This window comes from Oreochromis aureus, linkage group 11, assembly GCF_013358895.1.
Source record: "Oreochromis aureus strain Israel breed Guangdong linkage group 11, ZZ_aureus, whole genome shotgun sequence".
Classification (NCBI taxonomy): domain Eukaryota; kingdom Metazoa; phylum Chordata; class Actinopteri; order Cichliformes; family Cichlidae; genus Oreochromis; species Oreochromis aureus.
In genome coordinates, this window is record NC_052952.1 from 35,660,346 (window position 1) to 35,774,563 (window position 114,218).

At 40.6% G+C, this 114,218-nt stretch overlaps 7 protein-coding genes and 1 long non-coding RNA gene across 13 annotated transcripts; 4 read left to right on the forward strand and 4 right to left on the reverse strand.

The window, feature by feature from the left end:
- Positions 1 to 242: 242 nt before the first annotated feature.
- rnf183 (ring finger protein 183) lies at positions 243 to 3,469 on the reverse strand. Of its 2 annotated transcripts, none has more exons than XM_031754301.2 (2): positions 2,419 to 3,469; positions 243 to 1,860 (listed from the first exon to the last, which is right to left on the reverse strand). In XM_031754301.2, exon 2 carries the CDS (start codon positions 1,796 to 1,798, stop codon positions 836 to 838), a length of 963 nt encoding a protein of 320 aa, XP_031610161.1. In that variant the 5' UTR covers positions 1,799 to 1,860; positions 2,419 to 3,469; the 3' UTR covers positions 243 to 835. The 2 variants fall into 2 exon arrangements, with proteins under 2 accessions (XP_031610161.1, XP_031610160.1); XM_031754300.2 differs by having other exon boundaries at positions 243 to 1,863.
- Positions 3,470 to 3,569: 100 nt separating this feature from the next.
- dhx16 (DEAH (Asp-Glu-Ala-His) box polypeptide 16) lies at positions 3,570 to 32,570 on the reverse strand. Its single transcript, XM_031754275.2, has 21 exons — positions 32,310 to 32,570; positions 27,886 to 28,091; positions 27,544 to 27,785; positions 27,080 to 27,260; positions 26,935 to 26,991; positions 26,576 to 26,830; positions 26,263 to 26,496; positions 24,139 to 24,330; positions 23,411 to 23,521; positions 23,206 to 23,321; positions 21,977 to 22,187; positions 21,783 to 21,881; positions 20,626 to 20,778; positions 19,286 to 19,426; positions 17,708 to 17,870; positions 17,504 to 17,622; positions 16,727 to 16,794; positions 13,913 to 14,075; positions 13,505 to 13,666; positions 4,753 to 4,926; positions 3,570 to 4,231 (listed from the first exon to the last, which is right to left on the reverse strand). Exons 2-21 carry the CDS (start codon positions 28,081 to 28,083, stop codon positions 4,103 to 4,105), a joined length of 3,168 nt encoding a protein of 1,055 aa, XP_031610135.1. The 5' UTR covers positions 28,084 to 28,091; positions 32,310 to 32,570; the 3' UTR covers positions 3,570 to 4,102.
- Positions 32,571 to 34,551: 1,981 nt separating this feature from the next.
- On the forward strand, positions 34,552 to 41,199 carry LOC116331568 (lysosomal thioesterase PPT2-like). Its single transcript, XM_031754302.2, has 8 exons — positions 34,552 to 34,857; positions 37,062 to 37,215; positions 37,572 to 37,667; positions 37,795 to 37,902; positions 37,988 to 38,071; positions 38,152 to 38,236; positions 39,031 to 39,085; positions 40,262 to 41,199. Exons 1-8 carry the CDS (start codon positions 34,567 to 34,569, stop codon positions 40,403 to 40,405), a joined length of 1,017 nt encoding a protein of 338 aa, XP_031610162.1. The 5' UTR covers positions 34,552 to 34,566; the 3' UTR covers positions 40,406 to 41,199.
- A 10,438-nt stretch (positions 41,200 to 51,637) lies between these two features.
- On the forward strand, positions 51,638 to 64,880 carry si:ch73-95l15.5 (golgin subfamily A member 3). 2 transcript variants are annotated; one of them, XM_031754276.2, is made up of 11 exons: positions 51,638 to 51,812; positions 55,646 to 55,856; positions 55,933 to 56,939; positions 57,154 to 57,300; positions 59,306 to 59,386; positions 60,400 to 60,516; positions 60,778 to 60,927; positions 61,229 to 61,387; positions 62,214 to 62,366; positions 62,908 to 63,099; positions 63,921 to 64,880. In XM_031754276.2, the coding sequence occupies exons 2-11, from the start codon at positions 55,685 to 55,687 to the stop codon at positions 64,023 to 64,025; spliced, it is 2,283 nt and encodes a 760-aa protein (XP_031610136.2). In that variant the 5' UTR covers positions 51,638 to 51,812; positions 55,646 to 55,684; the 3' UTR covers positions 64,026 to 64,880. The 2 variants fall into 2 exon arrangements, with proteins under 2 accessions (XP_031610136.2, XP_039475387.1); XM_039619453.1 differs by having other exon boundaries at positions 57,157 to 57,300.
- A 383-nt stretch (positions 64,881 to 65,263) lies between these two features.
- On the forward strand, positions 65,264 to 72,343 carry ccdc105 (coiled-coil domain containing 105). The gene is made up of 8 exons (XM_031754303.2): positions 65,264 to 66,192; positions 68,128 to 68,412; positions 68,699 to 68,803; positions 70,047 to 70,197; positions 70,702 to 70,868; positions 70,947 to 71,042; positions 71,115 to 71,228; positions 72,055 to 72,343. The coding sequence occupies exons 1-8, from the start codon at positions 65,863 to 65,865 to the stop codon at positions 72,250 to 72,252; spliced, it is 1,446 nt and encodes a 481-aa protein (XP_031610163.2). The 5' UTR covers positions 65,264 to 65,862; the 3' UTR covers positions 72,253 to 72,343.
- A 3-nt stretch (positions 72,344 to 72,346) lies between these two features.
- LOC120442849 lies at positions 72,347 to 75,725 on the reverse strand. The gene is made up of 2 exons (XR_005614983.1): positions 75,382 to 75,725; positions 72,347 to 74,464 (listed from the first exon to the last, which is right to left on the reverse strand). It is a non-coding gene; the product is annotated as an uncharacterized LOC120442849 (long non-coding RNA).
- A 2,577-nt stretch (positions 75,726 to 78,302) lies between these two features.
- Positions 78,303 to 83,348, forward strand: zp3d.2 (zona pellucida glycoprotein 3d tandem duplicate 2). 2 transcript variants are annotated; one of them, XM_031754291.2, is made up of 8 exons: positions 78,303 to 78,920; positions 80,425 to 80,540; positions 80,652 to 80,755; positions 81,813 to 81,987; positions 82,067 to 82,172; positions 82,647 to 82,735; positions 82,824 to 82,897; positions 82,994 to 83,348. In XM_031754291.2, the coding sequence occupies exons 1-8, from the start codon at positions 78,420 to 78,422 to the stop codon at positions 83,329 to 83,331; spliced, it is 1,503 nt and encodes a 500-aa protein (XP_031610151.2). In that variant the 5' UTR covers positions 78,303 to 78,419; the 3' UTR covers positions 83,332 to 83,348. The 2 variants fall into 2 exon arrangements, with proteins under 2 accessions (XP_031610151.2, XP_039475406.1); XM_039619472.1 differs by having other exon boundaries at positions 82,650 to 82,735.
- A 1,170-nt stretch (positions 83,349 to 84,518) lies between these two features.
- Positions 84,519 to 107,520, reverse strand: fli1rs (Fli-1 proto-oncogene, ETS transcription factor-related sequence). Of its 3 annotated transcripts, none has more exons than XM_031754281.2 (10): positions 107,364 to 107,520; positions 99,317 to 99,522; positions 97,094 to 97,263; positions 93,049 to 93,252; positions 91,594 to 91,674; positions 87,414 to 87,482; positions 87,199 to 87,261; positions 86,452 to 86,499; positions 86,125 to 86,211; positions 84,519 to 85,588 (listed from the first exon to the last, which is right to left on the reverse strand). In XM_031754281.2, exons 1-10 carry the CDS (start codon positions 107,379 to 107,381, stop codon positions 85,065 to 85,067), a joined length of 1,470 nt encoding a protein of 489 aa, XP_031610141.1. In that variant the 5' UTR covers positions 107,382 to 107,520; the 3' UTR covers positions 84,519 to 85,064. The 3 variants fall into 3 exon arrangements, with proteins under 3 accessions (XP_031610141.1, XP_039475407.1, XP_031610143.1); XM_039619473.1 differs by lacking the exon at positions 107,364 to 107,520 and adding an exon at positions 106,852 to 107,223; XM_031754283.2 differs by lacking the exon at positions 86,125 to 86,211.
- Between the last annotated feature and the right edge of the window lie 6,698 nt (positions 107,521 to 114,218).

Consider the following 114,218-nt stretch of genomic DNA (forward strand, 5'->3'; position numbering starts at 1 on the left):
ACCCTACATCAAAGAGATGGATGACACGCTGCAACTGATCCTCCGCAATCAGCCAGAAAAATGCCACAAAGGGCGTGACGCCCGTGTTTGTCAAACAGGCTTGTCATCCTAAAACTCCCGATATTCACAGCTGGGAGGAAGTTGCACAATCCACCCTGTTAGCAGGTGTGTTTACACCATTAAAGGGGATCAGGTGTCTAAAGGAAGCATGAGGGCTTCTGAAAAGAAATAAGCAGCAGGTGTGTATCAGTAGAGGACAATCTCAAATATGCCTTTATTTGATGGATATGTTGAGAAATACTTGCAGATATATAAATCATCTGTGGCATCCGTATGTACATTGGGTTTAGACTATAAACAAAATTAGTTAAGAACTATAAACTCTGGTTTGCGAGATCAGCGTTCAATCCAGAGATCCTCCCAACCTTTCATCACAGAGTGTAGTGCATTTCAACATTTACAGCTTATTTCATCTGTGCACATGGTTCCTTTTTTGTGTTCAGCCGCTCTCACGGTGAACACAAACACGTTCAGAAGAGAATAAAAACAGGAAACACGTCAGTCCCTTTTCTTCATGTGCACCTGCCAGTTCTTTTGTTTAAAAAAAAAAATGTTGCTCTCCTGGTTTTCCTTCATTTCTCCACGTCACTCCACGTGACCCAAGCTTGAATGTGCTCAGTTTGTACTTCACTATTATAAACACAAGGTGTGCAAAGTGGAACAAGGGTCACTGGAAGTTTCATGTGATTCTCTCTCCTTGTCCACTTCATCTCCCCAACTATCACCCCACCCACACCCTTCACAGTCCTGTCCTTGAAGTGGACGTATCTCTAGTTCATGGATTGTGTTCTGAAGTGTTGTTTGATTGAGGTGGAAGTGGGGGGCGAACGTTGTTGCTCAAGGACACAGTGGGTACGATCACAAAAGCCAGAATCCCCACCAGCATGAGCGCCACAGTGATGGTGATGATGGTCGCCACCACTGCGTAGTAGCATTGATCTGAACGGAACATCCTGCGCAGGCGACCTCTCACCCTGTTCGGAGGTCTGCCTACATCCACCACAGTGGTCGGGGTGATCCCCTGCTCCATTGCACTCAGCTGGAGGTTCCCGCTTGGTGCTGCCTGAGTGTCTTGACTCTTGGTAGGCAGACTGACGACATTAGGCCTGGTCGGGCTGTTGGGAGGAGGGTTCTTCAGCATCAGCTTACCCTGGCTGCGCTTAAAGCGGATGGACAGCGCCCGCTGCATATCTGGAGGGAGTTTGCTGATGATGTCCCGATTATTTCCCAGACGGGGCAGGTCCCGGCCATGAGGGAGCTCAGTCACCTCTCTGCACACGGGGCAGGACAGGGTCTTGAGCTCAGGTGAGGTGACGTTGATGCGAGCCAGGCACTCCAGACAGAAGGTGTGCCCGCATGCCAGCAGCTTTGGGGTCTTGAAAACATTATCGTAAGTGCAGAAACACACAGCGCACTCTGTGTCCTCCACGTCATTTTCAGGGGGTTTCGTCCTTCTCCGATCGCTCTCTCTGCGGCGGCGCCCGCGGCCCTCCTCGCTCCTTCCACGATGCCTCCTTTCTCCATGGTTCCTGTCTGACTCTCTCCTCCTCCCTCTTTCCGTCCTCTCAGAGTCAGAACTCCTCGATCTCCTCACTCTTGATGGTTTCTCTTTTTTCCGGTGCTCCTCCTTGCTGTTCCTGTCATTCTGCCCGAGTTTGGGTTTGACGTTAGGGGCCTGGGGCTGCCTGACTCCATGGCTCTCTTCGGCCCTGCTGTTTCCCTCCCCACCATCACTCATGCTGGAGTGATGTCAGAGGTAAAGTGCCGTCTGGAATTCGACTCCTACCAGTTTCCCAACAGCTGCTGTGGAAAATTAAACCTCAGATGAGTTTATTGGCTCCCAAAAACAAGCAGAGCAGGAAGTAAGCCACAGGAATTTACCTGCTCAGTCACCACTGCTGTTTCACAGTGATGAAGCAAGAACGCCTAATCGCCGGCTGACATCTCGATTGTATTGAAATGCTGTTTGTTATTCAACATGTTTGTGCTGCTTTAGTCTTGACAATTGATAAGTTGCTATATTTGTTTAGTAGGTTTTCCTGCACAGAAATTGTGAGGAAACATGAGCCGGGAGTGCTTCAAGTAGAGGCTGGAATTCTGAGAAGTAAAACTGGGATTTCTTTGTAACGCTGTAGCAAAGTTTCCATCGTACTGAGTGAATTTACATCGTTTTTCATTAAGTTTTAACACCAACAAGAGGTTCAGAATTCACATTTTTTACATTTCATAAAAAAAAAAAAAAGGCAGCACAAACATGTTGGCGAAGTTGCAAGAATTCCCGAGTTTTTATAATTTCATGACTTTTAAATGGACGCTGAGAAAGTAAAAAAGAAACAAAAAGAATTTGTGCACACTGACCTGTGAGGTAGATGACTGCCGGATCAGTTCGTCAGAGTTGATCTGACATGTAATGCAATTGTGTGTCAGTGCAGTAAACACTGCTCATGACTGAACTTCATAACTAAAAACAAACAGTGACTGTTTTGATCTTCCTGCTTCCCTCTTCTGTTCTTATCTTTGCTCTTATATCTACTTTTCTAATTGAGGGCTCGGCATTGCCTCCTCCTCCTCTGAACCCTCCCCCTTTGCCACGCTGCCTCCCGCCCCCCTTTTTCTCGTCAGACCAGTTCAACCAGCTGCAGAGACCCAGTGCTGCTGCTATTGTTTTCATTAGTTTCTCTCTCTGTGGACTTTATAGATACTCTAGTTATTTACTTAAATAACCCCCATGTGGCCACTCACACTAAAAGATGATGCATGAAACTGACATTGCACCCCAGAGAATCAAACTAATGTCTCCCTCGTGTGCAGACTAACCCAGTGTCACATATCAGATCAGGTACCTGTAGCATCACATGATAGAAGCACATGTCTTGTCTTGCTGTTTGTGATTCTTAGTGTGATACAAGTCATGAAAAACAACAGTCACTGTCAGGAAAATTCCACTCTCGCTCCATAAAGAGGATGACAATGCATCTTTGCGAACATACAGCATATCAGCATGTCATATTTGTCATTCCTCTGCCACCGTCTTGTCACTTCATGGCTTTACAACTCAAACAAGAGAAGCTACATAGCTTTTCCTCAAACCACAGGCCTGCAGGTACTCACTCTGCACCTGAGAGCCACACAGCCTGAGACAGTAACTCCAGATTTAAGTCTTTGACTTTAAAGATTAACAGTGTAGCACAACTGCACATCGTAGAGTTGTGTTTGTCAAACAGCTCAACAATCTTCTGAAAATACGTCACGCTTTATATCATAAAAACATGCTGCGGTATGAGGGTCCCTGAACGCACATAAAAGTCAGCATTCCTTTGCCAGGTAGCGTAACGTGCCTTGTTTTGGCTTACACAATCAAATAAAATACGCCCTTTACAAACCAGAGGCATGGACGTGACGGGAAGCCTTTCTGACATTAAAACTTCTTTCCAATTGTGAATTTCCTGCCAATAAAACCAGAAGAGCAAATACTACTGCGATGAGTAATTATTAAGCTGAAAACCAACTGGACTGTAAAACTTTATTGCCATAGAAAAATAGAACAAAAAGAAGACAAGATAAGGAGCCTCACACGTGAGCATGCTTTAATCGGTGCCAGCTGTGACACTTTGACACAGAGCGAATAAGCGAGCGGTCAGGTGGGCGCTGAAAGCCCAACAGTCACGTGCCGATTCACAAATCCAGCTGGTGAGTCCGCACTGCTGCCATCAGAGCGGGAAACACAGATCCAAGTGTGTTTGTTTTTCCTTTTTGGAGACCCAGCTCTGTCGGCTGGTTGATGATTAAACCAGAGTCGGTGCGTGGTCCACTTCTCACTCGACCTCTCTCTCTCTTTCCGTTTTGAAAATAGAAACTTGTCTGAAAATACTGGTGTGATTTGCATAATGTGATTCAAATTTGCAACTGACAGTCGATTGCTGTCAAAAACCAAGTTACAGCTCAGAAATGTTTTTACTCAGACTCGTGCGCCTCGTCCTATCCTGAGTGAGAAGCACTTTTTTTTTCTTGGTATCTGCCGTGGACGGCCTTGACCTTCACTTCAGCCCAGCTCCTCTTTTGTTTTGCCCTGCTTACGGGGCATCTTCTTGCTGCTGCTGTCCTCCAGCTCTTTGCTCTTGTAGTAGTGAGGGGCCACTTCAAGCAGCCAGCCGCTCTCGATCTCGATCACCTGAGTGCAACGGAGGACAGAAGGCGAGGGGAGGTTAATCAGTGGACCGACACGCAGCCATGCCTGTAGTTAAATATTGTTCTGAAACACTGACACATCGTCATTAACCACTCGTACTAAACTCAAAGAAGGGTGTGACTGGCTTCTTTAGATCTGAAACAAGAGCTAAAGGCTCAGTCTGTGAAAAACACAACAGAAAATGCTGCAAACATTTGAGTTAGACGCCTGTTGGGAATAAAGAAGGCTACACGCTCGTTCTGATTTTTTGTGTATAGTCACCTGACTCTTAGCAAGTTCTCAAATTATTTAAACACAACCTTAATCGGACAACAGCATGGCACTGTGTTTCTATACATGTATATCTCTATACAAATGCATTAGCAGTGTGAAAAAGTACAACCCTACTGCAGCCAGGTGCTGCTAATCAAATACACTTAATTAACTGAGCATTATTTACCTCATGGGGGACCAGCTGAGAGTTTTATTATGCTGAAAAAGCAAAAGTGTATCACATGGCCAACCTGTCTCATGAACTCCTTGGTGGTGAAGACCAGCTCGTGGTAGATGAGCCAGCGGGGCTGCTCCTCAAACAGAGAGCTGTTGGGGTGCACGTAAACAGTCTGCTGGTGCTTCACAGTCTTGTAGCCTCCTTTGCTCAGTCTGGCCGTGTGATAGAAATATCCTGCAGTCACCGCCTGCAGGAAGGGGAAGATAAGAGACAGAGGAGGGCAGATGGGTTAATAAAGAGGGATTCCTGGCTCTGCAGGGAAGAACAACAAGAAAAATACAGAAGCGCTGGGCACAAAAAGAACAACGTTAGAATATAACGGAACAAACGAAGTGTGACTAGAATAAAACATCTACTCTTTATTAGAAAATTAATTGCTAATTAGAAGAACTCATGTCTGAAAGGAGCCACTGGGGAGCTGCAGCTCAAAACTTCCCATAACTGCACTCAAAGCTTTGTGACACAAACAGCAAATAACTTCTGTGGAGGGAAGAGAAGAGTCTTCACAAATCTCCATTTTGCTACCTCCACATTAAGAAGTTACTAATCGCACACACATCAACATCAATAAAGACAAGAACATCTTACTTTGCTAGTTAGATTAACAATAACGAGCACAGTCTGAGGCTCTTGGTTAACACCGTTATCAGACTCCTTAATCCTGCTATGTCTGCTTTTCCTGCCGTATCTTCCAATGACTGTGAAAAGTTTCTAAATTTCTATATTTCCAATTCAAGTCTGGATCCTTTCAACCTGCCCAAGTGTCTCATCCAGTTATGTTATTTTAGTTTAATCCGCGTTCCCCAACAGATCTACTCGATATGGTTTGTCATAAGTGCATATCTTTCTGCAAACTCGATATTATGCTACAGAGATTGTACCTGTGATCTTCCAATGACTTCTCCCTGTTATAAATCAATCACAGCCAGCATCTTCCCTCTGCTTAAAAAAACCCTCCCTAGTTGCCAGGGTTTCAGATAACCACAGGTCCATTCATTTCCAAAATTCTCCAGGAAGCTGCTTCTCATCAGCTCGTTCGGCTGGTTGAGGAAAACAAATAATAAATTCCAATCCGATTACCAAAGAAACACAGCACTGAAACAGCATTACTCAAAATTACCAGTGATATTCTGATGCGCTTAGATAACAGTGAATTTCCTACTAGATGCTAACCCTGCCTTTGAGACCACTGATGATGCAGATTACAGACCAGAGCCGGTGTCACTGGCACGGCTCTCTTAATGGTTTTCATACTTATTTGAATTCACATGAACGTTCTCATTTACACGCCTCATATCTGGAGCCTCCCATGGCTCAACCCTTGGACCAGTTCTGTTTTTTTTAATACATGTCACCTACTTGTGAGCTTCAAAAGTATTTCTTAGCTTTGCTGTGCTGATGACACTCAGCTGTATTTTCTGTATTTAACCGCCTCTCTTACCTCTGAGGAAAACCTGAGGTTCTAATGTTCTTTACTGAGTCAGTACATCAGCACGCTCACCGCCAATATCAAATCTTCTGCTAAGAGCTTGGTATTACTTTCGACCAGCATTCGAAATGTTGACTTCTCAGAGCTACTGAGTCCTGTTCCACACAGTTGGTTCGGCCCATCCGCCCGGCTGAATCTGTGGTTGGTTTTAAACGGTTACCTTTTCCTGAACCTTTCTCTCACTGTTTTTAGCCACAGTTCACGTGTAACGCTTGTATGGAAGTGTGGAACTATGAAGTACTGTGTAACTGTGTTAATAAGAGTATTAATGACAACAATAATGATAATGCAGAAGAGAAGCTGCTCAGCACTGTGGCTGACTCAGCACATTGATGACTGGTTCATCCAGTCTGTTGATCAGTACAGTACGAATAATGCACTCTATTTACCTTTGGGCAGAAGGCTGAAGAAGGTTAAACTAGGTTATTTTATGAGATACTCTTAAAAAGTCTTACAACCTTAAACATATAAACTTAAAAGACCTTTTAAAAAAAATAAAGCAGTGTTTTATGATCTGAATACTTCAGGGGTTAGCTGACCCGTTGAACTTTATTTAACTTTTCTTTTATGTCATTTTTTGATGACATGATGTAAAATGTGTTTGACATCCTTGATTTAGAGGTTCTAGCACCTAAACTGCCTCATACCACTGAGGTCGGCTGAATCTGTGGTTTGTTTCTGCTGAGAAGAAGTCAGGGCAGATACTTATTTAAGACCATGGTCTTATCATTGCTTGTATGGAAATATTTTTGTACATCTGAATGAGTGTGCGTGTACATGTGAATGGAAAGTTGGTATATGTACTCTTATGTGGATTTTTTTCTGTGGTAAAAATTTTTTATGCAAGTTTATTGTTGTTATTATATTGTTATTGTAAAATTACAACTTTGTAGACAGGTAGAGAAATCAGTTCTCGTTTAGCTGAGATGAAATCCTCTGATGTTACTGGATCGTGTGGAAAAACTCAACTGTTCTGCTTGAAACTAAATCAAGACCTTGGAAAACAGGAAAAGAAGACAATCAGCACTGAGACTGAAACATCAGGGTCTGAGCTAGGATCCATGTGGGATTCACAAACAGAAACCACGCAGATCCTCTCCACAGTGAAACCTCCTTCCACTGTTCACACTTTCTGTAAAGTAGGCCGGGTGGTGTCGGGCGCCTTCATGGGCGTGTTGATAGTTGCTGACACAGCAGACAGACAGCGGCTGTCATGTACAAGTCTTGTAGCATGTAACCTAACTGTCTCTCACTTTAAAACTGAATGATCGTCATCAGATGACTAACTCGGCTTTTTATGTTTTGTGTACAGGAGCTGAGATGTTGATGCTTCCTGGCTTTAAATGTTGTCTCCTTAAGCCAATTATTATTTAATATTATTAAATAAGTTGTGCGTTGTCTTTTTTTTTCTATAAGCTGTAGGATGTTTGACTTGAGTGAAGACAGCGTGCAAAGGGAAGAGGTGTGACTCAGCTAAGAAAATAAACGCCCTCTGCTTATCGTGAATACTTCAGGTGTGCGTTCACTACACACACACACACACACACACAGGTACAGGTATGAGAAGGAAACTCACACAGCATCTGCCGGCTGATGATTTACAGGTTTCCTCTGACAGATCCTTTTATTCTTTTAGTTACAGAACCAGAATCCATTTTTTAAGCTTGTTATGTTGGTAATGTCTTGTCCTTGAGCAATATAAAAGATGCTCTTGATCGTGAACTTTTACCTCCCACAAGCAAGTAAAATTAATGTTCACAGAAGAGGAAGACATTACAAGAAATCATCAATCTGGTGTGTCAAAGAAAAATGAAGCAATTTTTTGCCCTCAGGCCTTCAGATTATTTTAAATTTCCACCCTCCTGTGCATCACATTTACTGCACTGCATCACTGATGTTTACCTGTGAACATTCAAAGCAGAAGCAAATATGAAATGGTGTTGATTGCTCCACAAACAGGTCACTACCTACACTACGTTTTCAACATTTATTCAGTTTTATTCATCCTTCCAGTGGTTTTTATTCCCCTGTTCTCTCCTCACTCTCTCATTATGTCGTGAAAGTCGTCTTTACCTTGCATCGACTCCACTGGATTGTTTGAGTGATTCATTTGTTTAATTTCACCTTATTCAGTTTAATATTGCTAGAACTGATGTACCAATAAAAAAAAAGTAGAGCATAGTTTCTAGAAAAGTTTTTAACAGAAAGAAATGCAGCAGAACCAGGCTCGGAGAGAGTCGGCCATGTGCCGTGAGGGGACGTGAGGGGAGGGAGACGGGACCAAAGAACAAAAGACGTTCTAGGTGAGAAGAACAATTTTAAATTTGATCCTGGATGTAACCAGGAGCCAGTGAAGAGAAGCAATATGGGATAAATATACCCTCTCGGTCTCGTTCCTGTTAGTAATCTCGCTTTTAGAACAACCTGACAATAATGAATTATAATAGTACAGCGCAGAATAAATGCATGAACTAGTTTTTCACTCTGAAACAGGAAGTTTCTATTTTTAGATATTGCGCAAATGCAACAAAGCAGTCTGACATATTTGTTTAATATGTTCGTTAAAGGACATGTCCTGGTCAAAAATGACTCCAAGGTTTCTCACAGTGTTACTGGAGGCCGAGGTAATGCCATCCAGAGTAAGAATCTGCTTAGATACCATATTTCTAAGATTTTCAGGGCCGAGTACAATAACCTCAGTTTGATCTGAATTAAGAAGCAGAAAGTTAGCGGCCATCCAGGTCTTTATGTCTTTAAGACATTCCTGCAGTTTAACTAATTGGTGTGTGTTACCTGGCTTCATGGATAGATAGAGCTGCGTGTCATCTGCATAGCAGTGAAAATGTATCCTATGTCTTCTAATGATGCTGCCTAAGGGAAGCATGTATAATGTAAATAGAATTGGTCCTAGCACTGAACCCTGTGGAACTCCGTAGTTAACCTCAGTGTATGAAGAGGACTCTCCATTTACATGTACAAATTGGAGTCTATTAGATAGATATGATACAAACCACTGCAGTGCAGTACCTGTAATACCTACAGCATGTTCTAAGATAAGATAAGATAAGATAACCTTTATTAGTCCCACACGTGGGAAATTTGTTTTGTCACAGCAGGAAGTGGAGAGTGCAAAAGTTATATAGCAAAATTAGAATACAATAAGAATAGAATACTGTACACAACTGTAAAGAATAGAATAAAATAAAATACTATATACAGTAGAATAAATAGAATAAAATATACAATAGGATAAAAATAGAATGCAAATGCTTTATACAACTGAGTAAAAATACAACTTTTCCAGAAGAAGAGTATTGCACTTTTTTTTTTTTTTTAAAGATGAGATTCTAATCGCTCTAATAGGATATTATGGTCGACAGTATCGAACGCTGCACTGAGGTCTAGCAGGACAAGCACAGAGATGAGTCCACTGTCAGAGGCCATAAGAAGATCATTTGTAACCTTCACTAAAGCTGTTTCTGTGCTGTGATGAGCTCTGAAACCTGACTGAAACTCTTCAAATAAGCCATTCCTCTGCAGATGATCTGTTAGCTGTTTGACAACTTTCAAGAACTTTTTTTTAAATAAAAGGAATTTTGGAGATTGGTCTACAATTAGCTGAATAGTTTAACTACTGCCAACTTAAAATTAACAGCCCATTAACAGAGACACATTGATCATATTTAATTAAAGCATTAATTAATGGTAGGACATTTTCTACAGTCTTGTCAGAGTCTAGACGTGCTGATGGTCCAGAGGAAGAAATTATTTAAGTTGACTCAGAAACATCAATTGAAGAAATCTGAATAATTGAACACATTTTTGAATAATTAAAAAAAAAATTAAATTAAAAAATAGAATTAAATAATTAAAAATTATAAGACAAAGGAAGTTTTCAGGGATCTGGTAAAATATTTCTATGCCATATGTCAGAACAAGTTCCAGAGGGTGGTGAAAGTGGTGGGTGGGCTGATTTATATGCTTCTGCATGGATGTTAAAAAACACAGAGCTCCGATATTCCTTGATGAGGACAAAAACCCCTAAAAACAGCAACGTCTGGTCACCATGTGATTTAGCTGAAATTGAAAATCAAGTCCATTTCATGATTTAATACTCATAATATAATTTAAAGCACTTATTTTACATTTTTTGTACCCATGGCACACCAAAAAGCAAGCAAATATTTCAAGGCCTATCTCCAATCATACGTGCACTAAGCAGCCTCTAAGTCATGTGGCATGTCATTAGTTATTTTGATTTTACTGACAAATTAGGAGATCAAAAGATTGCAGATGTCACGCTAGTTCCCAGTTTACAAGATTGTTGCCACTCCACTAGCAAATACTTCCACTGCGTCATCAAACACTCACTGGCACAAGTTTCTTTTAGTCAGTTTTGAGAGTAAATGAGTACATACAAAAGTATCAATACACAAAAATGACAGGTCAATTATAACTTGTTGTGCAGCTGTATAGTATATTAATAATGCACAACTGTCACAACCATTTGGGAACCACTGATTTATGGACAAAACTTTTTAGTGAATGTGCTTCCTGATGGCAAGAAACATGCAGCTGTGAAACGTGGTCGGTTCCAAGTCTCATTTAGAAAATGTTATCATTCTTATATACTGGTTTAAATATCTGACTGTTCAAAGGCCACGATGTTAAAAACAGTTACACCTGGCAGTGCCATTTCAGACTGTAAACAACATTAATAATCTTATCAGCACAGCAACTCAATGAGTCACAATATGCTAGCGCACAGGTGTCAAACTCCAGGCCTCGAGGGCCGGTGTCCTGCAGGTTTTAGATCTCACCCTGGGTCAACACACCTGAATCACATCATTAGTTCATTACCAGACCTCTGGAGAACTTCAAGACATGCTGAGGAGGTCATTTAGCCATTTGTATCAGCTGTGTTGGATCAAGGACACATCTAAAACCTGCAGGACAGCGGCCCTCGAGGCCTGGAGTTCGACACCTGTGTGCTAGAGGAACCATCCCATCTCTTGAATAACCAGTTTCACCTCTTACTTTCAGGATGTTTCTGGAAGTGTGTGAAGAAAACACATCCACAAATAAGGACCAATTCTCTGTTGAATGGTTGAGTCAGAGCATAGCACCAGCACTTGTACTTTTTACTTTAGCATTTTCTATATGGACAACTCTCATTAATAGGGCTGGGCCATATCATACCATTCACGGTAATACCGGTATAATGTTAGGCAATGATAAGAAAATGAAATATCGCGATAGAATATGGGTAAAACGCGCATGTGCAGTGTCTTTGTTTTCATACGCACATGGCGGACAAAAGGATGGCGGCGACGGAGAATGAGAAGGGCGAAAGCAGATTGTTGAATGAAACAGATGAACCAGAACTGGTTTGTAAAAATGATGCAACTTCAGTGGTGTGGAACTGGTTTGGCTTTCCTCTGTCAGATACACAACAAAGCACTATTTTTGGTAGAGCATGAAAGCAGGCTGTCGTTATTACCGTGTTTTTCGGAAAATAAGTCGCTCTTAAAAGGCTTTCATTTTCTGAAAAATCAATAGTGTGCCTCATGTATGATTTCTGGTTGTGTTTACTGACCTTGAACCGATTTTATGTGCTACACGGCGCGCAGAAATCTGTCAAGAAATGTTTGAGTACAACGTTGGTAAGCTACCAAGCCGCACCGCTTGATGGATTGTCAGAGCATTACGGCTACCGTAGTCAGGAGCCTCGAGGAGTGATACGTACTGTGCTTCAACATAATATTACTGTATTGTGTGTGTATAACCTCTTTTTAAGTTTTGTGGATTTTATACATGGTTATGCTGAGGATATGTCGGCCAGTTTCCACTGGAAATGCCTTTTGGTTAAACTGTCAGCAAGGAATTTGCACTGTTAAATTTTTTATATAGCTTTATATAGATACCAGCTAATTAGTCCTGACACTAATAAAATAGAGCACTACATACTAAACAAATATGTAAGACTACTTTCTTCCATTTGTGCAACATCTCTAAAATTAGAAATATCCTGTCTCAGAGTGACGCTGAAAAACTAGTTCATGCATTTATTACTTCCAGGCTGGACTACTGTAATTCATTATTATCAGGAAGTCCTAAAAACTCACTGAAAAGCCTTCAGTTAATCCAAAATGCTGCAGCAAGAGTACTGACAGGGACTAGAAAGAGAGAGCAGATTTCTCCTGTTTTGGCTTCCCTTCATTGGCTTCCTGTTAAATCCAGAATTGAATTCAAAATCCTGCTCCTCACATACAAGGTCTTAAATAATCAGGCCCCATCTTATCTTAATGACCTTGTAGTACCATATCACCCTATTAGAGCACTTCGCTCTCACACTGCAGGCCTACTTGTTGTTCCTAGAGTATTTAAAAGTAGAATGGGAGGCAGAGCCTTCAGTTTTCAGGCCCCTCTTCTGTGGAACCAGCTTCCAGTTTGGATTCAGGAGACAGACACTATCTCTACTTTCAAGATTAGGCTTCAAACTTTCCTTTTTGCTAAAGCATATAGTTAGTCCTCCTATATTTACACTTCAATAGGTGTAGTCGGTCGCAGCCCCTCCCTGAGCCTGGTTCTGCCGGAGGTTTCTTCCTGTTAAAAGGGAGTTTTTCCTTCCCACTGTCGCCAAAGTGCTTGCTCATAGGGGGTCATATGATTGTTGGGTTTTTCTTTGTATTGTAGGGTCTAACTTACAATGTGAAGTGCCTTGAGGCGACTGTTGTTGTGATTTGGTGCTGTAAAAATAAAGTTGAATTACTCTGCACAACAATCCGTGTGACCTGTAGGATTCTGCTTCGAAAATGTTGGAAAAAACTAGATCCATCATAAGGTCAAGTTCACTGATCTGACTTAGTGGAGATAAAGCCTAGCAGACAGTACTAATGCTCAACTTTAAGATCTAATATCTTATATCATCCACAGTTTTGTTTTTTATCTGTGAGTAATTCTTTAAATATCTTTATGTTTTGCTGTAATGTTTATGTTCTGTACAAGCTAAATATAAATATCACTGATATTATTTTTGTGTGTGTGGCAGATAAGACACAAGTCTTTGTTTGCAAAGTCATGCTCAATCTCAATCTGTGTTTTCATCTCAAAAAGGCCTCACTCAGCAGCACTGCAGCTGTCAGATGAAGCTAAAGCCAAAACCCAGAGTGGGACTAGATGTAGTTTCTTATTAATATGAAGGAACCGATAATAAGACTCTGTATTTTTGCCAGGGAACAGCTAACACTGTGCTGTAGTTCATCACGTCACTAACCTTGCGAACGGGCACGCTGTCTCCCTGACAGCTGACCACCTCGACTTCAATGCGATCCATCAGACCCTCCAGCTGGTCCCTGACATCCCGAGCTCTTCGCATGGAGCGGAACTGGATGAAGTTCTCGTAGCACCACTGTGTGGAATAACCACTCTCCACCCACTGTGGGAGGAAGATAGCTGCAGTTAGCACACAATAATCAAACTGTGCTCTGAGCCAGTGCTGAGTGTGTTTCTAAATGCACCCAAACCCCACATCACCTGTAGGTAAAGCCCATACCTCTAAAATGATCCACTGATACTTGTGTCTTTATCAGTGATTTTACCTGAATTTAGATTGCCAACTTCAACACAGCATCAAATGTGTTTATAAACGTCAAACATGCATGTTACCCAGCTGCGTTTATACCTGGTTGTAGACATTCAGCAGCACCAGGTGGTCTCCTCCGGGCACCACAAAGTTCATTCTGGCGTTGTCGGCGTGCACCACCTTGTCTTTGGGACGGTAGAAGATAGAGTTGTTTACAGACAGCATGGCTGCGATCGTCAACACTTCCTCCGAACATTTGTACCTGGAGAAAAGCATCAAAGAACAAATGTTACAGAAATGAAAATCTGTATGAATCTTGAATTCACTCAACTTGCTTGCATCCTTTATACCCACATATTAGACAGGTTGCATTTCTTCCTCCACAACAGACCCACTTTCACAGGCCGCACATTAGCTTAAATAACAGAATGTTTTTGTTTGATATAAACACAAAAGTCCATCAGTTTAGTTTAATCCAATTTTAATCTCTACAGTCACATTTTAACCTTGTGAATCACCCTTTTGTTTTGTCATCAGTCTTATTCCGTGGTGGAAAAGTGTTGTAAACCCATATTTACTTTCAAACCACTGAATGTTACAAGAAGGTCATGTAGAATCACTCATTCATCTCATTATATCCATCCTTTAGTTACTGCCACTGATCTCCAACTGGGATTTATCACATTTTTTCCCCTCAACATCAAATGCTGTTACCTCTGAGACCACCCGAGTGTTTGGCCTTGTTGAGATGAGATGTTGTCCGCCCTCTGAGACCACCATCAGTCCTACACAGCCTTCATTTGTACTTCTGCTAATTAAAATCCTATGTATTCTTTATTTAATGCTCTCTCTTCGTCTTTGATGAAACTGCTTTCCATTCTCTTAGTGAACAAAAGTTGAACTAGCTGATCGAGTTTCCAACACTCTAATGACTGTAACTGATTAATTCAGCAACGTTCTGCTGTTAAAGTGAGGAACAATCATGTTTCTAACTGGTAAACACGGCTGATTCGCTGAACAATGACCTGTTGAGTTGATTGAATCCAGTCTTTCAGTCTGTTTCTCTGTCATGTGGAGGTTCAGCCACATGCTGTTCCAAACCAACTGCCCATAAGTGTATGAGGGTTAGAAATCCTTCAGAGTCCACAGTCAGGCAGACTTACTGACCACACTGTGTTAAAGTGCAACAGCTTTATTGTTTATGGAAAGGGGGAAAGTCCGCACACCTACAGATACGACTTCCATGTGATTTCTTTTTTGCAGGAGCAATAAACAAACTAAAAAAGGCTTTCATTTATGTGTGACAGATTTAAGAGTTTCATAAAAGTGCCTCAAAATTAATACTTATATTGTTAATATAAATGCTAATAATAATGGGAAACTATAACAACAAGTCAGACAAGAAATAGAGATAAAATGCATAAAAATGCTTAAAATAGAAAGTGAACACACAGCAGTGTAAATCCCTGTAGCTGCTGAATGGAAGTTCTATTTCTGTTAGATAAAGATGATGGCATCCTATGGCAGCTTAGCTACAGGCAGGGTATTTTTTCCACTCGCTCATCAGTGGAAAAACTAGCAACGAAAGCACACTAGCTGTTTTCTTTGTTTGAATTTCTCAGTAGGTGGACACTAGCAGCCTCTAGTCCAGTGGTGGGAAACTACAGGCCTCTGGAGAACTTCAAGACATGCTGAGGAGGTAATTCAACCATTTAAATCAGCTGTGTTGGATCAAGGACACATGTAAAACCTGCAGGACACCGGCCCTCGAGGCCTGGAGTTCCCCCACCCCTGCTCTAGTCTATCTTCATCTTCCACTGCACATGTTCATAAAACGAGATAGCCGAGATACAGAGACAGTGAGGGCGTTAAAGACACAAGCTACACACACAGAGATGTGTCGTGATGCTCTCTCTTTCCTTACGGTTCAGTTTTGATGTAATGACCGAGCATCACTGACGTGTTCTGGTCGGTAAAAACTGCAGCGACTTGTGTTAAACCATATTTGCATCTTTCCTGACTAGCTGCACTTCACTGACAGAGGCACCGCCCCTGTGTGTGTCCACTCATGTTAAATTGTGTTGAATCACCATTTATAGTATTCTTGTATACTTTCATGTGAACACTGCACTGAATGAGCAGCCTCAAAATAAGCGTCTTATCTAATAATGCAATTCTACTTGTCCTCTGAAGAGACCCTTATTTCACATGTGAGCTGGAGTGTGAGGCACTGATTAAAGCAGGATTTGTAAGAATTATTTAGAGACATGAACACACATGTGGTTCACTGTTCTTCAGCCTGTAGATACAAAAACCCAAAACAAACAGCTGCCACAACCATTTTTAAAGATTTCTTTAAAGTAGAATTGTTTTTTAATTCTTAAAGAACTTAAAATAGTTTTACGTTTTTGCTCATCTTCATGTACAAAATCCAAAGAAGCGATGCCATCATCAGGGACTCAAATAACTCCAGCCAGCACTCTTGCCTTCCTTTCCTTTTTCTAAACACCCATCCTAATGTGCGAGGCTAGAGCCAGCCTTTATTTCTACCCTTCTCCTTGTCAAAGTGACCCTTCAGCTCACCTAACTGAGACTCCACGTGCAGCTAAAATCAGCACAGATGTGAGGATGGAGGGACAGACTGGAATTATGCTAATATGTGCACACAAGCTTACCTATTCTACAACTTTGCAATACAAATCTTTCAACAAACCATGCAAGCTTCCTGTATGCTCATGAGCATAGAGGAAGAGTGGGAATCAGATTTCCTGATAATTAATAGTTTAAACGCTTTCATGGTTAATTTCATGAAACCACATCACAGTGCAATGTGAATGAATAAATAAACATCTAATTTGGCAGGTAGTACAGACTCAAGCAGGTGACTATGATGCAATCAAACTGGAGACTCACTGCTCTGAGGCCAGGATCATCTTACTCAGCATGGGATCCACAGGTAACTCCGCCATTCTGCGACCCAGCTGAGCCCCCCCACAAAGAGAAAGAAAGAGTTAAATACCAATAAAACATTTCATTCATTGAATAAAAAACAAAACAAAACCCAATGACCTACAAAACTGGCTAATGACACCTTTACACACGCTCTTAAAAACATCTTCCTGTCCCTGATAATTACTTATTAACACGATCAGATTGGTAATAAAAACTCCAAGTTAAAATGCATCAGCACTTTTGATCAAGGAAGCGAGTGACTTTTCAGTGCTGGAAGCCATTTTACAGCCTTACGAGCATCAGGTGTGCAAAGTACGTGATGCAAATATGCAGCCGAACGTGGCAGAGATGGTCACAGATTATTCCTGTGAAAACAAAAGGCGGCGTATCTCTCCCCTGCAGCTTAAGTTACAGTAAGAATGTAAAATATGTCCAACTCCGCTGCGCCTGTTGGAGATTCAAATGTAGGATGAGGAAGAGGAAGGTGGAATAGTTCACCAGCTCTTTGTGGTACATACTAAAGGATTCTAAATTACCATCATTCTATCTGAGGACAGTAAGTGTGCAAACACCACTGATGTTTGATTTTGGTTTTTTGGCATCTATTAACTCTGTCGGACGGTGCATATTCACATCATGATTCTGTGAAGGTTAATGTCTACAAGCAACCTGTGATTGTAGAAATACTATAAATATATATGACTATACTAAAAATATAGACCGTCTCCAAGTTTGCACCTTTGTGAGCTCTCCCAGGTGGTTGAGGGCTCCCAGGGCGTAGAGCTGCTCCAGAGCCAAGACTAGAGTCTCATGAGGAGGTGGGTCCATGAAGTCGAAGTGAATGAGGTCATTAATACCTGCAAGGAAAAAAAAACTTAGCTCACTGCACAACAGCAGCCAACTGGTGCTTTAAAATCACAGGATCCCTATTTCTTCCCCCACCTAGACTCTTTAGCAGCAGGACTACATTTCCCAAGTTGGTCCTCTGAATCTCAGGCACAGTTGTTTCCTCCATCTCATGTTTATAGGCCCAGGCTGTGTAAAGCCTGAAACATTTCCCAGCAGCCACTCTGCCTGCTCGGCCTGCCCTCTGATTGGCTGAAGCCTGAAGAGTTAAACACACAGAAAAAAGCAGACAGATAAATCACCTGCACTAATACACCACCACACCTGAGCTACAATACATGTCTGTGAAGCCAGTGGAGGATATCTCTGAGGTCTCTTTTTAGTATTTTTATGTTTGACCCGGATCAAAGAGGTTCAAAGTCCCACAAGTCCATGAGCTTATCAGGAGATTTACTTATTTGTTTTTTTCTTTGGAAAGCTGGAGAGGTTTGTTCTTCTGAGGATCTCTGGCTGGCTCGAGTGTGCCAGTCAGGCCCTCCTCCACCTTTCAAACACAATTTCACCACAGGCTGCTTTTAGCAGCCAAAACAGTATGAGTCAGATCAAATCAAATACATTCAGTAAGATGTTTTCACAAAACAGGTTTGCACCAGCTGCCTTGTTAGTAGACAAAACTACAAAATCAATCCACCTTAAAACAACAAAAAAGTCAAAAGCAATCACAGTCCTAGACGAGAAATCCAACGAACTGAATCCGACACGTCTGACCTTTCGATGTCTCAGGTGCAGCTACAATAAAGTTCAGAAAATGTTTGACCTTCCAGGTGATTTCACACCTGTAGTTCAGTTAATTTGGTTCGCCTCAAACAGCAGCATGACTAAAGGATGGTTCAAGGTCACCTGATCCACCCCCAACTATAAGCTTTTTTTTTTTTTTTTTTTAAAAAAGGACATCTTGAAGCCTGATCTTAAAAGCAGAGGGTTTCTGTCTCCTGAACCTGAACTGGGAGCCGGCTGCACAGGAGAGGGACCTGGAAGCTGAAGGCTCTGCCTCCCATTCTAATTTGGGGAACTCTAAGAACACAAGTAGGCCTGCAGTCTGAGAGCAAAGTGCACTATTAGGATAAAATGGTACTATGAAATTATTTCAATTTAACAGTGAGCCAATAGAAGAGAAGCTAATACACGAGACATAATTTCGCTTTCAATTCAGCTTCCAGGACTTGATCTTTAAACAATATAATATGTATAAACAATGTATTTATATTCCAAATATTTGTTTTTTATGTAACAGTTTATCTCACATTAGAGTGATATGTAAGTAAAACAAGTCCTCAGTGAAGCTCCACCCAGGCAGCTCACACCGGGTAGTATTTACTTTTGTATTTTGTATAGATGCATTCAACTGTTCTTTGTTCTATTAATAAATACTTAAAGAACTTTATCAAAATTCATTCAAACCTTTTTGAGCTCTCATATTTAAAGACACAAAGACACCATTCAGTTCCTCCATGGTGAAGTGATACAAGACTGGTCTAACCCTACAGACCAGCCTGTACCAATCCCAAGGATGCACCCGTCATTGTTTAGAACAGAAATAAAAGGAAATAGCTTAAATTTATCGTCACTTCACTTTGATTTCCTGCTAGTTAAACATTAAGGAAAAGCAGTTACCCGTGAGCAAGGTGTAACAATGAGTGACTCCATGCCTGTGCGGGCGTTGTAGCTCTTCTGTTTGCAGAAGCCAGGGTCAATGACGTAGATGATGCCATCTATGGTCAATGAAGTCTCTGCTATATTGGTGGCCACCACCACCTCGGATCGATAAGAAAAGAATCACGGAGAGATAAAGTTAGAAAACATTGCACCAACAAACAGACCGAAGATTAAATCCAGATGATAAATGAGAAGGAAAAAAAAAGACGTCAAAAACATCATTTACAACTGCAGGAAGCACATATTTACCAGGATTCCTAACAGAGAAGCTGTTAAATCAAAGGCTACGATGGGTTGACTCAGTAGAATTTAAAGTTGCTAATGATCAAAGTACCAATATACCACTTAACCTTGTTTACACGCAGCACTAAATGCTTTAGCTCACCTTGATTACCAGACTCAAATCACCTGAACAGGTGAAATTGTTTTAGGTCATAATAGCTGCCATTTTTTAACCTAAGATCATTTGTGGTTGAAACGTTTGTCTTAGGATTGGGCAGTTAAACAAATTTAAATGTGAATTAGGATTCATGTTTCTAGTGATTATAAAAGCACACAATTGGAGTCAAGACTGAAAGAACGACCTGGGTCAGGGAGAGCCAAACTAAAAGTCTGAAGGTTTCGTAGGTGAACCTGTGGAAAGATTACAAGTTAACTGAAGCTCTCTTTGTCCCAACATCGTTCAGAGCCTCACATCCAGTTCACGTTCAACAGTGCATGACAGCTGGCGTTTGGTTTCACCCTGTGATTACAGTGCAGATCCGTTCACCTCCATCTGCACCATCAGACATCCTGCAGTGGAGGAAGACCGGCAGGGACCACAGCTGTGGTTGTGAGATGGACTCTACAGTGAAAAGCAACTGTTTCTCCCAGCACATCCAACTCCCAACCAAGGCACGCTAGCCAATAAATTATGTCAAATATTCAACACCATATTGGCATAATGTTAATGACTTTTGCAATGCTCCAGAAGCTCTACTCAAAACAAAGCAAAAAACAAAAAACAGGCCTGTTAACCTGTTGTGATTGTTATTAACTGGTGCAAACTGTGAATATTCTAATCTAGGAAAATGATCCAAGGCTGATCCAGCTGACAGAGTAAACAGACAAGGAAACTTGTGCAAACAGATTTTAAATCAAGACTCTGGTATCCTGGTTAAATAAGGGTTTAACAAAAACCCTGCTGGTCTACTTTGTGTCAGCCAAAATGAAATATTAGTCCTTCACTGACCTGTTAGTTGTAGGCCAACTGTATTAGGAAACAATAAGAGCTTCTCAGAAATAAGACACTGTCTCACCTTACGCGCTCCAGGCGGAGTAGGATTAAAGATCTTTGCCTGCATGTCAGACGGCAGGTTGGCGTAGATGGGGAGGACGAGCAGCTCTGCTATCTTAGAACCAAGCCGCCTGCATCTCTCCTGCAGCAGCTCGCAACACGCTTCAATCTCCTCCTGCAAGACAGCGAGGCTCAACAATCAGCCGACACACACAAGGACACAAGCTGGAAACGTGCCCTTGTTTCTAGCATATCTAACGTAACTGTTCTGATCCCTCTCCTACCCTTTGCATCCATATATGTCAGGACAATTTTCTAAAATTGTAGAATATACAAGATCAACTTTCTCAGAATGAACGTGGGATTTTACCTGTTTTCTAGAAAAAACAGAGTCAAATCTTAAGAATATAGAAATATATGAATGAATCCATACATGGATGATCAAGCTCACTCTGATCCTTCTTTAGTTTTAGATCAGGTCTGTTTCAGGTTCACTGTGGCCTTTTTCTGACGTTCATTGTGTTTTTTCAGTGCTGCAGGAGCCACATGGCGAAATCAAATTTCCACAGGAAGTGACGTGTTCACTGTGACAAAGAGTTTATGGAGAAAGAATCGTCCTGAGCAACAGCGACTCTGTCATTTCACCTTTTTCCTCATTCCACGAAAAAAGTTATGAAAAAGGATTCAGGTAAATGAAGGCAATTTCATCAGTTTTATTAAAGACAGCTGATTTTCTTGTCCACATTTACTTAAGCCTTATTTAATAAAGACTTTACTTTCATATTATGAACCTGTGATCCTCGGTGGCACTTCCAGGATTTTGATAAAGTGGTATATCCAAACTATTCTACAGAACACGTGAAGATCAATGTTGTTTCACAGCCATCAGTTAGAATGTGATTATATTATAAAGATATTTGAACACAAAGGCAAACATGGCTAGAACATGACGTTAAACTAGGTGTAACTCTTTGAGAGAGTGATTTCTTTCCTAACATGTCATTTCCACAAATCAACAGAGTCTGACGTTTGCTGTCATTCATGTACTTTTACTTTTTATTTCTATTATTTATTGTTGGGCCTGTACCATCTTCCTCCCTGATTTAATTTTAATTCAAGCAGAGCTTCACAGTCGTGTCTGAAGCTATGGATCTCTTGGGAACATGATATGAAGAGCACCTGTCCAGTGAGGAAGACCAGAATGTCTCCGGGAGGCTGGGTGACGTGGATCTGCAACACCGACACCACACACGCTTCCAGGTAGTCTGCCTCTGGAGCCTTGATAAGACAGACACACACAACAACACCACAGTTTGGTTTATAGGCTCTAAAATGCAATATTTACTGTGATAACGATTCAAATATAATCTTACTTTAGTGTAGAAAATATCGACGGGGAACCTCCTGCCAGGGATCCTGAAAACAGGCGCATCATCGAAGAAGCAGGAGAAGCGCTCGGTGTCCAGAGTGGCGCTCGCCACCAGCACCTTCAGGTCCGATCTGAATCTGGCGATGTCTTTAATCAGACCGAACAGGATGTCAGTGTGGAGCGTTCGCTCGTGGGCTTCGTCTATGATGATCACACTGTGGGGGGAGACAGACAGAGATCGTGGGGTGAGAAAAAACAATCAACACGAACAGGTTCAGTAATAAATGTCAAACTACAGAGAAGCCAACAGATGATTTATAAAATAAAGTATCTGCTTAAACTAGATTAGACCACCTGCATTTTGCTGTGTGTGCAGAGAGAAAATATCACCTTCTTTTTCAAACTGCCCAGACGTTCATGTGACAATAGCTTTGGCTAAGGTTGAGCAATTTTCTAATAAGCCCAAGGGTGACAGATCCAGTGAGCAGCACAAACATGCTTTTCAAATGTTTCTGATGAGGATTTCTACTGAGACATCTGAAGGAATATGGAAGTGCTCACTCCAGTTTCCTCTGTTCACAAGATTCACCACTCTGCAGCTTCATTCACATTATGAAAATGTCAGTGTTGATTTGAATGGTCACTATTTTGAGACCTTACAGCCTCCTTGGTGAATTCTATAGCTAGCAGCCCACAGGTGCATGACAAAATGATCTTGATGGAGAGGTAGGCCAAATTTAAATCAGATGAGGTTCCCAAACCCCCCACAGAAGAAAAAGGTAGTGGTAGAAACAGAGAAGGTCAGTATTGATAAAGTTACCAATCCCCAAAGCAAATGTTACCTACTTTTAAGACTGTGTACCTGATTGCCTAAACCAAGATAATCTTTAACAAGCGTGCACACCTGGTTGTGTCTGCAGGCTGAAAGTCAACTGCCCTGTCTTCCTAGTAAAGCATACATAACTCCACAAATCCCCTGCAGCATTACGTTGCTCCCAGAATGTAGCTTTAATAAAGAAAATGGTCTAGGAGAATCATTTACCCTGCTTCCATAAACTATTTAAACATGTAAAGAGCAGCCAGTACAGAAGTCCACTCTCCCATGTCAGCACTGTTACTTTTAGGTGTTTTTTGGTCTTCATGAAAAGGAACATAAAAACCCAGCAGAGGGCACAGACACATTAATGGCACAATAACTTTTTTTTTTTCAATTCTGACAGGTCCGTGGGTCACCTGTAGCTGGCCAGGTCCGGTTCGGTGAGGAACTCTCGAAGCAGCATGCCGTCGGTCATGTATTTGAGCACGGTTCTCTCTGATGTGCAGTCCTCAAAACGAATGCTGTAACCCACCTGGATGAAAGTAAAACACTCAATTTCAGTCTGCTTGAAGGTACAGTAACACTTAAAGTGTTGGTGTAGCAGTCATGTACTAAGCTCACCTCATTACCAAGCTTGACACTCATTTCCTCTGCTACTCTGGCTGCCACAGACATGGCTGCCACTCTGCGAGGCTGCGTACACCCGATCTTCATGCCTCCTTTGGTGTAGCCCTGATGGAAAGTGTTTAAGGATTACCTTGACATATAACCAAATGCTTTAACTTAGACATTCTTTAAATTTTGAGGACAGCCTTTTCAGGATGCTCAGGAATCTCCTTACTCGGGAAAATAAATAAATCACACTGTAAAAGCAAATGGTAAATGGCCTGTATTTGTATAGCACTTTACTAGTCCCTAAGGACCCCAAAGCGCTTTACACAACCAGTCATCCACCCATTCACACACTGGTGATGGCAAGCTACATAGTAGCCACAGCCACCCTGGGGCGCACTGACAGAGGCGAGGCTGCCGGACACTGGCGCCACCGGGCCCTCTGACCACCACCAGTAGGCAACGGGTGAAGTGTCTTGCCCAAGGACACAACGACCGAGACTGTCCAAGCCGGGGCTCGAACCGGCAACCTTTCGATTACAAGACGAACTGCCAACTCTTAAGCCACCATCACCCCACACAGCAGTCTATAGTTCAACATCCTAGAATACATGGACAGTGTGGTGGACTATTTTATTGACTCCAAGAGGTAGAGGGCAATATTTAGGTTAGGTACCCCAGTCACTAACATGTTTAATATGTGAGTATATGAAACTACATTTAAATTTTTCACTCACGTCTTCCAGGAGGTACTGAGGGATCTGGGTGGTTTTCCCCGAGCCCGTCTCTCCTTCGATGACGAGGATCTGGTGCTTGTTGATGGCGGCCAGCAGGTCCTCTCTGTAGGGAAAGATGGGAAGGCTGCGTCGGACTTCCTGCATGGACTGTTTTTTCATCTCAGCCTGCGACAGAGCTGGAGCATCCTGATCCTGAACGTGACATGGTCAGAAGAAAAGGCCGTTTGAGTTTTTACAGTGAATCAGAAGAATCAGAATCTCTTCATTGTCACTGTAACAAGTGCAGGGAAAATAAGTGCAGTCCCTGCGGTGTCACCAAAGAAAAGTTTAAATATAATTACAAAAGAATAATTTAAAAACAGTCAATAAATGAAACGTTGTTGCACAGATAACACTAATGCACAGGATCCATTGCAGTGTACTCGTCAGGTTTAATCGGAGGCGATTTTGTGTCAGTGATGTTTACAGAAGGTTTGGACAGGACACAGTTGACTGGTTCTTTTATTTTCACTCATTTAAAAAGGCACGCAGGTGTACGATTTTTTATTTTTTCCACCAACTCAAACATGTTTCCATGTAACACGGCCTTTCATCACTCCAAAGATCACACTACAGCACATGCTGCACGGCACCCTGGGAACACACATGTGACCGAAACCCTCCAGAAAACGTGAACAAATACATTAAATTGTTACTACATGCAAAACATTTGTAGGAACTTGCTTCTGTGTTTGATCACTTTATGTATTAGTTTTGCACCCTCTGCCCATTCTCCTCGCATTTCCCTAAATTTCTTTACTTCTCTTTCTGTTTACACGACTCTCTAAGGATTTCTGTGTGATCATGCAAATGACACCCAAAATAATCCCGGTTTTTCAGCTCCTTCCTGAACGCAAGCTTTCGTTTCGCTTCTGAGACCTGCATTAATTAACTGACAGGTGAAAGGCTGACCCCACTGCACTCTCCAAAGTCAACCTGATCATTTGTGTGCTGAAGCAGAAAGGCATAAAGAAACATGGAAATGAAAACAGAAATGAATAAGTTCTGATCCATTTAAGGTGCATAGTTATGTTTTGACCTTGCAGATTTGATTCTCTGTAGTTATATCCACGGATTCACTGACAAGTTTGAAAAATTACATAAAAGTTGATCAGATCTTCCCAACATCCGCTGATGTCAGAGGTCATGTAACAAAACAGTCCAAAATGCTTCACCATGCTCATCAGTCAAAGGATCAAATACTGAGCTCATTTTGAACAACGCCCCGGGAGGCTGAAGGACCGAGGCTGCTTTTTTAGATCAGCAGTTCTGGTCCTGCCATCTAGTGGTGAATTAAAAGCCCTGCAGGCTTGTGTCATTTATGGGATATAATAGATGAAAAACTGGAGCTTTGCCAGTGGACTCTCCCCTCCGCTGTTATTACTGTACACTGGAAATCACCTGCTTCTCTGCATTTAGGAATTTCCTTAATTTGGAAAATTTTAAAAATCACTCTCAGGTAAAAATGAACATTTTTGTTAGACAGAGGAAACGCTGGAAAATGTTTATTTGGTTCAACACTTCTATATTTACATCCAGAGTTTTTTTTTTTTTTTATAGAAAATGCACATACTTTTAAAGAAATTTAATTATGTGGTAATTTTCTATATTTTTCCAATCTGAACACTGGGAATAAGGCAGCGGCGAAGAATGAACATTCATGTTAAAAAGTATAGATCAGGACAAATATAAAAATATGTCCATCTGTCTAAGACGTGAAGAGGAAATGCAACAAGTAATCTTAACAAATAGGTGGTAAACATATTTTCTGCTGATACTTTTTTCATTTATGTCTTTTTCTTTGTTTTTAAATGCAGCTGAGAAAGAGTTGGAATTTAGGATATGATATGTAAACAGGTAATTTGTGTTCTTTGCATTTTCAATCATGCACAGCACTCGGTGAAATTACACACACTATTTCTGCTGTGCAGGAGGCTCTGTAACGCCTGTGCGCCGGCTATGATGGCAAAAATAAGCAGATATTTCCTTTTAATCAACACTGCACACCGAGCTGCAGGCACTAGTCATCAAATTTAAATGAGACCCACAACGATAAAAAAGAATAAGGAACCTGATGAGCGTCACCTTTTCGGACCGAGTTCCCTTCATGGTAATGGCGGTGGTGACAAAGTCGATCATCTCCTCCTCCTCCAGGATCAGCTGGTACTTCTCCTGCTCCTGCTTCATTCCTTGCTCTCGCTCCTTCTTGGCCCCAAAGCTGAGGGAGGCCGTCTTCAGCCTCTCCTCCTCCCAGCGACCCTGCTCTCCTCCCAGCTCCATGGGGGTTTCCTCCAGCTCCAGGTCCCTCTGTGGCACCTCCTGTAAGTATGGAGAGACAGTAAATATATGGACTACTGCAGCCAGCTGATTTTCTACGTGTGACATTCGTCGTTCCCACCTTTCTTCTATTCTCTTCCGGCATGTAGTATCTGTTCTTTCTCTCCTCCTGCTCCTTGGCACCGGCCTTTTTGTAATCTTTAGCTAGGTCCCGAATGGTGCGTTTGTATTCCAGCTCCTTCTTCTCCCTCTCTGTCAGCTCCTCAGTGGAGAAGAGGTACTCGTCGTCCATGATCTCTGCCTCCAGGTCCTCCAGCTTCTCCGACTCTCTCTTCTTCAGATAGTCCCTTCGAGATTGCTTCCTCAACTCTGGCAACTTTACAGAGGAAGAGGAAACCTTATCACACAGCTGAGCAACTGAGGTCTACTTTGTTTATTTCAGGCACTAAATGAGCGCACATATTCTCCTGTACCACCCACCATATTCTTCTGATCATCTTCAGCCATCTTCAGCCTCTTCTGAGCTTCCTCATAAGCCTGTGGAGAACAAAACAACAGGATAAATATTTACCTGCGTGAGACACGAGGTCATCTGTGAAAGACCGTAAAAGAGCTGCGTGCCCACCTTCTTGTCCGTCCTCTCGGCTATGTTGCGCGTCTTCTCTTTGTCTTTCTCCCTCACTCGCAGGGCAAACGCATCCCTCTCCTCGATGTCTTGCAGTCGCTCTCTCTCTTCCTTCTCCCACTCTTCCTCTTCCTCCTCTTCTCTCTTTACTGACTTGTGGTCCTCTTGAATTGACTTACCCCTGATGTTAGAGAACAGGATGCAGCTTTTGTACAAAATATCAGATTGCTCACAAACATCAATGAGAACAGAGCCCACGGTGCTCTTTAAACATCTCTACAAAATTATTATGTTGTTTCTTCCTCCAGCTGTTACGTATAACTGTTTGACTACATAGTTTTACACTGGCGTCTATCTCTTTTCCACAACTAAGAATAAATATGAATGCAAATTATAGTAATAAAAAAAAACCGAAACAGAAAAAAGCACCAACATCTTAAAAAAGCAGGAAATAAGCAGATTACCTTTCAGGTGCTTCCTCCTCGCTGGACGACTCACTGCCTTTCTTCTGTCTGATGTGCTTCCTCTTGTTCCCGCGTTCCTTGTCTTTGCTTTTCTTTTTTCCTTTCTGTTTCTCCCTCGCAGCATCTTCATCGGCATCGTCGCTGTCCTCCAGTAACGTGTACGTCCGGTTCTTTCTCTCCATTTCGATTGCTTGCCGTTCCACCGCTCGGGACGGTCTCTCAACAACCTGTTTATGAGGAACCTGCAACAGGCAACAGTAAAACAGCGTTAGAGGTTTTTTAACCACCAGAGCTAAAAGAAGATGAGTTTTGGTGAACTCGGGTAGAATTTCATGAACGAACCTTTTCAAAGAGCTCCTTTGCGAAGGCGGCCACACTCTGGTCGATGTCAATCGTGCCCGTCTGCTCGAGACGAGCCACAAAGTCTTCGGGACTCGATGCTTTCTGAGCAGTGCCGATCATGAACTGAGACACGTATCTGTCACTCAGCCCGAGGATGTCGTGGAGACGGTCACTCACCCACCGCTCCAGATTGGCCATGGTGTCTTCTGAAAGGGCAAAGTCAAAAAACAAAAACAGGGTTATCCAAAATCCCGGTGCGACAGACACATGCACAGGTACCTGGTTACCATTATCTCGATATAATGCCTGAAAAATAAAGGTTTACAAGGCTGTAAAGTTTGCTAAGAATGAACTGATTCCCAAAGAAAATAATCCCACAGCAGCTGCAAGTAACAGCAAGACGAGCTTAAAATAATTAACAAATAAATGATATTACATATTTTTCCTTACTTTCTCTCTTAAATAATTACTGTTCCAATGGGTGATCATCTTAACCCTCATAATGTCCTCCCGATTTCCATACACCTGTTGTCCTCAGGGGTCAAAAATAACCCCACTTCATTTGACTGTTTTTTAAAGTACAAATTGTCTAAATTGTCAATCAATTCAGTTTTACGCCTTAGTTTTACTTATGACCAACACATTACCACAAAATTTACCTTTCATTTTAAGATTTAGGGCCACCAGACCTTGTTTACATAAAGTATACTCTTTTTTGAGCAAAAATAAAATGAGACAATAAAATATTTAAATGTTTAGATTATTTTGACTAACCACAGAGTGCTGTATGTTGAACTTTAGTGAGAATGTTTTTTTGAATCATTTAAAATTTTTAAATGGCAGCACATAATCACACCTGTTGTCCTCAGGGTTCAAAAATGTCCCCATCAGGTTTGATTGATACTTAATGAATATGAAGTGGATTTTCCCCCACTTTTAATTAAAACTTAATTTAAACCTTTTGACACTATTTCTTTATTCCATTTCAAATTTAAGTCTGATAAAAACCTCATTTAAATGAACTTTTTCTTTGTTTTGGGGTAAAAAATAAATTAAATCATCAGTTACTGTGATGATCATTTCACAACCAGAGTCGGTTGCTTTGACCGATTATCACCGGAGGGTATATGTCAAAGTTAATTTAGGAAGCTGTTTTTAAACTACTTCAAGTTTTTTACTGGCAGCAAATAATCACATCTGTCGTCCTCTGGGCTCAAAAATGACCCCATCTGGTTTGACTGTTTATAAAGCAATAGGTATAAAATATCATCCATCTCTGTGTTTCAAGGTTTTATTCATCTTTATTCCAACTCACTACCTGACATTTTTCTGTGTTTTGACATGGTAGGACACCAGGGCATGGGTCTGAGTGAAGGCAAACTTTCATGTCCATATTTGACACAAGTGCAGGAGGGAGCTCATGTTTATTCCTCTGCACTGGTCCCATCATGGACAGCTTTCTTCTCTGCAGTTGCAGGCCAAGGGTCATATACAGTAAACAAGTTGTTACAGGTGATCATTTTCTTTTGGAAACCTTCTGTAATGTTAGGGACAACTCGCGTGTCCTGACTGCAGGCCAGACGGTTTGCCATGATACACTAGCATGTTCCATGTACAGCTGGACCTGGCATCACATACTGCCCATGGTTTTATCTCATACTTCCCGGGTTTACTTGGGATGTTCTGTTGGAATGGACAGAGTCCTCTGAAGGGGACTAGGCGCTCATACAGTCACATCAGTACCTGGATCGTACATCAACAGCAGGAGAAACACCCACTTGTTCCATACACCTCAAATGGGAGCACGTTTCTGTCATGAACAACGATCTTCTATTGTGTCTTTATCATGAAATGATATCACTTTTGAGATTCTATGATTATTCTTGTTTCAGTCACTGTAGCATGAAAACTGCCCTAAAAGACTCAGGATGTCATAAACTGGCCGTAGTGACTTTACTGGATGCACGGCAGGAAGAATCAACATACCCACATATGCCTACAGCTGCATTCAATCCATTTTTCTTCATCTCTTGTTGCCCCTCCTTGTTTGTCATTGATGCATCCATTGACATGTCAAAGTTAAAAAGCATAATACATGGTGTATAATGCTTTCAGTACTTGAGTAGAAAAGCAATCTAAGGATTTTATGTCATCAGTATGGGACCTGGCATATGTGCTTGTAGGGCTGCTCAATTAATCGAATTTTAATCTAGATTACGATCTGGGCTTTCAACGATCATTAAAAATGACTGAGCCGATTATTAGCACCTCCCTCGTGCTTTACTCTCGCGCTGCTCCGTGTGGCAAATCGAGCGCACCTCTCTGCGTTTCGAACACCGTCACAACAATTAAGAGGACCCGAGGGAAGCTCGGAAAGCTAAGCAGAAGTTATTTGTAGAGGAGAGGATAACGGCTGCTGAAGAAAGAATGCCGTTGGTTGAAAAGAGGTAAAACGACTTCAGTGGTGAGAAAACATTATGGGTTCGCGAAGTCAGACCTGGATCAAATATTGTGCAGTATTTTGAAGTTCACTAAACATAGATGTTTACATTTTGCATTTATTTTTTATATTGCAAACATTTGCACTGTAATCAGTATTTGCACACTATTTTATATTATTTTTTGACAATCTTTAAAGCCATTATTCAATACATTGTTATTGTTAAATAAATATCGCCAAATAATCAAGATTATCATTTTTGCCATAATCGAGCAGCCCTATGTGCTTGGACTATGGTAGATTGTCTTTCTCTGTGATGCATGAGAGAGTCATGCATCGTCTGTCACTGGGAAGGACAGAAGACCAGATCAACATTACTGCAAATATTGATATGTCTCAGCTGACTCCTCTTTCTTGCTTGATTCTTTGTCTTCATCATAATTGAAATAGAAGATGTGTAGTCCTCTGACACATCTTCTAGTTTCACATTCTGAAAATTCAAGAAACTTCAAGAAGCCCAGTCACTTTCTTTCCAAGCTCCTCACACTACCATGTCCTGGATGCCTGAGAACCTACTTGAACATAGTTCAGATTCTTCATCACTTTTCTTTCACTTCATACACTTCACTTCTGCAGGTAGGTGATGTGGGGTTTCTTCAGAGAAAGGGGAGCATGTGATCTAAATATTGGCAATATTTTCTTTATCTTTTAACCCTGGATCCTCCTGATCGTTGATTCTTCCTCCTCATTATATTAGAGGACAAGATATGCATTGTTCTACTGGCCATTCCTTTCCACAAGAATATAAAGCACCTTGAGGCGACTGTTGTTGTGATTTAGCACTGTATAAATAAAACTGAATTGAATTGAATGTAGAGCACCTGCCTCCTCATTGTGCTGCCTGTTGTTGTTGTTGTTGTTATGACCATTGCTTGACCCCACACATCAGTGATCCAAAATCATCAATCAATCAAGATGTTTGAAAGCAGTATGGTGTGACAATATGGCCCTTCGCAACGCTTTGTATTTTGGGGTCGTTTTTGACCCCCGAGGACAACAGGTGTTTTAAAATCCAATAAAAACCCATAAATAAATCAAATATCATAATATGGACCACACCTGGCCATATGCGTAATTGGGTTTGTTTGTTTTTTTTAAATAAAGGCTAACAGATTTTTACTTTTGACCAGATTCGTTTAAAAGACTCCAGGGCGGGATTTAAATTAGGGTTCAGATCACTGCAACTTAATTTAAAAAAAACTTTGAAATTACTTTATCCTCAATTTTCAAATATGGACAGGATCACTCTGAGAAAGCAAAGGCTTTACTAAACTGTAGAGCTGTATTGAATCCCTTTGTGAAAACACAAAAACAGGCAGCAATGCTATGACTGTTGGAACATCCAGACCAGAACAAAAGTAAAAGCAACTTTATCCGGACTTTTAAATTCTGGGTTTAAGAGGGAGACTTTAGAACCCAGAACATGAAAGAGGTCATAGTGGAGATGCTACACCTCCACACTGAAAGGAGCCAGCCAACATGTCAGCTTCAACTTGGAGGATGCTCCAGGACAGTAAAGATGGAAAAAGGGATGATTTCCCTGCTGCCTTTCCTACATTTAGACCAGGTCCAGTTACAGACCTTCAGCATTAACCTTTGACAATCTGGATTGGATAACCTCTGTGAAAACTAAAGAGTCAGAGCAGTGAGTGGTTTGGTTTTTTTTTGTTTGCAAAACTACTAAATAAAAATATTTTCTCACATTTAGACTTCGCTAAACAAGTTCAAGTTTCCAATAACTTCGCCTTTAATTGCAGATCCGGATTTAGCGTCGTTTTAAACCGCAGTGTTTTGTTCACGCCGCTGCACCAATACTGTCAGTTTTCATATTACAGTGTAGTTATCCACCCACTATTACACCTGTATTATACAAAGTGTAAGCATTAGAGGAGACACAACACAACCGTCTCTGGAGTCCACTCACCGCTTCTCAAACGCTCTTGTTGTGACAGAAACAGCAGGCTGAGAGTTAGCCGACTGCTAACTCCAGCTACAGATGAGGCGTTAGCTTGAGTTGTAGCGCACAAGTCTCCGGTTCGGACACTTAGCGGACACGTGCATCCTGTCGTAGACACGAAAAACTATTTATCTGTCCTAAAACTACCTCACACACACTCATACACTGTAAACTGTTTTGCTGTTTTAGCTTAACGCACGCTAAACTTCCAAACGGAAATACGTCAGGTTAAACTAGGGAAGAAGAGCGGGGCTGCATCAGAGGCGCCGGCGCTCACTGCCCCCGTGTGGGCATGTAAAGAACAGCAACACCAGCTAGCAATAAAGCAAACCAAAACATCCAGTTCCGCAAACAACACAGAAAATAACAGCGTGACATATAACCAGGAGAATAACTTTTACACTTAATAATTCTCTTCTTATTCTTCCACCTGCTCCATACTCTCCATACAGGCCACAATATCATCTGCAGAGTCCTGCCTGATCTCATATGTCAGCCTGTCTTTCCACTTTCATAATATTTAATATATTCTACGACCAAAAATAATACAAAAAAGTAAACAGAGGAAAGTAGAACATGTTATCAGAAGTAGAATCTGTGTAGAAAATGGCGTTGAATACACCAGGCATAGGCTCACATACAGTACTGTCCTGTGTCTTATTAAGATCTTTTGGCTTATGTGAAGAGCAGTGCTGCACTAGAATTTAACTGTTTTACAAAATGGAAAACACTGACAATAAGGACTTTTTACACAAGGTAAAATATATAACATTACTTAAATAGCTTAAAACAGCACAAGTTTTATCATCAGTATCTACATAGCATCTAAATTTACTTATTATGTGGCACTCTTCAAAAACACATAGGCTACATTATATTACCAGATCATTTTAGCTGATAATTATTTTTTATTTCACTCACCAGCCACTTTTTTAGGTGCACCTGTTCAACTACTTGTTAATGCAGAATTGGGAAATGTGATTTAAGTGATTTTGAATCTGGCATGGCTGTTAATGCCAGATCTGCTTGGATTTTCTCAACAACTGTGTATAGAATTTATTGAGAATTTTCCCAAAAAGAGAAAATATCCAGTGAGCAGCAGCTCTCTGCATGAAAATGTCTTAGAGGAGATTGGCCAGTCTGCTTTGAGCTGATAGGAGGGAAACAGAAAGTAACTAAACTAAGTTACAGCCAGACCAAAATTCTGTGTCAGAAGACCAGACAAACTTTGGACCAATATGATCCATCCTGCACTGAATGAACAGATCAGGCTGCTGGTGGTGCTGTTTTGGTGTGGGTGATAATTTTTTGTCACAATCTGTCCTCTTTAACACGAGAAAGGCAAATCGTTTAAACACCCTGAATATCTTCTGACAGCTGTTTCCAGCAGGAGAATCATCTTGTCATAAAGCTCAGCTCATCTCAAACTGAAATTTTGAACATAACATGAGTTCATTGTACTTAGATGGCTACGACTTACCAGTTTACATCCAACAGAGCAGCTGTGGGATGCAGTGGAGCAGGAGATGTGCATCATGCATATGCAGCTAAGAAATTCTGCAGACAAAAATCTCTGCTCCTTGAATCCATGTTATGATTTTTAGAGATAATTCACAACCAGAACTCAATTTCCCAATTCTTTTATTGTGAACACAAATCTTTAGGTTCTGGCTTTTAGTTGGTCAACAATTTTAAATTAAACATGACAAAAACATGCGGCTTTTACACGTGGGACATAATAAGTCAGTATAAAGTTATATTAACTGTGCCATTGATCCACCCCAACTTCCTGCTATTATAATAGCAGTCTAACACACACAATATCACCACCACCCACAGACTGAATACTAAGACAGACAACACATTTAAACAAACAAACGTTCAAGTCACTTGTAACATGAAGTTATTTCAAACACATGAACAGATGACCAGCAACGATGTTAACGTTTGCCTTATAAAGTGCAATTGTGAGTTCATCTAACAGATGAAAATATGCATTTAAAAAACTTTCATTTATTAAAATGCAACGTTTTTTCATTGGTCAAATTAATTATAAGTGACTGATTGAAGTAAACGGTCGAAAAGACTTTTGCTTTATCATAAAGCCGGGATCACTCGACGGGGTTCAGACCGTTGAATGTTGAAGGGGTGTGATTCTGTAAAAGCGGATGTGGCCTGTGGAAAAAATACATGTGTATAAAGAGGAAGCAGCGCGCGCTCATGTATGGTTGGTTGTCAGTATGAAGAGAGCCACAGTCCCTCATCGGCCGTATTAACGACACCACCTCAGGTCAAAGTCCTCGGGATCATCCACAGCCCCCCCGCACTGCTTCTCACCTGTATCCGGGCGGAGATGAAGTGTCCACGGGTAGCCGCAGGGTCGCATGGCCCGCTGCTGCTGCTGCTGCTGCTGGTCGCAGGTGTTTGCGTGGACAGCTATAAACCAGTCATCATCGTGCATGGCATCTTTGATGGACCACAGCAGTTCCAAAACCTTTCAAGGTTCATAAAGAAGGTAGGACCGCGCACAGCGTGCGACATCTCTAAGCTGTAGAACAACAAGGCTCGAAAACAGCTCCAAATGCGTTAGAACCGCTTTATTTACCACAGGAATTAAAAGTAGGCCAAGTGTATTTCACATTATTTGTGCTTGTGGTCATGTCTTTACTTTGTAGCGCTTTTGTGCAAACTTGTTAATGATACGTGCACAAAGACTCATGGGCCTGTTAATGTTCGATATTAGATTCTAAATGCGGTCCTGCTGTGTCCACGGTTACGTTAGACTTTGGTTTTTCTGTGATGTGTTTCTGGTGGAAGTGTTTAGCTATTAACGGACCGCAGGACTCGGACTCACATAGTGATTAACGTCTCCAGGCCAAGTTCATGTTCAGAGTAGCTGTTCAAATTTAAAACCAGTTTTCCTGCGTTGTCTCTCAAACGGAACTAAACACTGCGTACAAGCATGTTTAGACATTTATTATAAAATAATGAAAATGTGTTATTTAAGAGGCTTGTCCTCATTTGCACACGCAGTGAAAACAAGTTTGTATCATTTTCTCGGTTGACTTTCAGTAACTTTGGGCCAACAAGTGTGCATATTTTTTAAGTAAGCCAACTTGATCAAATATTACAGTTCACAACAGTGATTTTATTTTTTTACCATTTAAACCCATAAATAAACTGGTACTCACACAGAGCTTTCCTGTTCTGTTTGAGCACTAAAAACATTTTCAGGTGCTTTTAAACGAACTAACATTCACACTCACACTCTTATGGATGCTGGGATCGAGTCACCAAGTAGTTGATTGATAGAGAACAATGCTAAAGGGGGGTAAGTCTGATCACTAAGTACTAGTTATTAGTACTTAGTGATCAGACTTAAAGGCTTACTTCTTTGACTCACATTTCAACTTAAAAGACTTTGAAATGATTACTTTTTAAACTGGATTTGCTCTGACTGGAGGTGATTTTGAGTCAAGAGAATGAAGGGTCCACTGTTTATCCTCAGCAAAAGATAGATTGGGTCAAAACAAAACAAACCGAAATGCTTAAGCTGACCTGGCTGAACAGAATGATCCACAGCATCACATTTTGTCTCTAGATAATCTTTTAAAACAATATATTCTCTGGTGTGCAGGTTATCTTTAGCACGGGATGTTCTGACTGTATTCTGTCACCGTAGCAGGCAGATAATGTGCTTACATAAATCATTCTATGCTTGTTATTATTCATCCAAAACCATATAAACTACAGTTGTGCGCTCGATTGTTTGACCCTTTGTAAAGACCAATGAAAAGCCCGCAAAGAGTCTCTTGTAAGTGAGCAATAGGAAGGAATATCTCATTAGTCATGATATTATATTACACGTTCAGTCTGTTCAAGCTGCCTTAAAAGTAATAAATGATTTTATTGAGGCTTTACACAGTAAGAAACACTGTGCAGCCTTTTTCATTGACTTTTCTGAGGCTTTTAACACTGTAGATCATGTGCTATTAAAGCAAAAACTGTGAGTGGATCAAAAATGATCTTTCCAACAGAACTAAGTGTGTGAATGCCGAAGGCATCACCTCTTGCTTCCTTGATGTGGTTGAAGGTGTTCCCCAGGGATCAGTTCTGGGGCCGTTATTCACCTTATATGTTAATAATATGTTAACCCTTTCACACATAGTGGTCACTGCAGTGGACAGCTATCCAAAGGCTGGTTTCTTGTATTTGTGTCAGTGTCGATGGTATACTTGCACATAAAGCACTACATTGGACACTGATGTGTCACTCCATACCCTGCCAGCCACTGGTCCTTTAATGTTACTATAGATGTGTGAGGTGTTTCATTGTAATTATTGTTATTTAACCCTGTCATTCATTAATAAAGTACCTGAATCCACCAAATGTTCAACACTCAAATCAAGAGCTTCTATACTACTTTAGGTTGAAGGCAGAATTTTGTATTTCAAGTAGGAATAAAATACTTAAAATGATATTGGACTTGATAACATATCAGATAAAAACAATGAAGTGAAAATCAGTGAATGGTTTCAAGTTAGCGATTTCTGTTCCTTTGTGATTTTCATTTCCTCAGGATCAGTTTTAATTTCAGAGTTCTGCATTCGAGCACCTGTCTGAAGTTTTATGACAGCTGATGTTTCCCTCACTGTGCCACTTCTTTGAATCAAAAGGGAAAATTTTTTACTTCCACTTCAATTTCTTTGCACTTCTCAGGTGCATCCAGGCACTGAGGTCACAGTGATTGACTTGTACGACGACCTGTTGAGTCTGCAGCCGCTGTGGAAGCAGGTCCCAGACTTCAGGCAGTCCTTCGACTCCATCATGAAAAATGCTCCTGATGGCGTCCATCTTCTGTGCTTTTCACAAGGTGCTGCAGCTGTACACTCACACATACACTTAAACATTTAATAGAAAAACAGATGGTTTATATCCCACTGGGACTTTCTGAATTTTTAATTTAGCTTTTACTTTGTCTGTGTGATTGGTTTAATTTTTTTATATTAATTATTGTTATTATCTTTTAACTTTTACTGATTGGTTAGGTTTAGGCAAGTTTAGGTAAAAATAAGTCACATCACACTCTTCCACTTCTAGCCTCTGGTTCATCTCTATCGTAGTATGCTGTAGTTATACAGACAAACTGCATAATAGTGAGGACTGATGAATTTAAGGTACAAGTTTCTGAAGCTGATACTAATTTTTAGTCTCTTTTTTTCCATAAAGGTGGTCTAATATGTCGAGCACTTCTCTCCACGACTTCCAACCACAACGTGCACACCTTCATTTCACTGTCATCCCCACTGGCTGGACAGTACGGAGGTCAGAGAGCTTTTGAAAACTTGTCTGCTTAAGCTTTAACATTTAAAGAATGTGAACTTTTTAAGACACTTCTCACTATTCACCAGGATGTTTGAAATGAACTTGATCTTATCGTCTTACTCCACAGACACAGACTACGTGCAGAAGGTATTCCACAAAACCTTAAAGAAGAATGTGCATTTTATCTGCTACAACAAATTTGGTCAAAAAGTGTCTATTTGTGACTATTGGAACGGTGAGAATACAAGAGTTATTCAGATTTAACTGAAGAGAGTCTGCACATTAGATTTAGTGAAATATAAAACAAATTTTGTCCACAGACCCTCACCAAAGACGCAGCTACCTGCGGAACAACATCTTTCTGCCTCTCCTTAATGGTGAAAGACCTCACAGAGACATGAAAGGTACTGGATTTGGTATATTCATCATATGCACTGGTTAGCACAAAAACAAACATTCATGCCTTTGACTTTCCCTTTCACAGCGTGGAGGGAAAACTTCCTGCAAATCAAGAAGTTGGTGCTAGTTGGAGGACCGGATGATGGTGTCATCACACCGTGGCAGTCAAGGTCTCACTGTCATCAGCTTTACAACACACACTGTTTGTTCTCTTTCATTTTAATTTCATAAATGAGAGGTGGCTCATTATGTCACAACGACGAGACTGTTTGAAAAAAACTGACCCATCATTTTCCTTCTTTTGGCTTTCATTCGATCGAAAAAATGCTGACATGAATTTTGGAGGAACAAAATTTACTGTAGTGCATTCAGCTGCTGCTTGTGGGCCACAAAGCAGCACTTTATGTGATGGTCACCTTAAGATGCACGTCGGTCCTTTTCAATATTGGATTCAAAGTACAATATTTGTATTCAGTTGCACTCAGGTCAGTCAGGTCCAAACCTTCAGACTCACAAACAGTTCCTTCCCCTGGGCCATTCAGACTATCCCAGTATCCCCATCTCCCCACTCACCTCACCAGTCTGAGCCATGGTCTGAATAACCCTCATCACTCAGGCCAGACCAAGTCTTTTCTTTGCACTTTGCAACTGTTTTGTTCTCAAATGTGTGTCTTTCTCTTATTTTTGTGCACATTTCTTCTGATTGCTATTTATTCCTGCTGTCTACTAATAAAATTTTATTCCAGAACAGTTATGTGGAGCACGCACATTTGGTTATACATGTATAATGACAATAAAAGGCTATTCTATTCTATCCTACACTAAACTTAAGTAAAGATACTCGGTTTGGAGACAACAACGTTTTTACCAGCAGAGCCTTCGATGTGTTTGCAAAGTGATCACTTTGTGGTAAAAGTTATGAAACCCGTGTACCTGAAACAACTGTTTCCTTTTTTCTGTGCAGCCACTTCGGATTCTATAACAGCAGCGAAAACGTCGTAGAAATGCAGAACCAGGAGGTTAGTGGCAAACTGAAGTGCTGCCTGTACAACACACTTCATTTTTCCTGAGGTGTAGCTAAAAACAACAGTCCTGCTGTAGGTTTTCACTTAATGACTGACATAATTTTAAGTCTCTTGATTCAGCTTTGTGAAAATTGAGGAGTTGGTGGTGTTTCTTGGTTGTGCCCCATTACACAGAGTCCATGTTTTATTTATGAAGGGAGAATAGCAGGGATGTCATTTGTCCACTTTTACATTTTATTATTTAATAGCAGAGCTGCTTTTAGTGACATTCACAGCATGGCAGTGTTGCAGGATATTGTACACATTTCCTTTATCACACACACAAATGTTGAAGGGAGGAAATCAACCCCAAATACAACACACAGAATGCAGAGCCGGGATCAGGATGAATACATCATTTTATTAACAAAATAAAAATACTCAGGGTGGTTGATGGGGAGGGAGTGGTGGTGGAACTGGGGCTGAATGGAAAGTGGCTCAGTCTGCTGAGGAGAGATGAAGGGAGAGACAGGTGGAACCAGGTGCAGAGGTTTCAAAGCTGAGCCAGAGGAGGAAGAGGAGGAAGGCAGAGGTTGGAGTCAGGCAGGGAACAGAAAATACAATTGGGCAGGGTGTGCAGATGCTGCAAAGGTAGGAATACTTCATTTTGGAGTCCTTCTCCCACCAACATGTTCCAGCAGCGTATCACACCTCTATCATGCATCACAGGTAAAAATGCTTTAGCAAAGGATGCGCCTGTGAGTCTTCAGTCGTAGCTCCTGCAGCAAGCCTCCTCTGTTGTCTGTCACCAGACGTGTTTTAGGAATTGAGACGTTCTTCAAAATGGGGTACTGAGATTGATTTCTGGATAAACAGGTAGGAGGATGGAAGGGGCACAAATTTGAGAAATGAGAATGAACACACAAAGAAAACAGAAGTAGGCACAGGAAGTTTAAGAAAGAACTCAAAACTAAAGAATGTTACAGAGACTAACACAAAAAGCTCCTCCTGCTGGACTGCTGTGTTAGACTGCTCTCTTGTAGAGAATAAAATGTCAGCTGAATGTATCTTATTGAAAATGTGTTAAACTAAACTTGTATTTTTTAATATCTCTACTATTTTCACTGCAGACCCTCCTCTATTCATTCAAAAACAAAACTTGAATCATGTCATTTTCTTCTGCTCTCTCAGTTTTACCTGAACGATGCGTTTGGGCTGAAGACGCTGGACCAACGTGGCGACGTGGTGGCATGTGTTCATTCGGGGGTGAAGCACACAACCTGGCACTCCAACTTCACAGTGTTCAGGAACTGCATGGAGAAGTGGCTCACATAAAAACAATTCTCCAACAGCAAAACAGTGGAAGTCCGTCCATGTGAATACTTTTTGTGCAATCAAAGAAAACAATGATTTAACTCCTGTCTGTGCAAATGTGCAGGATTTGTGCTTACTGCAGTATTCATGTTGGACAACTGACAGCTGAAATTTTTTAAAAAGGTTTTTATTTTATTAACATGATTTGCTTATATAAGTGTATAAGTTGCATTTATAATCAGCTTTCCGGTTATAATGAACTATGTCTTTATAAGCCATCTTATTTAATTTTTTAATGTTTTCCACTGATCAGTGTTATGTTGATAATAATTATCTATGAAACATCTTTTAAAATGTTGTTTTTACCTGATCCACAGAAAGCGCATTTTGTACACAGCCAAAACTTTGTGATCCTTTTTTGTACCTTGAGAAGTCCTTCATGGAAATATCTTGAATACTGAGCGTAGCTGCTCTCATTTCTCTTTCTGTACATCCTCACTCCCACTCCTTGCACCTTCAGATGGCGGTGTAAGGGCAGGAGGTGAGGAAGATCCACAAGGAGAGAGGAAGTAGTATACTCAGAAGTACAGAGTATAACTAAATGAGACTTCCTGTCCGCTGTGTGCTTACTGTCAGTATCACACCCACAGTGGTGAAGAATCGGCTGTATGCATAGCTGAGCTCCTGATTAATCACTCAGTGCCCTCTGGTGGAACTGTATTGTAATTTATAAAAATGTATTTATATCAAAGCTATTTCCTAGTTTCCTCTTCATGAGGTGCATTTCATAATTGCATTAAAATATTTTATGAAAACTTGCATCTCTGCAATGCTTGGTCTGGTTCCCCCAGACTTTACAGTACAACTAATGACCTGAATGACTTTATTATATGAACTTTTTTCTAAAGTGCATTCTCAGAAATTTCTCACATTTTCATGCTTTTCTGTGACTTTATTTATGATGCTACCTACGATTGTGAAATTGAGCTTTGCTCATAAGAATAGAGACTTAATTACTTTTGAATGTAAACCAGCACATAATGCTTCTGCCAAACTTTTCTCCAGCGTCTAGTTGAAGTTGTTATTGTGAGTCAACATATTTTCAGCATTTAAAGAGCAGCGCTGTGATGAAATAGAATATAGTTAAACAGCAGGGAAAATGTTTAATATCTGGTGCTTTTAGAGAACGCTTTGATCTGGTTTAGATTTTACATACAGCTCATCCCCCTGCTGACTTCACTAATGACACTAATGATTAGATTAAAGCGTCGCAGTGGAGTGTGATCATTCACTTAATCCAATTCATTTTCTCCAACAAGAGTTACTGATTCAGAATCTCACTTTACTCTCTTTCAATATTTTTATTGCTTTTTGCAACAGCATACAAAGGTTTGTTTTCCCCGTAATATGCTGCAGTAATAGAAACCCTTTCCCCCACCCTCACCTCCCACCCTGCTCTCTACCAAACCTACATCAAACAAAAAAAAAGAAAAAAAGAAAAAACAAAACACATAGAATATATATTTTTAAAAAAAGCACATAGAATATATATACATTTGTACAATATGTGGTATTTATACAACTTCAAGACATGAACAATAAAAAAAATAGCTAGCATATACTAAACCATTTTCTCCTCATCCACATTCCTGCAGGAGTTGTCCGATGTTTACTTCTTTTATAAAGTTTTTAAATGGCTTCCAAATTTCATCGAAATATGTTAACTTGTCTTTTAGAAAATACGTTATCCTTTCCATTGCCATACACTGTGCCAAAGAATTTATCCAAGCACCAATAGCAGGAGGATCTAATTTTTTCCAATTTAATGCAATCATACGTTTTGCCTGTAATGTACAATAATCCATAAACACAATTTGATGGGTTCTTAGTTTAAGATTTTTAGAATACACATGTAATAACAACATTTCTACATCTAAAACAATCTTTTTATTCAAAATTTGGTTTATTTTGTTCATCACCTCCTGCCAAAATGCACGGACAATTCTGCATTCCCATATACAGTGAAAAAATGTTCCACGGGCTTCTCCACATTTAAAACATGTATCTGGAATTCTATTATTATATTTGTTCAATTTCACCGGTGTTATATATAATTGCATGATCCAATTGTATTGTAATAACTTTAAGTTACTATTAATCGATAGTTTTTGTGATTTTAAGCAAATTAACTTCCATGTCTCCTCAGAAATATTGATATTTAGGTCCTTTCTCCAAGCTACCAACTTAGAAACTGATGTTTCTAGAGAGGCAGATACAATCCAGTTGTAGAATGTTGAAATTAAACCTTTATTACCACCTTTTTTCACCATTAACTCCTCTAACTTACTTAACTGGGGAATGTTGAGAGACTGATTTTGCATGGAAGAAATGAAGCTTCTAATTTGTAAATACTTAAAAAAGTGTTTTGGGGAATTTGAAATTTAGAAACTAAATCCTCAAATGAAACCATTACTCCATCACAAAAAGATCACCCACTTTCTTAACACCTTTTTCTGCCCAACCCTAGAACCCTACGTCCAGGTTTCCTGGTACAAATAAGGCATTTCCCAAATAGGACTAAACTGAGAGAGATTATTCTTAATATTCATCATTTCTTTTATTGTAAACCAAACTTCAATCATATTTTGGACTATAGGATTATTTGTTTCTTTCTTTAACTGTTTTGGCTGTGCAGAGTATAAATACAAATTTAATGGCATTTTAAGAGAATTTGCTTCCATCCCCACCCAAGACGGGGTATTTTGGGATGAAAAATAAAACATTATTGTCCTTAGTTGAATAGCCAGATAGTACCAGTGAAAATTGGGACATTTCAACCCCCTGAATCAAAGGGAAGATACAACAAAGACAAACGAATGCGGGATGCTTCTTGTTCCAAATGAACTCTCTAATTAATGATGCTAATTTGGTAAACAATCCAGCAGGAGGAGCCAGTGGGACATTTTGAAACACATACAACAGTTTAGGTAATACATTCATTTTAAGAACACTTATCCTTCCAATAATAGATAGTGGTAAACTTATCCAACGCTCCAAATCTTTAGAAATTTTCTGTAGAATTGTATTATAGTTAATTGCCACCGTATCTTTTAATGAAGGAACTATTTTGATGCCTAGATAAGTGAGTTCAGAATTAACAGTAAAGCCAGATATATTCTGACTTACGTTTGGATTATACCCTTGTTTAAGTAACATTAATGATGATTTTGTTACATTTACTTTATACCCTGAGAAGGCCCCAAACTGGTCTATTAAATCCTTTATAGCAGGCACAGAAATTTTTAGTTGCTTTAAAAATAATATGACATCATCAGCAAATAAAGCAATTCTATGCTCCTTTCTACCAATCCTAACACCTTGAATTTGTCCACTGGTTCTAACAGCTATTGCCAGAGGTTCAATAGCTAAAAGGAATAAAAGTGGAGATAAAGGTGAACCCTGCGGGCACCCTCTTTTAATGTCAAATGGTTCAGAAATTAGTCTCATTTGTCTTAACCTGAGCCACAGATTGACAGTGTAGTAGCTTGATCCAATGCAGAAATAAATTACTAAACCCAAATCTAACAATGACATCAAAGAGATATGACCGTTCGATTCTATCAAAAGCCTTCTCCGCGTCGAGCGAAAGAATGGCTGTATCTTCCTGTTCACTTTGATTATGAAGAATGTTGAGGACTCGTCTTACATTATGAAAACCCTGCCTATGTTTAACAAATCCATTTTGATCATCTCCTATAATAACTGGAAGAACACTTTCTAATCTTTTTGCGAGAATTTTACAGATAATTTTAGTGTCTGTGTTAATTAAGCTTATAGGACACATATTTTCACACTTGTTATTTAGTTTTCCAGGTTTAGGAAGCAATATTATCAGGGACTCCCTTAATGAGTCAGTAAGATTACCAGTATTAAAACATTCTATATACATATCTAAGAGGGGCTGTGCTAGTTTATCTTTGAAGTATTTATAAAGGTCGATTGGCAATCCATCTAGACCAGCTGTTTTACCAGCATTTAAAGAATTTATAGCATCAATAATTTCATCTATACTAATTTGCCTGTCAACATTTTCTTTGTCTTTGTCTGAAATTTTTGGTATATCAAGTTTATCTAGAAATAAAGATTGAATGCTAGCTGCATTATTGGATTCAGAGTTATATAACGTTTCATAAAACACTTTAAATGCATTATTTATCTCTAATGGGTCTACTATAATATTTCCATTTGAAGTTTCAAGTTTTGTAATTGCCTTTTCAGATTCCTGCTGTTTTATATGCCAAGCCAGGAGTTTGCTGGGTTTTTCACCTTGGTCATAGAATTGTTGCTTTAATCTCAATAAATTTACAGCTGCTTTTTCACTTGTCATTTCATTATATTGCGTTCTCAATAGTAATAATTCTTTTACATTATACTCATTATTTTGGCCTGATTGAAAACTGATCTCTTCTAACATTTTTATTTTTTCTTCCAGATATTTTATCCTTTGATTTCTTTCTCTTGTTTTCTTACTAGAGTAGCTTATAATTTGCCCTCTTAAATATGCCTTAAAGGCCTCCCATCTCACACTTGCCAATGTTTGATCTGTATTGTGCTCAAAATATTCATTAATTTGCTTGCCTAAAAACTCAAGAAACTGTTTGTCCTGCATCCACTTCAATTGAAACCTCCATACAATTCGAGTTTTGATCAGTTTTGGCTCTATGAAAGTCAAAGTAACAGCTGCATGGTCAGATATTATTATTTCCTTATACTGGCAATCTTTTATATAATGAGCCAGCTCAGTTGATACCAAAAAGTAATCTATTCTGGAATACACTTTGTATGTACCTGACCAACAGGAATATTGTAACTTGGTTGGGTTTTGATCTCGCCATATATCAGTTATATTTAACTCCTTCATAAATTGTCTAATCACCTTTCGTGTTCGATTATGAGTATTATCCATGCCTGAAGATTTATCCTTCTGTGGGTTTAAAGTGCAATTTAAGTCTCCAGCAATTATATATTTACCTTGCAAGTCTGAAATTTTAAGAAATAAATTGCTATAAAAGTTTGGGTTATCTTCATTTGGGCCATAAATATTAATTAAATTTAGTCTAGTAGATAGCAGATTACCTTGTAGTATTAAAAAACGTCCATTACAATCCTTAAGCACATGCTCAACGTGAAAAGGTATAGATTTGTGAATCATTATCATGACGCCCCTGGAATTGGAGGAGTAAGGTGCTGAAAAGATCTGGCCTGGCCATCTACGTTTCATTCTATTTGTCTCGCTACCTAGCATATGGGTTTCTTGTAGGAACACAATTTTGGCTTTTAATTTCTTAATCCTACTAATGACTTGTTTTATTTTTACAAGCTTACGCAGACCTCTGCAGTTCCAAGAAACACAGTCAATCAATACTTCTGCCATATATATTCACATATGTTAAAGCTGTACTATTAAATAAATACACACATATATATACAAAAGAAAAGCATTGTACCATGTTAAGAATTTACTGATTTGAGAGAGCAACCCTTCCCACATCCCAGCCTGTGTAAGAACATACAGGCATCCCTTAACCCCAAAAATACTTCCGCCCTCTTCTTGGAACATGTCCACCCTAAACCGAGGAGCTATTCACCTGCGTTTAGCAACAGTTGTTAAAGTAATTACAATTAAATAAAAATATTTAACTAAAGAAACTAATAATAATAATAATAATAATAATAATAATAATAATAGAAATAAATCCACCTTGTCAAGTTTTTACTCTCACACATTTGACACAGTAAGTGAAATTACTAGTAACTCTTGTTAAGAGATCTAAACAACCAATGTCTAACCCATCTTTGTATAACAACCCTTTGGCAATATAATAAATTGTTCTGTCCAGTGTGGTTCGTAAATACAGTTAGAACAGAATTAGTGATCTACCATCATATACCTTATCAAACATCTTGTACTTGATTGAGGTTCTTAATGTAGGCGTCCACGTCCGCTGGTGTATCAAATACATGCGTACGTTCCTCGTTGGTCAAAAGCAGCCTCGCTGGATAGATGATCCGATGTTTCCACAGTCCAATCTCCCGCAGCTTCTTCCTCACACCATCATACTGACGCTGCTGTCTATATGTTTCTGCAGGCAGGTCCGGCAAAAGGCTATCTTGTTGTCCTTATCGTCAGTTCTTTTGTCGCCCCTAGCGGCTTTCATGATGCGTTCACGATCTCTGTAACTTAAGCACTTAATTATAAAAGTTCTCGATCGGTTTGCAATAAAGCTTTGACTTGTGATTATCCTGTGCGCTCTCTCCAGGACAGGAGAAGGGATTTTCAAAATATCCGATATAAACTTCTCCATGAAAGCACGTGCATCTGTACCTTCTTCTTTCTCAGGGATACCGAGGATTCGGATGTTGTTACGCCGACTTCTTCCTTCCAAGTCCTCCACCTTTTTAGACAGAAATTTGGCCTGTCTTTCAATGCATTCCATATCATTTTTCAGTAAGGTAATTTCGTCCTCCGCATAGGAGATTCTTTTTTCAGCCTCGTCAAGTCGCCGTCCACATTTTTGTATATCAGCTTGAACAGCTCCTATTGCTGACATAATACCACCCATTTCAGTGTGAAACTCTTGCTTGAACAATCGAATGGCGTTCAAAAGGTCCAAGGTAGAAGGCATTTCTGGGTTTGCGGGTTGCTTTTCTTGTTCGTGTTCATGCATGACGCCCATCTGCCAGCCGAGAGATATAATCTCTCCAGCGCGTCCTGGGTCTGCCCCGGGGCCTCCTCCCGGTGGGACATGCCCGGAACACCTCACCCAGGAGGCGCCCAGGGGGCATCCTTGTCAGATGCCCGAACCACCTCAACTGGCTCCTTTCGATGTGGAGGAGCAGCGGCTCTACTCTGAGCCCCTCCCGGATGGCGAACTTCTCGCCCTATCTCTAAGGGGAGGCCAGCCACCCTTCGGAGGAAGCTCATTTCTGCCGCTTGTATCCGCGATCTCGTTCTTTCGGTCACTACCCACAGCTCATGGCCATAGGTGAGGGTCGGGACGTAGATCGACCGGTAAATTGAGAGCTTCGCTTTTACACTCAGCTCCCTCTTCACCACGACGGACCGGTGCAGCGTCCGCATCACTGCAGCTGCAGCACCAATCCGTCTGTCGATCTCCGGCTCCCTTCTCCCATCACTCGCGAACAAGACCCCGAGATACTTAAACTCCTCCACTTGGGGCAGGAACTCATCCCGACCCGGAGTGGGCACTCCACCCTTTTCCGGCTGAGAACCATGGCCTCAGATTTGGAGGTGCTGATCCTCATTCCCGCTGCTTCACACTCGGCTGCGAACCGTTCCAGTGCGAGCTGGAGGCCCTCACCCGATGAAGCCATCAGAACCACATCATCCGCAGAAAGCAGAGATGAGATTCTGAGGCCACCAAGTGAAAGCCCTCCGCCACTTGGCTGCGCCTAGAAATCCTGTCCATAAAAATTATGAACAGAATCGGTGATAAAGGGCAGCCCTGGCGGAGCCCATCACCCACCGGAAACGAGTCCGACTTATTGCCGGCAATGCGAACCAAACTCTTACAACGGCTGTATAGGGATCGAATGGCCCGTAGCAATGGGCCAGACACCCCATACTCCCCGCAACACCTCCCACAGGACACCCGAGGGACACGGTCGAATGCCTTCTCCAAGTCCACAAAACACATGTAGACTGGTTGGGCAAACTCCCATGCACCCTCAAGTATCCTCGAGAGGATAAAGAGCTGGTCCAGTGTTCGCGACCAGGACGAAAACCGCATTGTTCCTCCTGTATCCGAGGTTCGACTAACGGACGAACTCTCCTTTCCAGCACCCTGGCATAGACTTTCCCAGGAGGCTGAGGAGTGTGATCCCCTGTAGTTGGAACACACCCTCCGGTCTCCCTTCTTAAAGATGGGGACCACCACCCGGTCTGCCAGTCCAGGGTACTGCCCCTGATCTCCACGCAACATTGTAGAGGCGTGTCAACCAGGACAGCCCTACAACGTCCAGAGCCTTCAGGAACTCGGGCGGACCTCATCAACACCAGGGGCTCTGCCACCGAGGAGTTGTTTAACTGCCTCAGTGACCTCGACCCCAGAAATTGGCGGGTCATTCCCTCATCCCCAGACTCTGCTTCCTCCTCGGAAGAGGCGTGTCAGTGGGATTAAGGAGGTCCTCAGTATTCCTTCCACCGTCTGACAATTTTCTCAGTCGACGTCAGCAGCGCACCGCCAGCACTATACACAGTGCAGGTAGAGCACCGCTTTCCCCTCCTGAGACGCCTGACGGTTTGCCAGAATCTCTTCGAGGCAATCCGAAAGTCTTTTTCCATGGCCTCTCCGAACTCCTCCCACACCCGAGTTTTTGCTTCAGCCACTGCCCGAGCCGCATTCCGCTTGGCCTGTCGATACCTGTCAGCTGCCTCTGGAGTCCCACAGGCTAACCAAGCCCGATAGGACTCCTTCTTCAGCCTGGTGGCTCCCTTCACCTCTGGTGTCCACCATTTGGTTCGGGCCGGGGATTACCACCACGGCAGGCACCAACCACCTTGCGGCCGCAGCTCAATGCAGCAGCTTCAGCAATGGAGACGCTGAACATGGTCCATTCGGACTCAATGTCCCCAGTCTCCCTCAGAATGTTGTTGAAGCTCTGCCGGAGGTGTGCGTTGAAGATCTCTTGTTTGTCCTTGTTCAGTTTTTTAGGCATGTTAACGTTCTCAAATGTTCCCAAACGAACTGTGTCAAAGACGTAAGTTCTATTTTGGATTTACAGAGAGTATTTAACGAAAAAGACAACTGAGCACGCGAAACACGGGTCTCCTCACTTTGCCGCCATTACCGGAAGTGAGAATCTCACTTTAAGTTGTGATTAGCTAATATATTTTTCATTTCATTTCATTTTTATAGGAAAAAATCAATATATTTAATCTTCCATACGCAGTTTTTTCCCTCATAATTATTGTTTACATCCAGATTAGATTCTATGTGACCAGTGTTGGGACTAACGCGTTATTAAGTAACGCATTACAGTAACTACGTTATTATTGTGGTAACGAGCACGGTAACTAGTTATTATGCCAGGAACGCGTTACTCGTTACTGGGATTTAGATAGGCTCGTTACTCGTTACTCCGCGATTTTTTGTAATTTTATGCGCACTGAAAAGAGTTTTTTTTTTTTTTGGAGCTTCCACAGATTCAATAACATTAGCAAGTGGTGGAGGCCAGCAGGTGGATGAAGGAAAAGGGAGGCAAGAGCAGAGACCCGAAGCGGCCGCCGGTCCGCGTGTCAGGTGAACTGAACTTCAGGTAAGAAGTTATGACCTGCAGTCTATCTGGGTCAGATATAAACCAAGTTTAGGTGGAGTTTATTTTCGTTATGCTGACTTTTTCGTACTGCGTGCTAGCTAGCATGACGGAGTTTCTATACAGCTGGGTGGGTGCTATGTTACTGATGCTGAACTTTATTTTGTTCATACGGTTAATTATTAGAGTTTCCAACCGTCCCCTAAAAAACAGAATCGTCTGGTATTCAGAGAAAATATTACGCGTTTCGTACTGAGGTGAAAAGGAACAGTTTGTCCCGGACTTCAGCTACAATGAAAAAGACACAAAGCTGAAGCTGCACAGCTGCCTCTTCTTCTCTCATTCTCTCCTGTTTCTACTTCAATCATGAAACTGATCAATGATCAGCTGATCGGCTTTTCTCTCTTGTTTGTTTATCGCCCACTTTGCGCCAGAAAGAGGAAACCAGCGGATGTCGCGTTAAACAACAGCAGCACGTTTAAGCTTGATCAGCTGTTGTTAGAATTTATTTAATATTAATTTATAGTATCAGCTGATGTTTGCTGGAGCCACAGCTGTAAAGCTGCTGGTCATGATATCGGTTTGGTTATCTGTCCTTACTGAATTGTCAGAGCTGAACAGGTGATGGAGAAACAGGTTTACCTTTTAGGTGACATGAATGAGTTGAAGGGAAGTTATGAACTGTTTCTGAGAGACAAATAACACCAGGATCCTTTTCTACGTAGCTGACAGCTGGTAACTGTGCAGGGGCGGGTCTAGCAAAGCTTTTGCCAGGGATCCAGGTAGGGCATTAACAGGGAAAGGGGGGCACAAAGAAATACTTTTCTTTCTTATTCTCATTTAAAATGTCTCGCTTTTAAAAAAATAATTATCTGAGTCTTACAACAAACAATTGATAGATTGATACATATATACCATCAGAACAGTGTACATCACTGTCACAACAGTGTTTGTTTTCATTCAAAGGCTTTATGATTTTTCCTATAATGGTGGGCCGGTCTCTAGTCAAAATGCCCGGGACGATTTTTTTGTCCCAGTCCAGCTCTGTATGCAGCTCATCTGCAGTCTGGTGTTACCTACATCTTCCTATTCAGAAGGCAGAATTTCCGAGTTCTGAGTACAATCAAAAGCACCACGACTGCAGTTTTTGTGTTGGATGTAAAAAGCGCACATGACGCTGTGACGTAGGCTAGAATCATGGCGGCAGTCGACGACAGTCCAGGCGTGGGATTTCTCTCGTGGAAATGTGCACATTATTTTTTTCTTTCTATTGGTAGGTGGCACAGTGCACTTGTGGCAAGTAAGCAAGCTAGAAGACTGGCAATCTGGCTGAGTATCCAGTTACGGAAGCAACACATTAACAAGAGAATTCTGAGTAAAACCAAAGTTACTTTGCCTAGTAACTGGTTACTCTGAAAGTAACGAGTAACTTGAAGTAACTGAGTTACTTTTGATAGAAGTAACTAGTAATGTAACTAAGTTACTAATTTAAAGTAACTTACCCAACACTGATTATGTGACAGAATAACATAAAAATGACTTTGTATTTGACCCTGTAGCTGAATTACTGAAAAAAGTCAGAGTCAATAAGTGGATCTGTAATAATTAATGATTTTAGATCCACTTATTGTGTAACAGTACTACTACTACTAATGAGTGTAAAATATATAAATAAAAACACATGGAAAGTCCAGGCCTGTTTAATCCAGTAATGCTTGCAGTACTTTAAGAAAATTAAAAATGCTTCCATAACAGAAAGGCCGATTGCGTGTCTCATTACGTTAGTGAAAGCAGGCGTGGTAGTGGGCCTATGAGTCAGCGTAGAGCCACACGAGAGCAGTAACGATCTTTACTGACTCGCTCCAGCTGTTGCTCTTTAACAGGTATGACCGGTGACGTCAGTAAGGTGACACCCACCTCTCCTCCTCCTCTCCGGTGTGTTGCAACGCAGCTCCGGCTCAGTTCCCGGTGGAGATTTTTCTGGTTGGAAATCTTTTGTGTCTCCTGCTTCTTTCTTTCTGTCGCGACCATGAAGCTTTCCGGCGGCTCTTTCAAACCTTCCTCCCTCTGAGAAGCCCGCAGGACCTTCAGCGTAAGTTGACACCGATTTAAAAACTTTCCCGTGGATTTGTCCCGTGCTGGTTCAACTGCGCCGCTTTCGTGCGCTGACGCTGCTTTCACGTTGAATCGCTGGACCTCGGTAGCTTAAAATAGAGGGAGATAGACGGAGTTGGAATGTTTTCCACTGGATGGGGATGGGTTTCCTTTTTGGAAACATGTCGTGGGACAGAACAGGCTGGGGTTTAAAACAGCTGAGCGCCCTTTGAAGGGCGAAAGCCGCACGGAGGGACTGAAAGCTGGAAAGACAGATTCATTCATCGACAGTCTGGCTGCAATTCACTGTCAGCGTGGCTCAAGGTCGACGTGTCCCGCCCTGTGGGGAGCTACTGTAAACAGCCTGCAGCTGCAGACAGCACAGGGCGCAAAACATCCACGGAGGGAACAGAAAGCTGTAAATCAGAGCACCAGTCAGGCTGCTGATGATGTCAGGCTCTTTAGCTTCATCAGAACGAGTCGTGCTAAATGTGAAGGCAGCTGGAAAATGCAGACAAGTAATTCTCAGCCACACCGTTGCCTATAATGAATGCTGTACCAGAAGAAATTCATTACCTTCTCAGTAAGTTAGTATACCACTGTGACAATGCATTATAGTGGAACTAGAACAATATACTGTAATGTGCAGGCAGGATCCCCAGGGGAAGAATGGCGATTGGAGTGGACTTGAAGATGAACAGGTGTTGGTAGGTATGGTGAAGAGTGCAGAAGGACAGATGGTAGTAGTTTGTTTCAAAAGGCTGGGCATGGCTAAAGTGAACACTTCATCAAGACAGAAGGCTATATGTAACAGTGGGGGAGTATATCTTATGCAAAAGGAACAGTCGGAAAGAGAGAATGTAGCTGGGCAGGATTGGATGTCTGCAGGCTGTAAGATGGCTTTGAAAATGAAGAAGAGAAAGCAAATGAAGGCAGAGGCAAGGATTAAATGGTGGAAGATGATTCATTGTGGAGCTGGCAAAGGCCCTGGGTGATAGGAAAGAGTTACCAAATGACTGAGGAAGCACAGCAGAAGTACTGAGGGAAACTGCCAGAAGTTTGTTTGGTCTATCCTCTGGACAGAGGACTGAGGACAAGAAGACTTGGTGGTGGAATGAGGAAGTGCAAAAAGGTATTCGAGGAAAAAATGGTATAGTAAAGTATGTAGACAGGAGTACTGAAAGGTTAAGTGTACAGCAAAGGAAAAGTGAGTTGTGTTTGAGGCTGAACACTAAAGAAGGAGAAAAGGACTTGTAATGATTGGTTAGGCAGAGAGGTCGAGCTAGAAAGATGTGCTGCAGGTTAGAGTGATTCAGAATAGAGATGGAACTTTCATAACATTTTAAGAGAGTGTGCTAGGAAGATGGAAGAAGTACTTTGAGGATCTGATGACTGAAGAAAATGAGAAAGAGAGGAGGGTTACTAGGACAGATGGAGGAAAGCTAGAGAATGAGGAAGTGCAGAGGATTAAAAGGAAGTGAGGGCGGCTATGAAGAGTGGAAAGGTGGTTTGCCCCGATGACAAACCTGTGGAGTTGTAGCGATGTCAGAGACGGCAATGGGGTTTCTAATCAGATTGTTTAACAGAATCTTGGATCTACTAATCCATTTCAACAATAAGGTTGATGTGCAGAGTTGTAGTAACAGAAGGATGAAGAGGATGAGCCACACCATGAAGATATGGGAAAGAATTGTTGAAGCTAGGTTATGAAGAGAGGTGACGATCAGGGAGCATCAGTACATCATGCTGAGAAACAGCTCCACACACGTGATGTTTACTTTGAAGTGTTGACTGAGAAGCATAGAGAAGAGAGGGTCAAAGGTTGACAGGTGAGGTCAGGCAGGAGTATCTGTGGAGTATCATGTTGTCAAACAACACTGTGACCTGTAGTGGGAGCAGGTAGAGGTACGCTCTGGACAGAAGAGGAGTGAAAGTCAATAGAAACAAAACCAAATACATGTGAAAGAGCGTGATTCAGGTGGTGCAGTGAACATGCAAGGAGCAGAAACAATGAAGGTAGATGTTTAAATACCTGTTGTTGAGAATGCAGGCAGGGTGGAGTGGGTGGAGACGAGCGTCAAGGTGATTTGTGACAGAAGGATAGCAGGCAGAGAGAAAGGGAAGGTTTTACGAGATGGTAGGGAGACATGCTGTGAGACGGTGGCGGAGTTGAAGGTGTTAAAGTTTGTATTGGGAGGGACGGATTAGAAATGGGAGGGACGGCTCAGGGTGAGCATTTTTGAAACAAAGTTAGAGAGGCGAGGCTGAGGCGGTTTAGACATTTGCACAGGAGGGATGGTGGATATGATGGAGAAAGGATGTTGAATAGGGTGACCAACCGTCCTCTTTTTCCCCGGACATGTCCACTTTTCACATTCTGTCAGGGGGGATTTTCGAGATTGATGAAAATGTCCGTGTTTTTTTCCATGGGCCTACAGAGGACCCATATGTGTGACGTCACCACCCTGCTGCTTTGTGAGTGGTTGTTCTGCCTCACAGACGGGACACAGTGCGCCTGATGACGTTTAAAAGATGCCAAAGTGCAAGTGCAGCTTTTCAGACGAACTGCAAAAGAAATATCACTCGTACCGTTGCGATACTGGTAATTTTCCTTATACAGATGAGGCCTGTACCATTATTTAAGTTATTTTTTGCCCTTGTTGACTTGTAAACGCCTATATGACATTTTTTATTTCACCATTCATTAATCGCACAGGGAAGACCTCGTTTAAATATGTTAAAATTTTCTTTAAGCAAACCGTATTATTAAAGTTCTTCATCACTGGGCCAAGTGTCCTCTTTTTTGGAAATCAAAATACGGTCACCCTAATGTTGAAGATGGAGCTGCCAGGCATTTATGAACGTACTGATGGAGGACAAGCAGAGGGTTGGTGTGACAGAGGAGGAGGCCAAAGAAGAACACTGTACTCTGCAGAACGCTCAAAATATACTAACATAATATATTTTCTGTTGACCTCAAATTAACCCAGTGACACAAAGAAACCAGCTTGAGCTTCTTCTCGTCATGTAAAGGCAAACATCATAAAAATGCACAACCCTGTTTCCAGAAATGTTGACATGTTTGAAAATGATATATATCAAATAAAGAGTCAGAGAATAGAGAAAAACCTCCCTACACAAGGGACAAGGGTGGAAAAATACTAATGGATGTTATCTTTGGATCCTCAAGCTGGACTTACATTAAAACACACGTGGTTCTGAAGTGGAAATCACTTTGTGGCCTTACAACAGACCAGTGTTGGAACCATAAATGGAAGTTAAAACTCCACCAAGCAAAACAAAAGGAGACCAGAAAGAAATAAGATCCAGAATCCCAGCAGCTCTCTCTGGGCCCCGTTTGTGATGGACTGGGTGGAAGTAAAAGCTTTGTGGTTCTGATCAATCAAAATCCAAAATTGTGTGTGGAAATCATGGAATTTTTGTCCACCAGTCCAAAAAGGAAAGGGACCATCCAGCTAATGTGCATAGTTTAAAAGCAAACTTTCTACCTGATATTGATCATATAGTGTCACAACACCAGGCCTTCACTAGTACATGATGAACATTTCTATCAGTATCTCTATGAAACTTCAAACTCACCCCAACAAAACCAACTCAAGATGGACATGAATAATATTTGATACCATATCAGATTTTATTTTAATTTGTTTCACCTTTTTATGCACTTCTTCTCTGTACGTCAGTCTTGATTAAAGAGCACTGACTGACAGAAATCTGCAGAATAAATATAATTTTCACTAAAGTCTCCCCTTGAGGCCGGCCGCCCTTCTCGATTCCCACATTTAAGCTTAATTCTGCTTTAATTTACAGTTTCCACATCTATTGGACAACAAGGGGAAGAAGTCCAAAATGTCCTCCAGCAGTAAAAATGACCAGTGCCAAATATGTGGCGGAGCTCTCCAGGGAAACCAACGGCGCTGGCTGTTTGGGGGCCAGAATAAGAAGACTGGTCAGCCTCAGACCCCAACAGGGTCCCTGAGAGGAGGGAGCCGGTCCCAGTCATCACAGAGCAGCTCCTGGGGTGGGTATAGAGCTTAAAAAATGCTTAACATATTGTAATAAAGTTAAAGGATTAAATGTTTTGTTTCTCTTCACAGGCAGCACGTTATCTCTTGGTTCCTCTGTTTCTCTCTCCAAGTCCCTGATGTCCGTGAGCTCCCCCTCCAAGAGCGTGGATCTGCTCGCGGTGTTGACCCACATACTGGGGCAGTCTGTACCACGGGGCGGCGGGCAGGGGGAGTTTGTGTGTGGCAAATGTGTGTGCCTGCTAGAACGCGTGTTCAAGTTTGACACGGTCATAGCCAGGGTGAGGGTGCTTTCGTCTGAGCGCCTTCAGAAGCTGACACAGGAGAGGGATAAAATCAGACAGTGGGTGCGCCAAAACTACTGCCAGAGGCATCTGCAGGACTTTCAGAGCAGAAGCAGCACCAGCGAGGAGGAAGGTGAGGTGGAGAAGGAAGGCTACAGGGAGATGCTCAAGGAAAACATGGCGCTCTCAGAGTACGAGTGCTGGTCAGAGAAGTGGGACACGTGTCCGTATTTTATCAGAACGGGGAAAAGATGCAGAAAAGGGAAGGGGTGCGAAGGCTGCGATTCCTTACGGGTGTCCGACTCGGATTATGAGTCAGTTTGTGGGGTTCCTCGTCACATGCCTTTCCAGCCCTTTTCCCCGTTGTCCCAGGACAGATCCCAGAGCGTGCCCCTCCACTGGCAGAGGGTGCCATCCGTCAACTCCAGCCCAGCCTCGCTGGCAGGGTCCAGTCTCTCGTTACGAGCTCCTTCCCGCACGGAGTCCATTCAGTCTCTTGATTCTCTGGATGGGAATGACCCCTTTGATTCAACGAGTGACCAGTCAGTCAACTTCATGCTGAGAGAGCTGAGAAGTATTGGAGGGAAGCCGGTCAGTTCGCCATCAGGGAGTAAGATCCCCATTCTGGGCAAAAGGGATGGGAGGTACCTGGGAAAAATCGAGGAGACTGCATCACCCACAGTGACCAGGGTGCTGAACTTCAGGGAAGTGGAGAACGGAGGGGATGAAATGGATGAAGAGGATGGGGATGTCCTGACACTGCTGAGGGACGAGTTCATGCCTCTTCACAGAGAGGTGAGTGTGCCATAGAAGATCATGCAGGCCTGGATGAACTTTGAGCAGTTGCCGTGTGTGCTACTAGCTGTAAATATTGACCGTGTGCTGCAATAGTTTATCCAGGAACAGCTGCAGCTTGTCCAAACGTCCAACGTGATTAGAATTACGCGTTTTGTGTATTGCATAATACCCCACACCATGTTAATCTAAAGCTTTTTTTAAAATTTTTTAGAAGACTACTGCTAGAGTCCATCATGGTATCAGGCACCTAAAAGACAAACTTGACCAAGCTGCGTCCCGCATCAGGACCCTGGAGGCCGAGCTGAAACATGGGAGAAGCAAACAAGTGGAAGTCAACGGATCACAAGACTGGGCCCCTGTAAGCTTTCAGTTTGTTCTTTAGATGTTGAATAAAAAAAATGAATCTAGTTTCCAGTTTGAAAAAAGCTTTAAAGTCCTTAAAATTTGCGTTCTCTCAAAAGGTTGGCAGGGCCTGTAAGAAAAATGTCCTACTTCTCACTCGATTTGTGACCTCGTTAAACTGAGGTCTTTGATTAAAACGCAGCATGATGTTCACTTTATAAATTATAGTCTTACTTTAATTCATATGGATGATGAAGCGGGTCATGATTACTGCATGGGTGTCTTAGAAATTCATAATGTCTGAGTTGAAAAAACAAACAAAAAGATGGCAACAGTCAAAATTTAAAAGGTGCAGCTTCAGATTGGGATGTCACAGTGGGTAACGTCACAGTGGCATCACACTGGTTTCTTTGATTGCCAACATTTCTCTTGTGGATATGAGAGTAAATGCAAAGCCAGAGACTGGGAGGTGAAATTCTATCAATATCTGTGAAAACATCTCATTCTAGGCTTCGGTAGTCCAAAGGCCAGATTCACTAACTGGGGAGAAATACTTGCCTGGTATCTGGACTAGCTTGAAGTGTAAAGTGAATGGAGATGCTGATGATATTGTGATTTAAGAGAGATTTATTTATTACCACAGTTATTTTTATCCGCTGTCACACGAGGTAAATGCCTCCAGCCTTTTTTTTGCTAAGAAGAAAAACAGGTTTATTACGGCAGTGTGACACTGCAGCTCCTCTGTCACATGTCCAAACAGCTCCGTGAGCCACCCTGCCAGTGTTGACCGAGTACAAATATAGCATTATGAAAGGAATGGAGGTTGGGTGGATGGTTTTGTATCTGTGCAGGGTGTGTCTACATTTCCTCATTTTCAGGTGCACATAAAGACACGCACAACACAAACACACTCACAGCCTCTCACTGGAATCTTCCCCGACCAGTGGAGTTTGCCCCGGGCTCGGTAGTCTTATGATAGAGGATATCATTAACCGGCCTCATGACCTGTCACAGCGAGGCTGCTGTGTTCACATGGTGAACATTATTAATAATTAATGTGAAATCTCTGAAAATAGCAGCAGGTTTAAACGTGACATTTAAGTTACTAATTTAGCCCCGAGCAGATTCAGTTTATTTTGTTTTTGTTTTTTGCAGGAAACTGATTTATTTAAATTCAGTACTCGCTCTCTTTTAGCTTTCTTTGACCTCCAGCAGGGAAGAGTTTGCCTCATGAACAGATGAATGTTTTTTTATGTTCCATTAAAAACCTGAAACTGCCTCCTGCTGCCTCTGGCTTGTAACTGTAAGAAATGGGCTGAACTGAAACATAAATCTCTCTCATGAATACAGTCACAACAGCCACCTATTCTCTCATGGTCTCTTCATCACATTATATTGAGACCTTTCAGTTTTAAAGCAGTGTTGTATGATTACAGATCAACGAATGAGTTTTTTTTTTTTTTTTTTTTTTTTTTTTTTCGCTCTTTTGAAAATTTGGTATTTAATTTCTGAGTTTTGTTAAAAAAAAATCCCCAAAAGCTGCTAAGTGTTAAATTAAATGGCTCCTTACAGAAGTTTAATAATAAAAAGACTAAAATGCTTGTTTTGAGCATATTTAAATATATTTATTAAATGTTTTGAGGTTATCACACAGCAGGTAGGAATAGTTGTAATTACTGTCACTATCACTATTTAAACAATGCTGAGAATTTTCATTGATTACTCCGTAGAAAATAAATCTTTGTGTAATTATTTTTTATTATTTTCCTATTAAGTAAATACACCAAATATTTAATGGGTTTAAGTTCTCAAATAGAACATTTGTATCTCTTTTTTAAAATTATTTTTTAAAAGTAGGTAAACTCTGAGGCAATACCATTTCAAACAAACAATAAATAATTACACGATAATCAATAATGGAAATGGTCGTCCTTAAACTCTCTGATGAGGTACTGGAGTCTGAGCTGTTCCATAGCTCCTCTGTGACTTTTGAATGAAGCTGTTTGTTCTCTTTCCTCCAGCTGGTCCAGGAAAAGGAGGCTGGCAGTTCCCTGCTGCAGAGCCTCGGCCTCTCCCTGCACAGCCGCGAGCGTCTGATCCAGGTGGGTGAGGTGGAAAGCATTGCGGCAGCTGGAGCTGCTGCCGCCGAGGCTCCGACTCGAAAGCTCTCTGGAATGTTGTTTTTCTTTGAAGCTGCTGTACGTTTAAAGTGGCAGTGCCAAATCTGTGTTCACACGACTGATCGGAGAAAGCTTTCATCACGACTGCTGGTGTTTGTAGCTATTTGTCATGTTGATGATTAACAGCAGGAGTATTTGTGGACTCAAACACACACCAAAAACACAAAACAGGACTGACCTAGCAGAAAGATTTTCTTACCTGAAGGTTATTGGAGGATCATGGAGACTATTAATGAGAATATTTACATTTTGGGTTAAAGATAATGTAATAGGATGGAGCTTTTCAGTTACTAAAAAGATTAGAAGATTATCATTGTCCACATAAATTACAATATGATGATATAATTAGTTGGTTTTAGATGTGCTTGTGGACAGAGGCTGGCCCGTCTCTAGTTTTACACTTGCTGTTTTCCTCTTTTCCAGTCTTTATGCTGTGCTAACAAGCTACTGGCTCCAGCTTACTTTCTCTCTTTGGCAACTTTATCTGAATCTGAAACTCCTCCATTTAAAATATGCACATACTTTATAGTTTTGCATCTAACACACTTATGCTTACATAAGCTGTTTAGTGCTTAGTAAATATATGCTACAAAAGGAGAACCATGTCCTGTAATGTTTAAAGCAGCAGAACCAACATAATACTGACATTTTTAGCAGTACACTTCATTTTCTGTTGGTTCACACCTTTGCCTTCTTTAGACTTGAACACGGCGAGTTGTGGTTTTAAACAGATTTGAGCATGTCCGTGTGCCTGCTTCTCACTTGCATCCATATCAAGTCATTGCCTCTGGTTAACTCTCTGTAATGGTTTTGCTTTAAAAGCTCGCTGTAATCCTCGTTTAGAAAGGATTTAAATCATTTAACATCCAAAAAATGCAGGTAAAATGTCTTCCCTGATCATGAATGTGTTCAGACAGATATTTCCTGTCTTCCAGGAGTGTACGGGTCTGATCAGCAGGCTGTGTGTGGAGGAGGGAGCTGGGACTGAGCTGGCCAACAAGCTGACTGAGAAACTGACTGAGAACTTGAGAGAGATTATCTCTGACAACAAGGTTAGAGCTGCGCTGTCTGTCATTCTCATGCTGATTGTTGACATTATAGCAAAGCTTGCTCTGCTTATGATGACACATATTACCCGCTCAGTGAAGCATGGCGGTTGTCAGCACAAGCAAACACATTTTTGCTGATAGTCAGCAAACTGAGCCCTCTTGTCCCTGAAAGGCTGGAAGTTCTGTGATGGACACTTTTTATTCAGTTCAATATTATGTTTATTTTCTGTCGATGAGCTGATTGTTTCATTTTTTGATCTTCAGGCTGCGCTGGAGGCTCTGAGGTCTGAAATGACTGAAAAAGAGAAGAGCATGGAGAACGAGATCGAGGCTCTGAGGAAGGCTGGACGAGACCGAGAGAGAGACCTGGACACCCTCAACGCTGTGCTGCAGTGCAACCAGGATGTCATCAGTGTAAGACCACACACTGTCACTGCCACAGGGGTGGTCTCATGTTTGGCTGTGCCTCCATTTCTTTTTGATACGAGGTTAGAGATGCAGGACAAACTCGGGGAATATAAAACAATCCTGTCATCTCCTCTCATGCTGTTTATTTTGCAGGCATGCTCATTCATACATTGCATACATACTGATCTGTTTATTTGGTTGCACTTTATTTCATTCAAGTACTCGCAATTAAATGCAAAACACAGCCGCACGCTCAGCACTTCAGTCGTGCTGCATGTACTTGAAGCTCTCTCTGTTTTTGACTCAGGACCTGCGGGTGGCTCTGGGAGAGAAGGAGCAACTGCTGAAGGAGGTGGAGAAAGAGAGGGAATTGTGGAGGCAGAGGGACGGGGCCCTCACTGCTGTCCTGCAGGAGAAGGAGGCTCTGATCCGCACCTTCAAAGAGCAGCTGGAGAAAGGGGTGGAGGTAATACACCTGCAGCCAAACAAACCTCTCTGAAGGTTCTCCTTTTACTGTCCTGTGGCCTTAAAACACAAGATATTTAAATGTTCTTGCACAGCATTCACAGAAGCAGGGCAGAAAAACCCCAAAGTAGCCCTGCCCTCCTTAACGGTTGGGGCTCGGTGTAGTCTGCTGATGCTTCAGTGCTTTGAGAGCAAATCTCAAATCTGTCTTCATTGGAGGTTTGTTGGAGCTGTATGCAGACAGGAACAGCCTGGCACTAAACAGGAAGTGACCAGATTTTGTGCAAACACAGAATGAACCTGGAGTAGCATCAGCAAATCTAACAAGTTAGCTCTATATCAGTTTAGATTATGAATTAAATGCATTGAATTAAATCACTATAATGAAAAAGCTTCACCTGTATTTAGCATGGACATGAACACAAACACACCCACCAGTCATTAGTGTGCTAGCAGTATAATTATGAGCCTGTCTGTGTGCTTATTTAGCAAGTCCCCGGGAAACGCTGTCCATGCACTTGTGGGCAGTTATGAGTTAACTTTCACTAATAACCAAAGCTGCTTCTATCATCAGTCAGATGTGATTAAAAACTAGTTAAAAAGGTTCCCCTGCAAGCTTTACTTCCATCACAATTTTTATATTTCTGTATTCTCCCCCAGATTTAAAGTCAGGATCTTTTTAGTGCCATGTCTCTCGTATTATTAGGATATTACATGACTTCTCTGTGTGGCTGGATGAATTCTGCATTCCTCCCTCTGTACGGCTGAGCTGAGGTTTGTCAGTAAATACTGACTTCAGTGAGCAGAAACGTGTCATTTTCTTCCAGGCTCTCTCAGATTCTGTGACTGGCCAGCAGTCAGGAGGGGGCGGGGCTGAACTGGCAGCTATGTTGAAGGATCAAGAGGAAAGCAGCGCCACCTTGTGCCAGGAGGTCACCAAGCTTACCACGACCCTGCGGGAATACCAGGACATGGTGCAGGTGGGAGATTAGCCTGGCCAAAGGAGTTAATTATTTCTAGTTAATTAGAAAACTGAAAAAGCAAAAAGCAGCTGAGTTTGTGATGAATTTCCACTTTTACCTAATAATTTTGCATTAAACAGACGTTCATAGTTTATAATAGATTATAAGACAGAAACTTTTGAAAATACAGGGGAAAAATTACAATTTAAACTTTTTAACGTACCAAAAATAATGTGAAAAATTATTAAGTTCCAGCTTCTCTGATCAAGCGGTTAAACTTATTTTGAATGTACTTTCCTACAGGTTAGAGCAAGTGATTTACAGAAATGACAGGAAATTTAAAAAATGGTATAACTGAATAATCTAACCAGTAAAAATGCTGCTCTTCCAAAACAATGTGGTGCTTCTTTTTTTAGAAATTGCTTCTAATCAGTGCTGGCTGGAAAACCACACTGAAATTCAAAATGAAATCATCATCATAAGCTGCCTCCAGTTTGACCCTGACGTTCCGCATCACAGCCACAACACGTCTGAGCCGTTCTTTCCGCTTTTTCACCAGAGTCAGCAGGAGAGTCACAGTCGGACGGTGTCCTCTCTGACAGCTCAGCTCAGAGACGCTCGGCAGGAGCTGAGGGAGAAGGAGAAGGAGAAGAAGGAGGCGGACCGAGCGCTGCGGAACGACAGGGAGGACAGAGAGCGAGGCGAGAGGAGACTCAGGGACAGCCTGGAGAAGAGGGACAAACTCATCGAGGTAAAGAAGCAATTCGTGCCACTCTGAAGCATTTTAGCCAGCTACTCTGAACCCCTCAAATCTGATGTAACAAAAATAAAAGCTTTAAAATATTTAGCATTTGTGTCAATAAATATTAAAAAGCTTTTTATCCCAAGGAAGATGCGCTTCTGCTGCACATGGCAGTGTCTCAGAACATTTGAGCTTCATTAACAGCTCAGTAGCAATACTGTCAGCGTGTTTGCTCAGCCAATGAGAACACTGAATCACTGTATGCACCTGTCAGCTTGATTGGAGGTCATGTTTGCTGAATCCACCCATAGATTTCTGTCCAGGATTCTTTGAGTGCCCCATCTGCTCTCTTTTATAATAATACTGATACTTGATGTTTCTTTAACATTTATTGTTGGGCAAATAATAAGAAGTGAGTGAGTGCCAGTGTTTGTGTATATCCTTGCTGTCATAAATGTGAAGACAGAGCACCTGATACAGGGCCTAAGATTTGTGGTGGAAAGCACTGCTGCTTACATCTGGTACTGATATCCTCCTCACACCACGCAGTAAAGAATCTGTTCTTCGTTGCGGTCTTTAGGCTTCGTTTTGACCAAAATATTACAGAAGGTATGAAACACTGCACTAATTTAGGAACTTATCAAAATTATGAACCTTTCTGTTTGTGTTTCTGCACGACGTGAAGAATCGTTAAGCTCAGACAGGTGGTTTTTGTTTTTTGCTTACCACTTGAATTCAAATATTACTTCTTGGTTAAGTTGTCTGAATTGTCTACAGAACTAACAATGAACTCACTGTACTTATGAGTTCTTTTTTTTTTCTTTTTAAAGCAAATCCTTTTGGATGCTGAGGAGCGGGACCATCTGTTCAGAGAGCTGCAGCAGAACCTGCAGAACAAACGTGAACCTTTGACGGCCGTCAAACACACACTGTGATGGAGGAAGAGGAGGAGGAGCCAGGCTGACACACTGTACCGACACCATGCAAACTCACTGCACAAAGACAGAGGAGCACTTTGCACTTTCCTCACCTCCTTTGTGCCTCCTGAGCATATTTATCGTGGTGTACATTAAGTCTATTTATATTTATCCGCGCAGATTAATGAGACTTGAAGGAAAGAACTGCTTTTCTCTGTGGAGTGAGTGAGACGGTGTGATTGTTTTCTGGATGGGGAAATGTCATGTCTGGGCTCTCGTAGCTGGACGTTTAATACTTGATTCAGAAACGAGCAGATTACTGTATAAATGTGATTTTGAATGTAACGGGTTTAGGCAGTGAGATCATTTCATGCAGCGGGAACATTTCTGAATGGTGTGATTGTCCTTTAGGACAGGAGCGGGCACAATATCGCTTTAAAAGTTTTTTTGTTTTTTGTTTTTTGCCTAATTCTAATCTTTAAAGCTCTTTATGGTGGCGTCTTGTATTCATCTTTTTTTCCCTTAGTACAGAACTGCCTAGTTGTTGTTTACAGTGCTGATGTCGCGCTTTGTGGAGGTGGAAACGTGCAACCAAAGAAATGTTTTTAACTGTTTTAATTTTCCATTTTTCGTTGTCTCGCTTTCTATTTTTCTGGAATTATTTTCAACCGTCTTTAGTGTTTACATGTCTCATATTGTTGGTCGGGGACTGAGACATTTTTTTCCCCCATTTTTTTGCCTTTTAGCTCAAGAGGATTAAAAACTCTGATCCAAATAAGTTAAGTCTGCAGTTCTTGTTATTTTAAACTGCATTTCAACTTGTCCTTCCTTAAAGGGACATTTCACTCCAGAATTAAAGTTCAATATGTTTACCTTTGGACTGCTCTGCCATTTATCCATCTAGTTTTGTTTTAGTAGTGATCTGTCTCTTTAATATAATGTAAGTAAACAGTTCTCACTCCGTGGTATTCAAAGCAAACCACATGTTTGAAAAACTCAGCAGCAATGTCTCTTTTCGAGCCACTTGGAAAAAAATTCACAAACCTAACGTGAGCAGTTCCACCAACCCTGAGAAGTGTACGTCTAATATTACAGCTCAACCAAGAGGAACGGCTTTAATGTTTAGATGCTGTCAGACTGTCGTGAGCACGAGTCTCTCATTGTGGGAAAGTGCACGCTTTGATTTGTACAGTAATACAGGAGTGATTCAGTGCGGTCAGTCACAAAGTAGGCACAAGCTAAAGCAGACTGCTTTATTTTCTACTTAACTCTAATGTAGATGAGACTTCACAGCGCATTCTATCAACTAAAACCATAAACTCATCAGGAAGGCGTTTAGGGTCAAAGATCACGGGAGCCAAGGGGGCCCTCAGGGACTCGACCCCTGCTGGTCATTATAGAGAATGCAGGTTTAAGGCACTGTCTAAGTTAAATTTTAATTTCAGTCAGATTTTATATTTAAAAACACGCACATTCACAGAGCTCCTGACTTCCTCCTCCTGAAGCTTTAAAAGCATGACCCTTAAAGCTGTAGACTTCCACTCCCACCTGTTGCAGAATTCTCCCATGTCTTATAGTTTGTCTTGTTTTTAAGTAAACGGTCTTCTTTCAGCCCTCGCCTTTCTTCAAAGAACCAGATACAAAGTAGAGAGGAGCACCGATGCGCCACAGCTGTGTTTCAGTCTTTTAAGAGTTTCTGTGAAAGTTGAAGGGGGAGAGCACGCTGTGTGCTGCATGTCCTCGGTTCCATTTTCTCTCCAATCACCAAACAGCTTGGAGTTTCTAGTTACTTTAGCTGCTGTTGCTATGGAGATGACACAAAGTTTTCACCCTGGATACTTGGTAGCAGTCACAGATGAGGCCAGTTCATAGCATAGAGATGCAGGTTCAGTCGGTTCCCCTCGGCTCTGTCACCATCGGACCGCAGTCCTGGCGCGAGGGTACGGTCCGCTCCATTCGGCGTGCTGAGCGGCTGGTCCGGCAGACTCGAGCCGGGCGGCCCGCTGCGTGCAGCCAGCCCCGAAGCGGCAGCTGCAGCGCCGCTGCAGGAGTCAGCCTAAAGCGCTCAGACGGCACAGCGGAAGTCACAGCCAGAGATAAGATAACCGCGGAGGCGTGCAGACCGAGGAGTCGTGACTGCGTCTGCAACAAGAAGATATCAAGGCCCCAAAGTGCAGGAGCCATGGTGAGACAAACAATCCACAGTGGGCCTGGATGGTGTGAAAGTCTGAAGTTATAGATTTTAAAAATAAATGTATGTGAACTATTGTAAACTAGCGTTCACAGTTACAAGAATCCATATGAAAGCGTTTATCATTACAAACCAGCTTAGAAGAGTCCTCTGGGTGGATGGAGGTGGAGGGGATTGGGAAATCAGTAGTTTATTATTGAACATGAAACGTGTCTCGTTTTCCTCACAGACATACTCTCCCACTTCCCTTTAGTTTCCTTTATTTAGCGTCAAAGGGAGAAAGCGAAGGTGAACACTGTAAAAACTTTCAAATGAGATTATTTAGACTATAAACAATTAGTTTTATGTTGTTTTGAAATTCAGTGTCTAAATGAAGTCTAAGTGTTATTTGCATAATTCTTCAAGGCAGAAATCTGAATATTGAATTAAGCTGGTTAGTGTTGAGAGCCTTGAAGTTTCACCTCTGATCCAAAAGGTCTTTGCAGTCGCCTTCTTTTAAAACTATCATTACCTGGATGACCGAGAACCTACACAGGCAGTTAAGCAGCTTCAAGTAAGAGTGTTTGGAGGGGAGGGGGGTCAATAACAGAGGAGGGTGGCCCACAGGAAATCAGGATATACTGTGCATGTGTGAGTGATTTTCCGGATAATGTTCAGCTCTTTGCCCTCCCACTGATGTATTGCATGTATGTGGCTGCAGGAGAGTTTAAATTTCATTTTATATTGAATAATTATGAATAACTCTTATGCTCTGTTATTAAGTCAAGTCAGCTTTATTTGTAGAGCACATTTAAAAGACATCAAGTCTCGGCCAAAGTACTGAACAGAGGGACATCGAATAAAAGAAAGAATTAAGATAAATTAGGTAAAGAAGATTACAAAACATCCATATATATACACACAAGCAGACTAGTATATATACTTGTCTATACAAGCATATATGTACACATACATATGCACATACATATACATGCATATATGTATACACAGACACAGGTATGCACGTGGACATAAATACATGTATACATATACACATGCATACAGCATCCAATGAGAGACCAGAATAACTAAGACAGAATAAAAAGTCTTAATTAGTCTCTTTAATTATGTCATAACCCTGCATGAGTAACTGTTTTAGCATCAAAATATACTAAAAGTACCTAAATTGAAATTACTCATGATGCATTAACACATTAATGTCACAGCTGGAGGTGATTTTAATTACTTATGTACTGCTGAGTAGCTTTATCTACATTAATACAGCATTATACATATTTGTAGATTTAAAATCTGCAAAGCAAAAATAATGGTGTGGTGCACACGGATGTGGAGTATTTGCTTCCTGGATTAAAGCATCTAGAAAACAGAATAACAGACAAAATATTTAAACGTCTATTAAAACTGTACTTCAACAAAGTATTTAAGTAAACTGCTGATACTGCATTCCACTGCTCATCCTATCCATGCCCTCATCCTGTGGTGTCGGGCATTATGAGCTCAACAGCACTCTGGTCCAGTGGCATGCAGACATTAAATTTATGGGGTATCACACTGAAAAGGTTGGAATCTCAGCTCTTAGAGAGCCAGGAGGAGATTTTTTAAGAGATAAACAGACTGAAACATTCTTTACTGAACAATGCAGAGCAGCTCCATCCAATGAAAAGCCCACTGAGGAAAGTACAGCTTTATAAATCAGCAATATTTTGCACTTGTTGGTGGAGGCAGAGCTAAGTGAACAATTGCAGTCCAGTTCATTTAAGACTCTCATCTCAGACATTTTAAGACTTAAAAACGTCTTTATTTTCTTACTCTTTCTATATTAAAAGCCTTCACTTGTTTTTATTTAGATTTTCATCATCTGCATTTTTAAAGATGACTGAAGTTTTTGAGTGCTGGACTCAGACATTAAGCTTGAACTTTCTTTTTAAGTTCCCTGGTGGCTCTCAGAGGACACCTGTGGTCCCGTTCCCACCTTCCAGCCTGCGTGAGCAGTGTGCCGGAGCCAGTGTTGCTGTAGTTGCTGACTACATGCGCAGAGTTCGGGAGGTGGAGGTCCAGCTGCGCAGGCAAGCTGGCAGAGTGACCGAGGAAGGTGTCAAGCTGGAGAGGGAGCGAGGTCACCTGGAGAGGATGCTGTGCAGCCTCAGGACCAATCTGACCATCAACCAGAAGAGCTCAGAGGGGAGAACCAGGAGGCCATGCACCACTGAGACGGCAAGCTTACACAACACTTAAAATGCTGAAATTCTTCTGTCTACTTTGGTGTTAAAGATGCTCAACCATGGTGCAGTATTTTCTGCCCGGGACCTCAGGATAGCTTTCAGGATTTCAAGTGCAAAAACTTGCCAACATGCCTCACGCATATACAGCATTAAATCTTTATTACCTCCAGTATCAGCTGATACCTTTGCACATCACTGAGAGTTAATCCAGCACCGAGGATTATTTGATGAAGTTCAGAGCTGTAGACTGAGGCCCTGACAGGTCTGCCCCTTTGCAGGAGAGAGATGGTGCTGATTACTTGCTGCTGTGGGAGAGGAGAGAGCTGGCTGAGCTGAAACAGGATCTGGAGGGAACACTGAAAACCACACTGAGCCAGCTTCAGGTGATTTACAGTCCTCCGTCTTCATCGCTTGACTTGTTTTCCCTCCACTCTACCCTCACAGGCATGAGAGAGGTTAGAAAAACAACAGTGCTCAGGTATCACTAACCTCCACCCTTCTGCTTTAGATTTGCTTTTGTTGTTGTTGGATTTAAAGGGACAGTTTACATGTTTTTCCTCCATCCTGTAGCTCCATTTATCCACCTAAACTGTTCTGATGTGAGACGAGTGCCTTCTCTTAAATTTAACACATTTAAAAATCCACAAATCTTCTGAGCAGTTTTGTGACTAGTTTGGTGGATGTAGGTGGTAGAAAAAAATAGTTCCTTTGTTGTTGTGGTTGTGTTGTGGTTCTTTGAATGGCGAGTGCCATTAAGTTGCATTATATTCACAAAAAGGCATCGACCCACTGATAAGATGCTAATGTGAGGTTTCTGTTTTAGAGGGAGTTGTCCAGTCTCATTGGTTAGACAGAACTACAGGCCAGAGGAAACATATGTAAATTCACTTTTGAGGTGAACTGTTCCTTTAAGGTAAACTCAAGGATATCAGGGGATGAGTAACAGGAAGTTACAGCCATGTAGCATATATCTTTGAGGCTGCTAAACTTAACATGTTTATGTTTACTGGGTTACTGAAACTCTGCTGCGTTCATATCCAGGCTGTTGATACCTCAGCTAGCTGAATTAAGAACTGAAAGACTGCATGCTCTCCCTGTGCCTGCGTGGGTTTCTTTTGGCTGCTGCAGCCTTTCCCCACAGAAGAACTGCTTGTTGATTCTGAATAGGCTGTATGTGTGAATGTGAGCTTGAATGAAGGTCTTTCTGTGTTGGCCCTGTGATAGACAGGGACATGTCCAGGGTCCATTCCACCATTTGCTTTATGAGCTGGGATGCTGGGATAAGCTAAAGGCCCGAATGCCCCTGAACTGGATGGTTTGTTTGTTGTCAAGCATTGGCTAAGTAGCACTGAACAGAAAGTATAACTGGCGGTGTTAGCCTGAGTCAAGTATAATGTACATAGACTGTACAGAAAGATACACATAGCCACTGTGAAATAACTGATTGGTTTGTGGTTTGCATTTTCAGTCAAAAAAACAAACACTTGCAAATCTCACATATTTTATTTTATGAAACTTTTTATTGTTATTTTTTACTACATTTTTCAGTCTGCAAAGTAACCCGTATCTATATATTTATCTGTCAGCTGCTGTCCTAACACGTTCTTTCCTGCCTTCTTCTTTAAGGCCCTGGGTGAGAGCAGCAGACAGCTGCTGCACTGTGCCAGTGAGAGGGCTCGAGTACTGGAACTGCTCCCTCTCAGTGGCTCTGCTGGAGGACATGACTCTGCACCTCAGACCTTTATCAAAACAGATCCCATCAGCCCCTTTACTCCAGGTACACTCAGGACAAGAAGCCATCGCTAAGAAATTATATAAGAAATAAGTGCAGATTTTGCCAAATATCAGTGAAACAAGTGAGAAAAAGAACAGCACAGTTCTTACACCACACATTAATTATATATATTCAAAACAAGATCTTAAAAAAAGAGAAGTATATACTATACTGTAGTATATACTGTATATACTTACAAAAAACAGAAGTATATATCTGTTTTTTGTAATTTCTCACAGCACTTTTAATACATGACATATATATATATATATACGTATATATATATATATATGTAGACACCATGCTACTATGGCTCTCCAAGACATTCCAAGACTCTATGCTTGCACTTTAATTAAACCAATTAGTTGCTGTGTGTCTGGTGGTCACTAATCTACACAGCCAGTGTCCCTGCTCACACTCACAGAAAGAGCAGATCATGTCAAAACAGATCTCCTGTGTCCTCAGGATTAAAATACACGGATAGGATATCTCCCGCTTCTCTTGCAGAGTGTAAAAAGGCTTTAGAGTCGTCCACTCTGAGGGTCAACCAGTCGCAGCTACTGAGAGAAACCATCAGACGGACACTAACCAGCGCCATCAACAGGCAGAAAGCTGCTCATCGCGCTGTCAACAACGGCCTGGTGAAAAAAATTGCAGAGACAGTCACTCTGCAGGTAAAAACATCCTAAAGTAATGCAGAAGTGCATTTTGTCAGTGTAATAACACATACTTAACCTTCATTCTTTCTGTAGCAAAATCTGGCGCTGATGTCTGCAGCCACCCGGCAGGCCATGTTTCGTAAGCAGAGGGAGATCGACTGCATTCGTCACAGCCACGACAGAGCACAGGTCAGAGAGGGTGTGAAGCATGTTTATCTGAGATTTCATGAAAACGTTTGGCTCACGCTGTCCTGCTCACAGGGTCCAGAGCACAGCGGTGATCTTCTGTCCAGAGAGAAGCTCAATAGGCCTCTGGTGAAGGTTTATCAGAGACACCCTGGGACACAGTTACCTGAAGCCGCTCAGCTCATTCAGGTGCGTCCGACACACATTCGGCTGCCACATTCATTATCATACTTCATCAAGTGTGTTTTGGCCTTTACCTCGTCCTGATGTCAGATATCTGAGTCTTTGGCTGCTGCGGTTACGTGTGTGTGTTTGCACTGTGATGCTAAGCTGGGAGTGTACTCTAAGTCAATCGGACCTTTTGTGCTGAAACGACTAAGCTAACAGACTCTGAAAACTCTGCTACAGGTGTGTCAACATGGACGCTGCCTTTCACATGCATATTAAACCAGTGATAACATGAACATAATTAATCTGCAGCTTTAATATTTCCAATCATGTTTTCTGTTTTACAATCTGGTAACATTCAATATCTTTGCTGATTACTGATGGATGAATATTTAATACACATTTGTAAAAAAGAAAAAAAAAGCTAAATACAGGGTGAGCTGAATGCTCTGAGGTGATGTTAGCTTGTACTTCAACTCTGCAGCAACTACTTTGCATGATGATTATCTGCAGAAACCGAAGCTGAGACTTGTTTCTAAATTCTGCCTCATGCATTTTAACATTTGCAAAAATAAATTGTGACCTCAAAGCAGAACAATAGGCGTGAAGCACAGTCTCACTCTTCAACCCAGTCTTTAAAATTATACTTAATAATGCTTTGCATGTCAGATACGACTAAAAGTAAACACAAACTGAACATTTACCCGGATTCATATCATTATCATTATGGAGTACAATGGCTGGTGTTCACATGTATTAAAAAAGCAAAGTGGTTTAACACTAACCCCCTCATTTAGTCTCAGACAAACGAAATCGTTTTGAAATGTGTTTCCTGTGTGTCTCTCAGGGCGGTGCAGCGCTCAGACGATGTCTTAAGTCCTCTGAGGGTGAGCTGGGGAAGCTGCAGCGAACGTGTCTGCAGCTGCTGGATGACCTGCAGGGCAAGAGAGCTGCAGCTCAGGTGGACGCAGCTGTGGTCCGCATGAGGCGTCAGCAGGTCGACAAGCGAGCCATGCCCGCTTTCCTCCAGCAAGGGGCGCTGTGATGCTAATTTAGTTAGTGATGAGAACTATTTACAGTTTAAAGAACATTAGAACAGCTTGAAAATGCACTTTAAGGTAAAATGCTTATGCACAGTCTTGTTTCTTTGGCTTTTTTTAATGTTTTTTCTAAGCGTTTAGTTTTAGTTGAACTGTCGTGCATCATCATACATATTTAATACACAAGTGATCTGCAAATTTCAGAAAAAACATATTTTTTTCACAAACCCAAACATTACATGCTTCAACTGAGAAAATATACAATTTTGTGAATATTAGCTCATTTTGAATTTGATGTAGAAACAGGCTCATGGTTACCACTGTGTGGCGGTGTCCTGTGTCCCCTCTTCTTCTATATCCAGTCCCTAAATATCCGAGGTCTGGGGAGAGCAGCTGCTGGACCTTTGGTCCTTTTCTTCTCTGATAGCTGACTCTAGCTGCTTAACAGTTGTATTTCTTGTTTCACGATGCTTCGAGTATTTTCTTTTGATGAAAGGTCTGGAATGCAAGCAGGCCACTCCAGCACTGAGTTCTGATAAGTCAGATGGTCCCTCTTGTCCTCAGTCCGGAGGACACAGCATCCATGTTTTCCAGTAAGAATTTCAGATTTCAGGTTGTCCACAGAACAATTTTCCACTTGGCCTTTTAACAAGCTTTTTCCCAGAGACGTTCTTTGCATAGATGTGCGTTACCCTGCATTTGGGGATGGCACAGAGAGCTGTGCTCAAAGACTGTGATTTCTGGAAATGTTGCTGAGTCCATGCAGTTGTTTCCATGACTGAATCATGTTGGTTTTTTAACGCAGGGCTGCCTGAGGGTCCAAAGATCACAGGCATACAGTTTAGATTTTTGACTTTATCGTCATTTGCATATCACCATCATGCAGATGATGAGATAGTTTTTTACACTGAGGAGTGTTATTATAATTTTTAATGTCAATCCCAGACTGTCATCTTCTGTTAGTACAGCCCATCCAAAAATCCTGTTCTCCAGATTTAAATTCTAGTGTGTCTGAGCCGTCTGATTTCAGGATGGATATTCTAACCAAACTGTTCGCTGATAGCTTCATGCTGAATCATCTTGTTAAATATGACAACTTCTGGCTTGAAAAAACGAGCATTAGAGCAGCAAAACACCATCTTTGACACTTAAAATACAAAATCAAAGACCATGGGGTATGTTTGTTGTTTGCAACCAACAGCCATCTGGGACCATCATCAAGTGGCCACTCAAAGAATTGCAGCATTTAGGAATCGCATTCTAAATACTGCAGACTGTCATTCTGCAGTCTGGCCTGATAGAATAGCCCTTTATTGTCATTGTTATTGTGATTTACAGTAGGAGGGATGAAATAAAATAAAGAGAGCTTTGCCTTCTCTTACTGGAGAGTTTTCCTAGAAGAGTTGAAGTTTAACGCCTGTGCTGTTAGGATGAAATCTTCAGCAGCTCCACAGAATTCAGCTCTGGGTTTGAAACCAGTCTAATTCTGTGGGTTTATCTCAAGACAGCGTATCACTCCACAGACACACAGACACTTTCGTTCTGATCTAATTAGGTTATTTTGTAGTGAAATAACACATCACCATAATGGAAAGAATGACCTTTTGTATGCCTGAAAAACAGAAACAGGAAAAAGTATCCAGAGATGGAGTAATTTGATTATCTTATCTAACCACACAATAATCATATACTGCAGATTATTTCAATACAAACACTATGAACAAATCTTACTGTGAAAAAACATGAAATCACCCTGTTTTCAGTTTGAAACTGTGGGACTGTTCATTGCTTCTACTCACTTTTCTAGTCATGGGACTGCAGGTCACTTGACATCCCTCCCACCAAACTCAACGTCTTTCATTAGGAGATGAGATGTGATTTAATAAACCTGCCCTGCTTTACCTCAGTACAGACACATGTCACGTCATTCTTTAGAAAAAGAAAAAAGCTTAATACCTTCTACTTTTTCCATATTTTAAGCTACACAGATGTGGATTTTCTTCATAAAGCCCCGTTGATTATCTTAAGTCTGAATGGACCTTTTCTAAGCAGCCATGGCTTGGAACAGAAGTCTAGCAGTCTAATTTAATCATAAGGAGTGGGGTGGGAGATTCTCCCAGAGTTGATTAAGGGAATATTAAGAGAAACCAGTAAGAGATTTACCTTCAGATCTCTGTGGCTGCGCCGTCTGCGTGAAGCCGGTTTGTAAAACTTCAGCTTTAAATTAAAAAAACAAACAAAAACAACTTGATTTTTTTGAATTCAAGATGAAAACAGCTGATTCATTCTAGAAAATATTCTGAAAGAAACGCCTTTAAGAACTGAAGCGTCGACTGGCAGGAGGATTTTCTCCCTGTGAGACAGAAACATCAGTGATGTCGAAGCTGCTTGGCTCTCTGCTTCTCCTGTGTTTACTTCCAGCTGTGGGTAAGTCAGCAAATACAGTGTGTGCATGCTTCTGCTTGTGTGTTTAAAGGCACAATCCATGCAACTATAGCAGACAGAAAGCTCCAAGGCTAACATCAATATTAAAAACCTTATTTTCTTGCATAATTAAAATCTATTATTTTTCCCTCATTGTTTGATGTATGAAATTTTTGGAAAAGAACTGTTTAAGTAGCTGTAATGTAAGATGGAGAAACATGTGACTGGGAAACTGGAACAATTACACCTTAAAAAAACTGCCAAAATAAAATTCTTTTAAAATACAGAAATATTTTTGTTTAATAATGAATATGTTTGATCTTTATATTACTTGTATATATAAAAAACCTCTTTGTGTCGCATGAGAAATATCAAAGTGTAGTAACAATCAGAGGTAGTTAAGATAGAAGAGTTTAAATAGCTGAGGCAAACAGTGCACAAGAGAGTGCACGCAGGGTGGAGTGGGTGGAGATGAGACAGAAGGATACATGTGAGAGTAAAAGGGAAGGTTTATAAGACGGTAGTGAGACCTGCTGTGATGTATGGTTTGGAGACTGTGGCACTGATAAAACGACACGAGGCAGGATTTCACTGAGAGTGACTGGACGGACAGGATTAGAAACTAATATATCAGAAGAGGCGAGCCTGAGTTTGTTTGGACATGCGCAGAGAAGGGATGGTGGATATGTTTTAGAAAGGATATTTAATACCAGGCAGGAGGAAAAGTAGAAGACCTCAGAGAAGATGCGTGATGTGGTGGAGCAGGACCTGCAGATGACGACCTCAAAGGAAGCAGCTGAAAGAAGAAGTGGTTAACATTCGTGTTAGTGGTAAAGATAAAGCAGTGTGTTTCATCATATTAGGGCTGCAACAAATAAATATTCTAAACACTAATTAATCTTGGTGATTAATCGTTTTGAAGTACATTTTAAAAAGCAGTTTAAAAGACATCGGTTTTTACCATCCTCACATTTTTTTTTATTATTATTATTATGATTCAGTTGACTTATTTACTGTTGCTCACACGCAAAACTCACATCTGTACTTCAGCTCCCCTCTTCTGTTACACCTGTGTGTTCCCCACCATCTCCCCTCTGGACTGCATCAGATTCCCCCTGAAGTGTCCACCTGGGCAGCTCTGCCTGTCCAGCCGAGCCGTGGGTGAGAAGGGTGAGTTCAACTCGAGTCACTGAAAGTCAAATTTAAATGAATCAAAACTGAGAAAAAGAAGCGAGAAAGGTCAGCGCCCGGCTCGGGGAGGAGTGTGTCAGTGTGATTTGCTTCTTTCTTTCAGGGGACTTCCGTGTGGTTTTGTACGAGAAGAGCTGCGTCCTGCCCTCCCTGTGCGGAATCACGGGTGAAAAATACGCGCTGGGACTCAACTTCACCTTCATCAATGAATGCTGCAACACTCACTTGTGTAATGACGCTGCTATATCTGCTGCCCCCTACTGGACTGGGACATTATTCACACTTCTAACTCTGTACTCCGTTTGGTGAATAGTCAATGATATGAAGCAGTTTGGCAGAGATAAAGTTCCTTTTTCCGCCCTCTAATGGACAAAAGCTATACTAAACTTTTTTTTAAACAATATATTTATTTATTTTTACTCTAACAGTAAATCAGTAAAAATAAGGCAAGCACACCAGTGCAATGTACAAATTTAAAACAAACATGTCCTGAGAAATTTTCTGTTGGATCCAAATATCTCACAACATTAAAAAAAACAAAAACTTTTTGTCATTCACTATATGCAGTTCTTCAAGGTTTGAGTCCTATTTATAACATTTTGTCTTCATTAATTTTTGCTCATTTTTATGATATGTCTGTGTTTCTGGATACAAACCAAGAAGATCCTTGAATCTGATGGAATATCATTTGAGATAATCCTCTCATCCAAAAATTGTTTTCATCTTTCTGTGATGCCAATCACAGTGAAACAGGCTTCCTTTTGCTTCTGCACATTTAGTTCATATGCATATTTATATCGTAACAATTTACCCGCATTAACCAGTTACAGTTTATTAATCTGAGGCATGTATTCACCTGCTGATATTTTCATTTTAAAATCTTTGTTCTGTGCATTTATTTCATGATGTGCAGTTTCTGACGAGCAGGATGGAAACGTTCTAAAATACTGATATGACTGCTTTTCTTTAACAGTCCTTTGTATATATCAGCAGGTGTTTTTGGAGGTCCATTGAGTTAAATATGGCTACGTTCACACTGCAGGCGAAAGCGCATCAAATCCGATTTTTTCGCCCCTATGCGACCCATATCCGATCTTGGTATGACAGTGTGAACGGCACAAATCCGATATTTTCAAATCCGACCTGGGTCACTTTCGTATGTGGTCCTGAATCCGATACGTATCCGATGTTTTAGAAAGCGACTGCTGTGTGAACGGTCATGTCGCATTAAATCCGTCTTTTACGTCACTGACACAAGACAGACGCCAATTATCAGCGCCGGAGAAGCGCCCGATAGGACATCGCGAACGATTTCCTACCATCCAGTGAAACTGTTGGGAAGACAACGTTGGAGAAATGTGAACATTTTATTTTTACTGTATTTTCTGCAGATTCTGACAGAAATCTGCAGCTATCCTTTGAAGCACCGCTCCTCTAAAACAGCAAAAAGGATCGTTATTAGGTTATTTACATTATTATGTAAATAACAAAATAACTTAAAGCAAAAATCTGGAAACATAAAGTCCGAAGTCTTTATATTAAGGGCCATCAGTCAAACAATATTGTTTGCTCTGGGTCTAAACAGAGCGAGTTGTGTGTGACATCTTCTTTTGCGCATGCGGGCCGCTTTGAGCGTTCACACTGGAGAGCGTTTGATGTCGCATTTTATGTGTAGTGTGAACAAGCAGACAAAAAAATCGGATTTGATCAAAAAATCGGAATTGAGCATTAAGACCTGCAGTGTGAACGTAGCCAAAGTTGGTTTTATAGAGCATGGACCTGTAGAAATGTAAAGGTTTTTTATTCGGATTGAATTGATTCCTGTTATTGAAACGGTCAGGATAAGAACAGAGTGTGGAAGACAGATGGTGAATCTTTTCACTCCTTTTAGAACACAAACATTGATGAATCACAGCTAGAAGAGAAGCCTGGCACCATAATGTAGGCATAGATTAAACATCCAGGGTACCAACACTCGTTTCTGTTCCTCGGTGTCATAGACATTAAGTTGGTGGCATTTTGTCATTGAAAATATCTGTTTCATGATGAGATGCTGATCCCATGACCAGATGCTCAATAACAAAAATCATGCTGTACAAAATCCAGCTGTTGGCTTTATATTGTAAGACTTGGTGGGTGTAAAGTTAGGTTTTTAAGATAGATAAAATGTGCTTTTTCTGCCCTAAAAACTGAATATATTTGTCTTCTTCTGTACTTCTGAAAAACAAAAAAAATGCTGGAAAAATAAAGCAAATTTAAAAGCACAAAATGTCAACCCAACCTTCTGTACTAACAGAGCCTGTAACTGGGAAACCTTTCACTGTATGAGAGTTTGCACGTTTTAATTAACTATGACAAAAATCAGCTGTTTCTTGGGGAGGTCAGGTGATCCTCCTGGAAAACATCACAACGTTGTTTTTACTTCAAACAGCCAGTGAGTGGCGCCCTTTGCTGTCCGTCTGCTTCTTCTGCGCCAGGTGTTGTTAATTTGCCTCCACATGAGGAGAGCATCATCAGCCGTGACAGCCAACCTTCAGCCTTTCGGACACTTTGTTGTATGTCACTGGGATTTCCGGGCATGCTTTACCTGTCGCTCCTTCTCCTGCTGCCCGTGTTTGCGTCCACTGAAGCGGGGACAGCGGCCCCTCGGCCTTCGGAGCAGACAGCGCAGGTGATGAGAAAAGTTCCCCGGAGAGAAACGCCGACTCTCCTGCCGCCGCCGTACCTCCACCTCCCGCTGTTTGTGGACTCTCAAGTGCCGCTGGTGGATAAGGAGTACTTCTCTCCGCTCAGGGGCACGGGAGTGGAGCCGCTGCCCGAGCGCGTCCGGAACATCCTGCTCCCTATTTCGCCCAAATCCACTCCGCCCAGCGTCTCGGATGTTTCCGTTAAGACTTCGTGCAAGCGGACAAAGATGCAAGTCCAGGTGGAGAGGAGCCTTCTGGGAACGGGTGAAGCACGGTCTCAGCTCAAGCTGGGCACGTGCACAGCCAGCAAATCCACGAGGGATTACCTTTATTTTGAGTACGGCCTCGGTATGTGTGGAACCAAGCGCACGGTGAGTCTCAGGCACGAAAGGACCTCACAGAATCAAAAACGGAATAATGCTGATTCTGATTTTCTGTTCTAGTCCGAGATCATTAACCAGTAAAAAAGACAGCTTTGTTTCGCACTTTAGTGGGTTACAGTGGACACAGAACTGCCTTTAGCTCTAATCAACAATGACGACATCTAAAACGGTGAACATGTCATTTATATGTCAGGCTTTGCTCCAGTAAGTTAAACTGGGCCTCTTACTACTTATTTCTTGGACTCACTAGAGTAGCTTTGCGTGATTCGTTTAAAATATTCGTTTTTACCGATTACGGGGCCTACAGCCCCAAGTTCACCCTCTGTCTGGAGCAAGATGCCCCACCTCACTTTAAAAAACGTGCTTCTGATTGGTTGCCCCTGGCAAATGTAGGCTTGATCAGGAGGCGGTTGGGTTTCTGTACTCACTGCCAGAGGGACATAAACTTTATGACGGGGAAAAACTGTTAAACTTGACCTTTGGCTCACAGGGCTTACTGTTACATACGCTGGCCTCATTATAGCATTTACACACACAGAAAATATGGAGAAAAAAATTTATAGATGAGCTTTAAATATGTGCATCTTTGGAGTTGCACACAGAAGCATCCATTATACACCTTTCAAGAATATCTGACTTTTGCTTGGCACAGCAGAGGCAGGGTAAAATTATTATTTTTAGTTCAGAGCAGGAATTTTGCGCTGCTGTTTAAGCGTATTCATCTTTAATGAGATCACAAAAATGGGGAAAAAATACTGGAAGAGATTTTTTTATTTTCAGAACCACGCAGGACAGAATCTGCCAAAATCCAAATTAAACAAGTGACTTAATAAATAAATATGCCTTTAAATAAAACACAAAATGCTAAAAATGTAGCAGGAGTGGATGCGCAAAACAAGTCACAAAATGCAAATTTATTAACAGAACATAAGGGCACAAGTCTTTGCTGTAACCATGCCTCCCTGTTCCATGCTTTAAAGGCTGGTCTGTATATGCACTTATTTCTGTCACACAAATTAATCAAAGTATTGCACTATTCATCTGATTGTATAGAGACACCTCTGTGCTGGAAAGTCTGAACATATTTATACCTTCCTTTGTCCACTAAGGGGCTCTGTAGTAGGACACCACAGTCAGATAAACTTTTTTGAGTGTTTGGAGTTTTGGTCAGGTGACACAAAACACCTGATGATGTCAGGATTACTGTAAGATTTCATATTCGTATTGAACAAATAAGAAAATACATTTAAACTACTTTTATTAAAATGTATGTTTCCAAAACATTTTCATGTATTGCAGTAATTTGTATTTGAATTTCTTGTTTTTGACTAAATCTTCAGTTTTAAGATTAGGATTACATGTTGGGTAAGATTATGTGTACACCTGCTGTGATTCAGTGTTGGCATTCAGCTCAGCGCTGAGCCATAAAAGCCTCTCTCATAACTGTAGACAAAGTTTTATTTAAGTGTTGAAATAAAAATTCTGGTTGCAGATCATTGATAACCAGGTTGTCTATTCAAACACACTTCAATACGACCCATCAAGACTCAAAGGACCAATCAGGCGAGTGGTGCCCTTCAGCCTACCTGTGTCATGTCATTTTAACAGGTGAGATTAAAAGATTAAATTGAGGACAGACAGAAACATATTTGTAACACAAACTGTTTATTAATGCTGTTTTTTCCTCTTTCTTTTTTTTAATGCTAACAACCCTTTTAGGTACCAATACGCCTACAAAATTGGCTACATACCAAAGGTGCCCATACGCAAGCTCTTCAAACGAGTAAAGAACGGCGCTAAATTCAGTCTGACGCCACGAAATGGTAAACCTACGGAAATGTGTGCAGTTATTGAACCCCAATGGATTTCTGAGGTTCTTAGTGGTCTTTGTTTATCAAATTAATTTTTGATAAACATTTTTCAATATCGTTAAAAAACAAGACCTTGATGTTAATGTGACAAATGCAAAGTTTGCAACTCTGGGCAGGTGCTAGAAACGGTGTCAAAATCACTCGTGTGGCTTTGCTGAGTCGCTGTTTCTTTAAGCACAGTATCCTAATACACACCTCCACACTAATCATGAGCCTTTGGGTCCAGGAGGACATTTATATCTGGAATAATGAGGTATTTCATTTAGATTACCAAACATTGTATTATTTCAATTTGATATGCGTTTATGAAGTTTAGAAGTTAAATGTCCAGTTGTTGTATTTCATAAAGATAAAAAATCCTCCCTATAATGATTAGATCCAGATCTGAATAGAGTCCAAACATTAATTTCTTAAGTTGGTGCCACATTTCATCCAAATGTGTTCATAACTGTTTGAGTCATGCTGCTAACAAACAAACTGTTTGGTGGAGCCACGGTGACATCACCCTCACAAATATGTTGATGCTTTCTAAGCTAAGATATCCGGGGAACACAAGATTTTAATCATGTAGCAAGCTGAGTTCGGAGATGGATCCCACTTTGCTACTAATATTTTGTTTTTAGCACCAACTTTACTCCTAACTGACACTTCAAGTCTCCAAAAGTTGAATCTGTTCATCTGGACGTAGCGTTTTGTGGGAGAAACGTTCTCCCACAAAACGCTACGTCCAGATGAACAGATTCAACTTTTGGAGATTTACTTTCCTGGATGACTGAGAATGCATCAAGATGACACTTCAAGGATTTTGCAGATTTTGCAGATTTTCCAGAAAATACTTTGTCCAGTAGATATTTAGTCGATATTCAGATGAATTTAGTAGTTTGAGCGCTTTGCAAAGCTGCTTTCGCACAACTGGTGTCAAAATGGTTTGTTTTTAAAGTGTGAGTGAGCTTTGCAGCTGCTTTTCCTGTCACTTTACTGCTAATTTACTGTCCTATTGTCCTTTTAGCTAAGTGGGAAAGGCTGTCCCCATCAGATCAGTACGTGCTCGGAAAGCCCATGTACTTTCAGGCCGAGGCCCTGCCCATGCCCCACGATGAAAGACTGTACATCCATTCGTGTTATGCCACTCCAGAGAAGTCCCACACATCCACGCTTAGGTTTCCTGTTGTGAGGAACTTTGGGTAATGCACATAAAATAGCTGAAGCATTATTAAAAAAAAATCATGCCATCAGCAGCTTTTTTTTTTCTTTCTGATAAAGATGTATGGTTGAAAGCAAAGCCGGGCGCTCCAGATTCATCCCATACAGAAATGATGCTGTGAGATTCTCTGTGGATGCGTTCCTGTTCAAGGGAATGATGGGCCAGGTCAGCTGAAATACAAGTGTCACCAGACTAATGTGCTCCATATGTTGTAGTCCTTTATTTTATCCCAAGTTCTTTGCTGTAAATCAGTGATGGCTTGCATGTGCACTGAGAGTAGATCTCGACATGTGCCTTTACCGGCTTGATTTAAAAACTTAACTAAAGCAGAAGTCTTTCATTTAAAACAAGCAAAGAGCTTCTTTATGCAGCCGCATTGTTATAATTATTCCACATCTTCGGCTGTTAATCATTTGCTTCATGCAAATTAATTGTTTTTAAAAAATACACCTGTGCACGTGTAACTGCAAAAATTCAGTGGTTTTGGATGGCTGACCCCTTTTAGATTAAATTGGGTTAGATTTGGCCCAAAATTTTTTTTTTTTTTTTTTTTTTTTTTTTAAAGAGCTGGGAGTCAGTGTGGTTTGGCTGAATAAAGCAATTAAAAACTAATAGTTGCTTTTTCTGTATCTGCTGCAGCAGCTGTACATGCACTGCGTCATGTCTGTGGGCAGTTCGGTGCCTACGCCCACAGCCAAGTCCTGCAACTATGACACAAAGGCCAGAAGGTTAGATTTCACCTGAAAGTCTTCTTAAAAAAAACTCTGTGATTATAATAATATTGAAAGGTTCTGTTGTCTTTGCTGCTTTGTGCAGATGGGCTGAGCTGTATGGATCAGACACAGTGTGCAGCTGCTGTGACTCCAACTGTAGCTCTGCTGCATCCAATGGTGAATCATCACTTAAACTTTTCTTTATTAAAATAAATTGTTTGCTTTCTGCTGGAATGAAATGATTGAATATTAAAACATCTTCACCTTTTCCAGAGACTCAAATAATCAGCAGTAGGCCGTGGACCATAGAACCTAAAGCGAAAGCCATCGGCTCCCTGAAGAGGAACACCATCTCCACCACAACAACAGCGGCCCCGGAGTCAGTCATGACTGAGTGGAGGTGGATGTCACAGCCGGTGGTGACAGCAGCGCTTCCGATGGATAAGGTGGAGAAAACGGTGAAGGAGTTGGAGTGGCCCTTTGGAGGTGGTGGAGTGATGTGGACTGAGGAGGAAGGTGAGGAGAAGCAGGGGAAGGGCTCTGCTTTTGTGGAGGAGGTGATCGCAGAACCCCGCCGGATATTTGAAGAAATATTTGATTTTGACAAATAAAGCTGGAGTTTGATCAGCGACGAGCTTCCTCCGGGTCACTAATTTCAAACCACATTAATTCCACTTATAATTTTTCAGAAATGTTTTCTGTGGTAAACACGTTTGAGAAAGTTGTTGATACTGAGCAAATTGATTACCTTTATTTGATTTGCATCACTAAATCTATAAACACTGACATAAATAAAGATTACTGGACATTCAATCTCATACTTACTGAGCAAGAAAGGGAGAAAGTGGATACTCCCATAGGTTCTATAGAAAATAAACTTCATTGTGAAGCTCCAGGTCAGCCATCTTGCCATTTTTAAGGACCAGATGTGAGAACCAGATGTGTAGGTCAAAGCATGTCAGTGTGAATTTAATGTGTGCAGTGACTCAGTTTAGACATTTCTGTATTATCAATAATTATTTTGACTTCAATCACAGAGAGAAAGAAATGCAGGACTTCATCATCTCTAACTAATTTCAATTCAATGAGCATTTTATTTCATTATTTCTATTTCTGTAAAAATTCAGACGCTGGTAGTGAAGTGTTATTTTTCACCACGTTGTCGTGCATAAACCAGCTGCGCCCTTCTGTGTTTGCATGTTCTTCTTGTGTCCACATGGTTCTTCGTGGTTATTCAGAGATCCTCTCACGCTACAAAAACGAGCAAAGGCATAGCAGCATCCTAAATTGGTTGAAGGTGTGATTGAATGACCACCTGTCTTTTGTGTACCCCACTCCTCTCACCCTGTGACAGCTGGGATAGGCTCCTGCTACACGGTGATAGAGTGAGTGGATGAATGGATGTTATAGTTTTCCCCGAGTCTTCTATACAGTTGGTCTTCTATTTAGATCCAGAGGAGTTTAAAGCACTTCTAAAACTGACTGAAGATCTCAGACTCAAAGGCTACATCCATCTTTTGTATATGGCAAATGTGCATCCAGCTTCTTGTTAGCTAGTTTATTATGAATTAAAAGATTTGCTGTGCTATAATTTATTATAGGACCATTTAAGGTGTCTTGTGCTGCTGTAAGGCATGTGGGATCTTTGAGGATGTCCTGGGGACCGTGATGACAGATTGATTGGGTTCTGTGGGCTACAGTATGGGACCTTCTTTGATCAACTTTCCTCTGAGTGGACTGGGTTGTGTGGTTTTTTTTTTTTTTTTTTTTTTTTTTTGTAAACATAAAATCAGATCTCTTTTCCACATACAGGCGTTATTTATTAGCTTTACATCAAGCGTTTATGTTTTATTGCTACATGTTAATTCTGTACAATTTCCCTTTTACAAAAAGTCAGGGATAACTGCAGTTTTGACCTGTGAAGTGAAAAGAACAGTTGTAGGTCTGTTATGCTACTGTGACGTCTGTCTTTACAACAGTCAAAATCAAACAAAGTATTTTACAGATGTGTGAAAAAAAATTCATAACTGAATAACCATTAATATAGTATATTATGAGTTTATTTATAAAACTCCTGGAAGCATACAATACCAGGGTTAATATACCCTCATGTTTGTCCGTTGTTTTTTTTTTTTTTTTTTTGTTTTGTTTTTTTTGAGACTGAATGTAACAAAGACAATTTAATAATGCCTTTACAATTTCAATGATAGCGTCATTTCGCCTTCTTTCAACAGAGTTCAGCTCGGTGGCAGGTTGGACGGAGCGTGCTTTGGTGCACTTGGGTTCGTCTCCTGTGTTTTGTTTTTTTGTTTTGTTTTTTTTCCCTGTTCAGTTGGCATCATGCTCAGTAGTACGAGCTCAGGTGGGAGTGAGTGGCAGGATGTCTGGTCATGGCTGAACCAGGATAGATGGGGCTGTTGGGTGAGTTCCAGTATGGTGACGGTGGGCCGAAAAAGTTTCCAGGGGAGACGGGCATAGGTGCAGGATGGCCACCCATGAAGTTCATTTTGGGCTGGTGGCTGTGGTAGCTCTGGACATAAGGCATGTCATTCGGGTACTTAACAATCCCACCATCTCCCGAGTGGTTCTGGTGTGCCTGCGAGATGCCTTGGAAGTCAAATTTGTAGGCGTAGCGCTTGCCGTGCACCTTAGTCATGATGTTCTTGTCGTAGTAGTAGCGCAGGGCACGGCTCAGCTTGTCGTAGTTCATGTTTGGCTTGCTCTTGCGCTCACCCCAGCGTTTGGCCACTTCGTCCGGGTCGGTCATCTTGAACTCGCCGTTGGTACCCTCCCAGGTAATGATGCTGGCATTGTTGCTGTCAGACAGAAGCTCCAGAAGGAACTGCCACAGCTGGATCTGCCCTGAGCCTGGGAGGATAAATGAGAGAGAGTTAAGGCACTGGGTTCTGATTGAACAGTGACTGTGTGCTCAAAACAAGACAGGAAATGTACCCAGCTGCCAGGAGTGGCTGTGAAAACTGTTTGTGCCTATATTTATTCATTTTCAAGGAATACAATCATCAAAGCCGGATTTTTAAAAATGTAAACGGCATTTAAATTTGTGTAAAGATAAATGGTTTTGGTTTTTGTTGTTTTTTTGTTTTTTTGGGGGTTACTAAACTAAATTGGTTCTCCCAAGTCTTGACAGGAAAAAAGTCAAATAAAACACTTAGTTTCCAGAATAAGTGAATGAATAAGTTAGGGTAGCTTGGCTACTTCAGCCTCATAGGATTAAATGCCTCATCATGGATCCATTTGCTCCTGGATCGTGGCTAGCTCGTCAGTTTTTCAGAGTGTAACGAGTTCCAAACAAAAGTCAGAATATGCTTTTTGTTTTCTCAGCAAATGTGACCTTTTCACTGTGTGGCTTGGTTGAAGTGATAGACATCAGGGCAGAAACCTACCCACAGGCCTGTGAGTGCTGGGGTCAGGGAGCTTGTATGCACTTTGTTTGCCTGTTCGGTTCTTGGATGAGTTGAGGGCTTGGCCTTCTGTGAGGAAACAGCAGGGCAAACAGTCATTTTGGTGAGAGGGAAGCCGGATTTTGTCATAGCGTAAAGCGTGATGACACAACAGCTGTTGCTTGGTGTTTACTCCACTTTGGAAAGTAAGTGCATGTGTGCCAGCCCTTGCTTGCTTGCTTTTTTTCTCATGGTGCCAAAGCAGACAGTGTAAAGGCCTCATTTGTATCGTCCTTGTCTGTTTATCTTGATGATGGTTGAGATTCTTACCTGGGTTGGCTAGCCGACTGCTAATGGGTCCTAATGTCTGATATGGGTCTGTAAAGAAGAAAAGGAATATTACTTTTACACATTGTCACTTTAATCTTAATACTCCAAGATTTAAACGCCCTGAAATTAGTTAAAACACATTTCCTTGCACACATAAGCATAATCAGAGCTTTGAATGTGGTATTTTGAGGAGGTTAGTTCAAATGTTCTAATGTGAGCACAATGAAACCTGCCAAACTAATTTAATGCCTAAGGGGATGTGTGATCAGTTCACCACTTTGGCCAAAACCAATATCTGCTTGTGTCCAACTGTTAAATGATTGCAGTCAGATTTGTGTTTCAGCAGTTCTTGGAAAAAACAACCTTTGGTGATCCTGTGACCTTTCACGTGACGAGCTTTCTGTGTGTTTCTTCACAATTTATTGACTGGATTTCTGTGACGACTTAAAGTTTAGGTTTGTGCATCAGTTTATGATTAAATCTAACAGCATTACCATTATCCCATATTGTGCTTGTGGTGAGTTAGCTAAGAAGAAAATAATTGTTAGATGAAGCTCGTTGATTCGATAGACGGAAAACAAACATTTAAAATGATTTAAAATGGCACTGATGTCATTCACATTATTTTGTGACTCCTCATTTTCCCAAACTTCCTACAGTGAGGGGTGCAATGAGTTACAGAGCCAAAAAAAGAACAAAATATTAGCAGTAAACCAGGATCTGTCTAAACACACGTGGTCTTCGTACCTTGCCCAATCCTTGGAGCAGGCTCTGTAACTCGTGTACTGTGCTGGTGCTCCATTGAAGAACCTAAGAAAAAAATTAAACTTGTGTATAATGTGCAAAATTGTTTGATTTTTCTGCTGTGTTAAAGCCAGAGAAAATGCAAAACCCATTGGGTGTTCGTGCATGAAAAATTCATCCTTATTATCGGTTTCATATCGTCTTTTTTTAGGTCATACCTTTAGGCACTGCAGTCATGGTGTTTGTCGGCCAGCTGTTCCTGCGGCTGATTTCATCAAAACTGTTCTCTGTACGAACACAAACACAACGAGGATGAGACCAGACACTGACGAGCATTAAAATCTTTGAAGTGGACGGTAAGACGAGTGAGCTATAGTAGGAAGGAAGTCAGTAAACCGAGACCACAATGATAAGGCTTTGGAGGTCTTGAGATGACCTGTAGTTTCTTGGGAGAGCATTCTTTTGTTCAGACCACCCTTGTTGCCACAAGATTGTGAATTTTGTCCCAGGAGCCGAACCCATACCCCCTCATTTCCTTTGTCGGTGCAGCTGTTTCCTGTTTGAAACTGGCTGTTGAGTTTTGGACTCGTCAGTTTTGGGGCCAATCTTGTGCCAAGGAGCCTTTCAGACTTTGGCACTGGGCAACATGGTTCTGAAACTCAGCACATAATTTTAAAATCCTCAAATATGCAGGTATTTCAGGCCTCTGTTAAAACCCTGAGATCATAAGCTTTGATTTCATTTTTTTTTTTTTTTTTAATATGGCACCAATTCACAACAATGGTTCTCTCAAGCAAGGTTATTGTAGTTAACTAAAACTAAACTTAAAAACTAAAACTAGATGTGTAAAATAAAAAAAAAAACAACAAAAAAACATTTTACTGAACAAAAAAATAGACTTGGAAAATAAAAGTAACTGAAACAATTTTGTGAACTTGGAAAACTAACAAATATGAAACAAAAATATAGAGGACGTTTTATTATTTAGTACTTTGGTCAAATTGAATCACAGACGAGGCTTTGAATGTGAATGATGTGTTTAAGACTTAGATGCCTACGAAATGTAAGTCAGCTGTATTTGTATTGTAAGACCTGTGCTGACCCTGACACATGCCCTCCACACAATAATAATAAAAACTCAAACTAAACTGAAACGAGCAAACCTGCTCTGGAAACTAAACTTAAGTCTGTTCAGTTCATTTCAGTTTCATTTATATAGTGCCAAATCACAACAACAGTCAGCTCAAGGCTTTGTAGTCAAATGAAATGGAAATGGATGAAGCAATACAAAACTATAATAACTCTGAACTCAAGGCGAGAACCCCAATAATCGGATGATTGTAGGTGACACAAGAGTCAAAGGAAACGACCCCCCCGAACCCGGCCCCCACAGAGAGGGGCTGTGGGTGATGGAAATGAAAAAATGGAAAAAACCACCAGTTGCATTAAGCAACCTGAAACACAGACTATGACTAATAGGAAACTGTGGCAAACATGAACTACTGCACAGTTGTGCAGTGAGTACTACAAGTTGAATGTCCAATAACTGAGTGTAGATGCTAATGTGTCCTGATCCACCTCTAACAGAAACACGTTATCAATGCTGAGACACATAACAGTACTTACTACAAGCTACTCCTTCCTGCGCAAGCTGTACAGGAAGCCATCTCAAATGTTTGTGAAGATGTTTCACCTCTGGGTCACTGATCAGTTATTAATCATTTGTTGTCACATGAGCCAAGGTGTGGAAAAAATGTGGGGGTCATTACTGTCACCGGGCCAAGGTGTGAAACCTCTCTAAGACGTTGGCCCACCATCATGTAAGGCAGGGGTGGGGAACTCCAGGCCTCAAGGGCCGGTGTCCTGCAGGTTTTAGACATTGCCCTGCGTCAACACACCTGAATCAGATGATTAGTTCATTGCCAGGCCTCTGCAGAACTTCAAGACATGTTGAGGAGGAAATTTAGCCATTTAAATCAGCTGCGTTGGATCAAGGGCACATCTAAAACTTGCAGGAGACCGGCCTTCGAGGCCTCGAGTTCCCCACTCCTGATGTAATGTCTTCTCTTTTCCCCTTCATGAACCTACAGAAGCCGAGTTGCCTTTTTTTTTTTTTTTTTTTTTCCCATTCAATAATTCAAGACAAATCTGACTTGGCTGTCTAAGAACCTACAGACATGTGCACGAGACCCTTTATAGCTGAAGTAACAGAAAGTACTGAAATGTGAACATCATGGAGACAATTAATGCAGATGTAAGCAAAGACAAACTTTTTTGGGAAAAATGTAAATAAGATTAATGTTTGTCAGTTTAATTTTTTTAGCTCGAAGGATTTTAAAAAAAGTATAACCAGGGTTCTTTCCTATGTTGTCTCCTTATTTGGGGGCATAAATATGATGTTAAAGTCACTTTATATAGAAGTGACTCTATGAGCCAAAATCTCAGGCTTCAGCCTGCTCCAAATCTCTGATATATTTTTAATTTAACTCTTGGTTCAGTGTGATGTCAGATGTCTCTACCTGTGAATACAAAGCCCCACCCAGCTCAGATACTCTGTTTATGAGGGGCAGCCAATCATAAGAAAGTTTTCTTAAGAGAGAAACGGCTACAATGTCTTCTTTCAGATGGAGGATTAAGGGGGCGCAAATAGATAAATATAGATTCATTTGAATGGTAAATCATACTAAGCTACTCTAATATAGTACAACAATTAAAGTATGAAACTAAAAAAAGCCCAATGGGTTCAATTTGAGTAAAATGCTCCAATTAAAATCATACTGCAGTATCTGCTATGAATGCTTAAAGCAGCAACGGAGAGGCTGTCCATAATAGTGCTCATGCTCAAGAATTAGAAAGTACACCAAGTACATTTTACTGGTCATGGTAGAAAGCCTAGTTTGAACTACTGTATTTTATTATTATAAATCTTTTAGGTAAGTAGTTTGGTAGTAAACCATCATGAAAGCAATGAAAGACAGTTATGCTGTGTGTATTATTAGAAAAACTATTAGAAAATTTAACCTCAGTTCAGGACATCATCTAAATAAGAGTCTGCAGTGAGGTTTGGAGGAAAGATTGCTGTTCACATAAACCTGAAACAAGATAAGGTTGGAAATCCCGACCTCTCACAATGGTTTCATTTACTGTAGCTGGTTTGTGTGATCAGCAACCTTTCAATACAGCTGCTAGAAAAATGCAGTGCAGGAAAAAGAAACACATTGTTTTCCTCTGAAATGTAAGACAAAAAAAATAAAAATACCCTAAAATCACTTTTAGTCAGATTATTTTGAGGTGCCCATAATTTACTTTAACTACAATACTCGAGTAAACATCCAGCACTGCATTTTAATTAACTGGTATTTGTTTGTATCATTTTGGTACCAGTTTTGATGATTGTGATGATTTTGTTGCAGAAAATGCAGTGACTAGTAAAATTCTAACAGCCAAGCGTTTTATACATTTCAGTCCTGCACAGTTATCGTGACCCCATTTTGAAGAATGACCACAATATTATGAACTGTTCTAGTTTTCAGAACCCTAACATCCTGTATTAAATGGAAATGTATTTTTATAGAAACGATGCATAAAATACAAATGCACCTCCCTTCAGATTTGGTTTTAATGCACCACTTAGTAAATAACTGCCACAGTAAACCAAAAACCCAAATTAGAATTTATTTATTAATTTAACACAAGTCAGCTAATCTGCTTTATCTGGAAGATGAAGGTATAACTGAATTTAATTACGGGGACAGTTCACCCCAAAATGAACCTTGCATGACCCCAAGAAATGTCGTCCTTTCCTTGAACGTAATGCAACTAAATCACAATAACGTTGTGGTGCTGAAAGCGGCAAAAACAAATAATACATCTGAGAACCTAAGCAGCCATGTGTCTTACCAGAAATCATGACCAGGTTACTGAAAACCTCCACAAACTTTGTTGTGAGTGGTTTCATGTAGGAACTATTTGTTTCTATCAAACTACACCCGCTAACTGTATCACAGTGCAGAAGGAAGTGTGTATCTGACACAAGGCCTCGTGCTCGTGACAGAAGGTAAATATTACCAACACTGCCTCTTTGAACTGAACTGTGAGGTTAGCTAGCTGTGCACTACTTTTGGGTGATGGATGCAGACAGTAGACAGAAAAATAAATACATTAAAATATATATTTATATCCAATTCTGAGGTGAACTGCACCTTTAATTTATGTGGAATCAGTGGAAAACAGAACAACTTTGATGTTAGTGTTGCTAATTATGATTTTTCACTAAGCAACGACACAAAATCCATCATGTTAGGTATTAAAATATTTAGGACCTCATCACACAAAGAAGGTGATTAGGAGAAGGTGTTGTCCTGAAAATGGGTGAAATGTGACGGAGGATGATCTCACCTGTTTTCACCTGTCTGGGCGGCTGTTGTTGTGGTGGTGTGTTGTTGGTGGGAGTTGTTGGGTAGGAGAACGTTGGACTACCTGGGAAAAAAAAAAAAAAAAGATTCAAGAATGAAATAAAATCAATGTTATATTCTTTTAAACGAGCACAGCAGAGTAGAAAGAGGAGTGTCTGTCCTGTGTGTCAGAAGAAGAACGTTATAACTCGGGGGGTGGGGGGGTGGTACCTTTGTTTTTCCTGTTCCTTTAACAGACTCAACTCTTTGTCCAGCCAGTTGAAAACTTAAAATGCCACCTCCAAATGTGCCCACAGAGTCTCAACACCTGAGACAACCCACTCTTAATCTCAAACTTGTGAATGTTCACTTTTACAATTACAGGATAAGAAAATGGAGTGTGAATGCCTCGTGAACCGGTAAGATAACTTGAAAACTCAGGGTGTTGATTTGATTTGATTTTTTTAAAATGAGGATCTATCAAAGACTGAGGTGCCAATTCAACAGAACAATTCTGGAAGGATCTGAGAGGACCATTTCCTGTGATACTGAAAGAAATACTTTTACGAACACTGCATCATTTTCTGCAGTAAATTAATCACCACGGCTGTTTTTGTTTCACTACGTTTTAATTTTTTTTTTTTAATCTGCTTTCGAACATTAAAAACCTCAAACCTTTTCTGCAACTCTTACTTTGATTTTTGTTAATTCAAAAAGTCTGCTTCTCTAACCTCAAAGCTACCAAGCACCCACATTGTCTTCCTCCCAGCCCACCCTCATACGCAGTGCAAAACTGGATGCTGCTGTTCATTTGTCCACCTCTTGTCGAACCAGCTCAGACACGATGACTGCAGTGATTTGCACTCGTCAAACTGCTGCTGCTTCAGTCACAAACACTTGGTAAATTATGTAATGTAGTACGGATCCAAACTCATGGTGACGTACGCGCGTTATGCGAAACACAGGAAACCTGCTTTTGCAAAGAGGAACAGTGGCCACAACGCTCAGTGAAGACCACAAATTTGGTTAACAGAACAACAAACGAGAGCCTCAAGTGACATCATGTTCCTCAAAACAAAAAACATCATGAACTCTTTATTTGCCCCCAATGAATCTGTGTTTCTCTTATTTGCATCGATACCTGAGTGGAGTTTATTTGGAATCAATCAATAAATCCAATTCTGAGATAACAAACCTCAGGAAAAATATTTTAAAAATCCAAATGCACACTTTCAGAAATGGGTTTTGCTGCGATTCTTTTTCCGAGTATTTAGTTTCAGAAGATTTTCATTACACGGACAAAAACCCAAATACTTCAGTGAGACTGAAGCGAGACTAAAGCAGCTGCATCGGGGAACTGTTAGATCCTCGTTCGATACATTTCTGCCACTTCACATGTCTGGTGAATTTCAATGTTATCAGCTGCAGAGCGAGATCTCACACATAAAGCCAGCCTTACTCTGCCGGAGGTAATTGAGGTGCGAGAGCAGGATGTCTGCATTGTAGGCCGACGTGAGCCGCATCATGTCCTCTTTGGTCATCTTGCACAGGGCTTTCCCATCGAGCGCTTGGAAAAGCATGACATCCACCTGCTCCAGGACGTACTCCTTGATGGCCCAGTCCAGCCACTGCCGCACGTGGTCCTGCGTCCACACCTCGGGATCTGGAATTGAAGAGAGGCACTCAGTTATTCATTACACAGACTTTTACTCATGTTTGGCTTCTTTTTTCTTTTCTTTTTTTTTAGCGTTGAACATCCTTTGTGAGGCTGTTCTGTTTTTTGTGTATCAGAAACTTTCAAACAGGAAATTGTAGAAGTTGCTTACTGGGGAATTACCATAAATTACTCTGATTAATCTGGTCACTGATTTCCTGTGAAAATACTTCCAGGAGTGGTTAGCTTGAGCTTTGATGTACAGACTTTCACACGATTTTAAAACCTGGATTTTCTTTAACTCAGCACTCAGTGAACCAACCTGAACATGAAGATTATTAAGACGTTAATTTTTACAAAATTGTAGTTTACTTTTATGATGTTTGGAAAATTTTTTCCAAAATGTCAGGAAGGAATCTTTAAATACCAGCAGTGCCTGCCTGTAATCCTTCACACCATCACCTCGGGGTGGATGAAGGAGAGTCAACAGTCTAAAGAGCACTTGGCTAAATACGACCTGTTTGTTTTGGAGGTCATGAAAGTGCTGATTAACACCGGATACTTCTTAGTGATTCTGATAGTGATTGTAAAATGGGTGGTAGGGTGGGAATAACCACACTGTCAAAACAGATAACACCACTAACCAGAGAACACTTTTAAATGTGTCCTGCTTATATTTGTAGTCATAAATGTTCATCCAGTGGAGCCATTCAGAGGGTATCTGGTGATCTTTAAAGGGCTGTGAGGTTGACTGAAATTTGAGGCCAGTATTGTTTTTCTTTTTTTTAATAAATCAATAATCATCTTAAAATTTATGACAACACTTCTGTTATATTTGCATGCATAATTAGGAAAATTAAAATAAGCTGTTCTTTGGTTTCAGCCACGTTTTTTCTCTCCTTTTGTTTTTTTCTTCTTCTGACTGTTCAACTGCTTCTCCATCTGCACTCTTGATTTCCCTGAAGGGCTCAATATTCAGGAAGTGAATAATGACCATAATACTGAGCTGAAAACAGCTTTTATAGAAATATTACAGTGGCTTTGACAAACCTGTCTATATTTACGTTCATTAAACATATTACATGTACTCTGTAGCGTTTTACATTTTTGACATGCATTAGTGTTGTAGTGCCAGTGGGTGGGACTGAAAATGGCCCATCAGCTGTGTGTCACAGGAATTCTGAGCTGGTTGAAAGTTCTAAATGGAGCGCTGAAAGGCTTTGAAACTTATAATAATGAAGAAAGATTTTAATATTCGATTTGTACACAATAAACTGGGAATAAATTACAAAAACATTGGTATTGATGGTACCGGTCTGCTATTGGTCAAATTATTATTGTAAATGTGAAACATTGGTGTGAGTCCAGAATTTCATAATCTGTACATGTTAAAAAAACCAAACATTTTTATAAACTGCATGATAAAAGTTCCTAAACTCTACTTATTGTTTTTGCGTCACACAGACTCATTCTACCTTTTAAAAATATGTTTTTTTTATTGGTGCTGTAGTAATGTGCATCTCAAGGAGATGGACTTCATCTTGAATATTTCTTTTTGCACACTTGGATTTTCATTGTCTTTTTGCTATATTTTGAGGGATCCAATACACATTCTTGTTCATTTATATAATGCTGAATATTGTACTCTTTAACGTTATCCTGGGTACTAAGAGCCTAACATGTTTCTAATCTTAAGTCAGTGGCAGCTTCAGCTCGGCTTGGTGTTGATCTGTTAAAACATACCTGGTCTGATTCAGGAAGCTCACTTCCAGCAGCAAACAATGACTGTATGCTGTGAACTGGCTGTGATATTGGACGGCAGCTTCAGCTCTGAGCGGAGGTTACCCTGCCCTTTAGCTCCTGATTGTTCTGATCAACACGTGTTGCTGTGATGCAACATCCGTGTATTATAAGGCAGAATAACTCTGTGATGGTGACTCATGGATGATTTTACATTCATTTTAAAATCATCCACCTCACCTGCCCGTGCTGCCAGTTGAAACGTGCACTGAAACATGCTGTTCGTTTAACGGGTCTCTGGGGATGATATAATCATGGAAGCTGTGACAGAGGCAGAACTTAGATGACTGGACCAGTGATTCATAGCAGCGATAAAAGGGACAGCGGGTTGTCTGAACTACTCCGCTAGAAATGACACATCGGCGTGTTTAATCCAGTTTGTGCATGGGTGATTTTTTTTCCCTCTGCAAACAAAGATCAGTGCGTTTTTCACATCGCTCAGCTGAAACAAATGGGCATCGACACCACGACTTACAAAAACGATACATTGAATTAGTCGCAGCGAAACATCCTTCCTGTTTTGTCATGTTCACATTCAGCTGATGAGTATCAGCCTTGTGTAAATAATGCTGGTGTTGTTCTCAGAAGATCAACAAATGTGAAAAGAAGCCGATGGCTACGACATCAGTCTCATTCATTGCTGATACTGTAGTTAGAAGAATGTGAAGTAAATATTTGTTTATTTATTGTTGGAGCTTTTTATTCTTTATTTTTATCATTTTGAAATTTATTTGTTGTTGGTTTTCTTATAGTTTTTTGTTATCAGTTTTGTTTGTAGGTTAATACTTGTTTCATTTTTTTTGTTTTGTTTATCTTGTTAAGTCAGCGAGGAAGAACTGTAGGGCCATTTTCTGTAAGTAAAGTGACTGGTATAGGACCAGCATGCACTGGGGTGGGTGTATGTTTGTTTGTTTTTTACCAGAGCAGGAGAAGCAGCAGGCAGCAACAAAAATGGATCTTTGTTTATTGCTTGCCAAACTGGATAAATAAACCATAAAAACGCAACTTTCAAGTTCTGGATATTGGACTTCTATTGCCTGCGTACAAAATCTTACCACAGTGCAGCAGCAGCTTGCTGATTTTAAATTATTGGATGTTTGGTTGGACAAACAAAGGAATCACCACTACATTTATTATTAGCTTTATAGCGATATAGATTTACTAAAAGGTATGAAAGCTCCATAGCTGAAATATACCTGCATGTTCTTGCTGATTAATATACCATAAAAATCATATCGTACACAGTTTCCACAGCATATCAAATAGGAGCTTTGCAGTATAATACTGCCAGCTGTTTGAGTTACACTATTATAATATTCCTCATGTATATTACTGTGTATTACATACCTGCTTTGTTGCAATTCTTCATTAAAATAAAAAGTAAAATAAATGAACTACTATAGCAGTAGTGCTCAGTTAATTATTTAAAGCATGCCTCGAGATAAACTCGTGTAGCTAATATCTGTGATGTATTGATGTGATACAGACATATTTATGTGATTTCTTTGAGATGAAAATGGAGTCATGGCAGATTTTGACTGTAAGAAACGTGATAGCTTAACGTGACAGATTAGGTTTGCTTTGAGTTTAAAAAAAGAATCTGTTTCAAAGAATATTTAAATACTGTGTTTTCAGACGTAGCTGCTGGTTATTTATTTCTTTTCATTACAGTCCTGAAAAGGGAAGCGGGCTGATTAAAACTGAAAATGTTGAAGCCTGCTCATCAGATCTGTTCTTGCTTGTTCTCTCTCTTTTCTTAATTTCACAGTCCTGAGCGTTAATTTTGCACTTCAGACTTCACACTTTTTTTAAAGCCTGATGTCACCTTGTACCACAACTACTAGAAACCTGCTATTGTTTATCTGTAGCACTCCGGGGCTCTTGGGGTTCTTTTAAGAGACGAAGAATTACACGCACATGCCCGTCTCTGATTCAGTCACTGAGGTTGCACAAGCCCAGGCTGTGCCAGCTGTTGGGAAACAGTCTTGTGATGGGAACAGTGATGCATGATGGCGGCTGAGCGCCAGTTCATGTGAGTGGCTCAGCTTACCTGCTGGCACGATGACCCTCTTCTCCTCAGTGGCACTACTGGGTGGGGTGGTGGCCTGGGGGCTGACGCGGGGCTCTGTGTACGAGGAGGCCTGGTACTGCATGGAGGCCCCTTCGTTGCTCATGTGTCTGGAACGCTTGGTGACGCTGCAGTCCACTGGGGACTCACGACTACGACAAAAGGAAAAGAGACGCTTTAGTCAGCATCTGAGGAGTAATTTCAGTCTTAATGTCTTGTGAATATATCAATTACTCTCCAAATTCAAATTATGAAGAGAGAAAAATCTGTGACAATAGACTGGATGCAGTTTCAGCCAGCTACATTGCCTCTTAGAGTTTTTGCTAGTCTGTATATGACAGGAGGTAAATTTAGTCAAACTGTTTCTCAGCAACAATTTCCACTGAAAAGGCCTGTCAGGAGTAGGTGGCGTGCATCACTAATTTAACCCAGTTTTCACCACATAGACTATTTTTGCATAAAAATAGAAGTTGTTAGAAAATACTTGCACTCAGTAGCGCTGATCTAGAATTAAAAGCCCTGCAGTAAAAGCCTTACTTAAATAACGGTACAGAAATGGTATGAGCAGAGTGTACTACACTTAAATATAGAAAGCAGATGTAAATGTGTCAAGGTTAAAAATCAAATTTGTATCTGTGAATGTCACTTGTTGAAGTCGTTTTTCATGGTATTCTTGTTTGATTTATTCTGTTTTAAAAGCTTCAAAGTTGAAGGAGGTTCCAGAATATTTCACCTACTTGGGATTTTACTTCAAATTCAAAATCCAGCTGAAATCTTGCTGATCATAGAATCCCAGTAAACACAGTACAGGTACTTGGTAGTTTTGCCAGGAGCAAAACTTTTGAGCTTTACCTGAAGTGTTTTGCACGTTCTGTATTTATACAGTTCTTTTGTTCAAGCGGTTATATTTACCATCACATTAGGTGGTCAAAGATGTGACAACACGAGAAAGATGGGTTGCTAAACTGGCAACCATCTCCATATCAGCACGTATAGGTGTGATCAAAGTATCGTTTAGCACTTTGTTCACAAAGCCCTGTTAACCTGCTGATCCTGTTGAGAATGACTCGCTACATCAGGCTTCATGCAGACATTCGCTTCATCCTGTCTGAAACAATCAGTTTTGGTTATCTACCTCGCCATTCATGGAATTTGCCACCTATCGCAAACACAAGGTAAGAACAGAAAGTAGGCCTGGCTTCTGTGCTTACAGCCTGAGCTGTGTGCCTTAATAATGATTTCTGACATCATACTGAGCCAAAGAAATCTGTAAAACTGAGCATTTAGAGTAGACTGAGTTTCAGTGCAGATTACTTGTTTGTTGGATTACTTGTGCCACAATAAGTCAACTTTAATTGAAATTGGATTTTTTTTTAAAGAATTTCCATTAAAATGGGCATCAATTAGATCTAATATGCAACAAATGGAAAAAGAAAGACTTAAAAAATAGACTGACTTTACTAAATGAAAAAAGCTCTTCTAACCTTGTTAGGATATCTTGTTAGATCTACACAGAGCAAATGTGAAAAAATGCTTTTTTTTAAAGTTCAACAAGATTTTTCTTCTTATCAGTCTAAATATCAAAAATAGAAGTACTTATTCATTCAAATGTCAGCTGTGATGGATACCACATTTGACAAAAATAGAAAAGCAACAGTCTAATAATGTTTATGTAGTGTCTCACAGCTGAAGGTGGATGCTGATAAACAGCCTACATGTACGTTTGAGTCTTTTAGCGGTTTCTAACCGAAGAAAACAAACCAAACAACTGATTTGTATTTTACGTGTGTGTGTTTTCAAATATATCTGTGAGGTGCTCACAATGTCGATATCTCAGAAGCCAAAAGGTTTGGAAAGTATATGCTTAATGTTATTTTTTTTAAGTTTATCATATTTTATTACGTAGCTGCGGAGTGTAAACGTAGTGCAGTATAAAGTGAGCAGCATAATCAGGTGGACCACAAGGATGCAGGAAATTAAAATACTGAACATAGGGACCCAAATTTTCCATCACAGTCCGCCCACACTTTGTAAAGATGGTGGCGGAAAATTAACAAAGCCGTGGCCACAATCAGAGGCGGGAATATGGGAAGTGAACGATAAACAAATATTTTTAGTATGTGGAAAACCCGACATACCAACATGGACTCGAGCCAGATAATCCGGGAACCCGCTCTCCTGTGGCCTCGGCGTGCCCTGACTCACCTGGTGCCATTGACGTGTTCTCCTCTCTTCCCAGCATTTGGTGCTCCTGGCCCCACCCACTCCGGCTCAGTGGGCTCGGGGCTCTGCTTGGAGGTCTGGCTGAACCCGCCGGGCGACGTCATCTCAGTCTTCATGTGCATGGCCGGGGCTGCGGTGTAGGTTGGCTCGAATATGGGCTGATCCTCACTCACCACGGACAGCGCTTCCTGTTCAACAGAACCGCAGGTCAGTGTCTGCCGGGTCACAACCTGTGGAAACTCCTTTTTTAAACACTTTTTTTATCCAGCGAAACGAGCAGGAGCTGTGATTGTAACAGTAACATTGTAGCTTTAATGCTAAAATGTTTTCTGTTTGTATGAAACCAGATTGAACTAATCACATCCAGAATTTGGAATCAGGAAATAATATCGTGTATTTCAAGAATATTCATTCATGCTGCCATAAAGTGTTAAATCTGTCACAAATATATTCTTTAAGAAGAAGGTTAAATGATCTTCACCGAGTGAATTTCAGTGTTTATGAAATGTTACTCAAACAGCAGGAAGTAATGAATTTGTTGGCGACTATTTTCGGCAGTGCATTAATGCCCGTTAGTGAGCATTAAGAGCAACAGGATGATGTATGTGTGACTGAGTCAAAACAAACTAGTCCCCCAGTCAAGGGTTTTTAATAGTATTTGGACAACAATGGCAGAGAGGAAACATATATATCAGATCAGATACCTGCTGCAAGGAAGCACACTTCTATTTTTGGAAACTTGCTCAACAAAGGAAAAAATGCCTTCCATCAGAAGTTCGATGGTTGAGAATCAGCAAACATCAAAAAAGCAACAAATTCATGCTGTATACTTGATGTCAGTTGCTACGGGCTGAATAAGTGTAAAGTCTGGTTTTGTTTTATTTTTTTTTATTTTATTTATTGTGGATGAAACGTGCGATTCAGTTTGTTTTTGTTCACTTTTATTCAAACTTAATTAAATTCAGCCTCTTTTGCTTTCGAAACGACTGCATTACACAATTTTAGAGTTGCACTCAGTGGCTACACAGAGATAAACTGCTTCTGAATGTGTTTTAGACATATAGTATTATATTTAGTTCAATCCATTTTTTAAAAATAAACAATCTAGTTTTAATTTTTTTAAATAATTTAAATTCTTCTAAACCCAGTTTGGGAGTCTGGGTATTATTGTAGATTTGGGACAAATACTTGCTAACATGGGATTTGGTATTTTATAATGAAAAGATGTGCAAAATTCTGACCCAAATTATGGGGTTTTAGGATCAGATAAAGAAATGCTAAGTGGCCCAAAATAGAGGAGTCCATATTGAAACATAACTGTCTGGTTGGATGGTTGAATTCAGTCAGATGAACAATTTTTGATGGGCTGTGCAGGAATGGAAGTAAGAAACCAGGAAAACTGTAAACTTTAAAATGTAAAAAAAAAAGTTTTTGTTTATGTTGCAAAATGTATGTCAATGTGAAAATGCTGTTATGGTGTGTTGTCTAGTTTGTTATTGTTTTATTTATGTTTAATTTGTTAATTTTGATAACATTGCAAACATAAATGCTGTATGGTTTTAGGTAAATTATAAAAATAAAGATTATTTTCCTTTTATTTTGTAAAATTTTGTTTTCATGTATTTCTTGAAGGCCTTAAGACGAGAACTTGAGTGAGAAATTTCAATAAAAATTATTTTTTAGAAAGCCTTAAAAAAAAGTAATTATGTCGATATAATGGACCATATTTTTGAAAATGGAAGCACATAAAAATCTGTCAATTACAAACATATTGCAGTTTTCCTGAACTTTAACTGGCTGGCTGAAATTACATTTGTAAGAGGCCAGATTTGGGCCCTGAGCTGAGTTTGACAGATTCAAATCTTCTGTGCACGATAAAGAATTCCCCTGTGACTGTTTAAAACTTTAAATGCATGTTTAACGTGAAAAGCTACAGGAGGTTATGAAACCACTACAGTGAGGAGCGAAATGAAAAATGAACTGTGAAAGCAGCCAGGAGGCTGTCTAATCATAAAGAACATCAGTAACCTTAACCACAGTTTTATTTTGTCGTTAGGATCGGGGTTGCAGGGAGGGGGAGGGGTGTTAGCTCAAGGTGGAGTCTAATTGAGATTTAAGTCCGTCTTCCTGTGCTCAGCGCCCAAAATGTGGCCTCAAAACCGCTCGAAGATGGCACTTTCATCCCACGTACTCAGGAGGCCAGAGACCGGACCTGTTGTTCTGTCTGCTGCTCAAATTAAGTGCGTGCATGTGTGATGCGACCACGGCAATCTAAGTGGGTGCAAGTGCGTGTTTGTTTAGAGGAGCTGAGCATTGTCTTTGGGCCTTGTACGTCAGTGCCGTGCTTTTTCAGTGGCCTACAGGAAACCAGGCCGCCATGTGCACAGGAACCTTTTGGCACAGGCCAAGGGAGAGGAAATGGTGGAGGAGGGGGTGCATAGTGTAAAAATGTGGGTCATTTTAAAGCTGGAAAACAACCCTTAAAGCCCTGTGGTCAGGAGAAGAGAGGGGGTCGGGTGGACAGAGAGAAGAGTATGAGCCTTGATTGAAGTGCCGCCATCACATTGTTTTTCTTTGTGTGTGTGTGTGTGTGTGTGTGTGTGTGTGTGTGTGTGTGTGTGTTTTTGTTTGTTTTTTTTAGCTCAATTGTTGCCTGAGCACTGTGAACCACATCTTAATGCATGGCACACAATTCGGCATTTCCTCCATGCTGCAGACAAACTCCTACAGAAGTCAGCTGCTGCTTCTGCTGCGTGGAGCGTTTGCTGCTGTGTAATGGATACGCCCTTTTTCTAGAAGAAGGTTACATTTTGATTTCACTCCAACCCACGATTACATAAAAAGTTGCTCAAGATTTTAAAGACACAAATGTTACGAAAAATATTGAACACTGCACTACTGTCAAAATCATAGACTGTATGTAAAAGATGGATGTAAGCACCTACTGGTTTGTGGACTCCTTGCTTTGCTGAAGCCTCAAATTTAGGTTTCAAAATGTGAGTCGTTGGAAACTTTCGAGCCAAAAGTGGCCATATTTGGATGACAGAGCGCAGTGTTACGATACAAACACCTGCTTGCCTGATCTAAACTAATGAGGTGAGAAGCTGCACTATAGGACCACCCAGACTTCTTGGATGGTCCTATAGTACAAATAGCTACAAAGCAGGTATCAGTATATCAGAAAGTGTTTTAGAAAATTCTTCAGAAAGCACCAACACCAAATATACATTTGCCAGGTCTATTTCTGTGACTCATATTACTGGAGATGAAGCCAGTGACTACAGTCCCCAACAAAGTAGGATGCCCTCATAGTGCCACATGATAAAAATCTACACAGATGAACAAGACCCCCCCCCCCTCCCCAAGCCAAGTATAGTTGCTGTGAACACACAAATAAGCTTCAGGGGTGGGTTTTTTTCTTTCTACTGTAAATATGTTTATTTGTGCTGTAAAGTCGCAGATTTTAACTTGGGACTCTCAGCTTCAGGCTGCCGTTTGATCAAAATTGATGTAGATGATTATTTCAGATGAATATCTGTCGTTTAAAAAAAATGCCTACAACACCCATAATGCAACATGAACGGCAACACTCTTGTAAACCACCACTATCTAACATTGTTTTTATTTCAAGCTCAGTTTTTTTTTTTTTTTGTCACACTTAATGCAGCCGCAAATGGAACCAAAACCTTATTCACACTTTGTTTACAGGAATACTTCTGCATATGAAAGACCAGCAACAGAGTCTGACGCATGTAATGCTGTAAATGTAGGGCTCAGTGTGTGTGTGTATTGCATGTTTGAGAAGTGGTTAGCAGGACTGCATGTTGTGTTTTGTTCTCCATCTCTTTGCTTTCTTTTACTTCTGTTGTCCTCTGTTGTCAGTTTGTCTTCTCACACTCCGGGGCCCTTTACTCTGTGCAGAAGTGAAACAGTCGACTGAAGGCGGGATAAAACTCGCTGCTGACAGCAAATTCTCACGAGAATGCGTGATAGTAGGCAGTTGTGAGCCATAGTTGAAGATTGTATCTTTTTTTTTTTTTTTTGCTTTGTTTTGTTCAGTTTTTAAATTTTATTTAGAGCTCAAAATTCAAGCTGATATTATCGTCACTTGCAGTTTGTCATCCAAACGTTTGCTCTTCGGCACAGTGAATTCACTGAAAAGCTCATGCACACTCCCGCTCTTTCTTTATCTGCTTCTTTCTGCTCTCTCCCTCTCTCTTCATCTCCTCTGCTCACTGATACAAATATACCAAACTGCGGCCTGACCGCCGATGCCACAACTGACTTCCTGTTGAGAGCGTTTCAGGCTGTTGCTCAGTGACACAAAACTGCTTTTAAAAACATGACCTTCTTGAAACTGAGGCCGCCTTGTGCCTCGATGTCCTAAAATTTACGCCGCTGCTGCTCACTTTGATAGCACGCACTTTCCACTTTGTGTGAGCGCACAAACACGAAGTCCTGCATGGAAACTTTTGACATGGCTGTCAGCAGCTTTGCAGGTTGCATCAGTGCAGTCTTGCCCAAGCCAGCAGCTAAAAGCGTGCTCACAGGAGGCCTGTCGAGCTGTGGATCTTTATTCATCTTTGTATAAATGGCATTTTAGATTCATAGTTTGTCCACATTTAACCATGAATCCAAATGCCTTGTATTCCAAGACTCACTTTAATAACTCTATCTCCAAAAGTCATTTTTCAGTAGTACAGGAGAAGGGCCATTACAACAGAGCCTGAATCAGATAACGTTAGGTAGTAGTCTGTTATGAATCACACACGAAGGGTGTTGGTGTTCAAAGACTCTTAGTTTTTACTGCCAAGAGCTTTTCATTTAAAGGAAATTTCCCCTTAAATAAATCCTGCTGCATGTACTATTTTACATGTATTTGTAATAAGTACTGTTAAGCTCACTTTGGGAACCACAGCTTGTAACCAGGGCTGCAACCAAAAACGACCATTTAGGTGTCCCACAATCTAATGAATGTGTCCTGGTTAATAATTTGATCTATAAACAAACAAAAAAACTTGTAGAAATTCCTGTGTAAGCCTTAAAATACTACAAACAGGTGAAAAATTAAAGGAAACCAACATAAAAGGTGTTAGTGAGCCAGACTAACCTAAATGAAATGATTCTGCAAGTCTCTGAAGCGTTTAGTGGAGGGATGAAACACCAGTTTTCCAATTATTCCTGTATTTGTTGTGTGGTGATACTGGGGAAGACTGCGGTCTAACAAAACTGTTAAGGTGGGCTGAGATTTGGTTACTTTGAAAACAATTATGATTCACATCATTTTCATTCTCTTCAAACCATTCACCTTTCACTATTACCCCCTGCATAAGCAGTGTTATCCTTAATCAGGAGGAAAATATTTCATAAACAACTTTATATGGATTTACAATGCCACTTTACCACTGAGAGGATAATTCGCCCCCTCCCCCCTCCCCCCTAGCATAACAAAATCACCACATCCCCTAACCGTAGAGGTAGAAGGTCATTGGTTCTACTTTTTAAAGGGGAGGGAAAACTGTCAGTTCTCCAGTTTGGAATTATCTGGGTGCACTAAAAACAAAAAGTAGTCCTTTCAGATTAATTTGCTGTTGATCAATTAATTTGTAGTTTCCAGCAGGTTGCCAAATGGTTAGAAAGATGACTAGAGAATACTTGTGTAACACATTTTTTTTTTACATATGTCTTTTATCTGGCTCACTGTATAAATGTTCCATATCTCTACCTCGAAGCAATATTTAATAAAACAATGCACTGTATGAAGGGGTTAAAGGCCAAAAAGGTTGGTAAGCCACTAACCCTAAGCTGGAACAAAGGATGTGGTTAACAACTTGCAAGAAGCAGTTACATGATTAAAATCTGTTTTATATTTAGTCGTTTTATGACGCCCCTCGAGGCTTATCTTGGGCTGAAGAAGCGGATTGGGTGATATATGTTGATGCCTGCATTATCCTGCCTTCAGTAAAATGTGCTGCATGCAGACTGATAAATAACCTGGATTGATATTTTAATAAATAATAGTGCAGCGCAAACAGGACTTCTACATATCCATCTCAAACGCTGGTAATTTAATGAGAAACATTGTGTTTTGGTGATTTCTGAGTTCCTCTTTCCCCCCTCAGTGTTTTTATTTATAGAGACTAAAAGTCTTAAAGCTTAACTGAGCTCCTGCTTACATAAGAATCTGATTTCGGGTTAAGTTTAATTTAAATAATAATAATTTAAAAAACCCACCTAAATTTGTGTTTAAGTGCAGCTCAAGCATGAGGTGTATGCTGCAGTAAAAGACCAGAGATCACGTTGTGCAAAGGCACAGCCCTTTGTCCTCGCCATGTCTGAAGCAACAAGTGGCAGAAAGGAGAAGTAAAAGTTGAGCTGATTTTGCAAAGGCTCGAGCAGCTGCGCTTTGTGCTGCACAAACAACGGTGCGGTTTTCACAGCTCGGATCCTGACAGCACGCAGGCCTCTGCAGGCCGCAAACTCGGGGCCAGGCCTCTCTGCTCCAGCTCCCTGTCAGCGAGGGAGAGGGCAGCGCAGCTACAACAACGCAACGCCTCACTTTGTCCACTTTGTTTCTGTCTTTCAGAACCTTTGTTGCCTTTTTGACTTTTTTTTCTGGTCCAGGGAGCGGAAATGTGTGCGGAAAGTCTGAGGTTTGAGACAGGAAGCCTGCTGCGTTCAGATAACGACACCTGACAAGTGCTCCCGTTTGCTGCTATAAATTATTCTTAAAATAACCTCAAACACAATCGACAGCTACAGAGTACAAGAGAATAAGCTTCTGGATAATTATATAAAAAATAACAAAGAATCCCAAAGAGGCTCCCGACACTTAAACTGCAACAAACTAAAACGAATAAAAAAAAAAATCGTTATAAAGGATGTTAATAATAATTTAAGGTTTACTTTCAATATGGCTTCATTTTGGCCCCTTTTTTGGCCCTTTAATTGCTGTCCTTTTCATAACGAGAAACCACGTATCTCGGTCATGTTTAGCGCCTAAAAGCAGTTAGCTGCACATACAAATGCATGTTAGAAACAACCCGAGAAATCAGCGAATAATGACTTCCTGCATCTGAGGAACGCTTTTTCTTGCAAAAAAGGTTTTGCAGCAGTCATGAAATTTGAAAGCAATTCTTTATAATAATTAATTTTGAACTAATTAAAAATGTCAATATTAAAATAGCGTCGAAATTAGGAGATGTAATCGTACACACGGCAAAATATTACAGTACAAAATGATATACATACATATAAAGGCCCCATGTTGCATACAGGCGCACATTTAATAGAAACCGAGCGTGAATTGGGTCACTTGAGTGCACAATCTGATTAAAATAATTGCATTTTCCCCTTGTTGCGCAACAGTCGGCGCTAATTTCGGTAAAAAGTTAGTTTTCTCTCTCACACAGAGGCCTTTATTTCAGCTTCTCTTAGAAGATAAGACATCGAAACAATTAACGGTCCTCAGGAGACGATAAACAGGTGTAGCTGTAATAGTGTGGAATGTGAAATACCAGTCATCTGATGGAAATGGATCCTCCTGCTCCAATTCGACCCATGACGCCTTCAGAGACACCTGCCTTACGCGCACCGAGAAAGTCCAGCATCCCCTTCATTTACTTCATCTTCGTTAAAGAAACAAAAGTGTTTATGAGAGCGATCGGTGGTCAGTAATTTCACTGCCCGTGCCTTATGCTTGTCGTTATTTGTGGGTCCGCGAATAATGCAGGAAGAGCTCGATGAAATTACGAAAAAATTCGAAAGGCGTGCGTTTGGAAATCCTCTTTTACGCGTATAACCGGCCACCAATTAGTGTTTTTATCTGAGTGTAAAGATGTAGTGGTTAGTTGTGTTATTATAGAGCCGACATACAACCACGAACGGGAAGGAAGAGGAAATTTTGTACAAGAAGGAAAGAGTGGGGAGCTCGCATCACCGCCTTGACTCTCTCACTCAGCAGACTCACGGTGTGGGTGGCCGCCTGTCATCTTCAACACGGGCGTTAAAAAACGGCGCAAACACCTACCTTTATCGAACAGTCCATTGCAGCAGCAGCCTCGCGGTCTTTGTCATTTAGTCGTTTTGTGATTGTTTCAGCTAATTTAGCTCCTAACCTCACTTCAAATCGTGCACGGCTGCATTGGCTCTATGGCGCAAACCATTGCAGTTACAATTTTTGCTCACAGACCATAAACCGGATGGCAAGTTTTTTCCCCCCTCTCTCTCTCACTCGCTTTCTCTCTCTCTCTCTCTCTCTCTCTCTCTCTCTCTCTCTCTCTCTCTCTCACACACTCTCTAAATTGGGAAGTGAAGTCACTCTCAACACTGAAAGCAGTAAAGTCACTTCTCATGAAACCAACACGTCCTGCTTAGAAGGAAAAACAAAAAAGCTTTATTAGATTCATAAGAAGTCAAAGCATCAACACTCACCGTCTGAAGCGTACAAGTCTTAGCATCTCAGGGTGGATTTGAAAATGATTTCACCTCGACAGAGCTGAGATGTGACTAAATATATTGTTGCTAAGTACAACTAGCCTCTGTGATTTTAGTCCCAGCTGCTTTAAATGGTTAAAAGCCAGACTTCACACTATTTGCATGTAATTTGATTATAAAAATATCCTTATTGGGTAATAGGTGCCCACGATTTAGAACAACTTACTACACAACATTCCAAATAGAGTCTAGTAAATTTGTTTAGAAAAAAAAAAAACTTTATTAAAGGAAATAGAGAAAATCACAAAATCTCCTAGAAAATAAAACTCCTGTTTGCGCGTTTGGGTTTGTTTCATTCAGTCCCACATTGTACTTAAGCCATTATTTTGTTTTGATTTTCTTTCACTGATCTTGTGAATATTTAGATAACCTTACTGTATGAACATATGAAGGCCATTTTTAGCCAGTAGTTATAGGGCAGGCTGTAGTTCATCACTGCAAACCCTACACTCTACACGTTTCAGCACCCGTGATGGTGTAAATCCAACAATAACTGAAACTACACACAGAGTTCCATAAATAACTGCAACTTTTAATCTTCATTCCTGTGATAAATATCAAACATTCCCTGAGACTAGGACATATGAGATCAATTAATCCTCATATTTTGAAAATAACTGTTGTTAATAATAAATCATTTATGTTGTACTTGGCGAGCACTGGTTCCTTTTTTTAAAATATGTATTTTCTAAAAACAAACAAACAAGCAAAGCACGTGTCTCTTTGTAAACAGCTGGCTCAGCCTGAAATTGTGTGTCTGTTGTTGTCATTTGGTTTCGTTTCACAGTAGATGTAGGTGTGTATTATGACTAATAAACTAATAAACTCCTCATCTGAAAAATTGCTTTTCCTTGGCTGAGCAGTACACTTCAGTAAACCTACTGAAAAAGATTCATTTAGAAAAAGCAAAAGTAAAACTGGCCTTTTTCATGCCTGTGGAGAAGTTAAATAATTCACCATTACTTCACCAACAGGGAAGCACCTACCAGTCATAAATGTGTATTTTTAGACTCAACTGTCTCCGAGCCTCCTCTTCTCTCTCCTATTTTTCTTTTACCAGTAAAGTTAACATTGAAGGTATATTTCTAGCAGTAGCTCGGTGTTGTAGGTGATTGAGCTCTTCAATTATTTCATTTGGTTTGGGATTGCAGTGAGCAGCAGTTTTTTTTTTAAATTCTAAACTTCCTGTTAGACTCCCACCTGATTATATTTGAAGTTCAAACCCTTGACAGTTATGGGATATTAACCTTGCACATATATTATGAACCTGTGGTAGATTAAGGGCCATTATGTTAAAAAGCTCTTGTCTCATTTTGGTGGCAGATGTTAGTGTTGAGTCTTGGATTTGGGGCACAGGCCTCTCTTTTTTTTTTTTTTTTTAAAGCGTTTTGAAATTGTTGCATAGGTGCCCACATGAACACTAATGTATTCAAAAGTCCACCTGCAGCTTAAATGAGACTTCCACAATTTGCATCATGCAGCAGATGGCCGTCTTGTTTCCCTCCTGAGCTGCAGTGAAGTCATGCTACCATAAAGAGAAGATTTAGACACATCTGCCTGATGTTAAGAGTAAGTTTTCCAATAAGAAGTACTGCAGCCCCCCACTCACCACCCCACTTAGTTACAGTATAACAAGAAGGAAAGATTATATCACAAAAAACCCTGTTTGTGTTCTTGTTGTCACTTTAAAAAAAAATCTTTAACTTCCTGAATGTTCATAAAGATCATAACGTTTTGAAAAACTTGTCTGACCTTTAGAAGATCTACATTCAGTGGAAAAAAAAAAGAGCTGTTCGTGGTGGCAGTTAGAGCTTTGACAGAGTGCATCAGCACGGTGCAGTTCATAAAATTTACAGCCCCTCTTAATAAGAGGTTCCTGTTTTATTCAGGGCTGCTGCAGAAAATGCCCGAGAAAATGTGGCCCTTGGCTCGTTAACTGAGGAACTTTTGGATTTTTATGAAAAATAAAAGATATATTTTTAATTAATCTACTTTTATTCTTCGGGGCTTCTGGGGAAAATATGTTTTCACCACACAGTAACAGTCACAAATCACCAAAGAAAGTTTTTAAAGTAAAACTGAAAAACTTACCAGCAGACTACAGGTGAGATAAGATAACACTTTATTGATGCCCTGCTGGGAGGATTAGGTGTTACAGCAGCACAAAAAATAAACTGGCTGTAAAGATAAACGGATAAGAGCAGGTAAAACTACTCAGCAATCACAATTTAAAAAGTACTGTGCAATCCAAAGCCCAACATAACCGCATGACGTAACTGTAGGTTAGTAAATACACGCAAAACACGATTATATTTAACAAGATGAAATTCATGTTTCTGCTGCTTTAAGAACTAAATGATCTAAATGTGTGTGTGTGTGTGTGTGTGTGTGTGTGTTTTTTAATTTTTATAAATGTTGTCTTTATAAATGTCTACGATACATAACACTGAAAACTTATGATAACCAGGATATTCAAAAGTCAAATATTAATATTTTCTTAATAATGCCTATATGATAGTAAAAAAAAACAGCATTTTTTTCTTTTAGACGACACAATAAACACAAACAATTTTTATATTTTTTAAAAAAAATAATATTGTTATCTTGATTTTATTTTGATCTGTGAAGTGACAGTCTGATACGTAGCAGTCTTGCTGTAAAGGCGTGAAAGTGAAATATAAAAAATGGCTCTCAACATCTGAGCTAAACCTTTGCGTTAACATTATGCTGACGTATTAAATCATGGTTGTCAAACATGCGGCCCAGGCCTGAGAAAAGATCCTCCAAAGATCCAAACCGGCCCATACTTTGCTTTACACGTGAATGAAAACAGCAGTGACGTAATTATGGTGATCTTTTTTTACATTAAATGTTCTGATATTTCTGATGAGGTCAGCATTACAACACAGACATGAAGATATACTGAAAGTTTTCTTAGACCTCAATAAACGATCATATAGCTGTTTAATAGCAGAAACGATGCACGTGAGGCCTTTCTGTTTGTTTTTTTCGGCTTCATTGTAAATAACAAAGCACGTGCAATATTAATGAACTGTGTCTCAGGCTGTTGATCATCTGCTCCGTGGATGTCATCACAATAGACCTCTTTACATCCAAATAAATGTAGGTTATTTCAAAGTGTTTTACTGTTCCGCCCCACTTAAATGATCAATTTGAACTTTTTCGTGCGCCGTGGATTAAATCTCGTTTGATGTTTCTGGTCTAAATGATTTCTCCCTGCCAGTTTCATTCCCGTGCCTTCATGATTTCCAGTAAAACTCTGATGAATTTCATTTCTGGGGCGTTCTGGTGCCGTCGCTGACAGTTTACTTTCGCAGGCTGTCTGTGTGTGTGATTATTCCCGGTGGATTCCTGAGCTGACAGTTTGCTGCAGACGGTTGTTAATCACTTGGTCTGTTGTGTAACTTTATCCCGGTTGTGTCCTTGTGTTGGGGTGGGGCTCCCAATCACGACTCCCGTCTCCACGCACGATTTCAGCCGGCTGCACTTTTCCAGATGGAGTCGGCGTGTGTGTGTGTGTGTGTGTGTGTGTGTGTGTGTGTGTGTGTGTGTGTGTGTGTGTGTGTGTGTGTCCGAGCTGAATAGCAGAGATGTTTGTTTATACAAGCCTCTGGGCTCGGCCTTATCTGCTGCAGCCACTCACGCCGTGATTTCAGACTTTCTTCAGCGGCTGCTTGTGTGTTTTTTACGGGCCATTGTTTTGTCGAATGGTTGCTAAAGATACTGAGATTTTTTTCTTCCTCCCACCTCATTAAAAAAAAAAAAAACGACTGGCAAAAGCTCTGATTTCAAAAGGCTCCACTTCAACCCCACCCAAACTATGGCTCAGTTATTTGGTCAGACAATCAGTGACCGCAGCTCTGAAATATGTTAAAGCCATTCAGTGACGCGATAAAAATACACTCTACATGGCCACCCATCTGCTATAAAACCTGCAGCTGTGTATGTGGAACTATTGATTATGTTTAGCAAGCGAAGAATTTGTCATTTTTATTGTACTGAAAATCGTGTTTTATGGGTGGTACATTAGTTAATGTCTTATTTTCGTCAGGGTCAATCTTTGGTGCCTCTAAATATCAAAATGGTAAAAAGAAAAGTGGTATTTTATTTTGTGTAACATACCAGACCGTACAGATAAACACAGGTACGACTAAGAGTAAACCACGGAATGAAAGAAAAAAAGTGAGAGAACCGTTAATCAATAATCAGATTTTTTCTTTGTTCATTCATTGTTTCATTGACCGATTGTTCGGCCTGTGGCCTAAAAGAACTCAGAGTAGTAAGAAATACTAAGTTTGATATTCAGATGTCTCTTTTTTGTCCAACTTTCAGTGGAAAAAACAATGACTTACATCACTTGAATTATTAATTGATTATCATAATTGTCCATGACAAAATTGACTATTTTTGTTTTACAGCTAATCATATTTGACTAATTTAGGGGCCTCACTCTGGAGAAATATTCTTACTAAATTTGATAAAAGCTAAAAATGTCAAAAATCCACAGACATGAAAGGAAAAACAGTCGATTCAGTCTTTACTCTGAATTCTTTCTTATTAATTTTTCTCAGTCTGCTAACTGATTAATTGACTAATTTCACGTTTTAGTCTTTTAGTTGTTTTGTTTTGACTAAATATCCAAAAACCAAGGATATTAAGAGAAAGTGCTGTGACTTTGACTTTTTCTCAGTTAGTTAGCTTTTAAATCATCCTATTTGTATGATCTGTATGAAAGGTTGTCTTTGTTTTTACTCACAGAAAGACAAGATAGAAATCTCTCACTTAAACGTTTTCAGGGAACTAATTAAATAATTGACACATTATTTTTAGTCAAACTGAACAAAAATCCTTATCTCATCTTCAAATGTCTTCTTTTATCTGACCAACGGTCCAAAAAAACATGTTTCTATCATAAAAAAGTTTGACTTCAGTAATGAGCCGACTATTAGATGTGTTGGCTATTAATTTGTCAAACTAATCATTTAATTGACTCACAAATCCAGCTCTTGTTGTTTTAATGTATTTTATTCCTACAAATCACTTCACTGGCAGTGACATTAATGAACTGTTTAACAGCTGCAGTGTGATGAGTTGTGTGGTAGAGTTATGACTTTAGGCTAAAGTGTGGTAAGTATGACATTTATTATTCTGTGCCTTTATAATCGCCATTAATTTGTCCATCTTTATGTATCCAAATGTTTACCCTTTAGGCATCTGCTTTGTTCTCTAGCTCTGCATAAATGTACGTTTAGTGCTGACTGTACCCCTTTATTGTAGAATAATTAGGATAAAAATAAACAGTGTGTGTGTGTGTGTGTGTGTGTGTTTCCACCTTTGTGTGACAAAAAGATGCTTAACATCGTGTTACTGACTATTTTCACACACTTTCACAGCCACCTGCATTTAAGAGGAGGATTGGACTGAAAAGCTCCCATCACATAACAGGGAATAGCTCTGACTGGAGTCATTCCCCCCCCCGACACACAAACACACACACACAGAGATATGAATTCTGAATTCATAAAACCACTGAGTCTTTTGTGGTAAAAGTAATTTTCCCTCTGGCACACACAGAGGTTTAATCTGAGTCATGTAGGAGCCGTAAGGAAAAAGGAAAAGGAAGTCCTACAATAAAAAATCTGAAAACCTAAAGTTGTGGGGCCACTTCAAACAAATCTCTAAGTTAATGTTTGTCTGTATTCCTTAATTTTAGTCAGTAACAGAAATGAGATGTTCACGAGTCCTGAAAATCATAACAGACTGCAACAAGTTTCAAATGTACGGAAAGTTCAAAAGTAAAACTCACCTGAGCTTTAAAAGAACTGGAGAACTTTTGTGTGTAAAAGTTCTCTGATACAGAGAGGTGCCCCCAGCACGTTTAAGCAGGCTAACAAAAGCCTAATATCAAAGGGAATTGAATCAACTCATTGCACTCAGTCTGGAGCCAGACAAACACAAAAGAAAAACAGGAAAACATGTCTGAATGTGTGTTGACTCAGCACGGCTAATAATAAATGAGAATAGTTTGGAATAATTAAATGAAATTGTACCCGAGAGCATCACCATTTAAATGCTGAACTCCTCTGTATGAAACTTTTCTCCCACAAATCGATGCAAAGGTACCAAAGTGTCCATAATGCTGGGAAATGTGTCAAAATGTCCTGATGGACGACCTTTAAATGTGACCATGTCTGCATGCTCGTGTTGAAGACACCTTTTTTCTTTGTCCTTATTCTAAACCATGGCACAAAATTCCTCCCTCACTTTTTCATCTGCAGTGACCATTTTCCCTCCAAAAAAGAAGAAAACAGTCAGTTTTAAGAAAAGACTTAAATATGGGTGCAGTGTAAGAGGAACAAGTTTACTG

Coding starts and splice junctions, on each gene's coding strand:
- rnf183 (XM_031754301.2), bottom strand. CDS start 1,798: ATGAGTGATGGTGGGGAGGGAAACAGCAGGGCCGAAGAGAGCCATGGA.
- ccdc105 (XM_031754303.2), top strand. CDS start 65,863: ATGAGGCCAGTTCATAGCATAGAGATGCAGGTTCAGTCGGTTCCCCTC. Junction 68,804..70,046: donor CCACACTGAGCCAGCTTCAG/GTGATTTACAGT, acceptor TTCTTCTTTAAG/GCCCTGGGTGAGAGCAGCAG. Junction 70,869..70,946: donor CAGAGACAGTCACTCTGCAG/GTAAAAACATCC, acceptor TTCTTTCTGTAG/CAAAATCTGGCGCTGATGTC.
- LOC116331568 (XM_031754302.2), top strand. CDS start 34,567: ATGGTTGGTTGTCAGTATGAAGAGAGCCACAGTCCCTCATCGGCCGTA. Junction 34,858..37,061: donor TTTCAAGGTTCATAAAGAAG/GTAGGACCGCGC, acceptor TGCACTTCTCAG/GTGCATCCAGGCACTGAGGT. Junction 38,072..38,151: donor ACCTCACAGAGACATGAAAG/GTACTGGATTTG, acceptor TCCCTTTCACAG/CGTGGAGGGAAAACTTCCTG.
- fli1rs (XM_031754281.2), bottom strand. Junction 91,675..93,048: donor CCTCAATTACCTCCGGCAGA/GTAAGGCTGGCT, acceptor TTTTTTTCCCAG/GTAGTCCAACGTTCTCCTAC. Junction 86,500..87,198: donor TGCTCCAAGGATTGGGCAAG/GTACGAAGACCA, acceptor TCTTCTTTACAG/ACCCATATCAGACATTAGGA.
- zp3d.2 (XM_031754291.2), top strand. CDS start 78,420: ATGTCACTGGGATTTCCGGGCATGCTTTACCTGTCGCTCCTTCTCCTG. Junction 78,921..80,424: donor TGTGTGGAACCAAGCGCACG/GTGAGTCTCAGG, acceptor TTCTGGTTGCAG/ATCATTGATAACCAGGTTGT. Junction 81,988..82,066: donor CCTGTTGTGAGGAACTTTGG/GTAATGCACATA, acceptor TTTCTGATAAAG/ATGTATGGTTGAAAGCAAAG.
- dhx16 (XM_031754275.2), bottom strand. CDS start 28,083: ATGGCCAATCTGGAGCGGTGGGTGAGTGACCGTCTCCACGACATCCTC. Junction 17,623..17,707: donor CCTGCTGCTAAAGAGTCTAG/GTGGGGGAAGAA, acceptor TTTTCCTTGCAG/GTATTAATGACCTCATTCAC. Junction 14,076..16,726: donor ATGATCCTGGCCTCAGAGCA/GTGAGTCTCCAG, acceptor GCTTTTCTCCAG/GTACAAATGTTCGGAGGAAG.
- si:ch73-95l15.5 (XM_031754276.2), top strand. CDS start 55,685: ATGTCCTCCAGCAGTAAAAATGACCAGTGCCAAATATGTGGCGGAGCT. Junction 59,387..60,399: donor GCCGCGAGCGTCTGATCCAG/GTGGGTGAGGTG, acceptor CCTGTCTTCCAG/GAGTGTACGGGTCTGATCAG. Junction 63,100..63,920: donor AGAGGGACAAACTCATCGAG/GTAAAGAAGCAA, acceptor TTCTTTTTAAAG/CAAATCCTTTTGGATGCTGA.